This window comes from Jaculus jaculus, chromosome X (assembly GCF_020740685.1).
Source record: "Jaculus jaculus isolate mJacJac1 chromosome X, mJacJac1.mat.Y.cur, whole genome shotgun sequence".
NCBI lineage: Eukaryota > Metazoa > Chordata > Mammalia > Rodentia > Dipodidae > Jaculus > Jaculus jaculus.
Genome location: NC_059125.1, coordinates 133,581,040 through 133,725,218, shown reverse-complemented (window position 1 = coordinate 133,725,218; position 144,179 = coordinate 133,581,040). Strand labels below are relative to the sequence as shown.

At 40.1% G+C, this 144,179-nt stretch overlaps 3 protein-coding genes across 4 annotated transcripts; 2 read left to right on the top strand and 1 right to left on the bottom strand.

Moving 5' to 3' along the window:
• Window positions 1-33,518: 33,518 nt before the first annotated feature.
• Window positions 33,519-108,872, bottom strand: Slc9a6 (solute carrier family 9 member A6). 2 transcript variants are annotated; one of them, XM_045140452.1, is made up of 17 exons: window positions 108,857-108,872; window positions 108,487-108,717; window positions 93,808-94,007; window positions 89,259-89,336; window positions 88,892-88,968; window positions 87,769-87,881; window positions 79,801-79,906; window positions 71,013-71,154; window positions 68,986-69,091; window positions 68,593-68,681; window positions 65,290-65,403; window positions 62,548-62,659; window positions 60,568-60,721; window positions 52,641-52,671; window positions 49,739-49,818; window positions 39,406-39,511; window positions 33,519-36,185 (listed from the first exon to the last, which is right to left on the bottom strand). In XM_045140452.1, exons 2-17 carry the CDS (start codon window positions 108,653-108,655, stop codon window positions 35,913-35,915), a joined length of 1,950 nt encoding a protein of 649 aa, XP_044996387.1. In that variant the 5' UTR covers window positions 108,656-108,717; window positions 108,857-108,872; the 3' UTR covers window positions 33,519-35,912. The 2 variants fall into 2 exon arrangements, with proteins under 2 accessions (XP_044996387.1, XP_004654050.1); XM_004653993.2 differs by lacking the exon at window positions 108,857-108,872 and having other exon boundaries at window positions 108,487-108,823.
• LOC123456645 (ORM1-like protein 1) lies at window positions 102,304-104,202 on the top strand. Its single transcript, XM_045140453.1, has 2 exons — window positions 102,304-102,593; window positions 103,968-104,202. Exons 1-2 carry the CDS (start codon window positions 102,304-102,306, stop codon window positions 104,122-104,124), a joined length of 447 nt encoding a protein of 148 aa, XP_044996388.1. The 3' UTR covers window positions 104,125-104,202.
• An 11,173-nt stretch (window positions 108,873-120,045) lies between the features above and the next one.
• On the top strand, window positions 120,046-129,146 carry Mmgt1 (membrane magnesium transporter 1). Its single transcript, XM_004653992.3, has 4 exons — window positions 120,046-120,221; window positions 123,109-123,161; window positions 126,864-126,967; window positions 128,815-129,146. The coding sequence occupies exons 1-4, from the start codon at window positions 120,143-120,145 to the stop codon at window positions 128,972-128,974; spliced, it is 396 nt and encodes a 131-aa protein (XP_004654049.1). The 5' UTR covers window positions 120,046-120,142; the 3' UTR covers window positions 128,975-129,146.
• The last annotated feature ends 15,033 nt before the right edge of the window (window positions 129,147-144,179 follow it).

The following is a 144,179-nucleotide window of genomic DNA, read 5'->3' as shown; positions in this document are numbered from 1 at the left end:
CTTTCTCCAAGCAGTCTTTGTTAATAATCCCATTCTGTCACCTACCAGAAAAGATTAGGGGGTTCACTAGAACACTCTGTACAAACTTATTATAAACTTATTATAGTACTACCAACACTGTAACCTAAACATGCTTCTGTTCTTTATGAAGTACCCAGCCTTGGATATCTCTTTGTAACAACAGAAAACTCACCAGCACTCTTTTCCCAAATGGGAGTATACTCATGGGCTCTGCAGATTAGGAGGTAGACCTATCTTGATGGTGGGAACTATTCATCTCATTGGCCTCAACTCTTCTTCTGAAGTCAGGTCTTTCTCAAATGCCTCAGATTCTGCTAAGAAGAAATAGAAAGTCCCATCAGTATTTATAAATCTTCATCCTGAGGTATTATGAAGTATATCTGACATGTTTATATTTGGACAATTGTACACTGTCTCCTTCACACCAGTCAGTCATTGGAATAATGGGATAATACTGAAAATATTTACCAACAGATATCATGTAAGTACCAAGCCACCATATGGGCACTGCAGCCCATCAGAATGTTGCCCACCATGATCAGTGAGCTCTGCTACATTGGTGTTTACTAGCACAATTGCAGCAGCAAACAAAAATAAATTGCCAGTCATGGTGGCACACACCTTTAATCCCAGTACTTGGGAGGCAGAGGTAGGAGGATCGCCGTGAGTTCGAGGCCACCTGAGGCTAATTCCAGGTCAGCCTGGGCTAGAGTGAGACCCTACCTCAAAAAACAACAAACAAAAAAATGTAGCAGCAACTTACTACTAATCTTTCTCCTCTGGGGAGAATCTTGGTTTTCAGAACATTTTCATGTTATTTGTAGTGGTCAATTTTATGTGATTGGGGCACAAGTTACCCAGATTAGACAATGTTTCTGAATGTGTTCATGCAGGTGTGTTTACATGAGATGGGCACTGCAATCAATAGTGTAAATAAAGCAAATTTCCCTATATGTAAGGGTGAATCCCTAGGAAGGTCAGCCCAGAACTTCCAGACATGAACCAAATCCTCAGGTGGACTATCTTCTGAGAAGCCTCAGCACTTCACCCAAAGCTTTCCACTGGGTTAAACCATACCTATCTAAAATAATCTCCCTTGCTTTAAAGTCAACTTACTGTGGACTTGGAAACATAAATACATACATATATGTATATGTATATGTATATATATATATATGTATGTATATATATATATATATGTATTATATATATATATATAAAATGTTTCATAGCAATGCCAAGATTAGTGTTTGATTGGATAAAAGTGATCACCACAAAGTCTAAGTTGCCACACTAACTTGAAAATGACTAAAGGTGAACATACATACATTCTATGAGGTAAAAAATACCATTCTAAGTTTATAACTAGTATAAATCTCCAAAAGTCATATGCAAGAATGTTTATCATATCATTATCTGTATCAATCTCTAATGAGAACCAAAATTTCCATCTTCAGAATAAATTGTGTTAGGTCCATTCAAAAACTATTAATTAGCAATGAAAAAGAACAAACTTTAAAAAAAAGAACAAACAACTACTGCATGCAAGAATAAGCATCTTGCAGACAAAATGATAAGCTTTGAAAACAATTCACAAATGATTACACTGTATTATTTAATTTATATGAAGTCCAAAAACAGCAAAAACAAATCTGATGTTAGAAACCAAGAAAGCAATTATCTTGCCCTGGGAGGTATAGACTGTCAAGAGGCATTAGGGAGCCTTTTGGGGTGCTGGTGATGTGATTATTATTATTATTATTTTTTTTTTTTTTTGGTTTCTCGAGGTAGGGTTTCACTCTAGCCCAGGCTGACTTGGAACTCACTATATAGTCTCAGAGTGGCCTCGGACTCACAGTGATCCTCCTACCTCTGCCTCCCAAGTGCTGGGATTAAAGGTGTGTGCCACCACGCCAGGCAATGTGATCATTCTTTTTTTTTTTTTTTTTTTTGAGGTAGGGTCTCACTCTATCCCAGGCTGACCTGGAATTCACTATGTAGTCTCAGGGTGGCCTTGAACTCACGGCGATCCTCCTACCTCTGCCTCCCAAGTGCTGGGATTAAAGGCATGCGCCACTACGCCCGGCTCAATGTGATCATTCTTATGGGAGTTGTATATACAAATGTGTGTCTATCAAGATGTGCACTTAAGACCTATGCATTTTATATTTTATACCTTAATAAATGTTTAAAAATAATAAAAAGGTTTCAGAAAACATAAAGGGACAGTAGAAGCCAACAAGATGATTTTAATGTCTCATAACTTTAAAGTAGAGTACAAGGTCTTTCTAATCTGGAAGCTGGAGGCTGGCTTGGGAGCTTTAGTGGACCACAAATTTTGTGTGAGTCAGACATGCCATGGTGATCTTAGCAGCTCAAGTAACTTAAGCTGCTTTCTGCAGAAGTAAATTGTCTGTTATGTTTCATTTTGTTGGCTCTAACCCACCATTTTCAATCTTGAATCTGTTGTGTAGGACAAAATGGGATGTAGAAAGAACTCTTAACTAGGAAGATAAAATAAAGCCTTGGAACTATCTCTACCATGAAGACATGAGAACAATATTTTTTTAATGCTTAATAAGAGTTCAAAAGGTTCTTTGCTTTATAACTGGATTTAAAGCCTAGACACAACACTTTTCAAAAGTTGTTGACAAATTTAAGAGAATCATGGGGCCAGGAGTTAAGATGATAATGAGAAAAATTAACCCTGCCATATATGGAGAAGTCTGAGACAACAAAAGGAGGGCGGGAGAGATGGCTTAGCAGTTAAGGCATTTGCCTGCAAAGCCTAAGGACCCTGGTTCAATTTTCCAGGACCCATGTAAGCCAGATGCACAAGGTGATGCATGCATCTGGAGTTTGTTTCCAGTTGCTAGAGGCTCTGATACGCCCATTCTCTCCCTCTCTCTCTCTCTCTCTCTCTCTCTCTCTCTCTCTCTCTCTCCCTCTTTCTTTCATAAATAATTAAATAAAATATATTTAACAAAACTAGGCAGGGCTGTAGAGATGCCTTAGCAGTTAAGGTGCTTGCCTGCAAAGTCTACGGACCCAGGTTTGACTCCCCAGAACCCACATGAGCCAGATACACGTAGTAGCACATAAATCTGGAGGTCTTTTTCAGTAGCTAGAGGCCCTGGCATCCTGGCTTGCCTATTCTCTCCCCACCCCTACATATACATATACATATACATATACATATACATATACATATACATATACATATACATATGCATATGCATATGCATATGCATATGCATTTGCATTTGCATTTGCATTTGCATTTGCATTTACATTTACATTTACATTTACATTTACATACATACATACATACATATATATGTATGTATACACACATACATATGTATATGTGTGTGTGTGTGTTAGAGAAAATGTGGAATATTTGATTTGGAATATTAGAAAGGCTATCTTATGGAAAGGAGATATATTTATTTGCTCCTGAGAGTAGAGTTACATCCATAGGTAGGTATGATGGTCAAGCAAACTTGGGTTGTGTATCAAAAGTGTCAAACTAGATCTCATGATACATGCCTGTAATCCTAATACTTGGGAGGCTAAGGCAGGAAGGTCACAAGTTCAAAACCAGCATGGAATACAGAATAAGTTCAAAGCCAGTCTGAATAACTCAAAATGAAAAATAAAAATAATGGGCTGAAATATAGCTCAGTAATAAAGTGCTTGCCTAGTATGCATAAGGCCTTGGGTTCAATCCCCAGTACTATAAAGAGAATGAATGCAAAGGAAAACAGGAAATGAGGGAGGGAGGGGAAAGGAAGGAAGGAAAGAAGAAAACATGAGGGTGTGAGGGGGCCTGAAAGGGCCTGAACCTACCTGAGTTCTATTTCTCCAGTACCCAAGCAAATGGCTGGGTATAGCTCACAACTCAGTCTCAAGGTGAAACACAGGTATATGAGTGATGGAGAGGAACACACTCCGTGCCCCAATATTCTCCTCTGGCCTCAGCAGGCACCCAAACAGCCTTTTTAGGCATTCTTCCCTTGCCAGTCCAAAACTGAAGTCTAGCTATGTGGAAAATCCACCAAATTATGATGCCCACAGTAAAGTTTTTATGATGCCCACAGTAAAGTGTGTGTGGGTTTTTTTTTTTTTTGCTTTACTTGTACATAATTAACTAGAGATGGCATCAAATATCAAAGATTGTTCAAGCATGCTTTGGTCAGTCTGACCCTGTCTAGGATGAAATGCTTAGTTTGTTCTGTGGCTGCAAGCATACTATTACAACTATCTGCGACTATCAAGTAGATACGTTTATTACCATAAATTATCTTACTAAAGCATAACAGAATATTGTACAAACACATAAAACCAGAAGCAAGTATATTTCATTTATTTAAATAACACTAAAGAAGGCCATGAAGCAAAGCTTCTAATGGCTGGCAGGCAAAAAGGAGATTTCAGTGATGATGGGAAATGGTAAATCACCTCTTCTGTACACTCCAGAAACAATTCATCTCCTACTCCCATCACATTGTTCTTTTCCACTGACGTGTGCATCAGTTCCCTTATCTCTGGAGTCGGAACTGGACCAAGTTTGTTCTTTGTGTCTTGCTCCAAGTGTGCAAAACCAGTAAAGGAAAATAAGCCCACGGAACATCGCTTACGTTTGGATAACTTCAAAGTTTTGTGAAGGTCATTGTTTTGGCCCCATACTTATGCTTATGTTGAGAATCCAAAGACATCCATAAACTAATAATCTTGGGGGAAAGCCCATAGTGAGAGGAGGCACAAACATATTGTGATGCTGTGGAGGTTTGAGTTGAAGTTCTAACACTTACCAGATGTGCAAGCTTGAAAAATTTGCTTAACTCTTCAGTTTTCTCATCTGTAAACTATGGACAGTAACATGCCTTCTTGGTATCATGTCATGAAAACGAAGTAATATTATGAATGTTAAGTGCCCAGCCACTCAGTTTATGTTTGTAAATTGGTACCTGGTGTCACTTAGCTAAGCTCTATGAAGAATCTTTTTGCCAGATGCTGTGGTAGGGACTAGAAATACATAAGACAGGAAAAGTAACCAAAATCAGGTCTGGGGAGATGGATTAGCATGTATAGTAGTCAGCCTCAGGTTGCTGGGATGAACCTCCAGACCAGACATGGTTTGTGAGAGGAAGAAGTGATTTATTTGAAGCTTACATACCCAGGGCAAGTTCCATAATGGCAGAAGAAGTTGGACCTGCTTTCACAGGACCAAGCAGAGAAAGAGAGAAAATCCACCATTAAAACACACCAGCACTAGCAAGCACACTTCAGGAACTCTAGGCAAAGCTCAAGCACTTTTCATATCTGTGGTTGAAATTGAGGTCCACCTTAGGGCTGGACCCTAGAATCCACCCACAGTGAAATCTCCTTTAGCCAGATGGCTACAGATCTAAATTACAAACTTTAATAAACTCCTGAATCAATTGGAGGACATCCATTCAAACTACCACATTACTCCCCTGGCCCCCAATAGATTTATAACCATCTCATATTGTAAATTGTATTCAGTCCAAATTCAAAGGTCCCCACAGTCTTTACCAACTTAAGATCGTCCCAAAGTCCTAAGTCTCATATAAGATTTAAGATTGTCTCTTAACTGTGAGTCCTGTAATATCAAACATACACTTTAAACATATAAAGACACAGAATAAACATTTTTAACTGCTATAAGGAATAGCAAAGAGAGACTGGAACAATGCAAACTCAATAACCATCAAGCAAACATGAAACATCTACAGTTCAAGTCTGATATCATAACTAGTGACTGATGGTCTCTGGACTTTCTAATTCCACCCCTCCATCTGGGCTCAGTAGCCAGGGAGAGCTTCTATCTCTAGTCAACAGCCTCTATGGTAACACTTGCATAGTCCTTGTATATCCAAGACATCTTCATGTCTCCATGCAAACCATGGTCCATCTTCCAATGGCTTCACCAGCCATCTTGGTTATGAACCCTTCTCACACTGTCTTTCCACTCTGTCACTGGGAATCTCATTACCTTTCTGTATTGTGTTAAATGTACTTGACACTGTCTAAAAATATCATTGTAATTTAGCTATTTTTGTCCTTATTATATGTCTCTTCTACTATAGTGCAAATTCTATGAATTTATCTTTTACAATTCTTTATTCTCCATACACTTAATAGTAGACAGTGTACAATATAAAAAAATGAATTTTATCTTGACTATGCTATATCAGTAGTATACAGGTCTACTGTGCTTTGACTGTAGTTAGCCCCCCTCTGAAAGTCATGTTGAAAAGTAATCTTGATTATGACATAAAAGATGTGGGTCTAGCTAGGCCTGGTGGTGATATGGAAATATTGGGATTCTTTGAGCATGTTGAAGGCTTTCTTGGCTTCTGGATGGGCAATGACTCAGGAGCTAAGATGCCAGAAGGTCAAAGCCATACAGAGCTTCCACTAAGTCAGTGGCATCCTAGGTTCTTGTCATATGAATTTTGTTGAATTACATCCACAGACAAGAGGATAAAGGTTAGAAGGATTTTTCTGTAAATAGATGGCTTACATTGCTTAAGAAAAATCTTCAGAGAAGGAAGAAATATGCAGCCTAAGAAAATTTGGAGCTCCATTATTGCCCTGCCTCTACTCCTATGGCCTGATGAAGCACAACTCTCAGTTCTGCTGATGGACCAGTGTTTGTAGGCCATAACTCCACCCTGAGATCTTGTTATAGTTAGCTTTGTGTTTCTGTGACAAAACATCTGACCAAAAGCAGATAATTGGAGGAAAGGTTTAATTTTGGTTTACAATCTCAAGAAGAAGCTTCATGGTGGCAGGAGAAAGCATGGCATGAGTGGAATCTAGAAATCACCTCTGCCACAGAAGATGGAAAACAGCAACAAAAGAGTGAGCCAAACTGGCACAAGAGAGCAGACAATAACATTTCCAAGCCTTTCTCCAGGAAGGCTTCACCTCCCACATTGCCACTAGCTAGAACCAAGCATTCAAAGCACACTAGTCTATGGGGGACAACTGATTCAAACCATCACAGCTCTAGACTCCATATTTCTGTCTGTCTTCTGAGTTTGTCTCTAAGCTCACAATGTCCAGAACAGAGCTTTTCATCTTGCCTTTGTCCCTTACCAAACCACATACTTTTTCTCTACCATCCTTTTAAATGGTGTCAGCCTACATTTTTTGTTAAGGCCAAAATCCCAGAAGGCATCATTGATTCTCCTCTTTCATTCATTCACCTCCATGTTCAAGTCCTCCCTGAGAATTTTACCTTCCAAACATCTCATTAATTTCTCTTCTTATCTTTGTTTCCACTCACTGTCCTAGTTCAAACAAACTGCAACATATCTTCTAACTGATCTTCTTGCTTCCAGTCTCCCTAGAGTACCAAGAGAAATTGTTTCAAAACATGAAATAGATTATGTCTCTCTCACATTCAATATTATTTAATCATGTCTCTCAATAAGTTCCTCATCCTTCCTTGCACTCCACCAACATCTCTTGACCCCTCGGGTGTGCTTATGTGCTCTGAGCACTGGCCCCATGCAGTTATTGTCCTCTGTGCTTGAGGAGGAAACACTATTCTCCACATAGTGTCTCACTCTTTTGCCCCAGCTAACTTCTACTCAGCTTGAATACCACTTTCCCCAGAAAACCTTCTTTGACCCTTGCACTCAGCCTTTGAGACCTTACTCTGAGTTTTCAGAGCTCTCTGTACACTCTTCCTGTCATTGCACTGGCCAAAGTGACTCGTAACTATCTCTCTATTTGTCTATCTTCTCATATAGATTCTTGGCTTTGGAAAAAAGGGGGCTCTTTTTTTTTTCCCTTTCTGTATGTCTAGCATCTAGTTCACGGTAAGTTCTTGGTAGCAGCTCATCCTAACACCACAAATACTCTTCAACCTCACCTTCAAGAGTCTAACTACTCATCCTTCAGATCTAAGGTTTTACCAAGATTACTTCCTATCCCAAACCACTCTATGTGAGCTAACCACTCAGTCATTCAATCTCATCACCCTACTTACATTCTCTGTGTTTCATTTGCCAATCCTAATTGTGTGTTTCTTTGTTTGTACAGTATCTATTTTCCCAGTGGTGGGAATATAAACTAGATAGGAACAGGACCCTTTAAAAAAAATTTGCCCCAGCATTGTGACTCAGCACCTAAATTAAAGCTTGGCACATGAATGTTAGATGAATACACATTGGATGAGTTGGATGAGTGAACTAATGAATGATCAATTAGTCAAAAGTCACCCTCAGAGGAGAGCAACGTCCCCTTGTGGAACTGGTAAACCAAGGGAAGAGCTTATGAAGCTTAGCTGAGGCCTAAGAAGGGTCATCAGTGGTTCCCAGAGGGTTGTGGCCTGCATTCTTCCAGCATGAATCACTTCTGGCATTCATTAAAGGAGGGCACTGGGGAAGGTTCTTTTTTAAATGTTGCTAAATGGGGCAGAACCTTGATATGGGAAGAATAAATAGACTCCCTCTTCATGATGGTCTGAAGAGAGGGATTAGCAGAAGCTGGTAACATCTCATAACTTTTGGTGAGTACTAAAGACTAGTTAATCAATGAGAGGTAAGACCTGGGAAACAGATGTTGCATGAACCTGCTTAACAAATAAGCCTGCCAATGGCTAATGATGAGGCCTGGGGCAGCACTGAGCTCTGCAGATGTCTATGGCCCTTTTGAACTGTCTACCCTTTTCCAGAGGGCAGTGAAGAGAAATATTGGCTAACAGCCCTCACATTCCATTACTTCTTTGCCTCTAGCTATCTACAATCCCCACATCCCTACTCTTCATGCCTCACTCCCACACTGCCAACAATAAGAACAGAGAGTCACCATTCCACCTCCAGAAGCTGTGCACATATTAACGTGTCCAACCTATTAAGCAGCACTCTTCACTCCTATGAATACTAAAAAGTGAACCTAAATGGAGCCCTTGCCAAGACAACATTTCTCTGTCAGCATCAAAAGGAAGGCACTGAGCTGAGCTTTCCAGCAGTCATTTCTAAATCCTCCTTGCTTTTTTTTTTTAAACTGTAAACTGAAGAAAGAGCTCTCTAGCAAAGAGCCCCTTTCCATTCTTTCCTTTGGAAGTAAGCCATACCAACTTGGAAATTTTTCAATGACCAGTGATGCCAAGCTTATGAACAAAGCACAAGTTCTGTCACATGCTGCCTGATTGATGGAAGTCCTGTTGGATATGACCCTTGGAAGATTCACATCCCCAAACCCTGTGTTATTAAGTACTACCAGAATAGACACTAAATTCAAATACAAAGGCAAACATCCCACCCCTTTCATATATTGTTATAGCGTACTACACAAACAATAGAAGAAAGAATTCCTATCCTTAGAAAAGTCTGGGAAGACTGGACCACCACATGTGCAAAGGACATTTGTGTTAATGAAGACCAAGTATTGCAGACAATATAATATGAACTGAGAGCCTCAGACTATGATATGCCATGATATGACAGCAGAGTCTCTCTCTCTCCTCTCCTTCTATTGAGTGATCTGAGGCTCTCAGCTTTTCTTTGGGCACCAAGATACAATGACCTAGATCCAAAGTAGCAGGACCAAGTTCCACTCCTCACCCAGGGATAAAGATAACAGTGCAAGTTTAAGTTCTAGTACCTGGATCAATAAAATGTCAGGACAAAGTGCTCCCCAACCCCAAATACATCCTAAATGATTTGGAGCTGGGGAGTGCAGACCCAGCAACACCAAGAAGGAATGTGCACTTGTCGCACCAGCCTTGAATCACCCCTGTTTCTTAGTTATCCATTTGCTCATTACAAACCATTCAAGCAAACTTACTTTCATGGGAATTACATAAACAAAGGTGGATCTGAGCAACTTCCACTACCTGGGTTGGGTGTTTGAGGAACTGGGAGAGGAGAAATCAGTGAAGCACTGTGATCTCATAAAATTCAGACGTTTTGAGGGGGAGACGGTGATTCTTTTTTCTTTTCTTTTCTGATTGTTTTTTCTTTAGAGTCTCATTTATCCTATGCTGGATGTGAACTCATTATATAGCCAAAGATGACTTTGAACTCCTAATCCTCCTGCCTCCCAAGTGCTAAGGTACTGGTTATTATTGGAAAGAAAAGCAAAGAAGAGAGGAAAAGAAAAGAAGAGACAGAAAGGACAAAAAAGGCAACTTGCTTAACTGGCTATCTTTTTGCTTCAGGACTGGCCAAACAATATCCCTTTTGCAGAATGAGATTAAGGAAAATGAGAAAGCAGAAATGTGGAGCAATGGGTAGATATTTTGTGGTTTTTGAAAACCACTGGCCTCCAGACTCCCTCCACCACAGGAGTCCAGAGCACACAGCAGCCCATGAAATGAGAGGGACCACCAAATGCTGACATGCTCACTGCCTCTACTCTTTCCCCACAATGCCAGGCCCACCCACAGTATGCCACATTCTAGCCCCCTATGGGACTCTCCCATCCAAATCCGGATGTGAGACATGGAACGAAGCAGAGGGTTTCCTTGTCCCTTAGTCTGGGCCATTTTTAGTCAAATGGATATAGTACATCAAGCCACACCACAGTCCACTGACAGCTGCTTGAAGGAGACAGGGAAATGAAGGACAGATGGTAAAGTCTTTTAAAGTACTAAAGCAGTCCTTAAATAGAGATGCAAGAGCCACACACTGAGGATTTCGTTGTGTGAGAAATAAAATGGCCCAAATGCTGAAAACATCCACCCAACTCTCAAAGAAGGTTTCCAAAATAAATAACCTCAGTTCTCACTACCACTTAATATATCACATGTTACACACCTTTTAGGGGACTACCTCAAGAATTTGCAGCCAATTCCTTGAAAAATCCTTACTGATTGGTCTATGAGGGGTTTATTTATTTATTTATGACAGAGAAATGTAGAGAGAGAGAGAATGGGCATGGCAGGGCCTCCAGCCACTGCAAATGAACTCCAGATGCATGTGCCCCTTGTGTATCTGGCTTATGTGGGACCTGGAGACTAGCTGCTTCGTCCTTAGGCTTAGCAGGAAAGCACCTTAACCTCTAAGTCAACTCTCCAGCCCTATGAGGGCTTTATTTTTGCATGTGTATGCATGCATGTTTATATGTGTATGGGAACGTGTGTGTGTGTGTGTGTGTAACCCAGAGCTGGACACTAGGTGTCTTTCTCAGTTGTTCTCTACTTTGTTTCCTGAAGCAAGGTTTTTCACTTGAGCCCACAGCTTGCTCATTCACCTAGTCTAACTGATCTACTCTCCCTGGACCCTTGTCTTCACTTCCCAAGTGTTGGTATTGCATGCAGGTGGACTACACTCCCACACGGCAGTTCTGTGGGAGCTGAGAACGTGAACTCTGGTCCTCATGCTTAAGCAGTAAGCACTTTATATACTGAGCCATCTCCCCCAGGAATTTGTTGCTCTTCAATAGGCAAAGATTGACCCACCGCAAGTAGGAAAAATGTTTCAAGCTTGTTCTACATAGGATCCAGGAAGAAGGTTGCATGGGTTTTCTCAGGTGTCACATCATTGGCTCTGAAGAACAACAATGTCCAGTACACTGGCAACAGCATCGGAATAAGTGTGCAATCTCCCAAGGGACTTCCTTGGAGACACAACACTGATTTTACTAACTGTGCAAGTTCTGACATCATTTAATAAATATGAAAACTCTGATATGCTTGTTAAAACTCAGTCTTTACTTTCTTGGGCCATGTTTGTGGGAAGGAGAAGAAAATGAATAGTGATACCACAAGTCATGGGATGTCACTCTATTCACTAGCTTCTTTCTCGGGGTAAGCTGTATGAGGTGGTGTACTCCTGTTAATTCCAGGATGTGGGAGATAAAAGCCAGAGGATCAGGAGTTTGATTTCATCTTTCACAGACCAGCCTGAGATGCACCTCTCTCTCTCCCTCTCTCTCTCCCCCACTCCCTCCCTCCGTCCCTACCTCCCTCCCTCTCTCTCTCTCTCTCTCTCTCTCTCTCTCTCTCTCTCATACGCAAACACACACACACATACACACACTTCCCAGGGGTAGAGGAAGACTTTAGCAAACTTTTTCTGTTGGGGACAGGAAAGAAAATTTTCAGCCTTGAGGGACATATGGGTTCTGTCACATCAACTGAACTCCATGCACAGGTGGTGCAAAAGTGGCGTGGACAGTGCTCAAGCACAAGAGCATGGATGCTTGCCAAGAAAACTAACTTTGCCAAATCAGCCAGCATAAGATTGGCTCCAAAGGACAAGATGTGATCTTCAGGTCCTGGTTCTCCAATCCCTGTTTTTGTGCAAAACTGACGCTCATTTGCATACTTCTTGTTCAACATCTCCAGACAACTTGCTGGCAGGTAGAGGAGCAAGCAGAGATCCTTGGACTCCCATAATCATCTCTCTCCAACCGTTCTCAGTTGAATTCCATGATGTCATTCCAATATGCAGTAGGTCATTGACAGGGTCACATTACTCAGAGAAAAACAGGATGTTTGACACCTAAAACATTCAGAACATGCCAGAGCTCATCTCTGAAAAAAAACTAAAAGCTCTTATGTAAGAGCAAACAAACAAGGGAAAGGGGAAAGCAGGAACAGGAGGCTGAGAAAGGATAGCCATTCATGGACAAAGCACCCTGGGTTCGGCTCAGATGGCGGGTCTGCTGGCCTAGAGAGAACACCTCTGCTTGCAGCTGTCACTTCGGTGGACAAATGACTTCATTTCAGCTCCCCCCTCAAAATAAAGGGACAGTAATATCTCACTTGGGAGAAATACCATATGGTAGATGCTTTGAAATGTTGTAAGAAAAGTATAAAGTACTTAGGAGGAAAAAGCCACTTCCAAAAGCATGAAATTTGTCTAGAAAAGGATCAGGCAGTTTCTTTGAAACACCATCACTTCTTTGACAATTGAGTCGAAAGCAGAAGGATTGGGTAACAACGGGGGCATTATCAAAGCAAGTTAACAGGGAGATCTCCTTTCTAGTGTTTACACATACCGTCAGTGTAGCTCAAATCCTCAGCACTTATTCCCCAAGCTCTCCTGGGAGCTGCCCCTGTGCCTTCTCAACATCCACCACTCTCTACCTTAAAATTCAGCAGGTCTTTTCATTTCCTAGCAGGCTTATTTGTTCTGGAGGGCCCCAGTAGCCCTTCAAAATTCAGCCTGTTTCCTGGCTTCCTCAAATGTTTTGAGCACCCCTCTTTTGGAACACCTTAGGGACCTTTTGCATATTTCTTCTGCTTGCATTTGCCATTGTCGTGTGTTCAACACTATGACTTATTTCCTCTGCTACACTGAGTTCTGGCTATCAGATTCATCTCTGGCTCCCCAGGGCAGAGATAGTGCTGGGCTCATGGGAGGATTTCCACAAACACGTGTGGAATTGAATGTCCAAGCAAAGGGACCTCACTTGCCCAGTCTTTCTCCTTTAGGCCAAATCTGTGTTGGCTGTGGCTAGCCTAAGTTAGGACTGTAGTCTGAGGTCCCTTAGACCAGAGCCATCTGTAGCCTTGGCTGCCTCAGCACAGGACTCGTGAACTGAGCTCTTGGCATTTACTGTTAACTAAATTCTTATCCAGCAAGATTTCCAGTCCAGTTGCTGAGAGTCTGCCAGCCCTCTCCTTCTTAGCCTTCAGTTCCCATCTTAAATAATGTTTCCTCCTCTGAGAGACCTTTCCTCACCCCTCCATCTTAGGTAAATTTCCCCACTGTTCTATTTTGGCATGCTATTTTTATTTTTTTCCCGTTCTACCTGTTATCACAATCTCTAAAGATTCTTACAATAGATTATTGTTTGGTATTACTCTGTACCACCAGAAGTTTGGCTTCATGAGGATGGTAGATGCTTTGAAAAGGGACAGTGACTGTCTCTGTTGCATTCGCTGCAGTAGCCCTGGCATAGCACCAGACTTGACATTTAGCAGACAGTCAATAAATATCTGTTGAATGAGAGAAGGAAGGCATGCCATGAGGTATGAGTAAGCTAACACCCATGGAATGCCTCACTCAGACCCATCGCCTCCAGGCACACAGTAACTGTTCTCTTTTATCAACATCTTTTAAAACACTGTAATCTCAGGAAGCGAGTAGGCTGATGGAGCGACATGTCCCCCTACTCCAGCTCTTACAGAAATGCATTCTGCCACCTACATACAAATAGAAAAGGAGACAAATGCCAAAAAGAAAGCAGTTGTCGTCTTTGATGTACCAATACGATGTGTACAGAAGTTAACAGCATTTATGTTCCCTTCAAGTGTGGCCAAAGCTAAGTTCCTCAGAGTTTACTCAAAGAGGAAAACTAGAAAAGCTCACTCCCACCCATAAAAGTGGATCTGACCGCATTGTGTTAATTAGCCAGAGTTCACCATTCCACAGTGTACATACATTTCAAAATGTCATGCTGTACAGAATAAATGTACACAATTTGATCTTTAAACATATTTTGAAAAAGTGGATCCAATCATGCTACAGAGGAGGACAAGCCCAGCTTAGGAGACTATGCCCATATAAGGCTCCAAACACAGCTCCTAGTGGAGCCTGAGATAATTTGGCGCCTCTTACCAAACACCAAGTGGATTGCTTTCAGGGTTTTGTTCACAAATAACCCCATGACTGTTGTCTACATTTTAATCTAAACATTCGATGGAAAACCTAATCCCACCCTAAGCATTTCAGGCCTCACAGACTCTTGAAAGTAGAATTGCAAATAGATCAAAAAGAGCCATCATTTGAAGCACTAATTTGAGGCTAAGGTCTCACAAATGTGCTGGGGAATAGGTGAGGTAAGGAAATAAGTATCTAGAGACAACATGTCCTCATAGATGGGATGAGCTCTGCTTCTATTCTTTCCAATGACCTACTAGGACAAGGCTCAGCAAACCCCCCCAGTTAATTTTTTGGATCATGCAAACTCTGTCACAAAGATCGAACTCTGTTGTTATAGTAGAAAAATTTAGAAAAAAACAAATAAATGGATGTAGTTGTGTTTCAATAAAATTTTATAAAGGGCTGTAGAGATAGTTCAGTGATTAAAAGTGCTTCCTTGTAAAGCCTGATGGCCCAGGTTCCATTCCCCAGTACCCATGTAAAGCCAGATGCACAAAGTGGCACAAGCATCTGGAGTTTGTTTGCATTAGCAAGAGACCCTGGCATGCCTATACTTGTTCTCTTTCTGTCTGCTTATTTTTGTCTCTCAAATAAATGAATGAAAATATTTAAAAAAAATAAAATCCTACTTATAGACACTGAAATGTGAATTCATGTATTTCACATCTGACTAAATAGTCTTCTGATTATTTTTCAAATATTTAAAAATGTGAAAACTGGACTGGAGATATGGCTTAGTGATAAAGGCACTTGCCTGTGAAGCCTAAACATGCAGGTTCAATTCCCTTGACCTATATAAACCAGATGCACATGGTGGTACATGCATCTGGAATTTGTTTGCAGTGGCTAGAGGCCCTGGTGCCCCCACTCTCTCTCATAAAAAATAAAATATTTTAAAATATGCAAACAATTCTTATCTCCCAGTTGTGAAAACAATAACAACAGCAACAGCAACAACAAAAAAAAGCAGCAAGCCAGACTTGACCTGTAGGTTACAGCTGAAAATCTCCAGCGTAGGCAGTAATGCACAGTTGTCTACAAAGAAGACAGACCCAAGCATTGGATTCATAAGGACTTTTCAAGTTTATTTCTGTCACTTTAGGACTATGTGACTGTATTTGTCCATTGCTATAACAAAATACCTGATACTGGGTAATTTTAGTTTAAAAACATATTTATTTAGCTTCCAGTTTTAGAGAGGCTGAAAGCCCAAGGTTGCCTTATTAATTTGGTCTCTGCAAAGACCTACTGGCAGATCGCCTCAGAGCAATGGGAGTGTAAGGAAGGAGAGATCATCTAGAAAGACAGGAATCAGAGCCAGGGGAGAGGCCGTGCTTGCTGGTTTTTTATTGTATAATTTTTTTTATTGACAACTTCTATACCTATAGACAATAAACCATGATAATTCCCTTTCCCACTTTCCCCTTCACAACTCTACTCTCTATCATATCCCCTAGCAACCCTTTCAGGGCAACTGACTCAGAGACCCCAAGAACTACTTGAATTCCTTTTAAGGGTAGTGCCCTCAATGACTCGGCTCAAATTTTTAAAGGTTCTCCCCAGCACTATCACACTGACTACAAAATCTTCAACACATATACCTTTGAGGGACACATTTAAACTATGTCCAAGCTATAATAGTAACTATAAACAAGTCAGTAAAGTATATTAACCTCAGTTTCCCTATCTGTGTGGCCCTCCCTGACAGTGTTAAAAAGAAGATTCAAAGAGATATGGCTTAGAGGCTGGGGATGTGACTTATTGTTTGAGCACTTGCCTAGACTGTATAAGGCCCGGGGTTCATCTCCAGTACCACAAAAAAGAATAAAAGAAACACATGAGGTTACAAAGAAGCAAATAAAAAATATTAATCATGGTACTTGGTACATTTTGTAAGCACCCAACAATTGCTAAGTACTGTTATCTGAAATTCCCTTTCATCACAGCTGGGATTCTCCCTTTTAATAGCCCTACTGCCTAGCACACTATCTGGCACACAGTAGTTACTCATGATTTGTTGGTTGCATGAAAAGATGGAGAAATCAATGAATAAAATCCAGTTGCTATGGAGTAACTTGACACTTTTAATCACTAGCTGCACTAGCTATAGAGTTTCAGCTGCTCTCACTCCCCAACTCCCCAACTTTAAGTTTGGATCCAGTGTCCTGGTTGGGTCTTCAGTGGAGGCAAGTTGTTAAGCTGCTGAGGTAAAACAGGGGTTAGCCAGTGAGTCAGGCCTCTGTGCTCCATGGGGGAAGCCATTCATTTTTATATCAATAGCATATTGTGTGGTAAGGGCTTGATAATTCCTTAATGATTGGATGGACAGAGGAACAACTATAGTCCATGCCAAGGAATACCTGCAAGAGAAAATGCTCCCCACATCAATATGATTTGACTGCAGCTTTTCTACTCTATGATGGTACCATGGTTTACCCAGACAACCATTTTTATTTTTCATGTTCCATACCATATTTTAAAGATTACATGAGTACTCTATCGCTAAATCATATAATGGGCTTTATGTTAAATAGTTACTTTCACACTGTGACAATATACCAGACAAAAGCATCTTAAAGATGGAGAGGTTGTTTGGGGGTCACTATTTGAGGGGATATAGTCCATCATGGTAGGAAAGTCTGGTGACAGGAATATGAAGCAGCTAGTTACCTTGTGTCCACAGTCAGGAAGCACAATGAATGCACATGCAGTTTTCTTATTGCTTTTTATTCAGACTGGGACCCCAGATCTTGGAATGGTATCATTCACATTTAGGGTAGATCTTTCCAACTCAACCCAACCTAGAACTTCCTCAGAGATATGCCCAGAGTTTTGTCTCTTAGGTGACTCTAGATCTTATCAAGTTCACAGTATTAACTCTCTCAGATGATTTTGTCCATCATGATCATCATCTTCATCTTCATCATCATCATAGGCTAGTATAAATGTTCTAAGCATATTGATGGCAGGACAGACCAAGCCATTGTGTTCAGTGGGTGTATTAAGTGCATTTTATCATTTCAACATTTTCAATTTGTAATGGGTTTATCATTATGTAACTGTAAGTTAAAGAGCATGTGCATTTTTAGTCCAAGGAGAGACCGTCCCTCTGTCCTTCCAATGTTGGGGGCATCATTAGTTTGAGGGGGACCTCTCCAAAAGTCTAGGGAGGTAGAAGACAATGGTCTACACTGCCTATCTTCTCCTGCCTTCTTCAACTAATTCCACAGGAGCATGCTGGACTACCCGCCACCTCCCTTGCTAGGAGATGAAGCTCTTGCACAAACACAAGCTTGGGGATTTTTAAAGCCAAATTTCTCTCTGCACATGCATCTTCCACCCAGAGGGCCATGGCTCCAGCTGCTGAGGTAAAACAGGGGTTAGCCAGTGAGTCAGGCCTCTGTGCTCCATGGGGGAAGCCATTCATTTTTATATCAATAGCATATGGTGTTCATCTACCTCACAAAAAGGCTGAAGGGATTCCTGGCAGAAGGGTAATTCGAAGTTTGAGACTTTCTGCAGGGTCCTGAAAAAAAAAAAAGCTGCAAAAAACATGGAAAGGGAAGTCCCTGAGCTGGCAGCAGCAGTCCCTGAACCACAGCATACATCATGGGTGGGTCAGAGGCTCCAGCAAAGCTGTCCCTGGATCAGGACTTCTGCAAGCCCAAGCCAGGCCGACAGGGTGCTGCCTTTCCACCTGGAGAAATGGCATGGGAATCACTGAGCGCACTGCGCTAGATGGCCTCAACATTGGGCAACACTGAGCAGAAGACTCTGGGCTACATGCGTATGGACAAGCCCCTTGAAGGCTTCCAGCTTTCCTCATGAGGAAGGCTTGACTTGGCTTCTCCCTACAAACACTGTCAACTGCATCAGAGCTGCCTCACAAAAGCGCTCAGAGTATGGAAACTGCTCAGGACATCTGTGGAACTAAGAAAGACAAACACAAGCACAACATCATTTTTCCACCTCCCAAGGAGCCACCATGGCAAGTCTCGAAGAAGCAAGAAAGGAATTCAGGGTCCCCGTGGCCTGTTGAACTGTCCCTGGGTGCTCTGAGTGTCCCTTTGGGAATCTGCCCTTTGGAGCTTGCTGTGACCCTTGGGTCCCTGGGTCTGCTCTAAAACGACTACAGCATCATTTGTGTTTTATGAAGCATAATCAAATTACTAAGAGGTATTGAGGAAGGAGAGAGCACAGCAGAACACAAATGACATGAAATCAAGAAAGAGGGTACTGGGGGGTGGAAGGGTGCAAGGAAGGACAGCGTATGGGGAAGAAGAATACAGGAAAATCAACAAAGCCAAATCCTTGTTTCTAAGCTCCCCAATGCAACTCAATACTTTGTATGCTAATTTGCATTAAGCGGTTGGTTAATTCACAAAGAAAAACTGACTCTATCAGCTACCTCTAATCTGGTGTTCACTGCAGCAAAGCCACTGGGCCAAGTTACTACGTGACCTTAGGCATTCACTGAACCTCTCCAAGCTTCCTTTTCTTCTAGACCTGTAAAAGAGGGGATCAGAGTCGTGATTAGCTCAGAAGGTTGTTGTGAGAATTCAATGAAGTAATTTGTGTACAGGGCTTAATCTTGTGCCTGGCCTAGGTTAAGCACTTCAGCAAATGGTAACCACTATTATTATTACCTAGAGAACTAGATGATTAGAAGGAAAGGAGAAAATGAGAGCTCCTTTTACTGTTTTTCTTCTCCCTTCTCACAATAAGTTGTCACTCCTTATTCTGGCTCTCATTTTTTCTTAATTTTAATTAAGGTATACTTCCAACGACAAAAATCTATTCTTTCATTGAAGTATGCATTTCAATGATTTTTTTTTTTTCATGGTAGGGTCTCACTCTAGCTCAGGCTGACCTGGAATTCACTCTGTGGTCTCAGGGTGGCCTTGAACTCACAGTGATCCTCTACCTCTGCCTCCCGAGTGCTGGGATTAAAGGCGTGCACCATTACGCCTGACTTCAATGATATTTTTTGTTAAAAAGGATTTCATTGTGACATTTCCTATATGTGTATCATTGTACTTCTCTCCCAATCACCCTGCCACCACCCTCCCTTGCTTCCCCTCTTCCTCCTGCCTGTCCTCTTCCTTCCCCCAAATGGTCCCCTTCTGCACTCATCCTATTTCTTTTTATAGCATTTATTTATTTATTTGCGAGAGAGAGAGAGAGAGAGAGAGAATGTGCATTCCAGGACCTCCTGCTGCCACACACAAACTCCAGACACACGCAGTACGGGGGAATTGAACCCAGGCCCATGCCTGAGGTTTGCAAACAAGTGCCTGTAATCACTGCCCCATCTCTCCGGCCCCTTTTATCCTAGTTTCTAAGCATACTTTTTCATTCTTCCGCAACCCCCAGGGAGCACAGGCAGTTTCAGCACTTACCAGCCAATGCTCGGCAGTACTCACTAACCCCTCATGGGTCTGTGTGCCCAGCACAGCAGCTCTGTGAAGACTCCTTGCCCTTGCCCCTTTTCAGACCCATCTTTTGCATATTCTGTCTCTTTGACCATAGAAGTGTGGCCCAGTCTTCAAGGCGATGAATGAAGCACATCATACCAAGGTGAAAAGTAGCTGTTATGCCAGGCTGTCAAAAATACCAAGATATCTGAGGGCAAAAATTCACCTCTTGTGATGACCAACACAATAGTGCTCATTATTTTTCCTTCTTCTGAGGATAAAGCAGAAGAGAAAAAGTGAATGGTGATCACCAATTTGCTGAAGGGAATGTTTGATTTTTTTTTAAGAAAATGTATTATTTTTATTATTTGCTTGTGTGTGTGCCTTTGTGGTGACCCTTAAGTAGACCTGCAGCTAGGATCTCTTGCCTGCCTCTCTCTTCCACCTGATCTCTCTTTTATTTTATTTTATTTTTTTTGAGGCAAGGTCTCACTCTAGCCCAGGCTAACCTGGAATTCACTCTGTAGTCACAGACTGGCCTCTGACACATAGTGATCCTCCTACCTCTGCCTCCTGAGAGCTGGGATTAAAGGTGTGTGGTCTTCTTTGAAGCAGGAGTCACCATTTACTAATTCTGGAGCCAAGCTTGGGCCCCTGCTCGCCTTCAAGACTGGAGTTACAGATATGTGTGGCCATGCCCATCTGTTTTAGTGGACTTTAGAGATTTGAACTCAGGCAGTCTCAGGCTCTCTCAGGCCCTCTTGTTTGAATGGGAAGTGCACTTTATCACTGAGCAATCTCTCCAGCCCCGGTTTATTTTTATTTGGGTCACTTCACTTAATTAACTATTTCCAGAACATTCATTTTTCTGTAAATTTTGTAATTTCATTTTTCCATACAGCTGAGTAAAATTCTATTGTGTATATGTACCACATTTTCATTATCCATTTATCTGTTGAGCATCTAGGCTGGTTCCATTTCTTTTTTTAAAAAATTATTTATTTATTTATTTGAGAGTGACAGACACAGAGAGAAAGACAGATAGAGGGAGAGAAAGAGAATGGGCGCACCAGGGCTTCCAGCCTCTGCAAACGAACTCCAGACACGTGCGCCCCCTTGTGCATCTGGCTAACGTGGGACCTGGGGAACCGAGCCTCGAACCGGGGTCCTTAGGCTTCACAGGCAAGCTAGTATACTATTACAGAGATGTTTGCACATCCATGTCTATTGCTGCTCTATTTACAATAGCTAAGAAATGGGGGGCTGGAGAGATGGCTTAGTGGTCATATGCACATTCTATTTATTATTTTTTTAGATACCTCCATACTGATTTCCATAATATAGTAGTTTGCACTCACACCAGCAGTGAATGAGGTTCCTCTTTTCCCACACCCTCACCAGCATTTTTTATGATCGCCATTCTGACTGAGGTATAATGGTATCTCAAAGTGGTTTTAATTTGCACTTCTCCAATGCCTAGGGATGCTATAAATATTTATTTTTAAAACATTTTATTTTTATTTATTTTTTCCACAGGGAGATAGAGAGAGAATGGGCATGCCAGGGCCTCTAGCCACTACAAACGAACTCCAGACACATGCGCCACCTTGTGCGTCTGATTTATGTGTGTACTAGAGAATTGATCCGAGACCCTTAGGCCCTGCAGACAAGTGCTTTAACCACTAAAGCATCTCTCCAACCCTTGAAAAGATTTTAAAATAATTATTGACCATTTGTGTTTCTTCTTTTGTGAACTGTTTGTTCATTTCATTAGTCCATTAGGTGATTGGCAGAGGTTTTTTGTTTTTTGGTTTTTAATTTTTATCATAATCCAGCAATCCTGCTATTAGGTATAAACCCAAATGGAAATGTAATCACTAAGTCAAAGAGATATATGCACTCATGGTTATTGTAGGAAAGAATCTTGGAATTTTGTTGTTATTTTGTACTTCAATATTCAGAATTCCCATGATGAATATGCATTATCTTATTACCTAAAAAATAAATTTGTTAATTTTTTTTTTTAAAAAAGAAACTCTGCAAAAGGCTAAATGCTTATGATTATGTTTTTATGACATTCTGGAAAAGCCAAAACTACAGAAACAGATGAGAGATCAGTAGTTGTCAGAAGCCTGAGCTTGGGGAGAGGTTTACTTAACAAAGGAGCATGCTGAAGTGCTCTGGCGAGTTGGGTTGGTAGTCCCCCATAAACTCATGTGTTCTGACTGCTAGGTCCCTAGTTGGTGACAATTTGGGAGGTGGAGCGTTACCGAAGGAGGTGTGTTGCTGCAGGTGGCCCTGAGGTTTAGTCTCCCTAGCTTGTCAGTGTTAGTTCTATTGTCCACCTGATACTGGCCAGGAGGTGATGCCCAGCCTCTGCTCATGGCACATTTTCCCCTGCCACCATGGAGCTTCCCCTCAGGTCTCTAAGCCATAATAAAGGGTGTCCTCCCACCAGCTGCTTTTGGTCAGGTGCTTTGTGACAGCATTGAGAAGGGAAGTACAACGGTGAGAAATGGTTCAGATTTTCATTGTGGAGATAGTTCCATGCCCATGTAGTTTTCAATATTCACAGAACTGTACATTAGAAAGAATACATTTTACTGTTTGCCAATCGTACTTTGATAAAGCAGTTTTATTTTTTAAATGCTGATCTGTCTCATTTCTACTGTCTCTGAAGACTATGATAGGTCTAAGAAGATAATGAAACTTTTGAAAGGTCTGGGAAAGTCTGGAAAAGACTAAAAAAAAGAGATAAGGAAAATTTTATATTCCTGCCAGTCTCTTGAAGTAGAGTCATACGTAGCTGGGCTTCAGTTCTCTTTTATATTCTTGATTTTTTTATTATAGTCACTCGAGACCAGCATTTATGTATTAAACATAGTTTCCTTGTTATTTAATGAGGTGGCTTTCGTATGAATTCAAGAACATGATTTACAACTGAAGTGATATCTTTATGAAACATTTACATCTGGGACAACACCTCATAAAACTTTTTATTGGAAAAATGGCTTATATGGTTAGAACAGAGTATAAAAATAATCCCCCTTGGAACGGACACATCACTAAATGATTATTTTTAACCTTTTATTAGCAATTTTATACATGTATATAATGTATTTTAATCACAATCTCCTCCCATCACCTTTTCTTTTCCCCTCTCCCTATCCTCTTCCACTAAACCTGTTTTCTTCACCTAGTCCCTCTTCTACTTTGATATCTTGTTTTGTTGCTGCATCGTGAACCTGTGTGATACACAGTGAGTTTAATTAGGTTTAGCTGCACAAAAATGGGTGGGAGATTATTTACCAGAGCACATGCAACTTACCAGCAGTTACATTACTGAAGAAAATGTCACCCATTCCTCCAGAACCCATTAACTGCAGATAACTCCTCAGGGAAGGGTAGAGACCTCACATCATCCTCTGTCATCCATGGTGGAATGCTGATGGGCCCAATACTAATTAACTGTTGATCCTATTATTATTGCCAATATCTTATCTAAATTTAATTTGATGGGGCACACCAATGACATCATGTGCTTTATGAACATTTACTACAAGGAATGTAGCCTAAAGACTTACTTCTATATTTCTAGTACCTGAGGTTGGTAGGCACTCCAAGTCTATTAAGGGAAGAAAGGGAGGAAGGGAGTAAGAGAAGGAGGGAGGAATAGATGTAGTGAAGGTGTAATCAAGTCATTGGTTTCCAATGAAAGGTAGAGGTTTCAATCCCACTACTGGCATCCGTACCAATGGGTCGGGGGAGGGGCAGGTAGAAGCAGAGCTCAACTGGACAGTGTACAATGTAATGTTGGTAGGGTCTAGTAGGCTCAGGAGGAAAATTCCCGACTCCCCCTGAGAGCCATTTGCAGGTTAGGGTTGGAGCAAGTTCGAGAAAGTCATGAGCAGAGAGACAGAAAATGTTTTCCTTTTCTGGTGACTCTAGGGGCTATGCATCTAACCACACCATACTCAGAAAGACTGAGAGCCAACAAAGTTGTCTTTTTAGATAAAGGGCCTATTTTGTGAGGTCCTGGATTATATATTTGTCAGCTGATCAGTCCTCCAATTTCTAGATGGAGGAATAAAATCCTGCTAAGGATGGAATGTAGTTGGGATTTTAACATAGAAGCAACTTTAGGAATGACCTACCAGAACTAACATTAGATTATTAAAAAAAAAAAAAAACCCTCTCTGTGGATCATCTTGCCCTCAAGCTAGTTCTGATATGACTTTTCCCAACTACCCTGGAGGCAACAAAGTTTGGAAACATTGGCTGAGTGAGCTGGTGACTCACACCTCAGATGAATTAATAAAACTTGAGAAAACAAAAACCAGATGTTCCCTTCATCTTACTGTAGGCTTCTATGCTTTTTTTTTTTTTTTTGGTAAGTTATACTGTCATTTGCTGATTTCCTTCTAGTGAGGCAAAATCAGTTCTTAAAAAGTTTGTCTCCAGGCATGTTTGATGAACACTGCTGGCTGGCTGCTCTTTGGCTTAAAATTCCACTAAAATGGCATCTTGGGCACTGATGATTACAACCAGAGAAAGACACAAGGGTGTCAGAATACAACATACCCAAGGGCTTTGGTCGTTGCATGGGATGTACTAGGAACTCTTGTAATAGCCTTTGGGGTAAGGTGAAAAGTGAAGTCCCTGCTTGCATGTAAATCTTCATAGAACCATAGAACTTTGGACCTTGACCCTCCTGGGAAAATGTTAAGACTACATTTTAGCAAGCCCACCACATATATTTCATTCTTCTGGCCAGAACAGCGGGTGAATAGGCTGAAGCCTAGAGTGATACCCTTTTAAAAGATTCCTACCACCACCCACCATTCCAGAGAACTTCTGAAGCTGTTTTTATGTAAGGAGGGAAAATAATTTATTTTTCCTTCATCTATTATACTTTAGGTAAAGCAATGATTTTCCCCAGACACCGCCCAGAGGAAAAAGCTCCATATGTTCCTAGGTTATAATGGAGAATGGCTTACAAATCTTGGCGTTAGTCAAACTTGTACTCTTTCCCAACATCATTTTGGGCCCTACATCCTATTCTAATCCCTCTTCTTCAGTTTACACATTCTCTATCTTTTTTTTTTACCAAAATTAAGAAAATTTTTAGCATTTAAAAATTTTTAAATTTAATAATAATTGTATATATTTCAGGAGTACTGTGATGTTTCAATATATGCATTCAATGGGTACTGATGAAAACAAGGTAAATTGCATTTCCAGTTCTGTGTTATATCATGTATATCTTTGAAAACTACATAATACACAATAATAAACTATACTCACCATACTGTGCTGCAGAACACTAGAATTTAGTCCTCCTATTTTTTTTTATTTTGCTATCAGCTAGTCTCTGTCTCCTTTTTTTTTCTCTTTCTCCCATCCTTTTCTTGCCTCTAGAAATACTTGTTCTATTCTTTGCTACAGGAAAATCAATTTGTTTGGCTCCCACATATGATACAACATGCAATGTTTGCCATCTTTGTTTCTGTCTCAGAAGCAATTTACATTTGTGTTTTCACTACTATATCTCACAACCTCTTTATCTGAATATGCATTCTCTAAAATTATAGTTACTGCTATTTCATCCAGCCATTTACTCAATCCAGAGTGCTAGAATCATGGGAAGCTCACCTCTCACTTAATCACCCCATTTACTTTCCAAACCCTACTGCCTATGTACCAAATACCCATTGCCTCTGCTCCTCCTCTCTGTCCCCATTGACATGTGTCTAGTTTATGCCACCATACCTTCTCTCTCACTTGCTCAAACTTTCTAACATTCACCTCTATGCTCACTCTTTCCCCTATCCAAATAATCCATCATTCTCCCTTTGGCCACAGCTATAATCAGAGTAATCTTTCTAAAACCAAATATGATCTTGTCCCCTGTACACTGTCACTCCCTGGTTAGGTAGTGCGCATACAGCAATTCCTTACACCAGCTTGTGATGGAGAAATGCCAATTACCCCTAGATTAATGTCATAGAAATGGCAGGGAGTTCTGCAGCTTCCCTTCCCCCACCATTCTTCCCCAGGCTGTGAATCTGTCACCTGGACTTTGCACCCTCATGGACCCATTGTGCTGAATCTCAGTTGTCTCTGTGCCTGTTCAACTCCCTACCAGACTGAACTTTGGGAATTACTCAGTTCTGTATCCAAAGCACCATCCACAGTGCCTGGCACAGTCCAGACATTCAGAACAAAATAGTAACAGAGACAATGCTCTTTCCTTCATGGGCAGTCTGTTAGTTTGTTGTTGCTGCCATAACAAATTACCACAAACTTAGTGGTTTAAAATAACACCCACTTGTCATCTGACAGACTTCTCTGTAGGTCAGAAGTCTGACAGCCATCTCAATGAGCTAATTCCCTGTTTCAGCAGGCTGCATTCCTTCTGGAAACTCCAAGGCAGAATCTACTCCTTGCCTTTTCTGGTTTCTAGAGCCCCCTTTTCTCTATATTCAAAGTCAGCAATGTGGCATGTCTCTAAGTTTGCATTTTGCCACTGCCTCTCCTCTGATCATAGCCTGCAAAAGTTTCCCTATTTTAAGTACCTGTGTGGTTCAATTGGGATCACTTGAATTACCTAGAATAATCTCCATGCCTCAAGATCATCCAAATATTTACTTACTTCTTTTGTAATGTAACAGAACCCATTCCCAGGGTCCACGGATCATGGTGGGAAACATTTTTGGAGGGCTGACCATAGGCAACACATTGAAGGACTTGAATTCCATGTAATAGCCATATTCTAATGCTTGTCACACAGATTCCTAGCCCACTGCATTTTCTTTTAGGCTAAAACCATGGTTTAAGCAGCTTTGTCCCCCAGTTCCTAGCCCAAGGCTCAGCCCAAGTGAGGAAGTTAGTAAGGATAACATTGTTTGACTGAAATGTTTAAACATCAAACTTCTAAGGCTAAGGAGATGGTTCAGTGGGCAAACTACTTGCTGGGAAGACCTGAGGACCTGAGTTTGGCCCAGTGCTCATGTAAAACCAGGCCAGATGGAGCTTGTTTGTTATCAGAGCTCTGAGAGGGGGGGGACAGGAAAATCCCCAAAACGTTCTCACTAAGGATTTGTGGAATTGGTGTGCTCTAGGTTTAGTGAATTAAGATGGAGATCAATTGAGGAAAACATCTAATATTGACTTCTTTTCTACACACATGCGCACGCGCACGCGTGCACATGCACACACACACACACACACAGAGAGAGAGAGAGAGAGAGAGAGAGAGAGAGAGAGAGAGAGAGAGAGAACACAAATTCCTTGGTTTCCCTTGAAAAATAGAACTTTTGGTTGCTGGGGAAAGGGTTCAGTGCATAAAGTGCCTGCTGTACAACACTGAGTACCTGAGTTTGGGTCTGCAGACCCCTTGTAAAAACTGGAAGCTGTCGACAAGTTTCTGTAATTCCAGTGAGTCTTCAGCAAGAAGGGCAGAGGAAACAGGTTTTGTTTTCTTTTCTTTTGTTTTGTTTTCTAGCAGCGCATGAATGGACTGGTGACCCTGTAGGGATCCTGCCTCAAACAAGGTGGCAAACAAATTGACCTGAAAGTTTTTTCTGAATTCCAAACGTGTGCCATCACCAACACCAGATAAATACTTAAATATTTTTTAAAAGGAAAAGAAAATAGAACTGCTGAATTTTGAGAAAGGGTTTTAAAAAAAATAATTTATAGCACAACCAGGGAGTCTAATTGCCACTATCTTTCTTTCTCACACAAAACCATCTCTGAGATGGAAAAAAAAAAAAAAACAAGCAACGCCCATTATTTGACAGAAGTCATCCAGATTTTTTAGATGAAAAAACAGGTCATATGATTTTTTGCTTAGTCCACATGGGAACACAGCTGTATAGGAAATTCAAATGAAAAACAAAAAAATGTCAGGCAATAAGGCCTTGTGACTCCCAGAGCAACCAAGAATTGAATGTGTCCCAAGGAAGTTTTTGTAGGATTAGTATTTAAACACACACTGAACTACTTCAGTTCCAAAAGATCTGGGGAAATTAAACCTTCTTTCCAAGAAGTACTCATAGTGCTTCCATTTTTGGATTTTTATATTTTTAAAAAATTTATTTATTTATTCGAGAGCGACAGACACAGAGAGAAAGACAGATAGAGGGAGAGAGAGAGAATGGGCACGCCAGGGCTTCCAGCCTCTGCAAATGAACTCCAGACGCGTGCGCCCCCTTTTGCATCTGGCTAACGTGGGACCTGGGGAACCGAGCCTCAAACCGGGGTCCTTAGGCTTCACAGGCAAGCGCTTAACCACTAAGCCATCTCTCCAGCCCGGATTTTTATATTTTTTCATCACTGAGAAAGAAGTAACTTGCACATGGGCTGGGTAGGTGGCTTCATGCATAAAGCACCCATTGTTCAAGCATGAAGACCTGAGTTCAGATCCCCAGAATCCATGTAAAACTGGACACAATAGTTTGCATCTATAACCCTAGTGCTCCTACTAAAAAAAATAAGAGATGGCGACGGAAGTATCCCTGGTAGCTAGCAGGATAGATAGCCTCAGTGGATAAAATTGAGAAGGCTAGGAGAAATACCCACAGTTGATCTCCACAAGTATGCAATGGCATGTGGGTACCGACATTCATATACATGAATGAATACACATAGTTACACATAAGCACGTGCACATGCATGAGGGAAAAAAATAATAATTTGCACGACTAAGTTCCATGTCTGTGGTGGGACCTAGCCTAGCACTGGCTGGAAATTTAGCGGACTTGGCATTCAACCAGGACAGGGAGGATAGGGCTTTCTAAGCTAAATCTGACAGAATTGGCCAGAAAATGCCAGGTCTGGTGGACTTCAGGCAGCTCTTAGTTTGGTCTTCACGAGGATAGCCACTTGGGATATTTTGCAATGTGCTGAACTGGAGACTCTGAAGGGAAATAGCCTGGAGGGAAGGGAGCAAGCTACAAGGGATTCAAAACACTCATTGTATTTGTTAACTACTTCCCAACTAATATGTAAGTGCTGTCTGGATACACATATCTATTTTATTCCTCATTAGATGCATATGTATATAGTATAGCATGTGGTATTTTTCACTCAGTAGACATCTAAGGGAATGTTGGAAGGGATGTCACTTCACTCAGCCTGGACTGTTCCTTATAATTTCCCTTCTGCTAGCTGGCCTTTGACTTCCTCTTGAGGTCGAAACTTACCACTTCATCAGGACAATCATACTGTTCCTGTACCAAAGGATCACAGCGCCTTTTCATATCGTCCTGGACTTTCCCATCCTAGCTCTTATGATTGGTGTATTTGAGGTTATACCTTAAAATCAATACTTACGGGCTGGAGAGATGATTTAGCATTTGCCTGCAAAGCCTAAGAACCCAGACTCAATTCCCCAGTACCCATGCAAGCCAGATGCACAAGGTGGCACATGTGTCTGGAGTTCGTTTGCAGTGGTTAAAGGCCCTAGCATGCCCATTCTCTCGCAAATAAATAAAATATTGTTTTTTAAAGTCAACACTTATTACTTAAATTTCCCCCACTGGAAAATAATCAGTCCTTCTTGCATGAATGAGTCCAAAGAACCACCAGGTGGCCATCATTATCTCTCCACATTCCATGAGAGCTGGTACTGTTTTGCTGTCTCCATTGCATGAGCCACAAAATAAAGATCAGATCTCTTGAATGGACACGCTAGAAAAGAACAGATTCTCCAATGGAGAGTGAAGTCAGCACAGTTTATATGGGATAAGCATTATTTAGGGAGAATTTCATGTATGTAACCCGTCTTTTAATTTTTGTTTATTTTTATTTAGTTATTTGAGAGCGTCAGAGAGAGAGAAAGAGACAGATAGAGAAAGAGGGAGAGAATGGGCGCGCCAGGGCCTCCAGCCCCTGCGAACAAACTCCAGACGCGTGCGCCCCCTCGTGCATCTGGCTAACGTGGGACCTGGTGTTGCGCCCCTCCCGCCAGCAGGAAGAACGACAACAACAGGATTCTTCTCAAGCACACTATTGGGAGCTCCAAACTGAAAGAGAGAAGGACCCCGACCCTACGGAGCACCAAGCTTATATACTTATGGTCATGTGATTGTATAGCGTCGTCTGATTGGCTTAAGTCTCATCAGATGATTTTGCATCACCCAATCGGGATGGGTGAGCAACCATATTAGAATAACATCATGTGCTCATGCGCAGACAATTAGGATACAAAAGCAGTAAACAAGCTGACATGGCAAAGCCTGACGAAGCCAGCGCGGCTCCCAACATCCTGGGAAATCGAGCCTCGAACCGGGGTCCTTAGGCTTCACAGGCAAGCGCTTAACCGCTAAGCCATCTCTCCAGCTCTGTATCCCCTCTTTTAGCCAAAGACTAGTGAGAGTTTGACACTGGAGAACATAATCTTTCTCTCCATATAATTCTGATCTAGTTTCCAATTCCAGTTTGGGGTTCCTTTACAATGAGCAGATCTCTTAGCCAAGTAAAAAGTTATGTTTACCCACTGAGGCTGTGTGCCACTATTGCACTGGCATGTACATCCTGTCAAGGTGCTTACTTCTGAAAAGCTTGGACAAGCTCAGAGGCTTAGTGAAATCAAGCAGCACAGCATGGGTTTGAACTCAATTGTGTATAACCCCAAAGCCTAGGTTTTTAAAAAAAAAAAATCTGGTAAACACAAAGTCACTGTTCTTAGTTACAACCTCCAGCATGAGATGGGCCTGTGATGAAGAGGTGAGAAGGCAGGCTGGAGGCATGTTGCTAGCCAGGCTGCATTGTTCACAGGCTGGAAAAATACAGGAAGGCTCTTGGCTAAGAATGCAATGACCCTCCCAACCAGAGGAACTAGTGGCTGGCACCAACATGGCAGCAAATGCAAATGTAGGGACAGAGCTGAGACTTCATGCCCCACCCTGGCCTGAGGATAAGCAGGTGGTGGGCAGCAGGGATCAAGTCTACAACTCTTTCTTCCACATCTTTCCAATTGTAGCCTGCCCTCAAAGCCAACAGAGTGAATCTGGACTTTTGGGCTGGAGGGATGGCTTAGCCATTAAAGTACCTGCCTGCAAAGCCAAAGGACCTGGGTTCTATTTCCCAGGGCCCACGTAAGCCAGAAGCACAAGGTAGTGCAGACATCTGGAGTTCATTTGCGGCAGCTGGAGGCCCTGGCATGCCCATTTTTTCTCTCTCAAATACGTTAAACATTTTTTGTTTATTGTTTTTTTTTATTTATTTGAGAGTGACACAGAGAGAGAAAATGGGTGCGCCAGGGCCTCCAGTCACAGCAAACAAACTCCAGATGTGTGCGCCCCCTTATGCATCTGGCTTACGTGGGTCCTGGAGAATCAAGCCTTGAACCAGGGTCCTTAGGCTTCACAGGCAAGCGCTTAACCGCTAAGCCATCTCTCCAGCCCCCCCACCTTTTTTTAAGTCCATATTCTTTTCTTTAAAAATGTTTAACGGCTGGAGAGATGGCTTAGCGGTTAAGCGCTTGCCTGTGAAGCCTAAGGACCCCGGTTCGAGGCTCGGTTCCCCAGGTCCCACGTTAGCCAGATGCACAAGGGGGCGCACACGTCTGGAGTTCGTTTGCAGAGGCTGGAAGCCCTGGCGTGCCCATTCTCTCTCTCTCCCTCTATCTGTCTTTCTCTCTGTGTCTGTCGCTCTCAAATAAATAAATAAAAAATTTTTAAAAAAAGAATATGGATTTTTTATACCAAGTGTGATAGTACACACCCATGACCCTCATCTTTAGGAGGCTGAGCCAGTTTGGGGTACACACAGCAAGGCCCTCTCTCAAAAATAAAACACAAAATAATCTGAAATTTTGGAGTGGGGCTTGATTTGACTCTTAGCAGTGACTTATCAGCCATGAAAACTTTTGTGCACTTCTATCTTGTCTGAGAAGTGAGGACATCTTCATAGCACAAGACTAAAATGTATATTAAAAATACCTTGTAAACACATTGTCTTAACTAACAGGGGCTCAAAATAACAGCTATTATTTCCAATTTATTCTCAACCCCATCATCTACCATCTTGATGGTCTATTTCCTGTCAAGAATTTTCTAAGTAATTCAAAACCTCTATATTTTCACCTCCTTACATTTTTTAAAAATTATTTATTTGAGAGCGAAAGACACAGAGAGAAAGACAGATAGAGGGGGAGAGAGAGAGAGAGAATGGGCGCGCCAGGGCTTCCGGCCACTGCAAACAAACTCCAGACGCGTGCGCCCCCTTGTGCATCTGGCTAACGTGGGACCTGGGGAACCGAGCCTCGAACTGGGGTCCTTAGGCTTCACAGGCAAGCGCTTAACCGCTAAGCCATCTCTCCAGCCCTACTTACATTTTTTTAATTTTTTTATTAATTAGTTTGTATTCAGCAAATACAGTCAGTTTGGTACCATTATTAGGCTCATCCGTGACCTACCCCCTCCCCACTGGCCCCTCTTTGTTGAGGTATGTGGGTCATGCATTGTGGAATTAGCCCACAGTTATATCTTCTTACATTTTAGCACAGATCCAGATTACTAATGTACATGTTTAATTCTAATATAGGGTTTTGTGTAATTAGCTAGAACACATGAAGTGGTTCAAGGGAAGCCTGCTGTGTGACAGTCCCTGTGGTAGTTTGAATGATATGGCCTCCATAAGCTCATGTATTAAATACTTGGTCCTCAGTTGGTGGCAATTTTGGAGGTGGAGGCTTGCCCGAGAAGGTGTGTCACTGAGAGTGGGCCTTGAGGTTTATGAGTCCAGCCAACCTGGTGTGCAGATCTTGTTCACTCAGACTACTTCCTTCCCATTGATGTAGAGACATGACTAAGGCTTCCTGCTCAGGCCTGTCATGCTTTCTTCACCATGATGAAAATCCCCATCTAAATTGTACAGAGAAATAAATGCTTTCATTCCATCATCTACTTCTGGTCAGGTGTTTCGTCCCAGCAATGCGAAGAAAGTTCAATGGGCCCCTCTCCCACCTCTGACTCTTACTGGATCATGAGCAAGAACTCTGGAGCAGATAGCAATAAAGCACTAGCAATTAACCAAATCACACAAAATTGCCATCTGTATACTCTAACCTACAAAAGGTCTTGTACAAAAGAGATGTATATTTAACTTGAAGGCCTAAGTGTGTGTTCATACTTTGTAAGCAAACTTGGAACTGTCTTTGCACATAAATGAATAAAGAACTGACACTCCCCATGCACTGGAACTATTTTCATGACACTGTCTATTATTGAATACAACCTGATGGTTCTGACTGATATTTCTTAGATGATCCAATTGTGACCATAAGCAAATACAACCAACCCTTACACATATGCACCAAAACTTTGCCACCTCATATGTTCTGTGAGAAATCTGTTTTGTTTCTTTTAAAACAACAGTCTTCCACCTTTTCCAGTATGTATATATGTAGAAAAAATAAATGAAGTCAGCATTCTTTACTTCTCACTAGAATAAGCTGAGACTCAAATACAGTAAGTGGTTATTTGCAAGGCTATAATTTTTTTAATGACAGATTTTCCTAAAAGAAACCACTATAACATCTTTCCAAGTACTCCAAGGAAAATCAAAAAGTACATAAAGATTAAAAGTCTATTATTTTAACAGCACATTGCTAAAGAGACAGCTAGGATAAATGCCAAAAGACCTGAAAAAAAAACAACTTCAAAATATCCCACGTTTAAGTCAATTAAACATATAGTCTCCACATATAACAGAAAACAGGTCCAAGAGCAGTTCTAATTGTATATGATGGTAATTCACACTGTACTTCATCAAAGTGCACTCAGGTGTCTCAGTCCAATGGCTGTCTGAAAGAGATACTTTACTCTGTGTGAAGATGTATGCAAAGACTAGAGGAGAATTTTCCAGATGATGACATAAGCATAGCAGGCCTGGTTCCCCTTTGATAAAGTACGGAAGGCAGATTTAGTGGACTCAAGCTTCATCAGCTTCCCTAATGAGAAGACTTATGCATGCTGACAGAGACCAGTTATGTAATTTGTCATGCTAAGTATTTACAGCCATTTTCATAAAGTGAGCTCAGTAACCTGACAATAAAAAAGATAGTTAAATTATTGTATAACCTTTTACAACTTGAATAACTTTGTAGGTAAATGATGATGACATTCAAAGCCCCTAAAACATATATTAACAAGAAATTATTTACTGCACGAAGAGGCACACACATCATAGAAAACATACGCTTCACAGGAGGGATTGATTCCTGCATAGCAGGAACGTCACTACCACTACAAAACAAATGGCTATGCCAACAGTCACGGCTGCCACGAGGGGTACACCATTAGAATTCCCTTAAAATTTCAAGTCAAGGAGTGTTTACAATAGCACAGAACCCTTTTAAGGAATAAGTACATATTTTGTTTGGAAAGATATTTTCTGTGGAAAATTTGAACATCATGTAAGTAAATCAATTTTATAACTGGGTAAGATTTAAGGCAATGCTACTTAGACTAAGGGGGGGAGCACAAAAAATTGTGTTTTCTTCTGAATCACGAACGGCTCAGAATCAACATCAAAAAGGAATCCCCTTTCCAAGCATTCAATGTACCTTTAGGTATTTGCAGCATTACAAAACATAGTTCACTTCCATACTATGAAGAATCTGGAATGGGAGCTTGCTCTGTGCTCTTCCTTGAAAATTGTAAAACCACACGTGGCAGCATAGGCATTTAGTATGAAAAGTCACATGTCAATGAAGACAACTACACCCACTGTAGAGAAAGGAGCCACCTTAAATACACTCTCCAGAGAAGTCTGCTTCTCTCACAACTGCTTCTGGTGTAGTACAGACGATCATGTGTTCATAAATTAACTTTTAACATTGACTACAGACTAACGAGTGACAAACATTGCAAGTGTAAAACTTTTACATTTTGCTCCTGTTTGGCTGCTAAAGAGCAGCAATTTAAATTGATATAAAATCTTCTGACAACAAAGCTTCCTATACAGATAAAGTACATAATCAAAAATTAAGCAGCAATTAAATTTCCTATTTAAACTCATGTTGTATAGGATATTTACACATTTGGGAAGAGAGACCACCAACGCTACCATCCTCTTTACTCCCTTCTTGCCCTCTGCCCCTCTCCGCCTGCCTCGGCCAGCCCTTCAAATCTTTAACAAGTGCCCTGAACTATATACACCTGTACTTTTGCTAAGCCAGCTGGATGCAATGCCTGTGGTCTTGGTTTGAAGAAAAGAAACAAGGTCTTGGAGGTCATTTGCAGCTTTCTTTCAGAACAGCAATGTACTTTAGTGGAATCTGTCCTTTCACAGGGCAGAAACAGCCCCACACACTTCACTTCCCAACCTGAATTCCATCAGCTCCTTGCACCACAAAGGGCAACCAGAAAAAGAAAAAAAAAAAAAGGGAAAGAAAAAGGTCGTGACAAAGGCAGCAGCAACCAACAAAAGCTTCCCAACAAAAGAACCTCTCCTCCCTGGGTTCCCTAGGAAGTAACACTCCCCCTTCCCCCTTCCCCTGCCACACACACAAATTAATTCACAGCACAAGAACTTGGTACTCCGGTTAAGTGTCAGGTAAATCTAAGAAAGGGTAAATCTGTCACTTTTTATACTTTAACTGAGACATATAACTAACAAAACACGACATCACTGTGAAAGTAACTTTCTAAAACAGATCCAGCTGACACAGTGCAGCCAGCAAAACTTAAAAGAATAGTCTGTTCACAATCTGCCTTGTACAGGATATTTATATTCTTCCTATGCCATATAAATAGCATTTATATAGCTTACACATTCAGAGACATGCACTAGAACTTTTTAGGTAGTACACATTTCTTCACAATCACATGTGCAAATTTTACAAACCACTAAGTGAGTATTAGTAAGCTTAGGCTGGGCTGTGTCTCGTATCATCTAATGAATTTAACGCAGGTTCAGAATCATCCATTGGAAGAACCAGGCGTGTCCCACGAATGACTAGCTCGTGGTCCCCAAATGTAAGCTCCCGATCCAAGGCATCTTCGGAACTGTTGCCCATAAATCTCCTTGGGGCACTGGCAGTTGCTGAGTCGGTGTTTACAGTGGAATCCCCGTAGGTCAGACTGATATCACCATCATTGAGAATAAGATCGGAATCGTCATCTTTCAATTGCTCCTGGTTCTAAATTCAAATAAAATAAAGTTTAAGAACAGTTAGAAAAATCTAAGAATCAAAGCCAGGCAAGATGGTGCATGCCTGTAATCCCAGCTACTGAGAGAACCATTTCCAACAGGAGATATTTTAAGGATCCCCTATTTAAAACTCCTCAGTGGTAGCCACTGCCCTCAAGATAAATTCCTAACCTTCACTTAAAGCACAGTGTAACTTGGCCCTTCTAGCTTCATCTCCCACCATAAACTGCCTCTCCTACTCCAATACCCTTCCGTGTGCAAGGCAGACTGAAGCACAGACAGCTGACAAGGTCTCCAAGGCTTTCTCCTACCCCAGGCCCTACTGTCCTCTCCACCACCTTCAAGTGAGTAGAGGCTGCTTATCACAGCGCAGGCAGTCCTCTTTGATCTTTCAGTCTTGCCTAGCTGTCTTTCCTGTGTGCTTTCACAGCACCCTGTCCTTGGCCCCTTGCTGTAAGTAGCATTTCTCTTGCACATTATCACTCTCCTCTCATGGGCCTTAACAGTCTAGGAGGGCCAGGCAAGGAGAGACAGATAAGGTCAGGATACAAGACTAAGTATATCTTAGTCCAACCACCCTACTGTATGGCACATGGAGAAATACATCCAAACTCACACCACGTTTCATTTCTGGTCACATAGGCTTTGGTTCTAAGAGAAAATTTATGCCAAAACAGCATGCTGAATTAAGTTCTACAAAAGGGAAAAAGATCAAGAATATATGGTCCCGGGGGGTGGGAAGGAGGGTATTACCATGGGATATTTTTTATAATCATGGAAAATGTTAATAAAAATTAAAAAATAAAAACAAAGAATATATGGTCCCATTTTGGTAAATAAAAGAATGTATGTATGCATGCATTAAAATGTCTGGAATGGGGGCTGGAGAGATGGCATAGCGGTTAAGTGCTTGCCTGTGAAGCCTAAGGACCCCGGTTCGAGGCTCGGTTCCCCAGGTCCCACGTTAGCCAGATGCACAAGGGGGCGCACGCGTCTGGAGTTCGTTTGCAGAGGCTGGAAGCCCTGGCGCGCCCATTCTCTCTCTCTCTCCCTCTATCTGTCTTTCTCTCTGTGTCTGTCGCTCTCAAATAAATAAATAAATAAATTTTAAAAAATGTCTGGAATGGCATTCAACAATAGCTCTTCATGACAGTGGCTAGTGTGCTTGATTTTCTTCATGTTTTTCTGTGATACAAAATTTGTTACTAGAAATTTCCATAAATACTCAGATTGTTTTTAAAAAGTGAATCGACAAAACAAGTCCATAGCCACTGAGCAGCTGAAATCCTTTCCTGTCTAGTATATTGCTTACAACCAGACATCTACCTAGTGCCTGCCATTTATTTGCTTACAGCAAAGTCTTGTGTCTCCTTTGCAGGCCACTGGGGGCACTCCACACTTACTAATGTTTGCTTTAGGTTTGAGATTTAGGAAAATAATCTATCCAATTATTACAGGCACACAACTTCTTGCCCACCCCTCCTTCTAACACACAACTTTTTTTTTTTTCTTTTTGGTTTTTTGAGGTAGGGTCTCACTCTAGCCCAGGCTGACCTAGAATTCACTGTGTAATCTCATGCTGGCCTCAAATTCACAGCACCTCTGCCTCCCGAGTGCTGTGATTAAAGGCAAGCACCACCACACCCAGCAGCACACAACTTTTGATCTAGCAATTTAATCTTAAAAAATGTATTTATTCTACATACTTTATATCTTTGAGTAAATTTATATGTAAATGGATGTTGAAAACAAGAGTCACTATGATTATCATTTGTAATAGCAAAAAAGGGAAGCAAACATCTGTCTGTAGGAGATCACATAAACTACTTTTTGTATAACCACAAATGAAATACTGGGTAGGCATGAAAAAGTGAAGATAAAAGACCCTGTGGGGCTGAGCGTGGTGACACATGCCTTTAATCCAAGCATTTGGGAGGTAGAGTAAGGAGAATCACTGTGAGTTTGAGGCCACTCTGAGACTACATAGTGAATTTCAGGTCAGTCTGGGCTACAAGGAGACCCTACCTCAAGAAACCAAAAGGAAAATAAAAGACCATGTGAACTTAGAAACGTATGTATAATCCATCAGTAATTGAAAAAAAATCAGGTAATTGGACAGTACGTATATTATGACCCAATTTGAAGCTTATCTTTCATTTTTAATGTGATATAATATTTACCAAACCACTAATCATGTTAGTAGCTTCAAAATTTTGTCTAGCCGTGTCCATGCCTCCCAGCAACATGGACCACAGGTGAATACAGTTTCTCTAATATCTAAAAGTTGGGAGATATATAACAGAACATTGGGCTCAGTGGTTAAGGTGTTTGCCTGCAAAGCCAAATGACCCTGGTTCGATTCCCCAGGACCACATAAGCCACAGGGTGGTACATACGTCTGGAGTTCATTTGCAGTGGCTGGAGGTCTTGGTGCACTCATTCTCTCTGTCTCTTCTCTCTCTCTCTCTCTCTCTCTCTCTCTTTCTCTCTCTGTTTCTCTCTCAAACTCTCCCGAATAAATAAAACTTTACAAAAAAACTATTGTACTTTACAGAAATCAACAACTGTCTGGTAAAGCATACTGTGATGTGGCATATAAATTCTTATACTATTGTTGCACTGAGTAAATAGATCCCTAACAACACATTTTTTTGTTTAAATACAGGTGACTAAATCTAGAAACACTTTTTTAGAATCCTCTCAACATAACTGTGATGTTCCTAATGTATACTTGGAAACATACACAGTGCTGATCTCAGGCCACACATTGCAAATAAATAAAAGCTGCTGTGAAAATAGAATGGCTTGTTAAAATCACGTGCAGATAAAAAGCAAGGTACTAGTCTATTGTCTGTTATCAAAGGATGTTTCAAAGGGTATAGGTTCTATTTGCAGATTTCAGTGAATTTTCTGATTGAGCAAAATATGCTTAAATTCTCTCAGAGAGTTTGTACCTCAAAGGCCAAAACATGAAAACAAACTGAGAAAGATAGAAGCCTAACCCACACAACAGTCAAATCGAATGTGCAGAAGAATTCACTTTGTGGATAAAAGCCACTTACTGATGGGCATGTTGGTTCACACCTATAATTCCAGTACTCAGGGGCTGTCTGAGAGAGAAGCATCATAGATTTGTGGCCCGCCTGGGCTACGAAGCAACATTTTGTCTCAAAATAACAGCAACAACTAAATAAATAAATGCCACTTACTTCGTATGCCTGAGGGCTAGTGAGGCACCTGGCGATAGGCCCACAGCAGGCTGGGAGCGTCGTGGTGAGAGGAGGTCCACTGTGGGTCAGCAGAGGCTTCAGGTAGCTGTACACACATGGTTAAGGAGGGCTGTACTCATTTCCGCACACATTTAAAGAAGATGTACTGATGTTATGTAAATATTATTATGATCATTATTAATGTTTGTGGTTCTGGGGATTGAACCCAGGGCAAGCACTCAATCACCGAGTGACACCCCCAGGGTGAGCAATGCACTTTGTGATAATCACCGTCAGTACTAAGCCACTTTGGAAGCTAGCCAAGAACTTTGACACATTCGAGCTCACCTCATCATGACATGATGGCAACAAGACAGCAGAGGGAGACCTTATTATCTATCATCTCTATTTCACAGAGAAGGATGGTGACATTCAGAGAGGCCAATGATCCAACCTAAAGTCATGCAATTAAGGAGATTGGGATGTATCTGCTAACTCAGATTGGTTTGACTTTAAATATGTGCCTGTTCCATTACATCATACTACTTTTTATACAGTACTGACAGAAGAAATACAAGAGCACTCTAAGTTCGGCAATGAAGACTGTAAGAGAGAGCCAGGTGTGGTGGCGCACGCCTTTAATCCCAGCACTCAGGAGGCAAAGGTAGCAAGATTGCCATGAGTTCAAGGCCTTCCTGAGACTACATAGTGAGTTCCAGGTCAGCCTGGGCTAGTGTGAAACCCTACCTAAAAAAAAAAAAAAAAAGACTGTGGATTATGATGGGTCCCTGAATGCTCTAAGCTGAAACTGCTGTATCATGTTAATTCATTTCCTAAAAGGATACCACAGGGGGAAAGAAAAGTCAATTTAAGAGCCATTTTTAAAAAATTCATACCATGAACTATATCATAGAGCCTTGTGGTGGTTTGATTCAGGTGCCCCCCATAAACGTAGGCATTCTGAATGCTAGATTCCCAGCTGATAGCAATTGGAAAGTAAAGGCTCCTAGCGGTGGTATATTGTTGGGGGGGGGTATTGGTGTTATAGCCAGTTTCCCCATGCCAGTGTTTGTCACATTCTCTTGTTGCTATTGTCCACCTGATGTTGGCCAGAGAGTGATGTCCACCCTCTGCTCAAGCCATTGTTTTTCCCTGCCATTGTTGAACTTCCCCTCGAGTCTGTAAGCCAAAATAAGCCTCTTTTGCCCACAAGCTGCTCTTGATTGGGTGATTTCTACCAGCAATGTTAACCTGGCTGCAACAAGCCTCTTTTTCAATATTCACCTTCAAAAATATAAAAAAATGATTTCATAAAACATGGTAATCAGAAGAAAACAGAACATCACACGAAAAAAAGACTGTGAAAGGATGAAGACACCCATGGCACACTCCTTAAGTTATAACATGAGAACCTGGAGGATGTAGCCATGTGGTACAGCATTTGCCTTGCATCTGCAAGGTTCAGGGTTCAATCCCAAGACCTCAAAAAGAAGTTATTAGTTGGTACACAACCTGTCACCCTAACACTTGGGAAGCTAAAGTGTGAGAGGACTGTGAATTTATGGTCAGCCAGGACTATATAGCAATATCATCTCAACAAAACTTAAGGGCTAGGGAGATGGCTCATTTGTTAAAAGTACTTATTTGTAAAGCCTTTGGGCCCAGATTTGTTTCCTTAGTCACCCACAGAAAGCCAGACACAAGGACTATGTGAAGCAGAACCAGAAAGAAGATAAAACACAGATTACTACTCTGACCTCCACATGTACCCTGTGGCATGTGTGTGCCCCCATTCACATACATGCCATACATGCACCAATAATTACTTTTCAAAGAATAATTAAAGGCTGGAGAGTTGGCTTAGCAGTTAATGAGCTTGCCTGTGAAGCCTAAGGACCCGGGTTCAATTCCTCAGTACCCAAAAAAGCCAGATGCACAAGGTGGCACCTGCATCTAGAGTCTGTTTGTAGTGGCTTAAGGGCCCTGGCACACTCATTCTTTCTCTCTATCTGCCCACCTTTTTCTCAAATAAATAAATAAATAAATAAATATTTTTAAAATAATTAAGACAAAATTTCATATATTACCCTATTTATATATATATATATATATATATATATATATATATATATATATTAAAACACCCCATATAAACACTTTATAAAACTACCAAAAACAAGAAATGATGAATCCTACTAATATACTGAATATAAACATGACAATATCTGGGCTGGAAAGATTGTTCAGCAGTTAAAGCACTTGACCATAAAGCCTAATCAACCCAAGTTCAGTCCTCCAGTACCCATGTAAAGCCAGATGCACAAAGGGGCACATGGGTCTGGAATTCCTTTGCAGTGGCCAGAGGCCCTGATGCACCAATTCTCATCTTTTTCTCTCTCTGCTAGATGTGGTAGTGTACATCTTTAATCACAGCACTTGGGAGGGTGAGGTAGGAGGACTGATGTGAGTTGGAGGCCAGCCTATGACTACATACTGAATTCCAGGTCAGTATGGGCTAGAGTGAGAAGCTACTTTGATTCTCCCCCCCCCAAAAAAAATGAACATGTTTGTCTAGTATTACTGAATCAGGTAGTACTGAGGCTAACACATCTTGATGTTTGACTATACAGGAGCAAATTCCTTGATTTGTTAAATCAAATTACTAAATAATTTGGCAAAGGAAAAGCTAAAAAATACTATGCATACAAAGAAATACAAAAGTTGGACATGGTGAACACACCTGCACAGCCAGCATTCAGAAGGGGGGGGTAGGATGATCATAAATTTGAGTACAGCCTGGGCTGTATATGGAGACTGTACCAAAAACAAAACAACAGTAATGATTAAAAAAAGGACTGGGGCTACCACCTAAGATGGCAGCATAGGAACCACGCCAAAGCAGCCAAGGGCAGAGAAAAAAAAAAAGTGAGGTATATAAGAAATAATCAACTGCATTAGAGAACTAGAAGACATTCAGAGCATCTAGAGTCCACAGAAGCAGGCAGAAGTAGCTCCAACAGCAGCAGCACCAGGTCCACATGGCCACAGCCACAAAGCTTGGCCTGAGCCACAGGAAAAGCCAGGTGAGGGGATTCTCCACTCACACTGGCCTCCTGAAATGTGAAGGGAGGATGGCAAGGACCAACAGAGGAGTGGAGGAGCAGCTCCTGAGGAAGAGGATCGCAAAGACCAGCAGGAGAACTTCAGCCACCAGCCACAGCCTCCCCTCCCCCACCAGCAGTGCAAGTGCCAACAAGCACCAAAGACCTGGGGAAGGGAGCTCACCTACACAGCACCTGGCACAGGCAATCAGAGCAGCAACCCAGCCAGCTTACCTGAGCCTACCGCACAGCAAAGAAGGAGCCAAGCAGGCATGTAGCATAATTGAGACCAAAACCATCCCAAAAGGTAATTGGGATTACACCAAATCAGTACCCACCAAATAAGCCTAGTATATAGGCTTGAATCAGAAGGGCTAATTGCACCTTCCATGTCAGAGTAAATTATATGTTAAATCTGATGGATGGTTGGATTTGCCATTCTTAAATAAGTTATATTTTGGGCTTGCCATTTATTGCTTCCTAATTTATATTGCTTTTGTTTCCTCTTCTGTTGTTCATTGGGGAAGGGTCTCACTCAGTCATAAGCTCACTTAGAATCCTCTACAGACCAGAAATCTTAGCCCCCCAGTTGACAGGTTTAAGGGTGAGGGGCAATACACATCCTTAGGGACTGTGACTTTGTTAGAGGATCTGTTTATCATATTACCTAGTCTTGCATAAACACTCTGTGCTGTTTTTCAATGAATGTGTACATGGTTTAGTTAAATTTTAGAATTTGCTTGTATTTTGTTCCACTCAGTCTATTTGAATACTCTTATAGTAGGCAAACCCAACACTTAGGGTCACTTTTGTGGTTACTGTGAGAGTCTTAAGAGACACACCCAGCACCTTAAGATCCTACCCTGAAGATATATAATATTAGATTGATTGGTATAGCTAAGAATACTGCAGATAATTACAAAATCCAAGCATTAAATTAACCCAAGATGCAAAAATATCTACATTATAACAAAAGAAACACAAAAAATAAAACAATATAAATCCACCAAAAAGTATTAATGCATCAGAAATAACCTCCAGTGAGATTGATCTAGAGGAAAAGTCTGAGAAAGATTTCAAAAGAATGATTGTAAGTGTGTTCAAAGAAATCAAAAAGGAAATCAAAGGAATCAAAGAAGACACAGGAAACCAATCTAATGAAATAAGGAGGTCAATACAAGACATATATAAGGAAATAGAAATAATAAAGAAAACCAGTCAGAAATACTAGCAATGAGGAACACAGTTAGTGAAATAAAAAACTGTAGAAAATCTTGCCAATAGAATGGATGAAGGAGTGGACAGAATATTTAAACTAGAAGACCCAGGTGGCAAATCTAATACAGTCAAACAAAGAGAAAGACAAATTAATAGGAAAGTATGAATAGAAATTTCAAAATATTTGGGACATTATGAAAAGATCAAATATAATAATTCAGGGTATAGTAGAAGGAGAAGAATTTCACTGTAAGGGCATAGTAGGCATTTTCAACAAAATTATAGAAGAAAACTTTCCCCAAATAAGGAAAGAGATGACAACACAAATACAGGAAGCCTATAGAACACCAAACAGACAAAATCTGGAAAGAACCTGTCCTTGCCATATTATAATTAAACTACTAAACATACATACCAAAGAGAATATATTAAAAGCAGTCAGAGAGAAAAATCAAGTAACATACAAAGGCAAGCCCATCAGGATCACAGCAGATTACTCAACACAAACTTCAAAAGCCAGAAGGGTTTGGAATGGTATATTCCAAGTTCTGAAAGATAACAACTGTCGGCCAAAGTTACTTTATCCTGCAAAGCTATCCATTCAAATAGACAGAGAAATAAGGACACTCCACAACAAAAGCAGGCTAAAGGAATATTTGAAGACAAAACCAGCTCTACAGAAAATACTTGACAGGATCCTCCATGCTGAAGAGAAAGAAAAGCACACATATAAGGAACCTAGAAAAAAGAAACCATACTCACATACTAGTTAATACAAGAGAGCAAAGGTTAAACCAGAAGAACTACAAAACAAGAGAAATGGTAAAAATAAATATATATTTTTCAATAATAACTCAATATCAACAGACTCAATGCCCCAACCAAAAGACATAGGTTTGCAAACTGTGTTAAAATGCAGGATCCTTAGCCAGGCGTGGTAGCACACATCTTTAATCCCAGCACTTGGGAGGCAGAGGTAGGAGGATCACTGTGAGTTTGAGGCCACCCTGAGACTACATAGTGAATTCCAGGTCAGCCTGAGCTAGAGTGAGATCCTACCTTGAAAAACAAACAAACAAAAACAAAACAAAACAAAACAGGATCCTTCAATTTGTTGCCTCCAAGAAACTCACCTTTATACAAAGGATGGTCACTATCTTAAGTTGAAAGGTTGGAATATAACCCCAATTGCTCAAGAACAGATCAAATGCTGGGACCTCATGAAATTACAAAGCTTTTATACAGCAAAGGACAGTGCGAATACAGCAGAGAGGCAACCTACATAATGGGAGAAAATCTTTGCCAGCTATACATCTGATAGAGCATTAATATCTACAATATACAAAGAACTCAAAAAATTACATGATGAGAAATCAAAGAACCCAATTAAAAAATTGGAATATGGGCCAGGTGTGGTAGTGCAGGCCTTTAAGCCCAGTACTCAGGAGGCAGAAGTAGAAGGATCACGGTGAGTTTGAGGCTAACATGACACTACATAGTCAATTTCAGGTCAGCCTGAGCTACAGCAAGACCCTACCTCGACAAACCAAAAAGAAAAAAAAAAAAGTCTATGGAACTAAATATAAAGTTCTCAAAAGAAGAAATATAGATGGCACATAAACATCTAAGAAAAGTTCTACATCCCTAGTTATCAGGAAAATGCAGATTAAAACTACGCTGAGATTCCATCTCACTCCTGTCAGATTAGCTACCATCAAGAAAACAAATGACAATAAATGCTGGCGAGGATGCTGAAAAAGAGGAACCCTTCTACACTGTTGGTGGGAATGCAATCTGGTCTAGCCATTGTGGAAATCAGTGTGGAAGTTCCTGAGATAGCAAAAAATAGATCTACCATATGACCCAGCTACACCACTCCTAGGCATATATCCTAAGGACTCATCTCACTATCTTAGAAATACTTGCTCAACCATGTTTATTGCTGCTCTTTTCACAATAGCTAGGAAATGGAACCAGCCTAGATGTCCCTCAAGTAATGAGTGGACAATGAAGATGTGGCAAATTTACACAATGGAGTTCTACTCAGCAGTAAAGAAAAATGAAGTTATGAAATTTGCAGGAAAATGGATGGAACTGGAAAGGATTATACTAAGTGAGGTAACCCAGGCCCAGGAAGCCAAATATCACATGTTCTCTCTCATATAAGGATCCTAGTTATAAATGATTTGACTTCTATGTGAGTAGGAATAAAACTAAGTAGCAGAGGCTAATAAGCTAGAAAGGGGATATTAAGGGAATAGAAAGGGAGGAAGGGAGACTTAATAAGATGGTATTTTATACATGTAAGTAGAAGAACAGATTAATGGGGGTGAAAAGGCCTAAGTGAGGTCAGGGGAACAGATTGAGTAAAGGAAAGTGGAGGGAGGGCTAATCAAAATCTAAGAGGATATAAGTAAGTCATATGGAAACCTACTGTTTTGGACAATGGTACACTCAGGAGCCAGACTGTTACTAGAAAATTTTCAGTACCAGGGAGTTGTTGGTCAGGGAGGTCCCTGATACCCCCAAAACATTACAGGCCGTTGCTGAGGCCCTTGGTTTCCCACCAGGAAAAGATGGTAAGACCCTATTGCTGAAGACTCCACATACTTGGGCTGTAAGGTCACTGAGAAATCCTAGTGCTGAGCTGAAAGCCTTCTCCATATAGACCAGCTGACAGAAATCTGGGGAAAAGCCACTCTCCATGCAGTTCAAAGGGAGAGAGAGAAATCACCAATGAAGATACTCTACTCAACAGTGGACACTGCAAGCCTTATATTTGGCCAAACAGGACAAATGAGCCAATAGGTGTAATAGTGGCACATCTGTTATGGGGAAAACTAACCGCCCTGTGATTTGATTGGAGGCCCACTCCATGGGAGGGAATATATCCCTGATGCTAAAAACCTACAACAGGAGTAGTCATGAACCCTAGGGGTGTAATGTCTGTTGCTGTCTGGCTAAAGGTATATACTATGCTCACCAAACTTCCCCGTGAGCACTTTTCTTAATGTTCATACACATATATTAATGCTACTAGCACTTTTTCATCAGAGAAGCTTCTCTTTTCAGATGGCAGTGACCTTGGGATGACTCAGAAGGCACCGTGGTGCTGAGAAGTGCTCAGCATGAAATATCTCTACCATACTTTCCAAGGCTTAGGATCCATGGCAGAAGAGGTGGTGGAAAGAATGTAAGAGCCAAAGGAAGTGTAGGACTCCTTACAACATGTTGCTCTGGACACAAAATGGACTGGATATCCGTGACTTCTTAGTGCCTGACAGCACCTGCACAAAACCATCATAATAGGAGGTAAAGATCATGAAAACAAAATAAAGAGAGACTGATTGAGAGGGGGAGGGGATATAATGGAGAGGGGAATTTCAAAGGTATAAGTACAGGGAGGGAGGGAGGGAATTACCATGGGATATTGTTTACAATTATGGAAGTAAAGAAAAAGAACCGAGACAGAATACTTGCAGTATTCCTCGTCAGGAATTTGATCCCTAGAACTATAAACAATAGTGATATAACCATATGAATGAACAACATAGATGTTTGGTGAAGGAAGTGAGACACAGAAAGACTATATATGATCCATATAGAAAAATCAAAATCAGGTAAAACTAATTCATGTTGATGACACTCATAATCAGTTACCTTTTGTAGGGAGGCAAGGGTATGCATGATTGATAGGCACACTGGTTAAAAGCAGTCAAAATTCATTAAACTGAACTAGGCATGGTGTTGCATGCCTTTAATCCCAGCACTCAGGAGGCTGAGGATCTCAGTAAGTTTTTAGACCAGCCTGGGGCTAGAGTAAGTTCCAGGTCAGCCTAGGATAGAGTGAGATAATACCTAAAAAATTTAAAAATCATTAAACTAAATATTTAACATTTGTGTATATGCTCATATAAAAATTATCTTTATTATAATAATCTGACTAAACAAAAGAATTGAAATTTTGAATGATAAATAACCCTACCAGGACACTGAGTATTACAATGACTATCTCTTAGTTGAGAAGCACTTAATAAGGCAATAGTGACTCAAACAAGTTTCAGTGTTTACTTCTGTAAGATTATACAGAAAAATAAGGTATTATTCTTTCTCTACATTAGAATTATATACATACATATATGTGACAGAAAATGTACATGTTATACAAAAAACACTACACAAGTGTTAAACAGGAGGACTGAAAAAGCCCCACGATATATGGGAATGGCATAGATCCAAGATGCTGATGAAGGAGCCAAAGTAATGACATAATGTTTAAACAATTTTAAAGATCCTGGCTCTCCTTCCCTAATGGAAGCCTTAATACCACAGATATGCCTGCATTCTTTTGTCCACACAATAATTTAGTTTTGAAGTACTTGTAAAAAGTGGATGCAAAATATCTAGTAAACAGGATATAATAAGTAGTACCTTCTAACCATGTGTCAAGTGGATTTTTCATAAACATACAAAGTTTTGATCATAAAGGTAAAAGCAAGGAAAACAATTTTATACAGATCATCCAAATTTGCTTAAATGGAACCTAAACCAAGTTTTGTTCAATTTACTGGTAAATCCTAGAATGAAAACAAATTATGGAGTCCTTTTTTTTCAAATTTATTTGATAAGTGTGTGGGGGCAGGGAGAGAGCCTGACATTACACACATGTAAAAGTCAGAGAACAACTTTTATGTTGGACCTTGTCTTCTGCTTCATTTGAGACTGACTCTCTCAGGTTCATCATGGATCTATTCATGGGCTTCTTAGAAATTCTGTCTCTTCCTCCCTTTTTACCAAAGGTGTACTGGAATTATAGAAGCCCACCACAGCTTCTGTCTTTTTTGATGAGAGAGAGAGAGAATATTGATGTGCCAGGGCCTCCAGCCACTGCAATTGAACTACAGTCATGTGCGCATGTGTGACCTTACACGCTTGTATCACTTTGTGCATCTGGCTTACATGAGACCTGGAGAGTTGAACATGAGTCCTTAGGCTTTGCAGGCAAGAACCTTAACCACTAAGCCATCCTCCAGCCTGAGTTTCTGGCTTTTGAATGGAGTCTGGAGATCTGAACTCAATTACTCAAGAGTTTTGCTTCAAAGTGCTTTATCCACTGAGCCATCTCCTCAGCCCAAGAGGTCCTTTTTCTAGACTAATTCTCAACATATTCATTTTAATGGTGGTGAAGTCTTACAAAAGGTATGAGATTTAGACCAAGTATGGTGTTGCATACCTGTAATCCCAGCACTTGGGAGGTAGAGGTAAAAAGATCAGAGCTATATGACCTCGCCTATATGAAACTCTGTCTCAAAGAAACAAGCAAACAAAATGATCATCATTTATAGAGAGTAGAGAAAATCTTACAGCTATGAGACCAACAGGACAAGACAGAAATTTGGTTATTAATGAAGATATTAACTGTCTGTGGCATTGTAGAAAGGAGAGTTGCAGTCCTGGGAAGGGCTAGAGAAGAGAAGGTATACCGTTTCTCACACAAAATGACCATCCCTGAATATTGCTGTATTTAACCATACTGAAGTTTCATTTCTTTGTCATGTTTTCCCTATGGCAGCATTTGTTCTTCCACTCAGGCAAGTACATGTACAAGAAGCAACAAATACTTTTTAGAGGATCTCTAAATTAGCTCAAGGATAACAATTACTAGAGTAATGAATATATCTGTATCTCAAAACCAGCATAACATTTGGGCTCAAGATTACCTCCACCTTCTCAAGTTTTAACAATACTCAGTCCCTATGGTCTCCCTAGGTTTGCAGAGATATTCATTTGTGAGAATTGCCTCCTCTATTACACTGATGAAGAGAGGTAGGCTTTTTCTTCTTCAGCAAGGTCATCATCTAAACAGTTGTTCTGGGAAGGCTTCAGCTCAATGGTAAATAACATACTTAGCATACTATAAGGTCCTATGTCACCGCCAGCACCACACACAAACAGTTGTTCCATTAAATTGTAATTATCCATGTTCACACTATCTTTTTTACCCCTAAGGATACTTGTGATCGAAGTTGTACCATATCCGAAAGAGCCAAGCACTCTCTGCTTTGGTGGTTCTCCTCTCATTTTCTGGAACACCCTGCAGGCAGATGATATAGAAATCAATATATACCACAGGTACAAACCAACTTATTTAGAGCCATTCCTTTGTAGAAATAGGAAGAGCCTTCATAAAAGATACTCTACAACACAGATAATAGTACAAATGTAAGGGCTTGTGAACAGCAGCTGAGTTATAAATTGAAGTGTTTTGCTGAACATCTCTATTACTCAGGTAGCTTGCTAATTTATGATTCTACAGTCTCCAAAAAGTTCATGTGGGACAATTCACCTCCTAGGTCTGAAAAGACTTATACCCCTGACCTAGTAGTAACATTTGGGCTCAAGATTACCTCCACATTCTCAAGTTTTAACAATACTCAGTCCCTATGGTCTCCCTAGGTTTGCCGAGATAGTCATTTGTGAGAATTGCCTCCTCTATTACACTGATGAAGAAAACCACATCAACATCCTGTTTTTGGGAGCTGTGTCATGGGTCTCAAAATAACCCATTTTCATAGTTCCTACTATACTTGTAGGACACTAGAAAAATGAAAATCACCATGAAAATTCTACAGTTGGACTGACTGGATAAGAAGGCATCTAACATAGTAAGCCAGCATCTTCCAAAAGTATAAACTGTTCCTGCAGTGTGGTCAGTAGTCACGCATTTAGACTGCAGACCCAGCTGACTGACTGACTAGTTTGGGCAAACTTTCTTCCTTCTCTGGGCCAGAATATTTTCGTGTATAAAATGCGAGCATGGGCTGGAGATATAGCTTAGTAGTTAAGACGTTTGCCTGCAATGACAAAAGACCCAGGTTCGATTCTCCAGGACCCACAAATGCCAGATGTACATGGTGGCACATGCATCTGGAGTTCGCTTGCAGTGGCTGGAGGCCCTGGCATGCCCAATCTCTCTCTCTCTCTTTCTTTCTTTCTCTCCCTCTCTCTTTCCTTCCTTCTTTCCCTCCCTCCCTCTCCTCCCTCTTTTTGTCTCCCCCCTCAAATAAATAAAAATAAATTTATTTTTTAAAATTTGAGCATTACCAATTCCCTAAGGCCCTTTCCAAAACTAATGTTCTGTTCTGATTTTTTAAGAGCACAAAGTTTAGATTCTGGGTTTTAGATCCTTCCTCCTTCCTCTAACCCCAAAATAACTTAACTCTTTCCCTCAACATTTATCAACATATACACAAAATTACCTCAAAATGTATGAGGACATTGTGTTGGCTCATTGAATTAAAGAATACTTCTTCATTAATTGTAGGTTTGCATGCTTTCACTTCTGATTTTATTTTTTAATATCTGATAGAAATGAAACCCAGGGCCTTGTGCAAATTAATCACAGGTCCTTGTTTTGGGTTTTTTTTGTTTTTTGCCTTCACTTTTTGAAGAGCAAATTATACACAGATCTCACCATGTTCTCACCACATAACTCCTGCAACTCAACACCCCAATGCTCCATACTTCCCATCATACTCTTTGGCACTTCACAGTGGACATCAACTTTACTGTATAAAACCATATAACCAAGACATCCATAGGGTTTTGAAAGTAATGGGAATTTTTTTGTTTTTTGTTTTTTGGTCTTTTGAAGTAGGGTCTCACTCTAGTCCAGGCTGACCTGGAATTTACTATGTAGTCTCAGGGTGGCCTCAAACTCACAGCAATCCTCCTATCTCTGCTTCCCTAGTGCTGGCATTAAATGCATGTGCCACCACGCATGGCCAGTAATGGGAAATTTTTTATTTCACTGTCACAACTGATAGTCACCAAACCTGGCTCTTTCCCTATCATTTCTCCTCTAAAGGAGATAGAGCTTGGGGAGACATATTTGTTTTGTGAACCATATGACTTCAATGTTTTGTACAGAAGTAAAATCAATCCTTGGACACCCCAGGAACTTGGCATGATGGAAATTTGTGCAGCCTAGTTTGTTGAAGTATTTCAAGCCCAAAGAATTTTACTTTAAGGGTTTGACAACAAAAGAAAGGAGTTTGTCTTTTCTTGCTCTTTCATTCATACAACCATCATTAAAAATTAGCTTTTAGGAAATGAATCTGATAAATGCTTTCTTTGAAACCACACCCTGAAGAAACTTAACAGGGCTTGTGTCAGAAAGCAACAAGAATTTATTTTGAAAACTATCATCTTTCAAAACCTAATTTCTGTTATTTCTCATCTGATATCTAGGAAAGAATTATGTAAAACAGAAACCCTTTAAAAAAAGATGGAAAATACCAGAAAAGGGTGGTCATTCTCAAGAGGGCAGACAGATATGCTGTCTGTGTTCATTCCAAGAGTCTAGAGATTATAGGAATAGCTAAGAAATTGACATGCAGAAGGAAGGAAGCAAGGAAATGTGTCCAAGGCTAAGGTACAGGGTTAGAAAGTAAATTCCTCTCTATAGGCAGGGAAGACTGGTTCAAGATTCAAAAGCTTCTAGGCAGCTCTCAAGGGCAGCTGCTGGTCATCCAATCTGAAAGTTACGCAGTAAGAGCAGCTGGAGTGGGCCTGACATCAGAGACAAGCCTTCATGTGCAAACTGAAGTGGAAAAAGGCTCCCTGTGCCAACGCAGTCACTTAAAAACCCAGGAGCGCTTAAGAGGCTACTCTCCTCTGTGGCAAAATCCCAGAATGGCCACAGATAGGAAAGCTGTCACCCTTGATAACCACATACTGTCTGAAATGTGGTTCTGTTTCTATGAAGCATTGAGAAAAGCCAGGGATGATGTCAGTTAAAAGCTGAAGCAAACAAGTCAGGGTCTAAATAGTGGCATGGAGTCTATGAGAGGTGGCTTTCTTTCCAAATGAGTGCACATTGGACAAAAATGCCAGGGACAACAAACACATATTTACCAAATGTTCCTGGTCTGAATCAACACCAACCCTAAAGGAAAAAAAAAAAACAAAGAGCAAATAAGTTTTTGAAACCAAAAACAGAAAGAAAAAAAACGGTCTACCCATATGTGTACATCTTTAGGCAACTACTTTTCTCAACACAGAGGCGACCAACTGGTTAATAGGCTCTTGCCTCTCTACAGTTAATGTACATTTCTGGCTTTGATTCTAAGGCAAGTCAGTGAATGGTTTTAGTCCTATAGTCCCACTTACCAGTTTCAGCAAAGCAGCACAACTTCTCTGAAAAATAAGTTCATTCTAAGCAGTCAGGAAGAGAAACACTACCCCAATTGCTGAGTGAGAAGTACTAAAAAGTTTCAAAAAGAAAGATGCAATTCTAGGGGGGAATTGCACGTTTTGGGGCCTCACAACTCTCACTGCAACATTCTGTTAGGAAGATTCTAAGGGGCTCCGATTACAGGGTCTCTTCTTAGTGGGTTATGTATGGCCATTAGTCTTAGTTCTTCATAATTCTTTTTACCTGCATTAAATTTCTGCTTTGGGAATCCCAGGGAAAAACTTCACTAACAAGTTCTCTGTGGCTCCTCTCTAGCCCCTGAGTACATGCACTTACAAACTCTGTTCTTTCTCATTCTGCATTGGCCCTCTATGTCTCCTCTCCTTGCTATCCCTGCTGCTCCATCCCTCGCTGTGACTCATGGAGTCTGTTGAGTAAGTTTTTCCAGCCACCATGTTCTCCCCCAAGAGTTAGCTGGGAAAAGCACAGAATTTTCTGAGTTACTTCTTTTACAAAGCTTCTCTAAGAGTAGCTTACAACCCATAGGGTAAAGTCTAAAGTCTTTTGTGGAACATTTAAGAGTCTACACACACTAGCAACCACCCACATACCTCCCATATACCTTTCCTCCTTCATTCCCCATCCTACTATTCTACACATCCTACACTAGCCTTGCCATGCACACCTACTCCTCTCCCCAGCCCCTTATCCTCTCCAAGCCTCCATACCTTTGCTCACATCATTCATTCCCTCAGTTTCCTACTCAACTGTTAAGCAGAGCATTTTCCCATGTGCTTCAACAGCACTTTCTAGCATCCTTTATTATAACACATATCACAGCATAGTATAGTTATTTACCCGTCTGTCTCCCCAAAAGACTGGGAGCTCCTTGACGGTAAAAGTCATGTTTCAATTTATCTCTGTATCCCCAGAGTCCAGCAGAGTACCTGACACACAAGAGGTGCTCAAATGTGTGTCGACTCAGTGACCTGCCTATAGACAACACAGATGACACACAGTACAAGAAGCTGGAGCAGCACTACCCCCAAAGACAAGTAGCACGCAGCGAGGAAAATTATGCAGGGTTACAGCGGAATGACAAGGGAGTAATGGTCTAACATTTAAAAACAGATGGCTGTGACAGGATCCATGATTCAAACAAAAGCTCAGTTTCACTTGGATAAAAATGGCCAGACACTATTCAATAGCTTTAGTCCACCGTGTACTCTAACCACACTTAATGTATCTCAAGTGACATCTAGTGGTGTAGAAGATAATACATTAGCAACACTCAAAATGGCATATTGCTTATAGCCAAGTTAATGAACTAAATATTGATAGAGCACTTATTATTTACCAGGCACTACGCTAGGCACAGGGCATAGACATGAACTAAATAGCCTCTGCCCTCAAGGATCTCACAGAAAAGCAGTAAAACAGACAAATCTAGAGCAGAGTTCCTAAGGTTTTGCTGTCAGTGAGGGCTGGGTTCATATTTTCCCCCAGCTGCTGTGTAGCTGTCTGAACTAAATCATGTTATGTGGCCAGGACTGTAGGGCTGGTATCTACCATACACAGTTGCTGCAAGGATTAAATGAGAAAGTGGGCTGAAAACTTTTAAGAATATCTGATGCATCACTAATGCTATGTAGTAGCTCGTATAACACTGCTGCATTACAAGGATAAATGAGGTGACTACTCTGATGGAGACACAATGTGCTACACAGTGGTTCCCAGAGAAAAGAAAATAATCAGAGAGGGGCACTTAGCTGTGTAATTTCCTGGAACTGAAAGAAAATCCTAGGCCAAGGGAGCAGTATAAGCAAAGACTCAGTGATAAAGAAATGTAAAGCGTGTGTGCTAATTGATAAGGAGCCAAATGCAACACCCACAAATTACGTGAAAGGACGCAGGGGGCGTAATTCACCAGGGATCCATTGTTCCCAAGATAGCTACTGTGTTCTTTTTACACTAGAAATTAGATCATGTCATTCCCTTGTTTTAATATCCCCAAGGTTTCTACTGTATTTAAAATCCTGGGCTGGAGAAATGGCTTAGCAGTTAAGGTGACTGCCTATGAAGCCTAAGGACCCAGGTTTGATTCTCCAATACCCACATAAGCCACATGTACAAGGTGGCACATGTGTCTGGAGTTCATTTGCAGTGTCTAGAGGCCCTGGTGTGCCCATTCTCTCTATCTCATAGATAGATAGATGATAGATAGATAGATAGATAGATAGATAGATAGATAGATAGATAGATAGATGATAGACAGACAGATATCCTAACTCACCACTATATTCTACAAGACCCTATAGCAGAAGTCCACAAGCTACAGGCCTCATGCACTTCCAATAGCCCTCTTGTTTTGGTAAATAAAGTTTTACTAGAAAAAAACCAAAATAATTGATTCAATGTTGTCTGGGGCTGCTTTCACACCAGAGTTGGAAGCCTAAAATCTTTTCATAGAGCCTTTTATAAGAAAGGTTTGAGGCCAGGCGTGGTGGCACACACCTTTAATCCCAGCACTCGGGAGGCAGAGGTAGGAGGATCGCCATGAGTTCAAGGCAACCCTGAGATGACAGAGTTAATTCCAGGTCAGCCTGGACCAAAGTGAGACCCTACCTCGAAAAACCAAAAAAAAAAAAAAAAAAAATGTTTGCAGAGCCCCTGGGCCCCTGGGATCTTGCACATATCATTTGCTATCCTATCATTTATTTCCTACACTTCTTCCCTGTGTCCAACAAGGTGAGCCTGTCCCCACCTCAGCACTGCTGCACTTGCTTCTCCATCTGCCTGGGCTGCTCCTCTCCCCGTTGTTTGCCTGACAGTGTCCTGTCACTTGGGTAGGCTGAGCTCAAGTGCTATAAAGACCTTTCCTGACTTTTCTCTTTTCTTCAGGTAGGGTTTCTCTCTAGCCCTGGCTGACCTGGAATTCACTATGCAGTCTCAGAATACCCTCAAACTCACAGGGATCCTCCTACCTATGCCTCTCGAGTGCAGGGATTAAAGGTGTGCGCCATCACGCCCGGCTTTCCCTGACTTCTAAATAGAGCATATACCTATCTGCTGCTGTAGCCACAGTAATTTATTTCCACCACATGTTATATCATCTAAAATAGTCCTATTAATTTACTGGTTTGCCAGTTTTCTGTCTTTTCCCACTGAAATGTATACTTAAAAAGACCAAGGACCTTTACCATCTCTGTGTCACATTGGTTCTCTTGACTAAGGTTCCTTAATTTTAACACTGCTGACATATTTTCCTAGATAATTCTTTAATGGAAGGTCTGGACAGGAACCTGTTCAGTGTAACTACACAATACTTAACAGGATCCCTGGCTTCTGCCTATTACATGCCAGCAGAAGTCGCCTATCCCAGCTGTGACTATTAAAAATGTCTCCAATCATTGCCAAATGTCCCCTGGAGGGACAAAATGATCTACTAAGAACCACTGTGCTGGAACCTAAAACAATGCTCAGCACATGGCTGGTGCTCAGGAAGTACTTACAGAGCAACAGCTTACAAAGGACACTTGAAACACTGTGCAAAGAGCTTTGGAGGCATTAGCTCACTGAATCCTTAGAACAACCTTCGGAGGTAGGTGTCATGAGATGTGTGCTACAGATATAGATGCTTAAATCTATAAACAAAGGCTTTGTCCAAAATTTAAAAAAGGAAGGAGCAAGAATTCAAATATATGTACAGGTGTACATAAATCTTCAACATTCTCAACTCATCAGCAACCTCAAAGTTGTATCACACAAATTTGAAGGGAAGAAATTAAAATATAGCTTCTGTATTTACTTTCAGATGTAGGTGGGAAAAAAATTATACCTTAGATGTCAACATAGGGTAAATTAGTAATAACCATGCCAATACCAAATGTCATAAACAGGATGGGAGACTTCTGGCCAAGATGGTGACCGCCTAGCTGCGCTGCAAATCCCGGGGAAAGAAAGATAGATGCAGATCCTAAGGACATAGCCACCCCATCATACCTCAAAAGGGTCCCGACTGAAACTAAGGAAAATTGGCGAAACAAGCAAGGGTGCTGTTTTCCTGATTAACTGGATACCAGCACAAGGGGGAAGGAGATCAACACAGAGAAAAATCAACTCCTACCAAATCAGAGAGCCAGAACCTCAGAGGCCCCCAACACCTCAGCACTGAAGCAGACCCAAAAATGAACCCAACATGGCTCAGGGAAATTTTGCAGAAGAGGGGGTGGAAAGAATGTCAGAGCCACATGTTGGGTCATGATATGCAGAGACATTTATCGTACCAATAACTGTGGGCTAACTCCACAATGCATGACCCATATACCTCAACAAGGAGGGGCCAATGGGGAGGGGGTAGGTCATGGATGAGCCTAACAATGGTACCAAACTGCTTGTATTTGCTGAATACAAAACTAGTTTTTAAAAAAATTCTTTTTTGTTCATTTTTTATTTATTTATTTGAGAGCGACAGACAGAGAGAGAAAGACAGATAGAGGGGGAGAGAGAGAATGGGCGCGCCAGGGCTTCCAGCCACTGCAAACGAACTCCAGACACGTGCGCCCCCTTGTGCATCTGGCTAATGTGGGACCTGGGGAACCGAGCCTTGAACCGGGGTCCTTAGGCTTCATAGGCAAGCGCTTAACCGCTAAGCCATCTCTCCAGCCCCAAAACTAATTTTTAAAAAGTCTTGATGGTAAGAAACCAAAAAAAATTGTCGTAAACATTTGAAACTCTTCTGTTTATGTTAATTAAGAATGTACTAATAGCCTGGACTAGTGTCCTTACCTTGAAAAACCAAAACAAAAAAAAAAAGAATGTACTAATAGTTAAGATAGTGGAGAGAAAGGAAGAATTATAAGTAAATGTGATAGATAACATAGTAAGACAATAATTGTTAATAAAATTAAATTATCTATGTGAGTTAAAACAAAGAAATTAAACTATATTATTATTATAATTTATGTACAATTTTTTGATATGCTAGTATTCACTGAATTCAGTGAAACATACATAAGAGCTATAAAAATTATACACCTTCTATTCATAAAGGCTAAAACACTAATAATGCAAGCAAACAGGGCTGGGGAGATGGATCAACAGTTAAAGACACCGGCTTCTTTGTAAAGCATAACAACCTAGGATCAATTTCCCAGTAACCACATAAAGACAGATGCATAAAGTGGCAGATAACTTTGGGGTTTGCTTGCAGTGACAGTGTGCTCACTCATGTTCTCTCCCTCAAATACACATATATTTTTTTAAAAAATGGACTGTAGAGATGGCTTAGCGGTTAAGGTGTTTGTCTGCAAAGCCAAAGGACCTTGGTTTGATTTCCTAGGACCCAAGTAAACCAAATGCACAAGGTGGTGCATGCATCTGGAGTTCGTTTGCAGTGTCTGGAGGCCCTGGTGAGCTCATATTCATTCTCTCTCTCTCTCTTTCCCTCTTTTACTCTCTCAAATAAATAAAAATTTTAAAAAAGCAAACAGTAAGTCAGTCATTTAAGACTAAAAAAATGGATATAATTAAGTCTCCAACTGTGCTGGAGAGCAGGTAAGATGGAGCCAACCAAAGAGCTTTCAGATCTATGATGTAGATTAAGCTAAGCCTGGGTAAGTATGGCTCCGTTTCTTCTTTTCAAGGGGGATGGTAAAGCACGGGAATTTTGTTTGGTTTGGATAGAAGGCAGTGAGGGATGAGAACTGACTCTCCATTGAAAACTATTATTATTGTTAAATTAGCTTACATTTCATTTTGTTTTCCCTAGAAGAGTCTACATTTATAAGCTGTTGAGAGAGAGGGGAAAAAAGGAGCTTAATCCTTTCAAAATTTACTGCCCTTGTTTTTTGATATATCATGGTGTAGAAGAAACTAAATAAGATGAGAGGCCTACAAGCCTCTATTTCTTCTTATAAAACAGTTATTGGGGGCTGGAGAGATGGCTTAGCAGTTATGCGCTTGCCTGTGAAGTCTAAGGATCCCCGTTCAAGGCTTGATTCCCCAGAAACCACGTAAGCCACATGCACAAGGGGGTGCATGTGTTTGGAGTTTGTATGCAGTGGCTAGAAGCCCTGCTATGCCCATTCTCTCTCTCTCTCTCTCTCTCTCTCTCTCTCTCTCTCTCTCTCTCTCTCTCACTCTGCCTCTTTCTCTCTCTGCTGCTATCAAATAAATAAACAAAAATAAAACAAGAAAATTAAAAGACAGTTATTATGATTAGATATACATATTAACTGCAGTTAACCTAATGATTGGCACATAGTAAGTGATTAGTAAATGCCAGGTCCTCCTACAAGAAAATTATAAGTTATAAGGCCATTATTAGAGTTATAAGAACACACACTACACTGTATTGTTTACTATACAAAGAAATAGCAAACAAAGTATATGAAAAGAATCTGAATAGTAAAAAAGGATATTAAGACATTAACATTTAACATGTGATTCACAATATTAAAAGAAAGGCATAACCGAAAGTTACAAAGAAGATGACACATTCTCTAATATGTGAAATATTTGCACTAACAAGGCCTAGATACCCAGAAAACCTGATAACTCTAGCTATCTATGAAGCTTCAGGCAAACACAGAACTATAATCTACAAAGGTTTCAGTAACAATGGCTGCTGTATCCATGGAAACAGATGCAGCACTCAAGATACAAGGAGCTTTCAAACTGAATACATTAAGTAGTACACAGTGAAAACTATGACTGCATGATCTTGGCCTTGGTTTGTTAGGTTAGAAACACTGCTGACTATAAAGATGAGAAAGAATAATGTCTAGTACTGACTAGAGTTGGGGAGAACTGGGCTGTCTCACATTCTGCATGTGGATCCAACCTGGTGAAATGACCAAAAGCCTTAAAAACATGCAAAGCTTTTTGACTAAGCAATTCTATTCCTAGAAATATCTCCTAAGAAAATAATTAAACTAGTGCATGGTGGCACATAGATTTAAGAACATTCATGTTATTAAAGTAACAGTTACAGCAAAATCCTCAAATGAAAATGGAAACAATGTAATCCTAAAAATAAAAGTTCAATAATTGGGATTCAGTTAAATCAACCAAAATATATACAGTCATTTAAATGTAAATGTTCATGCTACAGCGCATTATTTTTCTGTATTGCATTAAAAAAATCAACCAGAGACTTCTTAATGTTGTCCCGTTGTGTATATATATATATATATATAAATAAAAAAAGGTCTGGACAGATAACCTCAAAAGTGTTAGTAATGGTTGTCATTTATTTTGCTTTCATATAACTTCATTTATTTCTGAATTACATTACATACTTTGTAAAGGAAAACTGAATAATTAGATTTGCCAAAGTTTAAAATCTCAAGAATAAAAGAAAAAAATACAACGAATTAGTTTTGAATATTAAAATGAGATCTCAGGCTGGAGATATGGCTTAGAGGTTAAGGCGCTTGCCTGTGAAGTCTAAGGACCCAGATTTGATTCCCCAGTACCCACATAAGCCAGGTACACAGGTGGCACATGTGTCTAGAGCTCATTTCCAGTGGCTAGAGGCCCTGGCACACCCATTCTCTCTATCCACCTCTTTGTCTCTCTCTCTCTCTCTCATAAATAAATAAAACATTTTTACAGAATAGAATGAGATCTCCAGATTGTACTTACCTTATATGCAAGCATGACAGCATAGCAGTAGTGCCACCACCAAATACCCACACAGTAAAAAATACAATCAGAAGTGTGGTGCTGAACATCATTTGTCGTGCATAAGTGGCAGTATCTCGAATGGCCAAGGCAAACGCCATTGCACCACGAAGGCCTACAGAGAATAGAAGAGATGCTTTTTCAACATTAAACCATCAACGTATACGTTCTGAATCCAAAGATACAATACATGTCCAAAATAATATGAACATACCTAGATATATAAGAATGGGCAAGAGAACTAGTATATGATACTGACTTACACAGATCTTTGATTGTTTCGGAGACAGGGCCTTGCTATGCAGCCCAAGATGATCTCAAGTTAGAATCTTCCTGCCTCACCTCACAAGTACTAGGATTATATAATATGTGCTACTACATCTAGCTTAACCTTTTACTGCTCACTTTATAATGTACAATTCCATGGGCATTGGTAATGCATAGAGACATGTGGTCACTGCCCCAATCAAGTAAGATCATTTTCCCAGCCAAATTACTTTGTGCCACCCTGTTAATCCAACCTCTCTACATCATGCATCATGATCTATTCTCAATCACTATAATTTTGTCTTTGGAGAATGTCATATAAATGGAATTGCACAGTATGTAACCTCTGAAGCTGTTGTTTTTCACTCATAATGCTTCTGAAATTCATCTTTGTCATTGCATGAATAAAATAATTTGTTCTTTTCAAGGCTGAAAAATCTTCCAAAGCATGGGTTTACTATAGTTTCCCACACACACATACATTTGCCCATCAAAAGACATAAAAGTGGGGTGAAGAGATTTCTTAGTGGTTAAGGCACTTACATATGAACCCTAAGGATCCAGGTACAATTCCCCAGTACCCACATTAGCCAGATGCACATGGTGGCACATGGGTCTAGAGATTGTTTGCAGTGGGTAGAGGACCTGTTGCATCCATTCTCATTTTTTTTCTCTCTCCTTGTGCCTATTTCTCACATAAAAAAATAAAATATTTAAAAAAATAAAAGACCTACAAGTGCCAGACCCAGCTATATGGGAGGCTGAAACAGGAGGATCACAAATTCAAGGTTTGCCTGGGATACAGAGCAAGTTCAAGGCAAGTATGAGTGACTTAGTGAGACCCCCCCACTTTAAAAAATAAAAGTGTTTATAAAAGGAGGCTTGAGACAGAGCTCAGTTATAGTAGAGTGCTTGCTTAGCATTCCAACAGATTAAACCTTAGTATGGTGGGGGGGGGCAAGGGTAAGACCTTGCTAGGTATGTTTTGGCGATTATGATTAGACTTACTATGAATGTACAGGTTTTTTCCTGTAAAAATGTACTCATTTTTAACTTCCTTACATTGTGTGGCATACTTTGGAACCAGGGATTTAGAAAGAAGAGTATGAAAAACTTCCCAGAAGAGGAAATTGACACTATAAGAATTTTTGGCACTGGGGAGGTGGCTCAGTCAAAAGGACTTATCAAACAAGCATTAAGACCTGAGTTGATATCCCTAGCACACATGTAAAATCTTGGTGTGGTGGTACATGCTTATAATACCAATGCTGGCGAATTTGAGATAGGAGTTGCCCTGGTGCCTGCTGGCTATCTAGTTTAGCCGAATTGACAATCTCCAGGTTCTGGGAGAGACTTTGTCTCAAAGTATAAGGTGGAGAGCAATTGAGGAAGACACCCAAAATCAACATCTCTCTTCTACATGCACATATGTGCACATGTACCTCCACACACATGCACCCCCATACACAAACATGTATAAACACCTGCATACACACTACAAACATACAAATATAACCAAATTGAAACAAATTTATCAGTTAAAAGAAGAATTTTCTATTTGAGGATGCAATTCCAATGACTCTAGCCTAACATTTCAGTTTCAAGTCATGTACACTGCCATATTTGTCAGTAGTAACTGCTTGGGGTAGACAAGAGAGGAGCATTCTAACTTACCAGCAAACATCATCATATGTTGAAAATTTGATCCAATCTTGCTTCTTCTGCCCAAATTAAGTAAGAGAGACAATGGGTAAATATTAGCAGCTCTTCCCAAGAAAATAGCAAGCTAAATTTGTAAAGAGGTTAAGGATCATTTTTCTTACTTTTAGTATCATTTGGACTACATATCCAATAAGGTAAACATGATTTTAGGGAGCTCAGGTTTTCACAGGTCTATTGATCCCACTGTCTAACACAGTGTTCACTAGAACTTTCTGCAACAATAGAAATGTCTATATCTGCACTGATCAAAACAGTGAGCACCAGAAATGTGGCTAATGTGACTGGTAAACTAAAATATTAATAGTACATCATGTAAATTCATCGAAATTTATATAATTGTACATGGCTACTTGTATCAAATTGGATAGTGTAGATCTAACATGTAAGGAATTAAATGAAAAAAGCAGTTTACAAACAAAGCTTCTTTACTACATTTTAAGATTGTTAATAGACTAGTTCATTTCCATTGCAGTGTAGATGGGAATAAGAGTAATAATGGCTAAACTTCTCCTTCCTTACTTAAACACACACACATCAGCTCAGCCAGCACATGACATCGAAACACCTATAAGCCTTGCTGTGTCCCACTGAATCTGTACTCCCTCCTAACCTGCTGTAAAAGACAGGCTTAATGTGAATTCAGATAGGTTTTAACTAGAAACCAACTTTGGTGACTTTCTTTCCATTAGCTAAGAGTAGAAACTTGTGCTTTGTAAATGAAAGCATCATTTCAAGGTTCATCATACAGTCCCTGCCACATTTCCTGAATGGAATATAAAAGGAAATGTAATTACTAAGAACAACATGGTAGAAACAGTGCTGACGTAAGTAAACTTCAAAGACAGCACAATCAGTACAAAAAGAACAGTATGTAAGAATCATATGCTAGTCAGAGAATTGTGCAGAGGAAGTAGTGGGAAGGATGTAAGTGCTCCTCTCACGGCTTGCCAGAGAAGCTTCTCTACAGAAATTGCAGTGAACACTGAGAAGACTCAAAAATCATCAAAAGCAGAAAATAAGAGGCTGTCGGGAGCTCAACACCAAATGAGACATCTCATGCACCGCCCAAGGCTCAGAAAGCATTGAGAAAGTGAGGGAGGAAAGAATGTAAGAGCCACACTGTGGAGGAGTACTTTGGGGCACTGTCCTCTAGACATGAACTGACTGCTGCATTCATGACCTCAAAGTGGTTGTCATTACTCCCAAAAGACATGCATAATTATGAGCCCATCAACATTTTGAAATGAAGGATGGAGGAGGACAAAAGGAATGAGGCATCAAAACTATAAGGACTACTTGGAAAGAAGAGGGGAGTTTGGGGGAATAACTAAGAGACATGGGACAAGAGGATTATGGGACAGAAATACAATCAAGTTACAGTATGACATGAAATACCACTACAGTTCTCATTCCGCACAACTATTAAATAAATCTTTTCTACAGGCCTGAAAACTCCTATTATCTGTGGAAGTTAGTCTCCAAGATGGTCTCCAGTGATCCCTGCCTCATAGTATTCACATTGAACTGGAGTTGCTATATGTGGTCAACAGAAGGTTGCAGAAGTAAGGATGAGATGTCACTTCCTAGACGAGGTTATAAAATATATCTGGCTTCCATCCTGGTGCTCTCAGCTCACTCACACTGAGAGAATCCATGCTGAGAGCTGCCCTATGGAGAGGTCTTACAGATAGCCATGTGAATGAGCTTGGAGCAGATCCTCCAACCTGAGCAAGGTCTTCAGCACACTACCTGCAGTGTCACTGCTACATCCCAAGACTATTCAGCTAAGCTAGTCTAGGATTCCTCACTCTCAGAAACTGTGTGAAGTAAAAAGTGGGAAGTTGATCGGGTAATATGTTACACAATAGAAACTGATAAACCTCTCTATTCTACTCCCAGCAGACAGTAACACCTCCTACTTTACAGATAAAAACAGGCCATTAACTAGGAGCTCCACTTCCTCTCTACATACAATCTCTACCAATGGAGAAGCTCTTCCTCCTCCTACCACAGGCCAATTCTTTTCCACATACTTGGGGTCCATCTCTTCCTATCTCATCATGAGGCACATCAGTGACTGCTATTGAACATTCTCAGATTCCTCCTTTCAATTGGGATGTAAAGGCTCAACGCAGTTATATGGAATTGAAATAAAAAGAAGGGAAAGAAAGTAAGTTTATTTAATTTTCCTCATCCTACCCTTGTAGCAGTGACTATTTGTATTCCTAGTCTCTTCCTCCTTTTTAGTAACAGAGGGCAGTTTCTTGTGGTTTGAAGATGGAACCCAGAGTTTTGTGCATGTTATGTAAGCACCCAACCATTTTCAGACAATCTTCCAAGGTTCGTCTTGAACTTAGCCTCCTCCTATCTCAGCCACCTGAGTAACATTGAGTACAGACACACGTGCCACCACGCCTGGCTGAGGACATTTTATCTTTATGTTGGCAGAGGGGTAAGACACATTTTTTTTTGTCATTTCAATTTGTTTACATTATTTATACAGTAAATACAAATAAAAATAGCATAGAAAAAAAATAATTAGAATTGGAATAAAAAATAGTTGAAATCCTTATTTCTTTTACTTCAAAAATTTCACATACTTACTTAAATAGTTCTTACCAACCCCAACCCCAAAACCATGAGAAAATCTCAAGTAAAAATCTCAACCAAACCATAACACCTGATAAAGGATACAAATGCTCCTACTACAAATGTGGGGTTAAAGACATGGTTCTGGAAGGTGAACAGTGTCAGCCCCATGTAGGAGAAGATGAAATTCTCTGCCAAGAAATTGAGAAGCTCAAACAACTGAAACAAAATTTTCACAGGTTAGTCCAGTAAATAAGGGTCATGATGTGAAAACATGAGTATTATTAAGACAATGAAACAGACATTTCAAATATGTAGAGTTCATACATACACCCAAAATATGTGACTCAGAGGGGAGCAAATATAGAGATGACATTTCTAGTCCCACAGAAAGAGTCAGAAATGTTAAGCCTTACTTCCCCCAGTCAGCTTCCATTTTGTAAAATCTTCGTCATCAGTCACTCTTTCTCTCCTTCAAACCCAGTCTTTTTTTTTTTTTTTCAGTGTTTCTTGTGTTCCTGCTACTACTCTCATCTAGCTTCATCACTTGCTACCCACAATGATCCCAGGCCTTGTAAACACAGCACTCCCATTTCTCATGCTTAATTAATCTCTGTAAAAATGAGTTTCAAGATCCTACTTTTCTACAAGCTACTAGATGCAGTTCAACTTCTTTTGCCCTGGCAGATTACTGCATGGCCCCTACTGATATCACTGGCTTGCTGCCAAGTGTACCTTTCCCCCTGAGATTTAGCCCACATTTAGGGAGTAAGCTTTGTAAAGACAGGGTTTCTGAATGATAATATTCACTCAGCATCCTCTTTTCCTGCTGCCTACCAAGCCTTAACCCATTCACATCACTACCCCCCACAAGTATAACACTAAAGTGAAGGCTATAAGCTGGTATCCCTCTAGCCATGGTATTAGCTACCTGTTCTTGCTCTTTCCCGTTAGTTCTCTGCTCTATAAAAGAAGGTAAAGAACCTGAGCTCGGGATTTAAAATGTGTAAGCTGAAGCCATGCCTTCCCCACTTACTAACTTTGGATAAGACAGGTCTGTCTGTGTAACTCAGGGACCATCCTAGAATTTGCTATGTAGCCAAGGCTGGCTCTCAACTGCTGATCCCCCTGTCTCTACCTCCTGAGTGTTTTGATGAATAACACATGTGGCTTAATCTTTTAAACGCAGAGTTGAAGGGGATGGGTATGCAGCTCAGTGGTAGAATATTTGTCCACCAGGCAAAAAGAAATGTCCTGGGTTCAATCCCTAAAATGGTAACAAAAAAAAAAGCAGAGTTGGCTTATTACCCAAAAAAATAAAGGCAAAAATTAAAATAAGTATATATTTTCTTTAAGTACATTAATACACTCTTGCTCCTATTTACTTGTTTAATAATAATAGTGACACTTTCCCTAGTTCTATGTGCCTACGACTGTTTCAATTTCATGATTCCAAGAGGTAATGACAAAATTGAAGCACAGAAAAATTATATATCTTGTTCCTGATCATATAGCCAGCAAATTGTGGATTTGAAGCAAGAGTGAATCCAGAGCCTCAGCTCTAATCCACAACAAGGGGTTGGCAAATTTCTGTGAAGGGCCAGAGTCAATAACTGAGGTCTCTAACACAAGTACTCAGCTCTGCAGGTATAGCATAAAACAATTGTAGGCTATGTATTAAAAGATGGTTGTGGGGCTGGAGAGATGGCTTAGCGGTTAAGCGCTTGCCTGTGAAGCCTAAGGACCCTGGTTCGAGGCTTGGTTCCCCAGGTCCCACATTAGCCAGATACACAAGGGGGCGTATGCGTCTGGAGTTCGTTTGCAGAGGCTGGAAGCCCTGGTGCGCCCATTCTCTCTCTCTCCCTCTATCTGTCTTTCTCTCTGTGTCTGTCGCTCTCAAATAAATAAATTTTTTAAAAAAAAAAAGATGGTTGTGCCTGTGTGCTGATAAAACCCCGTTAGGAGCTGGGCATTGTGATGCATGCCTTTAGTCCCAGCACTTGGGAGGCAGAGGTAGGAGGATTGCAGTGAGTTCAAGGCCATCCTGAGACTACATAGTGAATTCCAGGTCAGCCTGAACTAGAATGAGACCCTACCTCAAACAAACAAAACAAACAAACAAAAAAAAAACCACTTTGTTATCAGACACTTAAACTAAGTTCCCTGTAACTTTAATGGGTCACAAAATAATCTGAACTTTCCCAGACATTTAAACATATGAGAGCATGTTTAGCTTAACAACTGGCAAGGGCCAGATTGAATCTAAAGACTGGCTTTCTTACATGCTCCATTTTTCACTGCCTTCTCTTTACTTTTGCCTCTGTTTCTTCTAGGCCTTTCCAAATCCTTTCCACCCTTTAGGTGCACCATTTCCTCTATGATAGCATCTAGCTCCTCAAACCTCAAACCTCAAACTGTTCCCACTCTTCTCTGATGTCTTATGTAGCATAGAATCTCAAGCACACGAGCCAGAATTTCTATAGGTTTTATTTATTTTCCCTATGCAAACTTCCTATTACCAAAAAGGCAGAAAGCTTATTTTTTCATGCCCACCTTGCTACTTAGAAAAAATGATGAACTGCAGCTACTTTTTTTTCTCTATATTCAGTGTGCTGAATGAACTGGCAAAAAGGATTTGTAGTCTCAATGCAAATGCTTGGGAGTAGGGAGCCTAATTTCTTTTGAAGAACTTGGAAAAGCATGTGACGAAGACTAAACTGCAGTTCCAAAATAAAAGAGGGACCTGTTACTCTTGCTTTAGCATCAGTCATTCCTAAATTCATCTTACCACTTGAAGTTACCTAAAAACCTGAAAGCTCTTAGTTCTCACCATGATCACCATTAAGCATGCATGTACTTGTTTCAGATATTACATTTTATTTGTGAACTTGTCACATATATCTCCTAAGACTGAAAAATTCTACATGTATTTTCTTCATAATTTTGGGGTGGTAGTCTGTTCAATCATTACCTGGCCATTGAGATTCCTAGAAACAGCAGCTATTCCAAGGCTTGAGTGAAGCCTGAAGGAAGCCTTCACTGTGGGGCCCAGAAGATCTAGTTATATTACAAGTTAACTTTATTTGTATCACACAGCACTAGTTCTAGTCAAGTCAGACTATCAAATCATTCCTCTTCCAAGCCAACAGATTAGGAAGGCACCAAGAGAACAGGACGCTAACGGACCAGTTCCTGGAAGTATGGTAATAATGGCCTGGAGTTCCTATGCTAGGCTACTGCCACCCTAAAAACTGTCACTCTTCATCTTGTCAGTCTTATCTATCTCTAGAGTCAAAGGATGAGAAGATATTACCTTGAAATGGTCAAAGCTTATTTTTAAATTGAAAAAAGACATCTGTTTTGCTACAATGAGGAAAATTTGATTCATCAATGAAAAGGTTCTCTTACCTGCTTTGTTCTATGCTGAGACTCTGTAGACAAATTATTGTATGTATAATGTGCTTGTGTAATGCCACAAAACAATACTGCAACCACACCTACAAAGACAAGATTCCAAGTTCACATAAAAGGTTGGTTCCCACAGTTTGCACTGAGGTTCTTATTTATAGAAGTAGATTCTATGCTTAGGATTAACATTTTTATTTACTTTAACTTATTTTGTCAACAGCAACCAATTGCTTCCATCAAATATTTTTTTTTTTTACATTCTTGCCAAACAGTCTACATCCCAACCATAACAAGTCTGTTCAAATACTAAAGGAGTCGACCCAACTGTAGAAGAAGTGGCTCTCTAAGTCACTCCTCACAGGGGTTTACAATCCAAAGGAGAAAGTCACCCACCTGTGAAACCCCATGCTTCCGCCAAGAGGAAGGTGCTCCAGGACATCAAGAAGAACAACCCTGTCTCCAGCAACTGGAACTCCCGCAATTTGGTGAACTTTGTCACGTAGGATTGTTAAGTTTGGTAACAAGATCTCAGAATATACAAGTGTGACTTGAAATACAGTAGTCCATGCAATGCAAAGCAGCGATGGAAGTAAAAGAGGCCTTGAACCATTCCAACGCAAAAGCTCCAGTGGAGACACGAAGGTGAAGAAACGCTCCAAGTGAGGTTACTAAGGAGTCACCTGCCTCCCTGCTTTCCTGTCAGTGTGAAAGAGAGTTTTGCAGCTTAGGTACTCCTACTGCTTTATGGGTATCACATAACTTGCCAGAACACATAAAAGAAACAGAAGCTAAGCCGGGCGTGGTGGCGCACGCCTTTAATCCCAGCACTCGGGAGGCAGAGGTAGGAGGATTGCCATGAGTTCAAGGCCACCCTGAGATGACAGAGTTAATTCCAGGTCAGCCTGGACCAGAGTGAGACCCTACCTCGAAACACCAAAAAAAAAAAAAAAAAAAAAAAATCAAAAAAAAAAAGAAACAGAAGCAAGCAGACTGGCCACACAACCATGCCAACTCTATTAACTTGTGCAAGACACTTATGAAAACAAGTAACTTCCATGAGATTTCACATTTCCTTGTTCCTATAACTCATCTGTATTACAGCATTCATTCCATGATGAAGAAACTGAGAATCGGTCATGGTGGCACACGGCTTTAGTCCCAGCACATAGGAAGCAGAGGTAGGAGGATGTCTGCGAGTTCGAGGCCACTCTGAGACTACATAGTGAATTCCAGGTCAGCCTGGGCTAAAGCAACACCCTAAGTCGAAAGCCAAAAAAGAAAAAGAACAAACAAACAAACAAACAGAAACACTTCATTCCCTTATACTAATCTGCTTGGTAGACAGTGGAAGGATTTGTGCCAAATTGTGCCAAATCTCAGACTACAATCTAGAGTCACTTCACCAACTACATACTGTGACAAATGATAAACAAGATAGACTCCTAGCCTCAGGGAACTTACTTCACAGAAGAGGCACTATTTGTCTTGGCTCCCTATGAAAGCCTTTGAGTGCCCTTTATGCCTCAGTTCACTGATTAAAAACCCATAAGAGAAGTCTCTTCTGGCACAAAACTAAGGGCAGTAAGCCAAGAGACTTTTCAGAACCCCGCATTTGTCCTATTCAGTTTTCCCTATGATCTGAGGAGATGAAGTGTCAAATCTCAGCTACATTTTATCTACCACAACACTAGAAGGTCCACAGAAGCAAGAGCTGTGTTTGTCTTGTTTATCTTTGACACTCAGAGCTCAGCACCTGCCATGTAGCAAGCAAGCAGGAAGCATCTTCTGAATGAATATAAGAATAAGTTATACAGCATTTCTCCTAGCTAGCTCATGACAGTGTCAATACAATACGTCTGGGTCCTTTGGAAAACAAAGGTTGTAATCAAAACAGACTATGAACTCCTCTTATTTCCTCATCCAGGAACCGTATTTCATGTGTTGTCATGGCCATATATTTGCTGCTTGTTCTATTAAAGAAAGAGCAGAAGATGGCAGATGACTAGCAACACAACATCAGAAGACTTTCTGGAATTTATTTACTTAACAACAATTGAATCTGTATTAAACTTCACCCTCAAAGGGATATGATATCGAACCATACCTCTTACAGTATAAGTTTTAGAGCAGCCTGGTACTATAGTGCATGCCAGTAATTCTAGTACTTGGGAGGCTGAGGCACAACACTTATGAGTTCGAGGCCAGCCTGGGTACATAACCTTATCTCAAAAAAAATTAGGACACCAAGCCTATGCAAAACAATGAAATTCATTAACTGCTATAGTGGCGGAGATTGTTGTTTCATATTTTCAGATCAAGTTCTTAGTTATAAGGTTACTAGTTATAACACGATCTCAATCATGGAACCACAAGAAACCTCAGTAGGTTAACACTAAAAGATTAAGATAATAAAAGGATATTAAAGCTGTCACCACTCCTGTAGCAGCGCCCATTGCAAAGGATCCACTGAAGATCCCAAGGAAGATCCCAATAGACTTGAACATTGCTGTGACATCAAAGGTGTGACTGTTGTCTCCAGCTGGTTGGTATGCCACTATTGAGCTACAAAAAGACAGATTGCTCTCAATTCTAAAATCAACTTTTACTTTAAAAATATTAACCAGAGCTAGGTGTGGTATCGCACACCTGTAATCTCAAAATTTCAGAGGCTAAGGCAGGAGAATCACCAGTTCTAGACACACCTGGACTACATAGTAAGATATTGTATCAAATCAACAACAATGAGACAAACAAGAAAAACATATTAAAATATAAAACTTTAAAGATAAAATCAGAGGGAGAAGCCAGGCATGGTGGTATACACCTTTAATCCCAGCACTTAGGAAGCAGAGATAGGAGGATTGTCGTGAGTTCAAGGCCACCCTGAGACTACATAGTGAATTTCAGGTCAGCCTGGGCTAGAGTGAGACCCTACCTCAAGAAAACAAAACAAAACAAAACAAAAATTCAGAGGGAGAAAAATATCCCCAAACTTTTGGAGTTTAAAAGTGACAAAAATTGCCAAAAAATCCTGCAGTGTTTCCAGATGGTAAGAAAACTCAGCTTTTACTTAAATTGCAATTTTATGGGATAAAACACTGAAAAGGTCTCTATATAAAAGGTATACCAAGCCTTTTTGTTTACCCTCAATACTGTGCGGAACTCTTTGCATGTATGTGTATAATTCTGTTAAAGAATTAATTGTTCTCAGTGCCTAAAAATCCTAACACAATAATGGAAACAAACTAATGAGGAACCTACTTGTTTCCAGGATAGGCATAAGCATATAAACAATATTGTTCAATATTCAACCCAGTCACATTTTGTTTCTCTTATGGGAAAAAGAAGGTAACTGAAGGACCCTTCCAACTTTTAGAATACCAAAGTGGGCCAAATTCCTAATATCTATTCCTTCACTGAAATAGACTTCTATAGGAAAAAGGGCTCAAAAGGCCTTCCAAAGAATTAGAATCCACTAAGAAGTACTTTGAATGTACCCAGCTGGATTCTCCACTCGAAACTTCTGAAAGAAAGTCACTTTATCCCAAGCCAAGACTGGCAATTATAAGAGACAGTCTCCATCTTGAACTCACAGTCCAAACCTGGTCTGGAAAAAAAAAAAAAAACAAAAAAACAACTTCTTTTATAAGTCACTCCAGGAAACAGAAATGGCTGAGAAAATCACTCTTGCCAGCAGTCTTTGCCAACAGCACTTACCATTACTAAATCAGTTCTCCTCTCAGTTAATTGAGGTACCAGAATTAGAAAATGTTCAGGCTCAAAGACATCATACAAGTCATGTCAAAGAAAAGGAAGAAAAACGTATTCCTAAGAATATAATGAATTCTCCCGTGTGAATACTGCATTTTTTTTCTAGCTCAGGGCTTTTAAAAAGTGTTTGCTATGCCATGTATAATAAATTATTATCATACCTTCCATATTAAAATTTTAAAAATCTAAGGCTAAAATTTCTAACTTGTATTCTATTTCACTGCAGTATACCAACTTCTGATAACAGCATTTAAAGATTTCTGAGACTTAATGTGGATGGAAGAGTTTATGCATTTGTAGTTCACAAAGTCCCCAGATCACTATGGGACTAAAAGTTTTGATACTGCTTTGAAAATATAGGATGGCTTTTAATATCACGATACCTTTGCCTCTATATGAGACAAGGTTTTCAAAATATCACATGGAGCAAAATATCCATGCCATATCTCCTGAGGTTGCTCTCCCTGGATTACTTCAAGCAAATTCAAGACTCATACTAATGATTATTTTATTCTTTAATCACTAAAATGAATAAAAACACACGGAAAACATGATGGGTCTTCTCTTCTGTCTTGGAAAAATGCTGGCCTCTGGAGTGCAATCTTAACTCATTTTTTCCATATCAGGCAATATTTCATCCCAAGGAATAAACATTTTTATGAGTATATAGTTTTAAATCCTAAGAGTAATACAATATATGGTTTAAGGGAAAAATCATCCCATCATCTAATTACACTGACAGATGCATCTTATTCCCCTTCTCTATATATTCCTCTTTTTGTTATATGCACACCATCTCATATTTAGTATATTCATTATGAGTATATGGTTTTAAATTTGGCTTTTTAAACATCAATGACAAGAATTATATGACCAAGATATTCAAGAATTCAAAATAGTAGCATAATTTATTTAGCAATTTGCTCATTCTTAGGCATTTAAAAGTTGCTTCAGTGTAGAGCACTTGCCTAGCAGTATGTAAAAGGCCCTTTGTTTTGATTCCTAACATCACAAAAATAAAAACATAAATTGGATTTCAAAAGTTGCTTCTATAATAGTGTGAAAGGGGCTGGTGATATGGCTTAGTGGTTAAGGCATTTGTCTGAGAAGCCTAAGGACCCTGGTTTGATTCCCCAGAACCCACATAAGCCAGATGCACAAAGGGGCACATGCGTCTGGAGTTCATTTGTAGTGGCTAAAGGCCCTAGTATGCCCATTCTCTCTTTCTATCTGCCTCTCTCTAACACACAGAGAAATGAATGAATGAATAAATAAAATAATTTAAAAAGAAGTAATAGATACAATTGACAGATTTTAAAAAATAGTGTGAAAGCATCTTTTTGATTTTTTATATATTTTGGAATACTTCTTTAAGCTACAATACAAAAACATAGTATTACCATGTCTACAGATACTCAACTGCTTCCACACAGGTCTCCATTTGTAAAGATAAATGTGGCAATTACTTCTCCCTTTTTCAAGGTAGTGTCTTGCTCTAGCTCAGGCTGACCTGGAATTTACTATATAATCTCAGGCTGGCCTCGAACTCTCAGTGATCCTCCTACTTTGACCTCCCAAGCGCTGGGATTAGAGACATGTGCCACCATGTCCGGCTTTCTCAATTTTTTTAAAAATCATTATACCCACTGGCCTAGATGTTCTACTTTTTAAAAGTATCCTATATAACAACAAAAAGTATCCTAGAAAATTACTCCCCAGGATTCAGAGATTCAAACACAAATATGCTCACTGCAAGGTAAGTTTTAATACCTTGATATTAACAATTGCCAAATATTGGGCTGAAGGTATAGCTTAGTGGTAGAGCACTTGCCTAGGTTCCATCTCTATACATCATAAAAAGACAATCTATTAATAAATGTAAGATTGCTGAAGTAAATTTGTAGTACAACCATACAGCAGAATAAGAGACACATTATTCTAGTATGATGTCCAAGTGAAAAAAAAGTCACAGAAAAAAATGTCTCTAGTACTCTGCCTTTTGTGATTTAAAATTAATGTTTAAATGCATGTTAATGGCCTCTGGAAAAAAGTCTAGGTGAAAAACAAAACTGGTTATTTCTGAACTTTCAAGAATTTCCTATTTTAACATCGAATACTTTGAATTCTTATTGGAAATGTGCATTAACTTTATTATATTAATGATAAAAAGAAGATGATTTCAATGTTGAAAACAATATATAATATAAATGGTCCAGTTCAATTATGTCAGGGTTTTTCCAAATCTGAACCTATTACTACTTGGGGAGTGATACCTATTTGCTTGGCGCGGGGATGGGCAGAGGTGCTGTTATGTATACTGAAGGCCTCTACCCACTAAATACCAGTAGCAATCCTCTCCCATTCATGGCAACCAAGACATCTCTAGACATTGGAAATATGCCCCTCTCCCGCCCCCAGGAGCTACCCTCTGTAGCTTAGAACTACAGAATGAGATCCACATCAGCCTGTGCTAGTGAGACACTACCTCAAAAAAAAAACAAAAAATGGTCCAGGCGTGGTGGTGCACGTCTTTAATCCCAGCACTCAGGAGGCAGAGGTAGGAGGATTGCTGTGAGTTCGAGGCCACCTAGAGACTACATAGTGAATTCCAGGCGTGGTGGTGCACGTCTTTAATCCCAGCACTCAGGAGGCAGAGGTAGGAGGATTGCTGTGAGTTCGAGGCCACCTAGAGACTACATAGTGAATTCCAGGTCAGCCTGAGCCAGAATGAGACTTTACCGTAAAAACCAACAAAAGCCTATTTGTAACAATTCCATCTTATTTGCCAAACATGTAAGAATGGTCACTATTTTACCATGTATAACTCTGGCCACTAGTAAAGTTAAACAATTGGCCATGTTTATTTACTCACTATATTTACTTGTTCATAAAATATAAATGACAGCAAAAATATTTAAAAGTATTGTGAGTTTTGGTTCCCATGTTAATTATGACATAACCACTCAGCAAAATACTACACAACTTATACTTTAACTATATCAATATTTACAGACATACCTTATAAATCAATGCATGAGAAAATCAAATGGAAAGTATTGTAACTGTTTTTACAAAAGGACTACTAAAGCTGGACATGTTGGCACACTCTTGCAATCCCAGAATTTGGGAGGCTAAGGCATGAGCTTTGAGGCCACCCTGGGCTCCATAGCAAGTTCAAAGCCAGTTCTACTAGCTACAGAGTGAGACCCTGCCTCAAAAAAAATGTAAGTGGGGGGGCTGAAGGGATGGCTTAGTGATTAAGGCATTTGTCTGCAAGGCCAAAGGACCCAGGTTCGATTCCCCAGGACCCACATTAGCCACATGCACAAGGTGGTGCATGCATCTAGAGTTCGTTTGCAGTGGCTAGAGGTCCTGGCACACCCATTCTCTCCCTCTCTCTTTCCTTCTCTGTCAAATAAATAAATAAATAAATAAATAAATAAATAAAAATATTTTTAAAAGTGAGGGGGCTGGAGAGATGCCTTAGTGGTTAAGGCGCTTGCCTACAAAGCCAAAGAAAGGACCCAGGTTTGACTCCCCAGGACCCGCATAAGCCAGATGCACAAAGAGGTGCACGCATCTGGAGTTCATTTGCAGTGGTTGGAGACCCTGGCACACCCATTTTCTCTCTCTTTCCCTCTCTCTCTCCCTTCCTCCCTTCCTGCCTATTTGTGTGTCTCTCTCTCAAATAAATAAATAAATAAAATATTTTTAATGTAAGGGCTGTAGAGATTGTTCAGTGGTTAAAGGCACTTGCTTCAAAAGCCTACTGGCCTGGGTTCAAGTCCTAAATACCCACCCAACACAGAGCCAGATGCACAAAGTGGCACATGCATCTAAAGTTCATCTGCAGTGGCAAGATTTCCTGGTGTGCCCATTCTCATTCTGTCTCATTCACTCTCTTTTTATTTCTCCTTACAAAAAAAATATTTTAAAATAGTTCAAAAAAGCAATTGCAGGCTGGAGAGAAGGCTCAGCAATTAAAGGTGTTTGCGTGCAAACCCTGACAATTTGGGTTTGGTTCTCCAGTACACATGTAAAGCCAGATCCACAATGTGGCGAATGTTTCTGGAATTCGTTTGCAGTGGCAGGCAGCCCTGACATGCCCAAGCCAATTCTCATCCCCCCCCCCAACCTCTCACTCTGCAAATAAATAAATAAAAAGTTTTTTTAATAAAATAAAAAGATTTAAAAATAAATATGTAAATTTCAAGAAGAGTAACAAACACAATAATTGCCAACCTAAAGGCATGCAACAGAAGTAAAGTATAGCTAGTATACGTTAGAATGCATCAGTGGGGAATGAAAGATGATGATCAATATATCACTGAACACTCCCATGTAGTGACCTCCCATTGACAGCAGCATTAGTTATCCTCTAGCTTTTAGATGGGAACTTACACAACTCTACTAAGATACTTGCACACACATCTGACAATTCCCCTGTTACAATGACATTCTCTAGGCATAAACCTTTTCCATGAAGGTTGTACCTGAGGATGTAATAAGTTAACTTATTTCCTATTAATTCAGAAAGGTACTAGCTATGTGCCATCCCTAAGAAAATGAAGAAAGGAGTCACTGAAATCACTTTGTATAAGGCTTTACTCTCATAGAGCCCTGCTTGAGAAGGGCGGCAGTAGGAGTGTGGCTTTTTGTGAGAAACTTTATAGAAAATGCTCTGTCTCTTTAACACATTTCTACTGATGTGAATACTACACAGCTCAAACTCAATGTTTTGTTTTGTTTTTTCCTTTAACACTGGACAAATGTTAAAGTTGTAGGAAACAGGTTGTTTTATTAATGGAAAATCAAGGCACCGCATACATTAGTTTAAGATAGGAGCAGAACAGAACATGGGTTGTTTTTTGTTTGTTTGTTTACTCTTAATCCATTAGGGTACTGATAAAAGGACACTTATCAGTAAGACAATTTATAGTAAAATAATTGTCTAGGATATACAATTGACATTCAAATGAACATCTATACCTTTTTGTCTTCGCTTACTTCTAGTGATTTCATATGTACCACAAATCTCAATGAGCTTTATAGTTTCATGTTTTTAGAACACATCGATTAAAATTATACTATCCATTTCTTCCTCCCTCCATAAAGTATACAACTTTTATTTTGCACCTATCACCAATAAAGGTACTTTTATTCAGCATTGATATCAGCTGCAGCCTTTGGGTTTTACTCCCTAAATTGGGATTATATCAATATTTAAAAACTGCAAAAACTCCTGACAATGAAAACAGCATGGAGATGGTAAAATATACATATGCTGCGTTTACAAAAAAAAAATCGATTTGACATTTAGATAGTTATTGTTTTCCACATCATTTCAATGGATTGGTGTTACATCTGGAAGGGATTTCTCACATTGTAGTGAGACAACAGCTGCAGTCAGGCTTACTACTTAACTTACTACTCTTTCATAGTTAACAAGGGAGAATTTAAGGAGAGATATAAAAATAGAGAAAATGAGAAGGACTTTTACTTCTTGCCTGCAGAAACTTTCAGTAAAGGCAACTGTCCACAGGATAACATATTTCCTTATTTAATAATAAGTAGGCAGGACTGAGTTCCTCAGAGTTTCCAAACTGTTCTTCTACCTGTAGACACCTTGTAATAATACACAAGATATTTCTGAATTATCAAAATTGATAAAAAGCTGGGGCTGGGTGTAGTGGCACATGCCTTTAATCCCAGCACTCGGGAGGCAGAGGTACGAGGATTGTGGTGAATTTGTGGCCAGCCTGAAACTGCACAGTGAGTTCCAGGTCAGCCTAGGCTAGAGCGAGACTCTTCCTTGAAAAAACAAAAACCAAAATACAAACAAAAAAAGCTAGCTGTAGAGATGGCTCTGTGGTTATGGTACTTGTGTGCAAAGCCTGAAGACCTGGGTTTGATTCCCCAGTACCCACATAAACCCAGAAGTACAAAAGTTGTGCATGCATTTGGAATTAGTTTGCAGTGGCTAGTGGCCCTGTTGTGGCTGCCTATTCTTTCTCCTCTCTCTTCCCTGTCTCTATCTGCTTACCAATAAATAAATAAAAATTAAATACACACACACACACACACACACACACATCGAATATTCTATTGGTAAAGCTATAGGGAAACACTCCATAACTTGGTGGTTAAAGTATAAAGGGTTATGATCCCCTGACACACAATTTGCCAATGTTTAATACAATTATAATTGCATTTATTCTTTGAATCACTCACTAACATTACTTCTAAGAATTGATCCTTCCATATATCTATGCATGGATTACATAAAGAAAGCACAAGATTAAGCATTACAACACTGTTTGGAATAGCAATGGATTAAACATCCTTCAAGTGTCCAGCAATAAGAGACTAAGCAGAGCTAGGCATAGTGCCACATGCCTTTAATCCCAGAACTCTGGAGGCAGAGGTAAGAGGATCACCATGAGTTTGAGGCCACCCTGAGACTACAGAGTGAATTTCAGGCCAGCCTGAGCTAGAGTGAGAACTTACCTTGAAAATTTTTAAAAAAGAAGAAGAAGAAAAAGAAGAAAACTCTCCTTTTTGCTATAAAAACATACAAGATTATACCTATGTTCTCACATACACACATATAGAGGCTACTTTCAAAATAAGAAATGAGAAGCTGCGGTTGTAGCTCAGTAATAGGATGCTTGCCTAGTTTGCCAAATGTCCTGGGTTCAATCCCGCAGCATTGCAACAAATAAAAATAAAAAAGAGGCAAATAAAATACACGTTAATGGAGCTGGAGAAATGATTTAGTGGTTAGGGTGCTTGCCTGCAAAGACTAAGGGCCCAGGTTCAACTCCCCAGAACCCATGTAGGCAGATGCAAATGGTGGCATCATGCATCTGCAGTTCATTTGAAGTGGCTAAAAGGCCCTGGCATGCCCTCTCTCTCTCTGTCTCTCAAAATAAAAGATTAAAAAATACATATTCATATCTTAGTTACCTAAATAAACACTAGGATAATAAGGAACAAATAAAAATGCTTAGCATTATGGAGCTAGAAAGACAGGAAAATAAGGACTAGAGTAAGAACATGATTTTTGTATAAACCTTTTTAAGTAGTTTTTCCTTCTCATCCATGTGAATACATTATCTATTAAAATTAAACCTAAGTAAAAATACTCATGATGTTAAAACATAATACAATTGCACAGACACTAAAATCATCATTACGTTAACAATATTATACAGACAAAACTAATAGAGGAAGTGCCTAGCATGTTTACAGCAATTTCTTTTAGCTTATGGGACTACACAACTTTTCTTCCCTGCATTTTCTAAACAATTTTGTCAGAGGGCAGAAAGCCTCATTCTTGCAAATTTTTCTACTTAAAGAACATTTTATTCATAAGTGAATTTCAGCATCTAGGACCCTCAGTCACATTCAGAGTACAGTGAGAAAATAAACACTTACGAGGATAGCACTATGGCAACAGCATCATTGAGGACACTTTCACCAAAAAGAAGTGCATAGAGTTCAACATCAACTTGAAGCTCGTGGAATATGGCAAGAACAGTAACTAGCAAGGAGAAAGAGTCAGAGAAATGTTTAGACATTATGAATGTAACATATCTTACACAACAGCTGATTATAAATTATTTAAAAATTTGCCTATTCCTTTTTAATATTCTCTTACCACAATAAAAATTTAGCAATGTGATTTCAATATTTGCACACAGTTGGATATATCCAAAAACACTGGAAAAACAACCTTGGAGGCCTGAATTGGCCTTCATTTTTTTCATACAAAGGTTAATAGTCTAATTTTGTACATTTATTTTTAATGCATTATTGTTATTATCAACATATTTTGTATGGATACATCATATGTTGGTACCCTCTTTTCCTTTCCTTCGTCCCTGTCCCCATTCCACCGGGGACCATGCTCACTAGGGTTGCAGGTATTTCCTATAGGGTTGTGGATTATGCATTGTGGGAGCAGCAGTCAGTTTTTTTAAATAAAGAATATATTCATAAATTCATATAGACTGAGAAATAACTAGTCTTTAATGCAGAATTGTATGAAAAGCATGTCCTCCTGCAACCACCCCCTTTTCCTTGGAGGTTTACAACTCACTGCTATTTGACTTGCAAATTTCAAACATTCTCAGTTTAGTAAAAACAGTACAAAATGAAAACATAAGTTTAGTTTTGGGTTGGGATAAAATATATAACAAGAATAGTAGTTGCATATGTAACTGAAAGAGAAGCCAACTACAAGGATATACCAGGTTAAAAAGGAAGGAAAACACAACAAATCCTTCTTTTAGGGAAGCAAATAGATTAGAATTCTGAGAATATCAGATAAGAATGAGAAGTTGCATGATAATTTTTATTGCTGAGTCACATATTATTCACCCACTAAGTGAACCCAAGCAGGCATGAAAGATTAATATAACCAGAGATGGGACAGCATTTTCATATGCCAAACATAAAAACAGGAAACTTGCATTTTAAAAGATATAATTTCTACTGCAATGCACTGCAGCTGGAATATACTGATTCCAAAGCCTACTGAGAGAGAGAGCGAGGAGGGTGGAGAAATTCTTTAAATTTTTGAAAAGAAAAATCTATCCTTCAACCTTCTAGAAAGATAACAATTGTAAAATAATAGACTTGGAGCAAGTGCTTACATAATTGAGAAAAATACAACCATCCAACTTTATATAAGCCAAAGATTATTGCTTGAGCAGAAGACTGAAGTAATGTAGGCAGTCTAATGGCTAAAATTTCCCATGGGCTTCAGAATGTTAAGAAGCTTGCTTCTGATGAAAGACAAAGAGTCCTGAGACCACTGGCTCCGTACAAAAACCATCCTACTTTCATACTAATAATGGGGCCAGCTACAAACAGTAAGGGCTGACAGCCTTGGTGGTCTCGAAGGGAATGATATAGTTTCTAGTTTTAAAAATGTTAAACTAGGGCTTGAAATATGGTTTAGCAGTTAAGGCACTTACCTGCAAAGCCTAAGGAACTAGGTTCGATTCCCCAGGACTCATATAAACCAGATGCACAAGGTGGTTTGTTTACAGTCATTGGATGCCCTGGCATGCCTGTTCTCTCACTTTCTCTGCCTCTTTCTTTCTCTCAAATAAATACATAAAAATAAAAGATTTTTTTAAAAAAATGTTAAACTAAAGCCAGGTGTAGTGGCTCACATCTGGAATTGCAGCTCTGGGGAGGCGAAGGCAGGAGGATTGGCATGAGTTTATGGCCAGCCTCAGCTACATAGTGGGGACTACCAGGCCAGTCTGAACTACATAGCAAGACTCTGTTTTGAGAAACAAAACAAACTAATAAACTAAGCCAGACCAGGTGGCTCAGACCTGTAGACCCAGCAGTCTGACTGGTAAGAAGGATTATAAGTTCAAGGCCTGTCTGCTCCACAGAGTGAGTTGTTCAAGGCCAAACCAGGCAAAAATAAATAAATAAATAAATAAAAATTGTTTCACAAATAAAAAGTAGAAAGAGGGTTAAAGATGAAGCTCAGGCATGCATTCAATACCCAGCACTACAAAAAGTAAAAATGTTCAACATAAGCTCTCAAAAACTGACCCTCTAGGTTTTCTTTTTGTTTTGTTGGCTTTTAGTTTATTTGAGACAAGGTCTCACTTCATACCCAGGCCACAAACTCTCCAATTCTCCTTTAGCTTGCAAATATCAGAACTATGGGCATGTATGACCACACCTAGCTCTATATTTCAAAATCCTCTCTCATGGCATGCAGAACACATTTTCCTCCTTTCCTTCATGCCTTATGTTATAATACTTAACACAGGAATTCAAAGATAAACTTAGGACCCTACCTTTAACTGTGCCAGATGAAAATTAAAGAAGATGATTAACTTACAAGGTCAAAAGATGAAACAGAATGGACGGGCATGGTAGCGCATGCCTTTAATCCCAGCACTGGGGAGGCAGAGGTAGGAGGATTGCTGTGAGTTCAAGGCCACCCTATGACTACATAGTCAATTCCAGGCCAGCCTGGGCTAGAGTGAGACCCTACCTCGAAAAACCAGAAAGAAAGAAAAAAAGATGAAACAGAATAAACTTTCAAAGTCTGAACTCATAGTAAAAGAAAATCTTTTAAATTTATTTTTATTCCCTCTACAGAAAACATGGGAAATACTTCAAGCCAAAAAAAATACACACTGACTTCCTACAATCTGTGTCGAAGGTTCTTTTTATGTATAAAATTATTTAAAGTCAATGAATTTATATTTAAGGGATTTCACATGATTCCTTCACTGCCATTCGGGTCACCTTAGTTCCTCCAAAGCTAAAGTTCAAGATTTCTTCAAGATAGCCCCTCCATTTGTTTATTTTGGAGAGAGAGAAGTAGACAGAGAAAAAGGTGAATAGGGGCACACCATGGCCTCCTGGCACTGCAAATGAACTCTAGATGCATGTGCCACTTTGTGCATGCACCTTTAGGTGGGTACTCGGGATTTGAACCCAGGCCATCACGCCTTGCAAGTAAGCACCTTTAACCACCGAGTCATCTCTCCAGTTCCAAGATAGCCCCTTTGATAAAAAGAATTCATAAAAAAGAATTCATGCTTAATCCAGTTATGTAATCAGCCCACAATGCTTTCTTTAAATTTTTATTTATTTGAGAGCAACAGACAGAGAGAGAAAGAGGCAGAGAGGGAGAAAGAATGGGCATGCCAGGGCCTCTAGCTACTGCAAACAAACTCCAGACATGTGCGCCCCCTTGTGCATCTGGCTAACATGGGTCCTGGGGAATCAAGCCTCAAACTGGGGCCCTTAGGCTTCACAGGCAAGTGCTTAACCACTAAGCCATTTCTCCAGCCCCCCCAATGCTTTTGTAAAAATATTTATTTTGCCAGACGTGGTGGTGTAAACCTTTAATCCCAACACTCAGGAGGTAGAGGTAGGAGGATTACTGTGAGTTCAAGGCCATCCTGAGACTCCGTAGTGAATTCCAGGCCAGCCTGGGCTAGACTGAAACCCTACCTTGAAAAACAAAACAAAACAAAACCAAAAAATATTTATTTATTTATTTATTTGAGAAAGGTAAAAAGAGGCAGACAGAAAGAGTATGGACATGTCTGGGCTTCCTGCCACTGCAAACAAACTCCAGAGGCACACATCACTCAGTGCATCTGGTTTTACATGTGTACTGGGAAATCAAACCCAGGCTGTCAGGCTTTTAAGCAAGTGCCTTCAACCACTAAGCCATCTCTCCAGCTCCCACAATGCTTCTGTGCTATTTTTTATTTATTTATTTATTTATTTATTTATTTATTTATTTATTTATTTGAGAGAAAGAGGCAGAGAGAGAGAGTGGGAGTGTCAGGGCCTCCAGCCACTTTAAGTGATCTCCAGATGTACGCACCCCTTTGTGCATCTGGCTTATGTGGGTCCTGTAGAATCAAACCAGGATCCCTTGGTTTTGCAGGCAAACACCTTAACCACTAAGCCATCTCTCTAGCCCCCTTCTGTTCTTATTTTATGTCCATATGATTTAAGGACATACTTATGGCAACTTCAAAGTTCTCTATCTGAGCTCTTTGGCTCTAATTTCTTGAAGCAATTTACGGTCTGCTTTAGGCTGATCTGTCTGGTTCTCAATTGGTGACACACCCATTTCTTACCATTAGTTTAGATCAGGAATGCTGCAGATCCATAGGTTATGCCAATGCTATGCTGAAACAAGTATCATCCATTCACATTAAGACATGTATCTTTAACTCCACACCTCTCGTTTAATATGGAAGCCTTTAAAAAGGCAGTCTTTATGGGAGCTGGACCTGAGGAGATAAACGACCCAGTGCACTCCACCCTGGCCCCAGCTGAAACCACAAAGGAATTGGGGAAATGAGCAAGAGTGCTGCTTTCTCAGTGAATCTGATATCAGCACAAGAGTGAAGGAGACAGACACTGAGGACACTCAACACCCACCAAAGCAGAGATCCAGAGGCTTGTAAGTACCCATCACTGAAGTAGACTTAAAATGCTTCAAATGAGCATGGCTCAGGGAATTTTGCAGAAGAGGGGGTAGAAATATTGTTAGAGCCACAAGTTGGGACATTACACACAGAGATATTGCCTCCCTGACCCCATAATGCATGACCCACAATCCCCATGGGGTTGTCCTGCATCCCCAACAAAGAAGGCCTCTTCAGAAAAGGGACAGAGAGGAGGTAAAGGATGGTACCAACATGTGTTGTTTATATACTAAGTATGTCCATATCTAATGAAAAAGGTGGTCTTTATTTGTCACATAAAAATTGTAATGCTGACTCAATTCATCTTTAATTTCTCATTGTCTATGCTTTTAAGTTTTCAGCTACTTATTCTTAGAATCAACCTTCCAAATATTGCCTTGAACAATCTTGAATACAATACTCCTTATAAGTATCAAAACTCATACTGCCTGGGCTGGGCATGGTGGTACATGCCTTTAGTCTCAGCACTTGAAGGCTGAGGTAGGAGGATTTCCATGAGTTCCAGGTGACCCTGGACTAGGGTGAGAACTACCTCAGGAAAAAAAAAAAAGAAAGAAAGAAAAAAAAACTCATACTGAACAAGAAGATCTGGAGTCCTGGGCTACAAAGGAGGATTCAATTTTGCAGCTATTGTTTTTAAGTCTTTAACCACCATTTCAACAAATACATACATAAATGTTGATATAAGAAATAAGGGCCAGGCATGGTGGTGAACACCTTTAATCCCAGCAGTTGGGAGACAGAGGTGGGAGGATCGTTATTTCCAAAAGTTCAGTCTAGGGACTAAAGGCATCATTTAGTGACTAAGCACTTGCCTAGCAGGAGCAAATCCCTAAGCTCTATTCTCAGTATCAAACAAATTAAAAAATAAATAAATAAACTCATCCTGACCTATTTTCCCCCATTCGTTTTCAACTTTTTTCTTTGTTGGTATGCACATGTCTGTTGGTATGTGTGCAGAAGCTAGAAGATACTGGGTGTTCTTTGCTATTGCTCTTCTACTTTACTTCCTTGAAATGGAGTTTCTCACTGAACCTGGAGTTTGATGTTTTTTGGTAAGATTGGCTGATCAGTGAGCTCTGGCAATCCTCCTGTCTCTATTCCTCCTCAAGGCTGGCATTACAGGCATGCATGGCCATGCTTGGCTTTTTATATGTACTGGGGATCAAACTCAGGTCCTTATGCTTGTACAGCAATCACTCTTACCCACTGAGCCATCTCCCTAGTCCCTATTCTTTTTTTAAATATATTTTATTTATTTATTTGAGAGAGAAAAAGGGAGACAGAGAGAGAGAAAATGAGCATGCCAAGGCCTCCAGTCACTGAAAATGAACTCCAGATGCAAGTGCCTCCTTGTGCATCTGGCTTAAGTGGGTCCTGGAGAATCGAACCTGGGTCCTTTGGCTTTGCAGGCAAATGCCTTAACCACTAAGCCATCCCTCCAGGCCACTATCCATTTTTATTATTATTTATTAATTGTACAAAATAATGGATTTCATTATGATATTTTAATACAGGAAAATAATGTTTATTGATCATATTCAAACCCCATTACCCTCCTTTGACCCCCGTCAGTCAGGCCCCTCACTCTTCTTAAATACAGTCCCCCTTCTACCTTCATGTTTTATTTTTATTTTGGAGGGGTTCTTTTTAAATTTAGGCTCTTCATATAAGAAAAAAAAAAACCACCTGTGACATTTGTTTCCCTCAGTCTATTTTATTGTGCTTAACATGATGATTTCCAGTTCTACTCATTTTTCTGCCAATGACATAAATGCATTTTATGGCTGAATAAAATTCCATTGTGCATATATGTCACATTTCATTTATCCATTTTTCTGCAGTTGGACCCAGGGTGATCCCATAACTTGGCTACTATGAATTGTGTCACAATAAACATGGGTATACAAGTATCTTTTAGATCCCTTAAGGTAAAGACCCAGAAGTGGTAGAGCTTGGATATGGTATTTATAATTTTTGGATTTTGAGACCCTACAAAGGAGTTTTCATAGTGGCTGAACTAGTTTGTATTCCTACCAGCAGTGTATAAGAGTTCCCTTTTATTGAGACAGGGTCTTACTATATAGCCTAAGCTGGCCCAGAACTCACCAAATAGCCCACATTGGCCTCAAACTCACAGCAATCCTCCTGCCTCAACCTCCCATGTGCTAGGATAACATGAGCCATCACTTACAGAAAGGGTTCCTCTAACCCCAACCCCACATCCTCACTTGTTTTCTTGATGACACTATTTTGACTGAGATGAAATCTCAATGTAATTTTGATTTGCATTTCCTAATGACTAAAGATGTTGAGTATCAATTTAAACACTATTGTTTTTTGCTGAGCATGGTGGCCCAAACATGAAATCCTAATAGTTGGAAGTAATTTGAGGACAGCCTGGGCTACAAAATGAGTTACAGACCAGACTAGGCTAGAGTGAGACCCTGTAAAAAAAACAAACAAAAAAAAAAATCAAGGGCTGGAGGATCACTTAGTGGTTAGGCATTTGCCTGCAAAGCCAAAGGACCCAGGTTCAATTTCCCAGTACCCACAGTAGCCAGATGCACAAGGGGGTGCACGTATCTGGAGTTTGTTTGCAGTGGCTAGAAGCCCTGTTGTACCCATTCTCTTTCTCTCTCTCCCTTCCTCCCTTCTTCCCTCCCTCCCTCTTTCTCTGTCAAATAAATAAATAAATATAAAATATTTTTTAAAAACCAACTATTTTTCTTACTAATACATGCAGATAGCTGAATATAAACATATTTTCAGAGAACTTATTTTCTAGAAACTTAAAAGTATATAATCATTGCCAATTTTAACCAATCTAGTTTATCTTTGGTTACATGCAATCAGTAGAGATAAAGACCAATCTAAAATTTCTGAAGAAAATATGCTATAGCCTTCATCAAGACAGCATCAATTTATAGACTATTGAGATGCAAATATAATAAACAAATAAAAGAAAAAAATGTGTGATTAAACCAAAAGAAATAATGATTTTTTTTCATCCATGTATAGGGATAGGGATGGTTAGAAGGTTCAGTATTCAAGTAACACTTGTTTGCAAAGCCTGCCAGCCTGGGTTTAATTCCCCATTACCACATAAAGCTAGATATACAAAGAAGTACATGTGTCTACAGAGTCTGTAGCAGTGAAGCCCTGGTGTACCCTTTCCTTTTCCTTTCCTTTCCCTTCCTTTTCTCTTTCTTCCTTCCTTCCATCCTCCCTCCCTTCCTTCCTTTCTTTCTTCTCTCTAATAAATAAATAAAAATATTTTTTAAAAAGACAGTATAGTACTAGGAAATTACCTAACCATGGATTCTACACGTGAAATAAATGCTCACATGTGCACTAACTGGAAAATTCTGTACCTGAACAATTTCAGCTCCAGTCATGTAAAACATACCTGGGTCTGTTGCTGATACAATGGCACCAAACAGCAAGCAATCTGTAAAGTAAAAATCTCCCGCAAGCTGTCCAGTTACTTTCATCAGTGTTACACAGCCATACATTATGGACCTGTTCAATAAACAAAGCCCCACTTTAGAGAAAATACCAACTATTAAGAAGTTAAAATAGGGTTGGGGAAATGGCTTAGAGGTTAAGGTGTCTGCCTGAGAAGCCTAAGGACCCTTGTTTGATTTCCACGTAAGCCAGATGCCCAAGGGGGCGCATGCGTCTGGAGTTTGTTTGCAGTGGCTAGAGACCCTGGTGGGCCCATTCTCTCTTTCTCTCCATGTGCTTGTCCTCGATCTCAAACAAACAAATAAAATATATATTTTAAAAAGAAGTTAAGATACAGTAAAAAAAAAAAAAAAAAAAAAAAAAAAAAACAGCCAGGAGTGGTGGTGGTACTCCTTTAATCCCAACACTTGGGAGAGGCAGAGGCAGGGGTAACTATGAGTTTGAGGCTGGCCTGGTACTAGAGAGTGAGTACCAGGTCAGCCTTGGTTAGAGTGAGATCCACTAGAGTGAGACACTACTTCTAAATAAACAAAATACTAGAGTAAAAATAAAAAGATACACAGTATTTAAGAAATAAAAGTCAGATTTTCCTGGCCAAAAAAAAAAAAAAAGAAGAAGGATTAACTACAGCATTTGTGATTAATTACAAATTCAATTAAATGGCATTTTAAATATGGCTAATACCTGGGCCTGAAAGAAGATTCAAACTTGGGCTGGAGAGATGGCTTAGTGATTAAGGCACATGCCTACAAAGCCCACAGACTCAGATTCGATTCTCCAGGACCCATGTAAGCTAGATGCCCAAGGGGCACATGCATCTGGAGTTTGTTTGCAGTGGCTGGAGGCCCTGGCACACCCATTCTCTCTTGCTCTCTCTGCATATTTCTCTCTTTCTCTCAGATAAGTAAATAAATATTTTAAAAAAGGAGATTCAAACTTATTACTTATGTGAGCATATTATACTGCAAAAATCCTTAGATACATTCAGGAATACAATACCATATAAATCAAAATAAATTATTTAAGAGTTATAATTTAAGGGTTAAAAAGTATCAAGTACTTACCCAATAACAAAACAAGAAATTGCTGTTCCAAGAAAAGCATATGCCAAGATGGACCCAAGGTTCCGAAAGAAATGTCTCTGACAAAACACAAAAAGTTATGTTGTGCTAAAATGTGTACCAAATATTTGACAAAGAAAATATTTTCTATTATAGTCTGTTATACTAATATGAAATGCATTATTCACTAGAAGAAATCAGTAAAAGAAAGCATTCTTATACAGGCATAAATTTCAGATCTACAAAGGACAAGAAGAGGGAAAGGGAGGGGAACTTGGAACTAATGGCCTGTTTCTGGAGGATCAAATAATATAAAGCCTATAGAAAAATTTAAGGCAGTTAAAAGGATGTAAGATGCAAATATACTTACCCTTTTCAAACTATAACCTGCATAAAATATGATAGGAGGAAGTAATATGTTGAAAAATACTTCTGGATCAAAAGTAACCTGTTAAAAATAAAGTGTTCTTTTAGATGAATTGTCTTAGAATACTTCATATTACATTATCAAATCATCACAACTAAAAAAAAGATTAAAATGGTCAATAACAGTTAAATTGCATTTCTCAGATGGATAAGGATGTTTAACACGTTGTGGTGGTTTGAATAGAATAGATGCCCCCCCCAATATATTCAGTTGTTTATCTGTTTGTAGTTTGCATCTGCAGCCACCTGGCTGGAGGCAGTATCACTGGGTGGATCTTAAGGTGTGGTGGTGGGTTTCAGATTTCAATCTAAAGATATGCAAAGTGTGCCTAGCTGGAGTTCCTGAAGTGTGCTGTGCTGGGTGCCTTTTGGCTCTTGCTTCTCCCTCTCTGCTTGGGCCTGTGAAGGCAGGCCAGCTTCTTCTGTCATTATGAAACTTCCCCTGGATCTGTAAGCTTCAATAAATATCCCTTCCTCCATAACTATGCCTGGTCTGGAAGTTCATCTCAGCAAAACTGTATCTGTCTGCTACACACATTTTCCAACTTATTGCATTTGTATTTCTTCTTTTGAGAAATGTCTATTCGGTTGATTAGCCCATTTATTCAATAAATAATTTCTCTGTAGTTTTATTTTGCAGTTCTTTAAATATTCTACATAATAACCCCTGTCTGATGTACAGCTGGCAAAGAGTATTTCTCATTCTATAAGTACCCTTCACTCCACATATATGTGTATGGATACATACACAGATACACATACATATGTGTGCACACAAGGCATGATGACAGGATATAAGAGTAGAAAGGAAACCAAGAGGAGAAGAAGAAATTTTAAGAAAGGGAAGAAGGGAAGTAAAGAGAGGATAATGGAATATATGTGACAGAAGGGAGAAAATGGCAGCTGGAGAGATGGATTAGCAGTTAAGGAACTTGCCTGCAAAGCCAAAGGACCCAGGTTCAATTCCTCAGGATACAAATAAGCCAAATACACAAGGTGGTGCATGTGTCTGGAGTTCATTTGCAGTGGCTTGAGGCCCTGGCACACCTATTCTCTCTCTCCCTCACTCTGCCTCTTTCTCTCAAATAAATAAATAAAATAAACATTTTTGTTTAAAAAAGAAGGGACAAAGGTGGATGACAGTGGTAGATGAGGACAAATTGGAATAAAATATTATGTATATAAAGTATAATGGCACATATATATGAAAATGTCACAGTGTAATCCATTACTTTATATGTTAGCTTAAAATTAAAAGTGGGGGGCTGGAGGGGTGGCTTAGTGGTTAAGCGCTTGCCTGTGAAGCTTAAAGACCCTGGTTTAAGGCTCGATTCCCCAGGACCCACATTAGCCAGATGTACAAGGGGACACATGTGTCTGGAGTTCATTTGTAGTGGCTGGTAGTCCTGGAGTACCCATTCTCTCTCTCTCTCTCTCTCTCTCTCTCTCTCTCTCTCTCTCTCTCTCTCTCTGCCTCTTTCTCTCTGTCGCTCTCAAATTAATTAATTAATTAATTAAACAAAAATAAATTAAAAGTGGGCTGGAGGGATGGTTAGCAGTTAAGGTATTTGCCTGCAAGGCCATTGGACCCATGTTCGATTTCCAAGGACCCAAGATGCACAAGGTGGCACATGTGTCTGGAGTTCATTTGCAGTGGTTGGAGGCCCTGGCATACCTATTCTCTCCCTCTTTCTCTGTTAAATAAATGAAAAATATTTTTAAATTTAATAAAAGTATTTCATGTATTGAAGACTAATACTTCTATGCTTTAAGCACATAATAAGTTATTGTGTGTTATTTTTCTTTTGAAATAGTTTTTATTTTTCTTTATTTGAGAGACAGTGAGAGAAACAGGCAGATAGCGAGAGAAGAGGCATGCTAGAGCCTTCAGCCACTGCAAATGAACTCCAGACGCATGCACCACCATGTGCATATGGCTTATGTGGGTACTGGGGAATTGAACATAGGTCCTTAGGTTTTGCAGGCAAGCACTTTAACTACTAACCCAGTTTCAATTACCCAGGACCCACGTGAGCCAGATGCACAAGGAGGGTGGTGCATGCATCTGGATTTCATTTGTAGTGGCTAGATACCCTGGTACTCCCATTCTCTTTCTCTCTCTCTCTCTCTCTCTTTCTCCCTTCTTCCCTCCCTCTATCTCAAATAAATATTTTTTTTAAGTATTTGCTCCCCTAGCATTAGGCTATGAGTTCAATCCTCAGAACCCATATAAAAAAATGGGCATGGTTGTGCATGCCATTCACCCCATTGATGAGGAAAGCAAAGACAGAATTGCTGTGGCTCAATGGCAAACCAGGATGATCAGGAAGAAAAAGCCACTCCAAATTTAATGAGAGATTCCATCTCAAGGAAATGGAAGTTGAAGTGTTGCACCCAAACTTCTCTTCTGGCTTCTGTATGCATGCACAGAAAGTACACACATATGTGCATTCACATGCTTATGCATGTACACACACATATAAAACTAATACATATATTAGCCATTGTATTATTTCTCAACAACACAAGGAAACAATGGTTGATGGAAAACTCAGTTCCTGAATATCTTTGGTATATATACTAAGACTGCTAAAATATTTCATTAAAATTCTTAGGGTGCTAGGGATGGCGGTATACACCTTTAATCCCAGCACTTTGAGAGGCCAATGTAGTAGGATCACTGTGAGTTCAAGGCCAGCCTGAGATTACATAGTGAATTCCAGGTCAGATGGGGCTGTAATAAGATTCTACCTCAAAAAAAAAAAAAAAAATCTTAGGGCTAGGCAGATAGCTAAGTAGGTAAAGTGCTTCTCTAGCAATATAAGGACATGAGTTTGAGCCCCAGAATCCAAATAAAATACATAGTAGCATGTGCCTATAATCCCCACACTGGGAGCCAGAGACAGATGGAGTCACTCCAAGAATAACTGATGCTCATATGAAGGACCCAGAAATTTTGCCAGATTATGAATGAAAGAAATGCTAAATGTCACTCAGCATAGGTCACAATCCAGGCAAAAAAGTATTCAAAGAAATATTCATGAAACATTTTAGGACAAAATACATAAGCCCAATTTGTTAAAGAACTCTCTCAAATAGTTAGAACCATCTGTAAATTGAAAGAAATGCTGATAAATTTGGACGGGTAGGTTGTTTGTTTCATTTTGGTTTTTTCAAGGTAGGGTCTCAGTCAAGCCCAGGCTGGCCTGAATTCACTATGCAGTCTCAGGCTGCCTTCATGACTATCCTACTATATCTGCTTTACAAATGCTGGGATCAAAGGAATGTGCCACCATGCCCAACTTACACATTCTGATTATCTCAATCCTAATCATGATTTCTTACAAGATTGTAAACATGGAGTAAAACACAGTTACAGCACTTAGCCTTGATTAGAAAAAAGACCTAGAGACATGCCCATTTTCTTACAACATTCCATTTATGAACACATTTAATCCATTTTAAAGATGAATTTTTTAAATATTAAAAAGTGGGCTAGTCTTTCTCTCTCTCTCTCTCTCTATATATATATATATATACACACACATACGTACATATATATATATGACATATACATACATACATACATACATACATACGTTAAGGCTGCAGAGATGGCTTAGCAGTTAAGGCACTTGCCTTCAAAGCCTATGGACCCAGGTTCAACTCCCCAGAACCCACATAAGACAGATGCACAAGGTGACACATGCACACAAGGTGGCACACGCATCTGGGGTTCTATTGCAGTGGCTAGAGGCCCTAGCACACCAATTCTCTCCCTGTTTCACTCTCATAAAAAATTTAATTTTTTTTAAAAGTAGGCTAGGGTGATAGTTGAGTTGGGAAAATGCTTGTGTTACAAGCATGAAGTTCTGAGTTTGAGCCCGAGTACCCATGTGAAATGTCAGACATGGTATGAGCACCTATAATCTAAGTGCTGAGGAGGCAAAGATAGGTGGACCAGTCCAGAGACCTTGCTTCAAACAGAGGTAGCTAGATGGCTTTCCTACAGCTAGCACCGAAGATGTCCTCACATACACACATACCACACAAAGAAAAGTCCGAGCTAAGTATGGAATGGTAAGCTGTGTATGATTGTGCATGCCTGTAATACTACACAGGAAGCAGGGGCAGAGGCAGAAAATGAGCCTTAAGTTTGAGACTATCCAAGCCAGGTATGGTGGCACACACTTTTAGTCCCAGCACTCAGGAGGCAGAGGTAGGAAGATCACCATGATTTCGAGGCCACCCCAAAACTACATAGTGAATTCTAGGTCATCCTGAGCTAGAGTGAGACCTTACCTCGAAAAACCCAAAGGGAAAAAAACAAAAGATTATGACTATCCTGGTGTACATAGTGAGATCCTGTCTCAAAAACCAAAAGAAAATGAACACATAAAAATTAATTGATTTTTCTTAAGAATTAGTTTGTTGCTATTAACATATTTTTTGTAAAGAGAAAAATCCAAAGAGTCCTTCAAATAAAAACTTACCTTTCTAAGCATTTCATTGTCTTGAACGTTATTGAGTTCATGTGAGCTAATCTCTCCTTTCAGAGTATATTCATAAAATTTTCCACTAACATTCACCAACAAGGTAGTTGGACTTGACTGCACTTCACAGCTCAGGGTCACATTATTTACGTCACTTGGAACATGAATGCCATAACGAAGTACAAGGCCTACCAAAAGACCTGGAAATGAATGAACATAAGGTTTTGTTGTTGTTAACAGGGAGAAACTGATCAATTTTTACCTATGTTTGTGCTCTGTAGTTCAGAACCACTTTTTAGACCAAATGCATTTACAGTTTAAAGTATCACATGTGCAAGAGCCGAATTTTCATGTAACCCAGTAAGACTAGAGGAAAAACCATTCCCTAGGGTAAGAGCACAGGTATCTGCATTTCTAGATCAACACATATTTAGGCGATACAGAAAATATCTTCAAATCATCTGTACAAAGACTATGTTCCAAGGTATACCATATTAGGTATGTGGTTTTGAGCTTGGCATTATGTTTCACATCTGTAATCTTAGAACTCAAGAGGCTAAAGCAGAACTGTGGACTCAAAGCCAACCTGGGCTACACAGTAAGATCCTAATTCAAAAGAAAGAAAAGAAGAAAGAGAGAGAGAGAGAGGGAGGGAGAGAGGGAGAGAGAGAGAGAGAGGGAGGAAGAAAGAAAGAAAGAAAGAAAGAAAGAAAGAAAGAAAGAAAGAAAGAAAGAAAGAAAGAAAGAAAGAAAGGTAGGTTAGATTCCTTTCTTTAGAGCTGGGGATGCAGTTCCATTGTTGACTGCTTGCCTAGTATGTGCCACTCCCCATGTTCAAGGCCTGGAACACACAAAAGAATACTTTATTTCTTGTTATTGTTGTTGTTTTTTTAACCTAAACCCATCAAGTGAGAAGACTTAAACACAGACAATACCTGTGTTTATTCCCAAAGCACCTAGGTGATCAAAATACATATGTTTAACAAAGTAGAAAATAAATACACTATATTAATTGACTGAATTCTGCCACTGCTAAAGAGTCAGATTTAAATTCTGAGATACCCACTTCAAAATCAATATGTGAAACAGAAGTGCTGATTCTGATACTATGAAATCATTACCTTCCTAGGTTTAACGTGAATCATCCTACTGATAATCCAAATATGCACAATGTAGCCAGGCATGGTGGCACATGCTTTTAATCCCAGCACTGGTGATGCAGAGGTAGGAGGAGTGCTGTGAGTTCAAGGACACCCTGAGATCATATAGTGAATTTCAGGTCAACCTGGGCTACAGCAAAACCCTACCTCAAAAAAAAAGCACAATCTTTAAGGTTCTATAAAACTATATTGACCAATAGCAATGCTTAATGATGGTTTATTGAGATGAAATTCAAATGTTAGAAAGTTTATCCTTTTATTCAATTCAGTGCTCCTTAGTATATTCACAAATTATTCATTTACAACTATGTAGCAATAACTACTATCTAATTCCAGAACAATTTCATTGCACCAACATTGTTAATACTCGCTTTATTAACCCCAAACTCCATCTTTTGTCAACAACTAATCTACCTTTAAATATTTATAGATTTTCCTATTTTGAACATGTCATATAAATGCATTCTTACAATGCACATCCTTTCTGTCTTCTTTCAATTTATGTCTTAACACTTGCCTATGTTGTAGCATGTGTCTAACTTCATTTTTATGGCCAAATAATATTTGATTATATGGATATATCTCAACTACAAAATTAACTGACTTCTGGAACTTTCCTTAATGTCAAAATGTGCTGTACTAACTTCATTTTATCTTCTTATAACCTTTTATTCTGACCATCCAGGCAATTCTTTTAAGATGTAACTTGAAAACTATGTTAGGTATATTCCCTGGGTTCAGAAATGCAAACAAAGCCATACTTCAGAGAGCTTTTGGTCCAGTTAGCAAAAACAGACTGAGTGAACAACCATAACACAATACATTCGTGTATTCAAGATATTCTAAGAACAGAAAGTTAATAGTGTGACTATAAGTAAATTGCAAGGATTTCTCTTCCGCCTCTCTCTTTCCCTACCAGCTACTGCTTTTACATCCACCTATTTCTGTTTCAATCCTTCCCACTCTGATCTGGCTTCTCCCACACTACTCCTAACCAAGTCTAAGGTATGAGAACATTAGTGAGGTATTTTCAGAGATATCTCCTAAGCAGGTTACAAAATAGAAGGGTCTATTTCAGGTAGGGGAATAGTAGTGCATGTGTGTGTATACATAAACATATGTAGGGAAGACACACACACACACACACACACACACACACACACAGTGTGGGGAGGAGAGAGACAGAGAGAGAAAGAAAACATAACCAATTCAGGGAATCACAAGTAGTTGGTAGTTTGGTATGGCTGTTGTATGAAGTGACAACAGTTGAGGTCTGGAAGATTTGTAGGAATTAAATCATTAAAAAAATCTGTGTGCATTGAGAAAAAGGAATTTGAACCTTATTCCCCAAAACAAAAAGAGGTCACATAAGGGTTCTAAGCATGGGCTTGACAGTAGATTCTATTTTTAAAGACTGGTCTAGACTAGAGAGCTCTAATGGCCATCTAGGCTACGACTGCAAACATCTCAGCAGTAAGAGCTTTGTTCCTAATGTAAGAGTAATTTTGGGAAGAGAGGAGTTTTAGAAAGATTTATGACTAAGTAGACTAGGTTAAGGGAGTGAGATGAAAGACTAAGAAGACCTGTAATAGACTTGGCAACCAGGAGAATAAGCTAGCCTGAGCAACAAAGTAGACAGAAGGACCAATAAGGAGTGGGAGCACAGGGAACATGGAGCCACAAGGGAAAGGACAACTTCAGTTTTGAAACTGCTGAGTTTTGTGTAACTGTGATAATGCACAATAAAGTACGTGGTGTCTAGAGCTCAGGAAGGAAGTATCAACTCCAGATATACAATTGGTAACCATAAGTTAGGTGCACATAAATCACCTGGAGCAAAAGCAAAGATAGGATATAGACTACAGATATGGCCTTGGGTTTGATGCATTAACAGCCAACGCTGAGAGGCTGGTAGCGGACAAGGAATTGTTGAATCAATCGGAGGAAGATGTCTAAGAGGTAGGAAGAAAGGAATGAGGAATAATGGCTAAGAATTCAGGAAGAAAGGAAATGTTCATTTCTGAAGGAAAAGAAATAATGAAAAAAATGATCTAATGCTATATAGTAAAGTCAAGTAAAGCAGGCATGATAAGTATCCACTGAGCTTGGTAACAGGAGGGCATGGGTTACCTTGATAAGGGCAGTTTCAGTGGATTAGTATGCAGAAAAGCCAGACTAGAGTGGGAAGGAATGAAGCAGAAACAGATGGATGTAAAAGCAGTAGCTAGTAGGAAAAGAAAGGAGGAAGAGATGAGAGATCCTTACAGTTAACTTGCAATCACGCATGTTTTCAAAGTAAGCTGCAATGATGAACACCTTAACAATACAGTTCAGATATAAAATGAAGTTCCACTTTTTAAAAACGCTCAGTGGTAGAGCATTTGCCTACCACTGGGTAGGCTGGATGTGATGGAGCATACCTGTAATCTTGGCAGTCAGATGTGTGTGGAGGCAGGAGAATCATGAGTTCCAGGACAACCTGACCTACATAACAAGAAAGATGGATGGAAGGGAGAGAAGGAGGGATTATTTCTCTTAAAAAACATAATAAACAAGTCATGCCTGAGAATAAGTTGTGCTTGATAGATCTGGAAGAGAAAAGGCTACAAACTCATAACGTTTCTCTGTTTAAGTAACACAAAAACAGTCCTTTTAAGTATCCCACAACTTGTAAGTGTCCCACAACTTGTAAGTATCCCACAAAAATTCCTATTAAGAGGTTCAGTAAAAGTTCTTCCCTTGTACATTTCATGTTAATATCATAGATTAACTAGTACAGATGCTAATAATAGCAGCACCAAATCTTTCTACATCCCCATACCTAGATATGTAAGGAACAGTACCCACTAGCTGCCCTGCATGCTTGAACCTATAGTGAAACATCAGTCTGTGCCCTGATGAGGGTTCAGCACTTCAGCAGAATGGAAATATACATCTTGAAAAATAAAACAACATGGAGAACAATTGATGTTTGAAACAATCAAGATCCTTTCATTGTGACATCTGAAAAGTTGGGATTTCTTTGAAAACAAGCTGACAGATAAAATAAGTGTAAGTTCTGTAGGAGGTCAAAACCTAATCAAACAATACTCAGTAAAGAGAAAGGACTCAAAAGAGTACTTTGTCAGGGAATAAAACAGAAACTTCTATCCTCCCACATACACAGGTACAAAATTTATTGGTATTATGAAATTTAAAATTATTGTTAACAGGCAACAAAACACAACCACAAAGAACTTTCTTTCATGAGACAGATAAGTCTACACCTGTGACACATCATGACCCTCTTGTGCTGGAAACCCTCCCAGTGATAATGAATTCAGTATTACCCAAGGCTCCACTATTGTTGGACTCATTTAATTGATGAAATATGGTTTTCTCATGTATTTTAGCATAGTCTTTCAGTGTATTACACCTGAACTTTTGATGGAAGGAAGGGCTGAAATGATTGCTTAGTGATTAAGGTACTTGCCTAGAAAGCCTAAGGACCTAGGATTGATTCCCCAGTACTTATGTAAGCCAGATGCACCGCGTGGTACAAGCATCTGGAGTATGTTTGCAGCAGCTGGAGGCCCTGGTGTGTCCATTCTCTCTCTATGTGCCTCTTTCTCTCTCTCTCTCAAATAAATAAATAATATCATTAAAAAGAAGGCTACTATAAGCTTAGTGGTAGAGCATTTGCTGAGTATGAGTGAGGTCCTAGGTTCAAAGCCTCAGTATTTCTCCATCTCTCCCCCAAAATCAAACATATCTCTCTCTCCCTCGTGTGTGTGTGTGTGTGTGTGTGTGTGTGTGTGTGTGTGTGTACGTGTACATGCAGGCACAGGTGGACAAAATGCCATTAGGTTGTTTGAAGAACAGATTCAGTATTAAAAGTTACTTCAAGAAAATCAAGGCTTTCATTAATATTTGTTATGATTTAGAATCTAAGAAAATGGGGCTTCAGGGACTAAGGAAATGGGCCTTAAAAATGGGGCTTTTAAACCAGATAGAATGGGTTTGAGTCCTAGCTAGATACTCATATGAATTCAGTAAATCATTTAACCTCTCTGAACTCCAATTTCCTCATCAGTAAAGTGGGAAAGATAATAGTGTCTGTCTCACAGGGTTATGAGGTTTAAATGAAATGAGACTTATATAGTACCTAATGCAATGCCAATATACTGTAAAGTTGCCAATATACTGTGAAGTTCAGTGAATATTATTGTCACTAGATCATAAGTTCTTTGTGGACAGAAGCAAGGCGTATGGCTCATACTTGTATTTCCCATCATACTCCATACATCATAAGCATTTAATGAATGATTACTGGTGGATTGGAATAAACCTAGGGCTTAACTGAGCAAGATTCCCTAACCTTAAGGCAAAGAAAATATTTCTTTCCTTTACCTTTTATTTTTTATACTATTTATAAGCATATTGTAGTAAGTGATCACTTTTTATTTTTTTAAATTTATTTTATTTTATTTATTTATTTGAGAGCGACAGACACAGAAAGACAGATACAGGGGGAGAGAGAGAGAATGGGCGCGCCAGGGCTTCCAGCCTCTGGAAACGAACTCCAGACGCGTGCGCCCCCTTGTGCATCTGGCTAACGTGGGACCTGGGGAACCGAGCCTCGAACCGGGGTCCTTCGGCTTCACAGGTAAGCGCTTAACCTCTAAGCCATCTCTCCAGCCCAGTGATCACTTTTTAAACTTAACTACCTCAACAACTTTTCACCTGTGTTCAGTGACATACTTTCAAGCTTCTTGAGAAAGCTAGCCCAATGAGTGCTTTGCAATTGTTTGTAACAAGAGCAATTAGTCTACGTTGCAATCTGGAAAGTGACCACATAAACAATTTAAGTTTGTGTTTTGTTTGACTGTTTTGAGACAGGGTGCTACTATGTATCACAGAATGGCCTGGAATCACTATGTAGCCCAAACTGGCCTCCAATTTGTGATCCTCCTGCCTCAGTTTCCTAAATTTAAGTATCACAGTTGTGGACTACTACACCCAGCTGTGGTATAAGATTTTCAACCTTGCTTCTTTAAAAGATAAAGGAGCAGCTGGATGTGGTGGCATAAACATGTAAGTGTGAGTACTTGGGAGGCAGAGACCGGAAGACTGCCACAAGCTCAAGGTGAGTCTGGGCCACATAACAGTACCAGGCCAGCCAGGGATACATATAAAACTCCATCTTGACAAATAAACAATTAGCTCAAGCCGGGCGTGGTGGCGCACGCCTTTAATCCCAGCACTCGGGAGGCAGAGGTAGGAGGATCGCCATGAGTTCGAGGCCACCCTGAGACTACAGAGTTAATTCCAGGTCAGCCTGGACCAGAGTGAGACCCTACCTTGAAAAACCAAAAAAAATAAAATAAAATAAACAATTAGCTCATTTTAAACATAGTTACATAGCTAAGCCGACATCACAATTGACCACCGCATGCTCAATCTTAGATGGGTATTTTTTTTCACCTGAAAATAAGCTTTGTAAAATAACATATGAATAGCTTTGATGGCACAAGAACAATAAGAAGGATGAATGTCACAAATTAATATGAGACAATTTCAATTTTCATGATATTGAAAATACTTTCCCCTGGGCTGGAAAGATGGCTTAGTGGTTAAGGTGCTTGCCTGGAAAACCAAAGGACCTAGGTTCAATTCCCCAGGGCCCACATAAGCCAGATGCACAAGGTGGCACATGTATCTGGAGTTTGTTTGCAGCACACTAACATCCGTTCATTCTCTCTCTCTCTTTCTTTCTCTGAGTCAAATAAAAATAAAATATATTAAAAAAAAATTTAAAGCTGGGTGTGGTGGCACAGGCCTTTAATCCCAGCACTTGGGAGGCAGAGGAAGGAGGACCACTGTAAGTTCAAGGCCACCCTGAGATGACATAGTAACTTTAATTTAATTTAATTTAAAAAATTTAAAAAAAGAAAAGACTTTGACCCAATCCCATCTAATCCGGAACGGGATTTAGGAGTTAGGAGACTGTTTAGTCCATATAGTTCATTGCTCATGAGAAAATGGGACATTAAGGGCTAGAGGAATGGCTTGACAGTCAAGGCGTTTGCCTGCAAAGCCAAAGGACCCAGGTTCAATTCCCCAGGGCCCACATAAGCCAGATGCACAAGGGGCGCATGCATCTGGAATGCATTTGCAGTGGGTGGAGGCTCTGGCACACCCATTTTCTCTCTCTGTCCCCCTCCTTTTCTGTCAAATAGATAAATAAATAAAATATTTTTAAAATATAAAAAGAATGCCAAACTTATCCAGATTTGACTTCCAAATTAACACCCTTGTACTTTATATTTTGCAAGAGATGTCCTTGGTTTTCCTCACAGAATATTATCATGAAGGTACTCTTATTACATTTTATATTAGAAATTTTAGGAAACATCATCAGCAATCCAACCTTCCACATCTATCCATGAGTAAAAGAAAATTCATGATATCATCTGGGAAAGAATAAATATTTTCAAGACAATTAAAAATCCGTATTTGGGGGCTAGAGAGATGGCTCATCAGTTAAGGTGCTTTCCTAGAAAGCCTAACAACCTGGATTCAATTCCCCAGTACTCACATAAAGCCAGAAGCACCAAGTGATGCATGCATCTGGAGTTCATTTGCAGTGGCTAGAAGCTCTGGTGTGCCCATTCTCACTCTCTCTCCCCCGCCCACTTGGAAATATATATATATAATTTTAAGTCCATACTTGATTTTTTAAAAAAATACTATGCTTTTGGGGCATGGTGATACACACCTTTAATCCCAGCACTCAGGAGACAGATGTAGAAGGATTGCTGTGAGTTTGAGGCCAGCCTGAGGCTACATAGTGAATTCCAGGTCAGCCTGGGTACAGTGAGGTCCTACCTAAAAAAGAAAGAAAGAAAGAAGGAAGGGAGGGATGGAGGGAGGGAGGGAGGGAGGGAGGGAGGGAGGGAGAGAGGGAGGGAGGAAGGAAGGAAGGAAAGAAAGAAGGAAAGAAAGAAAGAAAAGCTGGGTATGGTGGCTCACACCTTTAATCCCAGCACTTGGGAGGCAGAGGTAGGAGGATCACTATGAGTTCAAGGCTACCCTGAGACTACAGAGTGAATTCCAGGTCATCCTGGGCTAGAGTGAGACCCTACCTCAAAAAAAAAAAAAAAGAAAGAAAAGAAAAGAAAAGAAAAAGAGAAAAAGGGGGGAGGACAAAAAAAAAGACTATGTTTGCCTCTTACCTTACAAGACTAAGAAATAGGGAAGCAGCACTGTGCTCCCCCTGCGAATGTTCAGGTCTTGAGGCAACAACTCTGAGGTCACCTCTAGGCTGATCCTGTGAAGTGCAGGCCATTGTGCAAACATGAATATTGGAGTTGCCCACAGTGAAGTGAATCCAAATACCCGTGTGATGAATAGCCAGGGTATGTGGCGGACATATGCATTGGGAGTTGGCTTGCTTTATATTGTCTTACTCATAATTCCCTTCTTCAGTGCTCCTGTTTGGACCTTAACAAAAATAATACATAATTTGGGCCCATATGTATTTTTGCATGCACTGAAAGGAACACCTTTTGAAGCTCCTGACCAAGGGAAAGGAAGGCTCCTAACACACTGGAAACAACTAGACTATGGAGTACAGTTTACATCATCATAATTTTTTAAATAATTTCTCCAATAATTCTAGTATAGGATAAACCTGTAATGGCAATGGCAGATCATAGGGGCTTACTAAATGCAAGTGACGATCCTGTTTTTTCAGTGGAGGAAGTATAAAAACAGCTTCGGGCTGGAGAGATGGCTTAGCAGTTAAGTGCTTGCCTGTGAAGCCTAAGGACCCCGGGTCGAGGCTCCATTCCCCAGCACCCACGTTAGCCAGATGCACAAGGGGGCGCAGGCATCTGAGTTCGTTTGCAGTGGCTAGAGGCCCTGGCATGCCATTCTCTCTCTCCCTCTCTCTCTCTCTCTCTGCCTCTTCTCTCACTGTTGCTCTCAAATAAATAAAATTTAAAAAAAAAACAGCTTCAAGTATATGAAAGTAAAAAGAAAGGATTTACAGCAAATATTAAAGAATATGGTTTTCCTCTCAAGAAAGAATTTTTGGCCATTTATAAAATAGGTGGAAGATTATAGAATTTCTCAATCCATTAGACAGTTCTGAAAATTATGTATACAGTCTTCTAGCTGATGTTTTTGTCTGTGGAGGCAGCTGTTTTTTTTTTTTTTTTTCCTAACCATGTTATGTTAAAAAAAGTCTCCCATTATGGGAAACAAATTATAGTAGTTAAAGTTAAAACCATTAGCATATGTCCCTGTGTACTATAAAGGTAACTAGACAGATATCTATATGAATTTTTTTTCATTTTATCTATGTTAAGGCAGTCCTTTAGTCATCAGGTAATCTACCTGCATTCTGATGTGTCATTGGTTAAAACTCAACATTCTAGACTTGATTTATGGTTGTAAAATAAGTTTATATTTGCTAAGATACATTCTCAGATGTTGACTGTCTAAATGGATGTCTGTTCGGTTATAGCAAAAACAGCTGGAATTTTACAACTGTGTCTCTTCAAGTTTCCAGTTTGACTAGTTATAGACCTGCTCAACTATAGTATGGAGATGATAATACCAGAAGGGCAACCAAATCTTCATTTCTTTCAAAGATACTGAATTGTACTAATGTACCCTATCTTACAAAGCCTTGATAGTTCTTAACCTTGTGGTGTGTCACAAAACCCATTGATATGAGATACACATTGATTCACATCTCTTCAGCAACACAAAATACAAAACCACCTGAAATCTCATTGAGAATTTGACACCTACTTTGAAAGTCTCCATTTTGAAGGAATAAGTAATAGCACACTCTTAATGCAGAAAGGCAAAATGTGCATCTCAGATTTTTTAAGCAAAAATCAAATGAAATATTTTATGCTAAAAACTGATTTTACTTCTGGGCAGTTACTTAGTGGCCTCTTTTCTACTTTAAAAAAGGTAAGTAATTTTATTTTATGATGCTGTATGTACTCTTAACTTTTATCTCTACAGATACTTTCTGACAAGTTTCTATACGAAGTATGATTCAACTCACTTCATCCTAAACACGGTTTCTCTCCTGAGGGTACTTATTCCAAAGATACCACACCTACATGGTATTCGGACCTTTGGAATTAATAAGTATTGAAATGTTATACAATTAAACAAAATTGTTAAAACTACTGAGTTTCTTGTAAGGAAGGAGGAGTTAGTAAATCACACTGTTGCTGTGATAGTGTGAAATGAAAGGTATGTACATTGGAGGGCCAATTGCTGCTTCCTTATATGGTGTCTTGAAATGCAGAATTCTACTAAAAGATGCCTCTGTTTAATGCATCTGGTATATTTCTGAGAAAGGTTTTTTAGGCAGGTTGGGCAGGTCCATTATAAGTTAATGACAGCACAGTGAAGGTACAGTGTATAAGTCCAAGGAAATAACATATTTATAAGAAACTAGGACCAGCTATAGTGAATGGGCATTATGTTAGGAAAAGAAAATTTCCAATCATTCACTCATAGTTTAAGCAGGCTTACATACAAACCCAAATCATGTCCACAGTTTTTATTCCCATACATATTCCTCTCAGTTTATATGAAGACATATATCCTCTGGCTTTATACAAGCTAATTTTTTCCCTTATATATGTGCTTTTTTTGGTTTTGCTGGCTTGGCATTGTATGTTAATAAATGAGGTCATTTTTGTATTAATTACATTAGAGTTCATGAAGGCCCACCTTCATGATTGACTGGGGATAGAACATAACCAGGTATCTTAGAGTCAGTCTCTGAGTCAACATTCTGATTTTGGAACAAAGTGGGTTTGACTGCTTTTCCAAAAACAAAACTGCTAAACCAATAAGATAACAATTTATTTCAGGTAGTTCAAGTATAGGCAGCAAAAAGGAATCTGTTTATTTGGTTGTGCAACTTAGTAAAGTCTATCATTCTTTAGAAAAATACACAATCAAAAACCTGTAGTTTAGCAGAAACTGCTTCTCCAGCGGTAGTAAACGGGTCCTTTTTAGCAGGTATGAAGTAAGAGATAACATTGTCTTTTTTAGTCTTCCTACTTTAAACCTCATCAGTTTGTCCATTAATGTTTCCTTTAAATATGTGGGTTTTAGTTTAGATAACCCCAAATGGTAGCTTTTACCAGGAGCAACTATACTGAATTCTTATGACTTAGGGAAGCTTGCTATGGTTGGTAACATTAATTGTAAAAAATAAGAATGCTCTATTGTGAGAAGTAAACACATCAAAAAAAAAAAAGCTATGGTATAGGATAAAACTGAAAAGCTAAGTAACAAAATTAAAGAGTTATAGACCAACTTGAAATCAATTTGTGTCAATAAACTCACTTTTATATTTTTTTGTTCTTTTTTTTTTATTTATTTGAGCGACAGACACAGAGAGAAAGACAGATAGAGGGAGAGAGAGAGAATGGGCGTGCCAGGGCTTCCAGCCACTGCAAATGAACTCCAGACGCATGTGCCCCCTTGTGCATCTGGCTAACGCGGGACCTGGGAAACTGAGCCTCGAACCAGGGTCCTTAGGCTTCACAGGCAAGCACTTAACCGCTAAGCCATCTCTCTAGCCCTAAACTCACTTTTAGTAGTAGTGATCACTGTTTCGTATTTTAGAAGTAATGAGTTTAGAAATCACTTATATGATACATACTGCCTTTGTATGTTTGTTTTGCTTGTGTATTTTTAAATAACTGGTAATCTGTACTTTAATAAAGTTTTTCCTTGATGTAAATTATTTAAAAAAGAACTTTCCAATACAGTCATTAAAACTGCATTGATATTTTTCAAGTTTGTTTTTAAACAACTGAATTAGTAAAATTAAGGTAACTAAAAAAAAATGAAATCAAAACTTTTCTGAGCCTCACTGAGTGACTGCACTGTGAAAGAAATAATAAAAGTGGGCTGGAGAGATGGCTTAGCGGTTAAGCGCTTGTCTGTGAAGCCTAAGGACCCTGGTTCGAGGCTCAACTCCCTAGGACCCACGTTTAGCCAGATGCACAAGGGGGCGAACGCACGCATGCATCTGGAGTACGTTTGCAGTGGCTGGAGGCCCTGGTGTGCCCATTCTCTCTCTCTCTCTATCTGCCTCTTCCTCTCTCTGTCACTCTCAAATAAATAAATAAAAATAACAAATTTTAAAAAAATAAGATAAAAAGAAATAAGAATGCAAATATTTTTTATTGAGCATTTACTTACGAGCCAAGTAGTAGGTTAAAAACATTTCACCCTCACAATAGGACAATAATCATCCCCAATATATAAATAAGGGTAAAAGAGAAGAGAGAATGTTTTAAGAATATACATAGGTATTGGCACAGTGGGACAGAAATCCAGGTCCAATTCCCAAGTGACTTGTGACTATAGGCTTCAGTCTGGTTTTGAATGGCTCAAGAGCTAAGAAGTTTTTTAACCTTTTTTTACAAATTTGTTGAGAAAATAGCAAAGAATAAAATTGCAGGGCTGGGAAGATGGTTCAGTGGTTAAAGGTGTTTGCTTGCAAAGTCTGCCAGCCTAGGTTAGCCCAGGTTAAATTCCCCAGTACCCACATAAAATCAGATGCACAAAGTGGCATTTGTGTCTGGAGTTCCTTTGCAAAGGCAGGAGGCCCTACTGCAATCATTCATTCACAACTTGCTCACTGCTTGCAAATAAAGTTTTTAAAAAGAATAACATGCCCAGTGTGTGGTGGTGCCCACCTTTAATCCCAGTACTTGGGAGGCAAAGATAGGATCACTGTGAGCTTGAGGCCACCCTGATACTACATAGCGAATTCCAGGCTAGCCTGGACCCTACCTTGAAAAACCAAAAACAAGAATAAAATGCAACATAGACAGGTATATCTACATAATTCATAAAGTGAACAATCTTTATAATACCTGGAATTCACTATGTAGTATCAGGCTGTCTTCAAACTCATGACGATCCTCCTACCTCTGCCTCCCAAATGCTGGGATTAAAGGTGTGCACCACCACACCCAGCTTGGTCCTCTACTTCCTAATCAGTAAATATTTGTTGAGGATAGCAAATAAATCATACAGTCATACAGAGAAATGATATTAAAATGTATTTCTTATACAAATTGAATACAAAAATGAAATTAAAACACCTAGTATGTGTAAAAAGTAGGAAAAACTGGGAATTTCATTACCTTACAAATGAAAAGTAAGCATGAGTTCATACATTATCACAAGGCATATAACTACCTTTCCTAGAGACCCTTGAGATGGAAGCACATTCTAGAAGTCTGGGTTTACTGGAAAGGAGTGGGTTGGGGGCTGCACAGAAAAACACCTTTTGTGCTGAACCTTCCTCTACCTATCTGCAGGTCTCAGAACCAAATCTCACTAAGATCAACAGTTGAGGACTATTCAAAAGGAAGATAATCTTCACCCACGCACTGCACAACCCGGATTGTTTGTCTGTCATCTATCTCTTTAGCTATACCCTCCTGAGAAGGATCAAGACAGCAGTATCTTCTTTTCCCCTTATGAAGCTGAAACGTGGCTCAAAATGCCTCTCACCCCATGCTTTATCTTTCTCATCTCATCTCCAAAAAGCAAAAATAAATAATCCTAGAAAGTACACTGAGAAACAGGTACTCAAGAAATGGTCAATAACCTCACGCCAACAGCGAGTCATCTTAACTGTATCTGTGCGAGGTTTCTTATCACTGTCTGGCTGAACTGTTCTCATAAGGTATACACCACACTGTTGAAAGAACCACAACTCTTGCTCATCCTTACTTCTTAAAGCCTCAACTGGAAGGGTCAACCGTTTGGATCCATACCAGGGCTTACAGGCATAGTATAATGAATCGGGAGGTCATTTAAAATCCCGAGCCTCTTGTAGCTTATTTCATATTCAAGTTTTTATTTTGCTTTGGTGCCACAGGGGTAAGATTACCATTTGCAGCCTCAAAAGGACCAGGCAAGAGCTGGTGTTGAGTAAAGGTCGCTTCTGGTTCTATAAAAGAATGCCAGATGGGTGGTGGTACAGCTACTCTGCAGCTTCAATGGACCTTAAAACAAACTGACACCCCAGAGAAATAGATTGCAATGATGTCTTCCCTTCCCCCAGCCCCATCCCAGCCACCGCACCCCACTCCATTTCCCATCCGCACCTCACTCCATTTCCCATCCTCAACACCCAGGTCCTGGTCCTCTGCTTGGCAGGAAGAGAAGGGGCAGCGGGGTACATAGAAAAAGGGGGTGGGGTCGGAGGCAAAAAAAAAAAAGGGTAAGGAGGCAGAGAAAATAGGGGGAGTGAGGCCGATGAGGGAAGGTGGTAGAAAATGGGGGGGCGTAGCATAAATAAAGGGGGATGAGGCAGAGAAATGAGGTGAGGGTAAGGGAAGGTGGAAACTGGTAGGAATGAGAAGGGGTGCCGAATGGAGGCCAAGCAGGACCAGGAAAAGAGGTGAAGCAGCCGGCGGGTAGGGGCAGGGGCAGTGCCAGGGGGCGGACAGGGGTCCGAGTCACTTGCCGTAAATCATCGCCAGGCCGGTTTCGTGCAGGAAGCGGGCCCGGCGGTGCTTGAAGAGCCAGATGGTAAGAATGGTGAGGGTGAGCAGCAGGATGAAGATGAGCAGGTTGGCGCTGTCCTGCCGGTGGCTTTCCTCAGCCTGCTTCTCGGACACGATCTCCTCGTCCATGGCTCTCGTTGCTCCACCGCCGCCGCCGCCGTCCGAAGCCCCGGCCCAGCCAAAGACGCCCACTGCGAGGAGCAACCAGAGCGGCCGCATAAGCGGACGAGCCTGGAGCCCGACGCCGACGCCACGAAGAAGGGGTGCCAGCCGCCAGCAGCGTCGAGCCAAAGTCATGTCTCCCCCCCCGCCCCCCGCCCCTCTTCTCACCCGCAGCTGCCCGCGGTCGGACCACTCCCCGAGGGCTCACGGGAAAGGGGCCGGGCCGGAGGAAACCGGCGGAGCGCGCGCCGCCTCGCGCTGCCGCCTCCTGGATTACCAGTCTTAAAGGGGCCGCAGCAGCTCCCGCTGGCTTTTCACTCGTTTCTCCGCCCTTCTACCCACGGACGAGACACACCCGAGCGCTGCCAGAGCGTGAAAGGTCGAATCTAGCCCACTGATTTCTGCTAAAGAGGCCTGGGCCCAGTGTATAGAGAGGCACATTGTGCTCTCTCTACTTAGCTTCTAGGCTTAGAGCTCTCAGGGGAATCGATCTTTTTCATAAACCATCTCAATATTGTCCCCCAGTGCCTCTTCAACAGGAGCAGAAGTTGCTCCCTTGGGACTGTACTCAATCTCGAATTCTGCAATTTAAATCGCGCTCCCCTTGCTCTGCCCTCATTGGAAACAAAACCAAACCCTAGTAGTTGATAAAATAATTGACTCAAAGGCGTGGATCGTGTGTGTGTGTGTGTGTGTGTGTGTGTGTGTGCATAATCGCGTTTTCTTTACGTGTCAACACTTGATATGTGTCATCTGTCGCGTTAGGAACTTGGACACAGAAGCTCATCAACCTCAAAATATTTAGCCGGTTTGTACTCAGATTTACCAACACTCAAAAACACTCCCTTCCCTTTGGGAAGAAATCTTTGGTAGTGCAGTGGGATTTTCCTCTCTCTCTCTCTGCTTATTGTTCCTTTTTATTGCTTCTTTAAAGCAAATGTCTCCAATTCCATAGTCACCATTGAACCCCTAGCTCTCATATCTCTCCCCTAAAAAGTATTTTCAGTGCATTCAGCCTCTGGACCTCACACAGTTTTCACAGCTCACACCTCATTCCATACTTGAATTTTTGAAAAATGGGTTATTATTACTTCGTATTTCTCCATATTACCTTCCATATTGCTAAGGAATAACATTGTTCCTTAGTTTGTGTGGGCTTGGTTTTCTTTAGACTTTCACTTCTAAATGAATGACCTACAAGTCACAAGCCCTGGCCTGCCACTCTTCCTTCAGGTCTCTACCTGTTGGAAACCGAGAATATCCTGTCAATGAATTCATTCTTTTCCCAATGAATGTGCATCCTTTCTCAAAGCCTTTATACCCTAATTGATACTACAATCAGTCCAATTCCTATCACTTTGTTTAGAATTCACGGATCTCAAACATTTTAATCTCAGTATAATATAACTGAATAAAACCCAAGCAGCAAGAAGGTGTGCCAGTGTGGAATCATCTCTGCTAACAAGCCCTTTAAGCTCCATAAAGATGGTGGGCTTTAAAAAAAAATCAAAACTCAACCGGGTGCCATGGCACACGCCTTTAACAGCACTTGGGAGGCAGAGGTAGGAGGATCACCATGAGTTCAAGGCCACCCTGGGACTACATAGTGAATTCCAGGTCAGCCTGCACTAGAGTAAGACCCTACCTCGAAAAAAAAAAAAATCAAAACTCCAGAATGGCTGTCCCAAAGTTCTTGAGACAAGTCAAGAAATAGCCCATAAATGACTGCCCATTCCCTCCTGTAGTAGTTGGGACTCTATGAAACCTCATGGCAACTTATTCCCTTTGACCCTGGCTCCATTCTAACTACAGGTCCCTGTTTGCACAGGCCTGAGTGTTATACAGATAAGAAACCCAAGACAGCACATTCTTATGCTTCCAAGTGTGTTCTCCAAAGACCCATCTTGATACCCAAAACACCTGGAAGAACTTACTTGATCATTTGTGTCTAGCCACTCACAAGCTGGGTTTTCTCAGCACTAAACTGCTTAAAGCTGCAGAGTGTCTTGGAACTTGAAAAAAAAAAAGTCACAGGTTTGTTTCCCTGACCACAGTTGACAAATATCTTCAAGCCCTGACCTCTACCTCTGTACATGTTGCCCCAGCACCTAAATACACTCCTTCAGCAAGCTCTTTCTATCAGAGCCTGGAGAGTGTGATATCCACCAGGCATCCAGTCCCCATGGGCCTACGCTCCTCTCAGAAGCACTTCTCATTCAAGTCAATGCTGTCTTACTCCTTACTTCCAGCTCCATGTCTCCTTGCTGCCATCCCTGCCAGTCCAGATTAGCTTGCTATCTAGAATGTAGTCCCTTGTGGATAAACAACCCCTGGGTTGCTGTATTCAAGTGCCCCCCATCCCATCCCTCTCTCTTTACCATTCAGGGCTTGTATCTTTCCCAGGATATCAAAGGCCTGTGGGCTGCTTCAAGTGGAAGCAGTTCATTTCATCACAACTCCACAATCCTGAAAACACACCCACACTGCTACTTTGCTCAGTCCTCATGGTTGCAAGCCCCATTACTCTTCCAGCCTTGCTGGGAGCTCTGGCCTGTTCTCATTTCCTTGTTTTGGACATCTAATTGCTTCGTGGTTAATTCCACACACAGAGACTACTTGAGAGTCTGGTTGACAGGCTCCTTCTCTCCCCACCCTTAGTGAGTTCCATGTTCCGGTAGACACCTTGGAATTCTAGCCTTGCTTCTGTTTTCACTAGGAAACTCAAAACATTCTGCAAAAATCCTACCCCTCAATCTATTTAAGTATACCAATAGTACCCACCCATCCCTCCTCCCCTGAGGTCTCATTGTAAAAGGTGTTTCTACTCCTTGGGAAAGGTTATTCCTCAGACTTCTGTGTCCCATCACTTCCTTTCTGCCTCTCCCAGAGGCAACACTAATAATCACCCCAACCCTGTCATCTTCAGCGGGTCCTTCCCCACTGTCCCTCGCTGCTCTCTGTAAATACTTTCAGGGATTTTCTGTCAAACAATCTTTCCTTTATATCTCCCAGTAACCACTGCACTATTTGTGCCCTACCCTTGAGAAATAAGTTTTTCAAAAGAGTTTTTATCGGCTCTAGGATTGCACCCCCTAGTGCAAGGACTTCTAAAGAGCAGAACACAGCCTGAAGGTAAGAATCGTTTTGACATTTTAAAGAATATTATGTTACTTGTGAAATCAAAATTTCACTGCTCATTTGTAATGGCTTTTTAGACACCATGGTGTCCATTTGTTTGCTTGTTATTTATGGCTTCTTTTCTGCAATAAGGGCAGAGTTAAATTGTTTTGGAAGATAACTTAGAGCCTGCAAAGCCTGGGATATTTACTACCTGTCCATTTGCTGAAAAGCTATGACCTCTGCCTTAGTATCTGTCAGTGGTTTCTTCACACTTATGAAATAGGTCTTTCTGAAGCACCAACCTGCTTTTATATTCATACCCTGTTCCATAGCCTCCAATGGCCTTGGCTGCCTTGAGCTCTGGCCCCTCAATGTAAAACAAAATGTTCCTCCACATGCCTTGCCCCACCACATGCTCAACCCCTTGTAATTTCCTCAAAGCTTTATATGGGTTCCCATCTTCTCCTTTGTAAAATTATTTATGGTCTCCTACCTTCTGTGTGTCTGTGTATTCCGTCTGCTTGGATAGACCCACAGTTTCTTTCTCCCCAAACCAATTTCTACGTGACTGATGAAACTCAAATTAAAGGTCACCCAATATTCCTGGATGCCCTAATACTAAGTGAGAGGCTCTTAATCCCAAGGGCTCTGAGTCTCCTGGGCAGACCTGCATCCTAGGCTTCCAGATGCATTTTTATGTTTGTTTCCAAAGTTATGAATACCTCCACAATCAGAATTAAGTATCTCTTTGCTCTTTACTAACAGTATACAGCACATGACTTAACCAAAATAAATTCTCAATAAAGCACATCTGTGCCGCAAAAAATGCCTCTTAAATTTCATTGAATGCAAAAGCAATCTCAATATTTACAGATGGCATTAAATTCCTCAATTCAAGGATAAACTGAAAGAGGACTTTACAGTAATAGGTTACATCATAAGCATTCAGTAAATATTTTATAACTGAAATCATAGATAAGTCTAGTCCAGTTCTTAGCACAGTAGTTCACTGGAAGTGTATGATACATATTGCATTAACTAATTCAGGTATTGGGAGAAAGGTGGAAAAGTTGAGGTCATATAATGGAAGGTCTCCAAGCAACAGAAAATTTTAACTCATTAATTCCCCTGCTCTCCAAGGTGTACACCTTTAATCCCACCCAGCACTTGGAAGGCACAGGTAGGAGGATCTCTGTAAATTCAAATCCACCCTGAGACTACATAGTGCATTCCAGGTCAGCCTGGCCTAGAGTGAGACCCCACCTCAAGAAAAAAACAACAAAAATCTCTCCAATATTAGTTTGGATGCAGAAAGAGCAATGAATAAAATAGAGAGAGATAAGCAAGGGAAAAGCCAATTAGGAGTTAGGAAAAGTAGTTTTACATGGTGACATACACCTATAATCCCAGTATGTGGAAGGCTGAGACAAGAGGATCAAGAGCGCCAGTGCAATGGGCATCAAAGAACACTTTAATCCGAGCACTTGGGAGGCAGAGGAGAAGGATTTCCATGACTTCGAGGCCCCCTGAGACTACTTAGTTAATTCCAGGTCAGCCTGGACTAGAGCAGGACCCTACCTCAAAAAAAAAAAATGAGTACCAGTGAATCCTAGGTTACACAGTAAAGCTCTGCCCTCACTTTCTCCCCTAAATAGAACAAATAAAAAGGGAAATAGTAGTATTACCAAAAGGGGGATATTAACTTAGTGAGTACCAAGATGAAAATGGCAATGCAGATGGCTGGAGATGCCCCTCAATGATAGTGTGCCTGACTAGCATGTGCAAAGCCCTGGGTTTGATCCCCCAGGTCCACAAAAAATGATGATTGAAAGCCAGGCATGGTGGCACATGCCTTTGTTCCCATCACTTGGGAGGATCTCTGTGAGTTCCAGACCAGCCTGGGGCTACAGAATGAGTTCCAGGCTAGAATGAGACCCTGCCTTGATCAATTTGGTTATGGATAAGTTGCACCTAAGAGACCGATGGGAAGCTGGGCATGGTCCTTATAATCCAAGCACTTAGAAGGCTGATGCAGGAGAATTACCACAAGTTTGAGGCCAGCCAGGTTTATATAACAAGTTCCAGGCGAGTGAAGGCTACATAGTATGAGTCTGTCTTAGACATAAAGTTGGGACATCCAAGTGCAGATACAGTAGACAGAAACATGGCTTGGCAACTAAAGAGGGAAGTCAGAACCAGCAATTTGGGAATATATACATGATATTGAAGCAATGGGAGCTCTTAAAAAACATAGGCCTGTTAGCAGCATTAACAGGAATCCAGAATGTTGACCTTGGCTATGGATAGGTTGGATTCTTTGTAGAAGAGGGTGGCAAGAGCTCAGTTCTGGGGCAGTAGTATAGGGAATGCCTATATTCAAATAGAATTCAGATAGGTCACAGGCACAAGTTAGAACCTAGCAAAAATGCAAGAGGTTTCACCATTTATTTACTGAAGTTACCATCTCAATGTATTAAGAAAAAAAGCAAAGAAGGGGCTGATGAGATGGCTCAGCAGCTTAAAGTGCTTGCTGGAAAAGCCTGCTGGCCTGGGTTCAATTCCCTAGTCACCCATGTAAAGTCAGACGGGCATTTGTTTGCAGTGGCAAGAGACCCTGGCATGCCTTCCCACCCCCATGTGCAAATAAATAAATAAGAAAGGTCACTGAGAAATCCTGCTGGAGCTGAGCTGAAATGCTCCATGTAGACCATCTGACAGAAAGCTGGAAAAAGCCACACTCCATGCAGTTCAATGGGAGAAAGAAAAATCACCAGTTAAGATACTCAACAGTGGACACTGCAGGCCAAATGAGCCAACAAGTTCAATAGTGGCATGCCTGTTATGGGGAAAACCAACTGCCCTCTAATTTCTCTGGAGGCCTGCTCCATGGAAGGGAATACATTCCTGATACTGAAAACCTACAACAGGGGTAGTCTTGAGCCCTAGGGGTGTAACGTTTGTTTGTGTCTGACTAAATGTATATACTATGCTCATCAAACTGCCCAGTAGACAGTTCCCTTAATGTTCATACCAACATATTAATGCTACTCTCACTTTTGGTTAGAGAAGCTTCTCTTTTCAGATGGCAGTGACCATGGGATGACTCAGAAGGCATCACGGTGCTGAGATGAAGTGACAGAGGAATGCTCAGCACTGCAATATCTCAATCACACTTTTCAAGGCTCAGAGTCCATTGTGGAAGAGGTGGTGGAAAGAATGTAAGCCAAAGGAAGGGTCGGACTCCTTACAACATGCTCCCCAAGACAGAAAATGGCCTGGATATCCATGACCTCACAGTGCCGGACACTACCTACACAAGACCCTCATAATAGGAGGTAAAGATTATGACATCAAAATAAAAGAGAAGCTGACTGAGAGGGGGAGGGGATATGATGGAAAGTGGAGTTTCAAAGGGAAAAGTAGGGGGAGGGAGGGAATTACCATGGGGTATTGTTTACAATCATGGAAGTTTTCAATAAAAAATGTATTAAATTTAAATAAATAAATAAATACGAAAAGATTTTTTTTTAAAAAATGCAAATAAAGTTTTCAGAATCATTAGGAAGGCTCTTAAAATGAGAGCTCAGATTAACCTCATACAAGTAACCTAGGCTGTTACTTTGTACAGATGAGGTAACGAAGCCCTAAGATCTAGAAATGGTCCTGAAAAAAGCAATTAAAATAATCAAAGGGGTGAAGTAATTGATGTTTTAGGAAACACGAGTAGTATAGAGAACCTTTTCAGTTTGGGAAAAAGAACAACTAGAAGGGTCAAGAGTAACAGCGATAGTTAACATTTACTGAGTGTTTGCTTACTATGTGTGAGACTATTTGACCTTTAATCAATCCTGACAACAACCCTACCATAAAAGCAACATTATCATCCTCATTTTACAAATAAGGAAGCTGGGGCTCAGAGAAGTTAAGTAACTTCTCCAGTATTCCAAAGGTAGAGAAGAAAAATCTTGTATTCAAACCCAATCTAATTCTAGAGCAAACGCTTTTAACTGCTGTAATATAAGTAATGGAGGCAACAAATCTCATAGATATGAATCATGTAACTATAATCTTACTGCTTTAAAACTCAAAATACCAAGGTACCACTTCAATCTTTTAAGACAGAATACATACACACACACACATATATGTATAAATGCATATATATTTGTTTTTTTCAAAGTTGGGTCTCACTCTAGCCTAGGCTGACCTGGAATTCACTACGTAATCCCTGGGTGGCCTTGAACTCATGTGGCAATTCTACCTCTGCCTCCCAAGTGCTGGGATTAAAGGCACGCACTACCACAGCTAGCAAGGGATAACATTTTTTGTTTCTTGTTTGAATTTATTTTTACAATGAGTACACATCACTTTTGTAAGAAGAAAACAAGAGGGCACAATTTCAACCTGGAAAATTCTAATTTTCTATGCAGAAGTTCAAACCAGAGACCTAAAAGCCAGTTTTGGGAACTGAGGAGGTGGTTGAGGACCCCACATTCTGCTTGTGGAGAGAGGTATGGCCTCTGATAAGTGCCACACCCCTGCCTGGTTGAGATGAAAATATGTCGAGGGTACTCTGCTCTGCCCTCTTTTTGCTGTAAAAAGTGTGTGAAATCATGCCTGCCTTATGTGTCATTTGGGAGTATGGACAAGTACATTTGGGATGACAGATGTGTCAGGCAAAACCCATATGAAAGCTGAGTGTAGCGGCACACACCTTTAATCCCAGCACTAGGAAGGCAGAGGTCGGGGAAACACTGAGAGTTCCAGGCCAACCTAGGACTACAGTGTGAGTTCCGGATCAGCCTTGGCTAGAGTGAGACCCTACCTCAACACTCTCCACCACCCCCCAAAACCCATATGAAACTAGGATAAGTTCTGTCTGTCTGAAAGATTCAGTTTCTGTTGTTTTGTTATTTTACATGAGAAAGACCTGTGATATTCCTCCTTTGCTAATAACTTCACTAAACTAAAAAGAAAAATAAAATGCTAATTTGCTCAATAGGTGGTAGATTTCTAGAATTTGTTACCCAGAGGAGTTGAAGAAAGTTTAGTAACTACATTCCATGCAACCTTCTAATGGGTAGTTGTAATAGGAACATATTCCAAGGGAAAGTAGATTTTCAAACTCGAGGGGAAAGATCAGAGTATGGACGATAGAGAGGGAATGTATGTAAGAGATGGAGCATTGCATGAGTAATGTATGGAGGCCTTCATTCATTGGCTGGCATGGAACAAAGCTAATGAATAATTAATTCTGTGATAGATATGCTTTCAGATAGGTCACATCTACCAATCTGAGAAATACAAGTCTTCACAAACAGCAATTCTATGACTTCTTTAGAGATCATTGTCCCCTCCTTGAATTAGGTCCATTATTATTTGCCCACGGCAGGTAAGGAGAGTAGTTTTTGGAGGGGAGGAAGGAATTAAGGCACATTTGTGGTCACTTAAGAACCCATGAAGTTTGACTTTTCTCATGAAAACAGTGCTTTCACTAGTTGTACCTTGTACCTCTGCAATCAATTCCAACTTGCAGAACCATGTGTGAATGGACCCTAGTTACTTATTTGAATGACCCAATCTTTGATAACTATAACTATGAATACCTTGGTTTTCCTTTGGGCTGGAATCTACAAATAATTAGAGTTCTACTACACATACATTTTTCACATCTGTAGTCCTATAGTTGCTGGAGAGGCTAAGGCAGAAGGATCACTTTAGTCTAGGAGTGAGGGGAGCAAAGGGAATACATCCAGACCCTGTTACAATACAAAAACAAAATTTCACTCTATAAGCATGATTTAATAATTTGTCACTAAGTAATGTGAAACTTTTCTCTTGTATTTAGTACTATAGCCTGGACATGAGTCACTTCCTTAAAGACTAGGATAATATAATGGTGGCTTAAAAAACAACATATTTCTTACTGAGTCTATTTCCTCATAACCTATTTTTTTTTTTTTGAGGTGAGGTCTCACTCTGGCCCAGGCTGACCTGGAATTCACTATGTAGTCTTAGGATGGCTTTGAATTCACGGCAATCCTCCTACCTCAGCCTCCCGAGTGCTGGGATTAAAGGCATGCACCACCACACCAGGCCCATAACCTCATTTTTTTTAAAAGAAGAAATGACCTTGAGTAGATCATTTTAGAAACTCTTAGGGCATGGTGACACATGCCTATAATTATAGCACTGGCAGGCTAAGAAAGCAGGAACACCTCAGTCATGAGTTCGAGGCCAGCTTGGGTTGAATGCATAGGAGTTCCAGGTCATCCCACACCACAAAGTAAGACCTAGCATGTCTCACACACACAAAAAAAGGAAAAGCAAAAACAAAATCCCCAAACAACAAAATAAACCTCTTAATCATTTTTCTGTTTGATACAGTGATGCTAGGTTTTGTAATTTCACAGAGTTGAAAAAGTAAATTTCTATTTGATCATTATCCAAGTTAAAACAAAGGTTTCTTTTCCATCTTACCACACACAGCAAACACAGAGAAGAAAGCACTGCCTGCCTGCCAAATACATAGAGATGACTTGTTAGTTCTTTCCAGTTGTGAGGCTTATAAACAGAATTTTATTTGTAAGGACTATGTTATACTGCGATTGACATTGATCAAGTACTGTGAAAGATTTGAGCTTACAGGCAAAGGTATCGGAGAGAGCCCCCAGGAAAATAATGACCATAACTAAAGGTCTGAGAAATAGGATCCAGAACAAAAATTACACAAGTAAACTAAAGGAAATATGCTGAATCTTGTGTGTCTTATTTATTTTCTACTTTCAGCTTTGGAGAAACCCAAGTATATCAAGACTAGAGAGATTTTTGAACACCATTCAAAATAATTCTGTGGAGATACGTTCAGTGATACACCTCCCTCCCCTTGCTCTTGTCCATAATCGATTTATTCTTCATTCAGTAAACATTTATTGAACGCTTACTGTGTGTCAGTCAGTGTCCTAGGAACAGAGAAATCTGTCTTGTTGGGGGGATCACATTCCCACGGGGGAAGAGAAATAGTAAACAAGGGTATCATAACAATGAAGTAAACAATGAAGTAAAAAATGAATTAAGTAGATGATATGGTGACATAAAATCAACGTAGGTCAAGGAGATCATAAACGGGAATGTTGTAAATTTCAAAACGGAGTAAGGACAAGCATATTTGAAAACGGAAGAGTGAGACAATTGATGCAGCTAACCCAATCTGATGGGGTTGAAGGGAAAGAAATGTAATACTGTAGAGCCAGAGGCAATGGAGTAACTGGTGTGGGGGTGGAGGGCATGAATTACGTTTTAGTCATATTTCACGTACCACAGGACCCACTCACTTGGAAATGAATATTCAGCACGTCGTCAGAAATGCTGATTTGGAGTTAAGGAATGATGTTTGAGACAAAGATAACGATTTGGAACCACTGTAGTATTTCCACTGGTCGGAGTAGAAATGAATTAGTGAGTTTGGCAAGTATGATCAGAGTGAAAAGAAGTCATGGGAGAACTCTTGATGTCTACATTTTAGGATATAAAGACAAGGAAAAGTGGAGAAAGTACATTTTGAATCCAGATAGACAAACCGGGTCTGCATTGTTAATCCGTCAATTTTCTCATTCGTCCTTAATGTACGCTAGTTTTACTCATGATAGCTCAATCCCGCTGCACTACAGCACTTGTGACGCCGATCTTTCTTCAAAAAGGTCAGGTAAGAGGGTAACTAACATTGTCTGAGCTTCCTCTGTGTCCCAAATGTTAAACTCCAACCTCCTGGTTTCTTTCTGCACTGCGAGTTCCCCGAGGGCAGAAGCGCACAAAAGACGTACTGAAAGCAAAGGATGCACAGCTTGAAAGGAAATCAAATTAATTACCCAAAGCACAACCCCCCAAAAATAACTATTTAGCACTTGGGTCCGTCAACGTCACCTAGAGACTTTCCTCTACGCGTGCAGCACCACTCCATCTCTACCCTGGCTTTCCATAAGCCCCAACCCTTCCGCCAGTACCACGCTTATTGGCTGGTGCCTTTCTTCAAGCTTCCCTAGTGATCCCGCCCTCCCCAGTTCGCTCTAGCCCTGCAGCTCCGCCCCTGGCAAGGAGGCCGTACTGCGCAGACTCCAAGGAGTCCCATACGGACCTTCTTCCGTGTCGCTTCACCCTACTTCCCGGCATTCCTGTTTCCGCGTTCTCACGGCTGATGCCTGCACCACCCAGACACTTCGCGCCCAGAGCCTCAATGACGTCATGTTTCTGCGCCGCGTGGACACCAGCCGGCAGAAATAGGAATAGCTCAGCCGCCCTTCGTCTCTTTTGTTGGGCTGCGGCTCCTTTAGGATCATGGCGCCGTCGTTGTGGAAGGGGCTGGTAGGCGTTGGCCTCTTTGCTCTAGCCCATGCAGCCTTTTCTGCTGCGCAGCGTAAGTACCTCGAGGACTGAGGCCGTTCGCGCGTGGGACCCCTGGGCGGTGTGTGTGGGTGCTCCCCTAATAAACTGAAGGAGCGCGCACCATGGCATGGTCACTTGAGATCTTAGAATTTGCGGTTACTAAACAAACAAACAAACAAAGAACCGTTCCAGGATCCGTAGAGTGAAAGTCTGGAGTTTAAAGGGTTATGGGGCACCTGAGACTGCAGAAAGGTTGGAGGGGTTTCCCGGTGTTTGAGAGAGGGTTCCGAACTGGAGTGTGTCCGGGAGCCCGAGACGAGGGACGTCAGGTCCAGCATAGGGCAAATCAGGCAAAGTGTGGGATTGAGAACTTTGGATGCTCATGGCCTCATGACAGATAACTAAACTGCATGCTGGGCACCCTGCTGTCCAGGCAGAGACTGAAAAGTTAAGTGACCAGTTGCCTCAGGGAGGCACTATAACACGGAGAAAGACATTGGGATTCTGAAGGGCTGGATTTAAAAATTTTGCTTAACTGCTCAATCGGTGTGACCTTGGGCAAGATATATGTGGTACGCTTTGTTGTAAAATTTAATCTCTGGTCATTGTTGGACGTTGCTGTGGTTAGATGCTAGAGGTACAACGACTGCCATAGGAGAATTTATAGGATACTGGAGAAACAAGTAAATCAAGAAATAATTACAGTAAAATAATATAGATATTGTTTTAGAGGTTCGTACGTGTATATACATAAGTACGTATGTGAGACCCTGGGAACAATAATTTAGGGAGACCCAGGGAAAGTATCAGAGAGCCTTGTGGCTTATAGTGTGGTCAACCGACTAGCATCATGGTCATCGCCTGGGAGCTTGTTAGAAGGCACCCAGGCCCCACCTCAGAGCTACTGAATCAGAATCTGCGTTTTAATAAGATCCCTAGGTGATTAGCATGCACACTAGTTTGTGAAGCACTGTCCTGGAGGAGATCAGGATACACTGGGGTACTGTGTTATTTTCTACAATAAGCTTCAGTTGTGACATTATACAATGACAGAGCAAGGAGGACCTTTGCTTGAGGTCTAAACCAATGAAGAAATGCCTACTTTAAGGTCGTGTTAAGGGTTGGGTTAGACTTTTTCCAACAAGAAAGCTAGCTGGAACTGGGACAGATGTCAGATGTCCAGGCTAAGCCAAGCCTGTTTTTTTTTTTTTTTTTTTTTTTTTTTAGGTTGTTGTGGTTTTGTTTTTATTGTTATTTTTTTTTTCAAGGTAAAGTCTCACTCTAGCCCAGGCTGACCTGGAATTCACTATGTAGTCTCAGCGTAGCCTTGAAGTCAGGGCGATCCCCCTACCTCTAACCTCCTGAGTGCTGGCATTTAAGGTATGCACCACCATGCCTGGCTCCCACGTCTTTTTTTTTTTCCAAGTCTGTTTTTGATATTGGTTTTATTTTGCTTTAACAATTATCTTTATGAACTCTAAGTTAAAACTTAATATGTTCACATTCTCTTGAAACAATCTGGATATTTTAGATCCAAAATATATTATTAAGTAGAGCTTGTCCTACTTAATGTAGAGTGAAGATTGTGTATGTTCATCTTTTAAGTGATGAGCATGCCCTGTGAATTTGTCATCTGTAATGAGGCAGAAATCTAATATTTACCTGTGATACTAATTGTGTCACATCGGATGGTGGCATCAGGTAGTGGTGTAGCATGTTCATCTTTGCTGTTAACGACCTTTGATACAGCAATGCTGTGATCATGTACTAAAACATGTTTGCTTGTCACATCCCTGTTTTACTGTTGTGGAAACTCGGGCGATGAAAATGTTCTGTATTTCTTCGGCTCTAAAAAGTATTCTTACTCTTAACATTTTAAAAAATATTTTATTTTTATTTATTTATTTGACAGAGAAAGAGGGGGAAAGAGAGAGAAATGGGCACACCAAGGCCTTCAGCCATTGAAAACGAACTCCAGATGCATGCACCCCCTTGTGCATCTGGCTAATGTGGGTCCTGGGGAATTGAACCAGGGTCCTTTGGCTTTGCAGGCAAATGCCTTAACCACTAAGCCATCTACCCAGCCCTACTCTAACATTTTTAACACTCTGAAATTGAAATACATATTAGAGTTGCTCAGGATGTCTTGGGGTAGATACAGAAAATTGAAGTACTTTTACTAAGATTCAGGTGGAAGCTTCAAAATCCTGGTCCCTTCTCATTTTCCTTGCTGCCCCTGAAGTTAAGGTATCAGCAGAATGAAATAGCAGTACGGGCAGAAATTGATGTCCTGGAATTTCATTTACACCACTGCCCTGAATAAAAACATGTCTGTACCATTTTTTACTTTGGCTTCACTTTGTGGTGACAGGATTATTTAGAATTCAAATCTTCTGTAGTATTTTGTTGTTGTTGTTGTTTTTGAAGGTAGGGTTTCACTCTAGCCCAGGCTGATCTGGAATTCACTATGTAGTCTCAAGTTGGCCTCAAACTCACAGCACTCCTCCTATGGCTGCCTCCTGAGTGCTGGGATTCAAGGCATGCACCACCACACCCTACTCTGTAGTCTTATTAACTTTTAAATAATTGTGATTTCTTTCATTGCTTAGAGAAGGAAACTTTCAGAAGTTTCTAGATTTCCTGTACTACTAAAAATACTATGCTTAGGTATTTCAGCTCTATATTTATCAATCACTCTAACCCTATTTTACAAGGTGACAAGGCAGGTCATGATGAGCATAAAGTAGTTGGTAGAGAAGGCTGACTGCATTAGAAGATTGGGGTTTTTGAGGAATCTGGGACAAGCATTACTTTACATAGCATACAATTCAGCCACTTCTTTGGTATATTGATTCACTTGCATTTTAAGAAACGAAAATGAGATTCAGTCTCCCTAATGGTATATTTCTGGTTTATAGATCGTTCTTATATGCGATTAACAGAAAAGGAAGACGAATCACTGCCAATAGATGTAAGTTGGCTGTTTATATTCTATGAAATACGTATATTTAAAATTTTCCACTTTATCATAATGTTTTTACTGTTTTTTTAAAATAGTTTTCAGGCATATAAATTTGTTCCTTACTTTTCTTCACTTTATAACATCTAAAGATTTTAAAATCCTAAAACATTTCTCTATTTGGTTTCTAGAACTACAGTTAAAATTGTCTTTCTAGCTAGACTTGGTGGCCTATGGTTTCAGCACTCAGGAAGCTCAGGCGGGAGGATTGACATAGATTTGAGGCCATGCTGGGCTATATAGGATGAGACTTTGTCTCAAAGAGAGAGGAGAAATAAAGCTTAAAGTTAAAATCAGCAAAGCTGACAATATATTCCTTATAGACATAAATAGTGGCCAAACTAAAGAAAAACTAATTTTTTTGAGGGGGTACTTTTGAGGTAGGGTCTCACTGTAGTTCAGGCTGACCTAGAATTCACTATGGAGTTTCAGGGTGGCCACAAACTCACGGTGATCCTCCTACCTCTGCCTCTTGAGTGCTGGGATGAAAGGCGTGTGTTATCACGCCTGGCTGTAAAAAATTTATAGCTGTAATAATACCTGTTCCTTATATATGTATAGCCTTATCTAATCAAAACAGCATTTTTCTTTAAAAATTACTATGCATGTATATGCATGTATAGTTGTAGAGTTAGGTTTTTGTTTGTTTTTATTAATAGTGTTTCTTGTATGTATGCCACCATACCTGGCTTATAGTTAGTTTTAAAAAACATGACATGATTTGTCCGGAATATATTTTCATGGAATCTCAGAGATTTTCCTTCCTTCCTTCTTTTCTTCTTCTTTCTTTTTTTTATTTTTTGTTTCTTTGAGGTAGGTTTTCACTCTAGCTCAGGCTGACCTGGAATTCACTATGTAGTCTCAGGTGGCCTCAAACACATGGCGATCCTCCTATCTCTACCTCCGAAATGCTGGGATTAAAGGTGTGTGCCACCATGCTGTGTGCTCTTTTTTTAAAAAAAAAAATTATTCATTCATTTGAAAGAGAGAGAGAGAAAGGGAGGCAATTAGAGAGTGGTCACACCAGGGCCTTTAGCCACTGCACACAAACTCCAGACACATGTGCCACTTTGTGCATCTGGTTTATGTGGATCCTGGGGAATTGAACCTGGGTCCTTTGGCTTGCAGGTAAGCAGCTCAACTGCTAAGCTGTCTCTCCAGCCCAGAGATTTACATTCTTGTTAACAGTGCATTAAATGAAGGGCATTCTTCTTGGGGCTGGTGTCATAACTCGATTGGTAGAGTTCTTGCCTAGCATATACAAAGCCCTTGGTTGGATCCTAGCATTGCATAAATATGGCATGGTGGTACATGCATGTAATACCAGCACTGGGGAAATGGAGGCAGGAGGATCAGACGTTTAAGGTCATCCTGAGCTGCATAGTAAATCAGGATCCTATGTTTAAAAAAATCTCTTGAGCTGGAGAGATGGCTTAGAGGTTAAGCACTTGCCTGTGAAGCCTAAGGAAACCGGTTCGAGGCTCGATTCCCCAGAACCCATGTTAGCCAAATGCACAAGGGGGTGCACGCGTCTGGAGTTCGTTTGCAGTGGCTGGAGGCCCTGGCATGCCCATTCTCCCTCCCTCCCTCCCTCCCTCCCTCCCTCCCTCCCTCCCTCCCTCCCTCCCTCCCTCCCTCCCTCCCCCACCCCTCTCTGGCTCTTTCTATCTGTCACTCTCAAATAAATAAATAAAAATAAACAAAAAAAATCTCTTTGTGGGGAAGAGGAAGCTGGAGAAATGGCTTATCAGTTAAGGCACTTGCCTGTGAAGCCTAAGGACACAGGTTCCATTCCCCAGTGCACATGTAAGCACAAAGCACTTGTCTGGAGTTTTCTTTGCAGTGGCTAGAGGCCCTTGCACACCCATATTCATTATCTCATAAATAAAATATATTTTTAAAATATCTCTTCAGTATACTGTTGATTGGAGTGTAAATTGATATTATAAATGAAGTGACATTTTGATTTTGACAATACTAGTTTGTGACTAATTTTGACTTTCTTTTTCTCCTTTTTGTTGGATTTTTTTTTTTTTTTTTTTTTTTTTTTTTTTTTTTGTTTTTCGAGGTAGGGTCCCACACTAGTCCAGGCTGACTTGGAATTCACTCTGTCGTCTCAGGGTGGCCTTGAACTCACAGTGATCCTCCTATCTCTGCCTCCCGAGTGCTGTGGATTTTTTTTTTTTGAGGTAGGGTCTTGCTGTTGCTCTTGCTCTAGCCCAGGCTGATCTGTAATTCACTCTGTAGTTTCAGGGTGGTCTTGAACTCACAGCGATCCTCCTATCTCTGCCTCCCGAGTGCTGTGGATTTTTTTTTTTTTTTGAGGTAGGGTCTTGCTGTTGCTCTTGCTCTAGCCCAGGCTGATCTGTAATGCACCCTAGTTTCAGGGTGGCCTTGAACTCACGATGATCCTACCTCTGCAGAGGTAGAAAGGAATTGGCTGTGACTACATAGCAGGGATAAAGCTCCCATACACAATGTGGTGTGGGGACAGTGAGTCACAGAAGAATACACTTGAGTACATTTAAATAAGGTTCACAGTGAGGAAAAATAAGCATATGTTCTAGAGGTTCATAAGTAGATGGGAAATTGTCACGAAAAACAAAGAACTGATTGATACACTATTGGGGACAGTATTGAACTTTATGAAGAGGGAGGATAAAGGAAATAATGGGAGCAGGATTCTTGGAACTTGAAAGATGCTGGGAAGCCAGATACAGGGGCACTTGCCTGTCTGGGAGGCTAAACTAGGTGGATCATGAGTTCAGCTCCAGCCTGGACTGAAGTGGGGAAAAAAAAAAAAACATGAATAGAAAACAAGCTGGGTGGTAAATAAGAGCTACCTTTGAATTGCTTTTCTTTGCACTGTATTCTCTGTGATATTGAACAATTAGTTATGTATAGAACATTTCTTAGTTGCTTTTGGAAGCAGGTACGATTTGATAATTGAATTCTGAGGCCTAGTACCATTCACTCATTGATTTTGCTTATTTGAACAGTCTCTTAAGTTCACTTACTGAAGCACCAGAAGTACTGTAGCCAAGAGACAGTTGTATTTATTTTTTAAAATTTATTTATTTATTTTTATTTATTTGAGAATGACAAAGTGAGAAAGAGAGGCAGAGAGAGAGAGTGGGCACGCCAGGGTCTTTAGCCCCTTGTGCAACTGGCTAACATGGGTCCTGGGGAATCGAGCCTCAAACCAGGGTCCTTAGGCTTCACAGGCAAGTGCTTAACCACTAAGCCATTTCTCCAGCCCAGTTGCAGTTTTTCTTAATTTTATTTATTTGACAGAGAGAAGCAGAGAAAGTGGGGGGGAGAGAATGGGCACACCAGGGCCTCCAGCCACTGCAAATGAACTCCAGATGCATGTGCTACCTTGTGCATCTGGCTTACGTGGGTACTAGGGAATTGAACCTGGGTCCTTAGGCTTTGCAGACAAGTGCCTTAACCACTTTGCAATCTCTCCATCCCCAAGACAATTGTATTTTGTCTGAGTGAAAGTTATTCCAGTTAGGAATTGACTCCTTGATGAGGGACACTGAAAAGACAGACTAGACTGCTTGTTAGAAGTCACACTGCATGAAAGGTGATTGTAAATTTCTCAAATAGTATTTGTGTACTATTTGGTAATCTCAATCTTTATGCTCACAGATAGTTCTTCAGACACTTCTGGCCTTTGCAGTTACCTGTTATGGGATAGTTCATATTGCAGGGGAATTTAAAGACATGGATGCCACTTCAGAACTAAAGAATAAGTAAGTCCCTTTTCAGAAGCATTTCATTTCAAAGGGATTTGTTTGATTTCTTCAACTTATAATATATGCTTTCTGATATGTAAATGTTGGTTTCATTTTTATATTTTTACTATGTGGTTTGTAGGAGTTATGGAGGCAAAAAACTTTGAGGCAGTGTTTGGTATATAGGAAAAAATAGAAATTGAAAGCCAGGCGTGGTGGTGCTTACCTATAATCCCAACTGTAGGCTAGTACAAGAAGGAGGATGGTAGGTTCAAGGATAGCCTGAGCTATACAGCAAGATACTGTTTCAAAGGGAGAGAGGGGAGAGGGGCCAGTGAGGACAGAAGAGAAATAAAAATGGAAGTTTAGTGCCTGTGTGAGTGTGTGTGTGTGTTTAGGTAGAGTCCCACTCCAGGCCAGGCTGACCTGGAATTCACTACATAGTCTCAGGGTGGCCTTGAACTCATGGTGATCCTCCCACCTCTGCCTCCTGAGTGCTGGGATTAAAGGCACCAGGCCTGGTTGTTGATATTAGAATAAAGTACTGGGTTGTGGTGCCTACTAGTGACTTAAAATAACTGGTTCACTGATTGGACAAATAAATGGAAATAAATATCTAGAAAAATAATCCCTAAGAAACTTTAACCAAGATCCCTCTCTCCCTTCCTTTCCTCCTGTATCCTCTAGTTTCTTCCTCCCTGTTTTTCCCCTTTAATTTCTTCCTTTTCATCCTCTCCCCTGCACATAGCCTTTGGAAGAATAATGTTTTTTTCTTTGTTTGTTTCCTCTGTCCCTTAAACTTGGTCTGAGATATAAATTCTGCCCTCAGGCTCTTTCTATCCTGAATTTAAAAAAATATTTGTTATTCTATTTTTTTCTCCTGTTCCACTAAGCAGTTTTTACAAGCTTTTGTTTGCTTTCCTGCCCCATACTTTTACTTTGGTTTGTTCAGTTCCATCTCTGGACTTTACCTATCTCCCTGATCCCAGAAATAATAACCTTTCACGCTATTTTCTTAGAAGGATCTACAGTAAATATTTGTGTGTTAAAGGAAACTTATTCCTCTTCCATTTACTTCATTATTTCCAGTTGAAAGAGTCACATATGGTTAGGTGAGCCGAGATTTAAGTTTTTCACAAAGGAAGAGTTCTCCTATTCTTTCCAGGAAAATCATTATTTGACAGCAAACACTGAAAGGTCATATACTGAGGTATTTTTGAACTGTTTTTAGATGATATAAATCTCTCCAGAAAGAAGAAAGGTTACTCCACTATCAGTACTGCTAATACATACTCTACCAAGCATGCCAGGCAAAGGGCCAGGGAAGAAAGAAGCCAAACAGAATGGCATCAAGTGAGGGGAAGCAAAATATATGAATTTGGCCAGTAGCACATATAGAAGGCCAAAAGTAATTTTTCATAGTACTTGAACGATTCTTGAGGAACAGATGTGTGAAATGATTTTATGGCTTGGATAATGATGGCCAAATGAGGCTAATCAAAGATCCATCTAAGTGAAGGTTTTTGCAAGACTATTTGGCATAAGGTACTATTAGACTTACAGATGTAATAGAAGGTGAGCTAAGATTTCTGTTATTATTGATAGGCATCCTGGAAGGAATGGCTGAATAAAAAGGAAATCTAAGTTTTAATTTGGTTGTCCAGGTTTCTTAACCTTTGTGTAGTTAAAAAGAAAAAAAGGAGGGGAAGAGAAAAACAATATAATTATTACAGAAATGTGATTTCATGGATTTATACTTAAAACTATAATTCACAGCAAATTCATCATTGATTAGAAGCTTGCTTATTTTCAAATAAGCTTTTATAAAGGTTTATCTGAAATTGGTACTTTTTTTTTCTTTTAAGGACATTTGATACCTTAAGGAATCACCCATCCTTTTATGTATTTAACCACCGTGGTCGAGTACTGTTCCGGCCTTCAGATGCCGCAAATTCTTCAAACCTAGATGCATTGTCCTCTAACACATCGTTGAAGTTACGAAAGCTTGATTCACTGCGCCGTTAAGTTTTTTACAAATTAAATAACAGGACAGATACAGAATTAAGTATTGGAGATTGGGGTGTCAAAACACTCCCCACCAACATCAGTATTTATATTAATCTTTCAGACCTAATTATAAAACTCTATGGCCCTTGTTTGTACATTGTTAATCCAATCATAAATGGTGATTAAGTTATATGTGAATGAGTCTTTGATCTTTCATATGGAGAATTTTTTTTCATTTGAAACTATTCAGATCTTTTGTAAAACTCACTATTTTGAACACATTTCCTTGAAAAGAAAATGTTAGTATTTTTGTGATTATTTATTTTCTTAGATTTCTTTTGCACTACAGTTTTTAGGAATCCTTTTGGAAATATTGTATGACTCTTGCATTTTGCAGCATGAGTTAGAGTAAAATGGTCTTCAGTTCTTATCAGACAAACTTGCCTAATGAGACCAAAATGGTGACTTCTTGGTTTGTCTTGGGTTCTCTAAAAAGTGGCTCTGCTTTGACAGATCCTTACCAGTTTTTAATTTCTCATGCCACCCCGCTCCCATACACCTTCTAACTAACATCAGCTGTCTTGTTTCATCACTTCTGCGATTCTGCACACAGTGAACAATTTTTGTCAAAAGTTCTGTCATGACAAATATTTAGCAAATTCAACTTGCTATAAAGCTACTTGCGTTCTCCTCCTTTTGCTGTAAAATTTTCACTGGTCATGTAACGTAAGAATAGTTGAAGATAGACCAAAATGACTATTTGTGTTCTCTTTAAAGTCTTGCCTATGTAAAAGAATAGTATTCATTTAGGAAAACTGATTGTCACTAGCAGGTTTCACTCATTCTAAATCTATGAATTTATTTCATACTAAACTAATGAATTGGTGAAATTAAAGGAAGCCCCCTTTAATATAAAGGCAGATATAGAGAAGTTGGGCCAAATATGTTCTAAATATTTGGAACTAATATACTTAAATATTCTTAGAAAATAAAGGTCATTTAAGAAACTTTTGTAGCTTCTGATTTTAGCTGGCTTAGCATTTTCCATCTTCACTGTATATGATCTGATGGTAAGGATAAGGTTACAGTTTTTTTTTTAGAAACATTTATTTGACATTTAGAAAAAAATTCGCTAGCTATTTCAGCTAGGAAATTGTATGAAAGCATTTTTAATAGAGTTTTTGTTGAATTATATAGGCCTAAAGGGAATAACTGTTCACAGGTTTCAGTAGCAAGCACTTCAGGCAAGAGTTATAAGATACCCTTATACATTTTTATTTGTTTGATAGAGACGGGTCTCACTATAATGATGCTCGATAGCATTTTCCCATTAGAAATGAACTGCTCCAATAGAATATTCTGTCTGGTAATGCTTAGCCCCAGAGAACAAGATCATTTTCTCTTTGGAGATTTTTGTTCTTTTTTTAGACAGACTGGCCTCTAACTTACTATGTAAATGAGGATGACCTTGAGTTTCTAATCCTCATGCTTCTACCTCCAGAGTGCTGGGATTACGGGCATATGCTACCACACCCAGTTTATGCAGTGCTGGGGATTGAACACAGGGCTTCATGAATTCTAGGCAAGCACTCTACCAACTGAGCTCCATCCCTAGTCTCTTGTCATTGGATTTTTATTCTTTTGTCAGCTCAGTTTGTAGAACATTGACTCTGTTCTCTAATAAAAATAAACTTACATGTCTGCTTATTACCTAAAATAATTTTTAAATATATAATATCCAAGTGTGGTGACACATGCCTATAATTTTGGCATTTAGGGGCCTGAGCCACGAGGATCATGAGGCCCTGCTTCCCCTTCCTCCCAGAGGAAAAAGTGAAGCCAAGGACTAAAGCAATGTTGACAAAGTCAGAATAGCATGAAGAGGCACGCTCCTTGCATGAGGCTTATCCACCATTGCCTCACACAGCTTGGTTTGGGAGGACTTTTGTTTTACTCTCTTTGAGGGCTATCTTCCTTTCTTAATGTTGTATAGCAATGTTACTGAGAAATAATTCACATACCTCATAATTCACTCCATTAAAGGATACATTTTCCAGGTATGGTGGTTCACACCTACAATCCCAAAACTTTGGGAGGAAGATCATTGTAAGTTTGAGGCCAGCCTGGACTACATAGTTAGATACATGCCAGAGATACACAGTAAGACCTTGTCTCAAAAAAATTAAAAAGGGGGGAGTGCTTCAGGGATTGCTTAGCAGTTAAGGCATTTGCCTGCTGCAAAGCCAAAGGACCCAGGTTTGATTCCCCAGGACCCACATTAGCCAGATGCACAAGGGGGTGCATGTGTCTGGAGTTCGTCTGCAGTGGCTAGAGGCCCTGGCATGCCCATTCTCTCTCTCCCTCTTTCTCTGTCAAATAAATAAATAAATAAAAATAAACTTAAAAGGGTACAATCAAGGGATTTTAATATATTGATAAAATTGTGGACCCACATCCCAAATTTAGGACATTTCATTACCCTCAGAGAAACCTTGTACCCTTTAGTAGTCACCCACTTTATTTCCCTCCTGTGTGTCCCCCATCTCAGTCAACCACTAACTTAATTCCTATGCACTTATTTTTATTAATATAATGGATTTGTACAGTATCTAGTCTTGTGACCAGCTTCCTAAATATGGCTTCCTATGTGGAGTGAGAAACTCATCTTGCAAAATCTGTGCAGTTAAAGGAAGTGGTTGTGGGGGTCAAGATGTAGCTCAATGGTAGAGTGCCATGTACAAGGCTCCAGGTTCATCTGCAGCACCACAGCAGAAAAAAAGGGGTGATCAATAAATTTAAGAAGTTAATCTTCCACTGAATAGTTCTTCCTCATAACTTTATAATGTACTACTAGTTACGCCATTTTGGCAGTGCTTTGAATGGGTGTTGAAATCTGTCTTTGCCTGCCCAGTCAAACTCCTGCTAACAGTGATGCTAAATAATTTGGCAAAGAGTTGGTACAGTAGTATTCAGGTGTGTCTACCTTTTCTAATAGCTTGTATATCTTCAGCAACGTGAACTCAATTTTAAAAACTCCAATAGTTTTCTGCTGTCTTTTTCATGTATGGTACTTTAAATGAGATTTGGGTGCATCATAACAATGCTAAATTAAGTATGACATTTTATTTACAATGCTGCAATAGTTTATTATGGAATAGTGTAGTTCAAAACTACAGTGATGTGAGCTAGTTAAAGGCAACAGTTGAGATGATATTAGTGACGCTCAGAAGTATGAGAAGTGTGTAACAATCAGTTTTTTAGAATACAGGAACTCTCCTTAGTAACCAGGGAAGCAGCCAAGTACTGTTGGCTCAGCTGCTGAAGATGCCAATTGGTGAACTGGAGACTAATATATGCCCTAATTCCCTAATAATTGTTTCCTAAGTGTTGTGGCTTATTTTTGAATGACATGACAGCATCTTTCTGGTTGTATGTGGCCTGTTTCCATAATGTTTTGAGTAGTGTTTGTTGTGAGCATTGATGCCTGTAACACCAAGCTAAACCCATGTTTGGATATGTTTCCTTTCCTTAAATGACCTTGCCTTGTCCAATAAATAAATGATTGTCTCACCCCGGTTTTGGCAGTGTTTTTTGTTTGTTTTTGCCTTTTAATCTTATTACTTCTGGTTCTCTGTCTCCCCAAAAATGTGAGTGAATTTTATGATTGTGATTTTTCTAGTGTGATATTATTTTTTCTAAATTAAATGGATACTTTAATTGTATACGTAAAGTCTTTTTTGTTTGTTTTGAGACTGAGTCTCATATAGCCTCTAACTTGCTACATAACCAAGGCTGATCTTGAATTGCAAATTTTCCTGTCTCCATGAGTCCTAGGATTACAGGTATATACCACCAAGCCCAGCTATGTATGTAAAATCATAATGTAACTTTATGTTTTTATACAATTACAATGTATTATTACAAAATCCAAAGCATATATAATTATAAAATATAATATGTACTATAATTTGTAAATAATCAAATAGGCTTCAGGGTATAAGAATTGGTCCTTGAGAGCAGTGTGTAATCATTCTATCACCACCAATTTATTATATAGTCAAGCTGCCACTACAAAAATGTCACTTTGTTCTTAATAGGAAATCATGATTCAATCATCAGGGGGTACATGGCAAGTTTAACCACAATTGAAGGGGAAATTTCTTTGTATAAAACTTGGCACTTGCCTATAGTACTTTGAAAACACCTCCAGATTAAACTCTACTTAGGAATATCTCAAAGTAACTTGATAATAAAGCATTTTTTTTGTTTTTTTTTTTTCAAGGTAGGGTCTCACTGTAGCCCAGGCTGACCTGAAACTCATACTGTAATCCCAGGCTGGCCTCTTAGTCATGGTGGTCCTCCTATCTCTGCCACTTGAGTGCTGGGATTCAAGGCATAAGCTACCATGCCCATCAACAGAGTATTTTTTAAGAGGCAAAGCCTTTAATCACAGCATTCAGGAGGCCAAGGTAGGAGGATCACCATGAGTTCAAGGCCATTCTGAGATGACATAGTGAATTTCAGGTCAGCCTGGGCTACAGTAAGATCCTACTTCAAAAAACTTTTAAAAAAAACAAAAGAAAAGAAAAAGAGGCAACGGGAAAGATAATAGATGTGCATGGAAAAAAAGCAGATGATACATAACATTGAAACTTTTGCTTCGACCTTGATACTTATGTCAGTGGTAACCAGCTTCCAGTGTTTTGTAAGTTTTTGCCAGAAACAAGAATTGCTTGGCAACCAATATACACTTTATTTTTTATATTGATGGAATAAGATAATATATGCTGCTGTCTGCTTTGCTCTTATGTTTTCTAAGATCTTTCTGTATCATACTGAAGTACCTCATTCTTTTTAATGACTGGTCTTCCATTTTGGTAGACATGTTCAAACACTGATGGACTCTTCATTAGTTGTTTTTTTTTTTCCCCAGTATTTTACTAAATCATGTAGTAGTGATCATACATGAACATTTGATGAGATTATGTCCATGGGGTTAATTGCTACAATCGAATTATAGGATCAAAGAGTACTTTTCATTTTCAATTCAGTAGCTACTGCCAAATTGACCTGCAGATAACTCTGTCTAGCATCCTTCCACATATAATAAGAGTGATAATTATCCAGGCCCATGCCAATATTGGACATGAGGCTTTTCAGTTTGTTTTTTTTTTTTTTATCTGAAAGCAACAAATTATATCTTGCATTTTTAAGGAAGATTTAATGCATTACAGTGGTGTAAATGGAACATGTTTCTATGTGTCTTTGGTATTTATATTTTCGGTGAATTGTGGCTAAAGCTCTACTTTTCAGTTTAACTTTTCATAAGCTAAAAGAATAGATTGTTATTATTTGATTATTGAACATTTTCCTGAGTTTCATTTATTTGTGTAGATTTATCAGTCTTTATGACTACTTGGATTTTACCTTGCTTAGATTTTACCTTTATACACTTAAGAATAAATTTGGTGCATGTGTTTTTAGTGTTTTCAAGGATTATTGTTGTTTTGTTTTGGGGGACAGAGTCTCTCTGTATAGGCCAGGCTAGCCTCAAATTGGTGACAATTCTGGATTAGCCTTCCAAATGCTGGGATTACAGGTTTTTGACACTACACCTGGATGAAGTTTTTTTTTTATTAACAATTTTCATTCATGTACATAATTTATTTTGATCATAATCCTCTCCCATTACCTTCTCTTGACCTCATTCCCTTTCTACTAAAATCCTTCTTCCCTAACTAGTCCCTGGTCTACTTTGCTTCTCTTTGTGTGTTGGGGGGGGAAGATGAGTATAATTAAGGTTGCCTGCATGGGCACCGGTGGGAGATTATTAGAGCATGTGGATCCGACCAATGACAGCATCACTACATGACTCCCGTTCCCGCCCCCATCCCACCACCATCATCTGCCTCTAACTCCTATAGAAGGATTGGGGTCCTCATGCCCTCCTCTATAATCCATGATGGGATGTTGATAGGCTCAGTATTGTGTTGGTCCTGTGCACATTACAATCACTGTGAGGTCATGCCTGGACGTCAGTGTTCCAGCCTTCCTCCCCATCCTCTGACTCTTCTTATATTCTTTTTGTAGGCTCTTTAGCACTTTTCTCTTGGAAAGGGTAATATAGATGTTTCATTTAGTGTTGAGCTCTCAACATTTTGCTCATAGCACCTTAAGTTTTATTTATTTATTTATTTATTTATTTATTTATTTATTTATTTATTTATTTATTTATTTAAGAGACAGAGTATAGGTACTCCCGGTCCTCCTGCCATTGCAAATGAGCTGCAGATGCATGCACCACTTTATGCATCTGGCTTTATGTGGGTACTGGGGAATCAAACCCTGTCTAGCTGGCTTTGCAAACCAAGTGCCTTTAACCAGTGAGCCATCTCTCCAGCACTGATGATTTTTGAGACTATTTTTTTATTCTTTAAGTCTTTGGTTAATTTGAAATTTATTTAGGTAGTAAGAATGAAATTAGGGAATAATATGTTTTTCTTATTCAATTAACTAACTGGCTATTCCACTCCTTTATAATTTCTCCACCCTGATTGGAAAAACTATTTTCACTTACACATTGGATTTTCATTGATCTTTTTCTAAGTTCTGCAATCTGCTACAAAATGTGACACTTCCAATTATCTTATTTTATCCATTTATGTATTTATTTATTAGAGACAGAGGTAGAGTGATAATTGGCACACCAGGCCCTCTAGCCACTGCAAACGAACTCCAGATGCACACACCACCATGTGCATCTGGTTTATGTGGGACCTGGAGAATCAAACCTGGGTCCTTAGGCTTTGCAAGCAAGCGTCTTACACTAATCCATCTCTCCAGCCCATGTTCTGAAGCATTTGATAGAATCAATGAACCAACATTAACACATCATTATTGACTAGAACCCATACTTTATTCAATTTTCTTGCATTTTACTTAATGCCCTTATTGTGTTTTGGGATCCCATCAATAGTACCATAACACATTCTGACATCATGTCCTGTTTTCACCTTACCAAAACAATTTCATAGACTTACTTTGTTTTAGATGAATTTGACAGTTTTTTTCTTATTTTCAAGTTAATGTTTCACTCTAGCCCAGGCTGACCTGGAATCCACTATGTAGTCTTGGGGTGTCTTTGAATTCATGGCAGTCCTCCTACTTCTGCCTTCTGAGTTCTGGGATTAAAGGTGTGTACCACCTCGCCTGACATTTTTTGTTTGTTTGTTTGTTTTAAGGTAGGGTCTTGCTCTACCCCAGGCTGACCTGGAATTCAGTACGTAGTCTCAGGGTAGCCTTGAGCTCATGGTGATCTTTCTACCTCTGCTTCCCGAGTGCTGGCTGGGATTAAAATCATGCACCACCATGGCCAGCTTGAACATGACAGTTTTGAAGAGTAATAGCCAATGTATTATAGGATACCCTGCTACTGGAATTAGTCTGATGTTATTAGAGTGTGATTGTATGTTTTGTAGGGGGAAAGACCAAAAAGGTAAACTGCCTTTCTCATCACATCATACCAAGGACTCACATTTATTAAAACTATTGATGGTAACCTTGATTGCCTGGCAGGGTAGTATTTGTCAGGTTTCTTTGTTGAACTGTTGCTCTTTGCTCCCTGCCCATAGAAGGAACTCCCTATACACAGCCCACACTTAGAGAATGAGAAATTATGCTCTCTGCCTGTCTCCTTGAGGGTAGAGTATCTACATAATTTATTTAGATTTCTTATGCATAAGTAGGCTTTGGAAATAAAATTCTTCTCTCCTAATTATTAATTCATACAACCATTTATATGAATTTGGATTCATAGATACTTGTTTGGGCTAAACATGTAATACTTCTTTGTTGCTGAAATTGTTTCTATACTAAATATTGGAGCTCTTTCAGTGGACTCCTGTGTCCCCTTGAGATATCCTCATCACTCATTACTGTGGATTTTGTTTTGTTTTGTTTTGTTTCTCTAGGTGGGGTCTCACTCTAGTCCAGGCTGACCTGGAATTCACTATGTAGTCAAATGCTGGCCTCCAACTCACGGCAGTCCTCCTATTTCTGCCTCCCGAGTGCTGGGATTAAAGGCGTGCACCACCATGCCCAGCATTCTGGATTTTATTTCAAGCGCTTTCTTACTTTATGACACCACAAGATTGTTCCTGGTTCATATTGTCTATTTCTCTTCCATCCTAGAACCAGCCAATTTTCCAAGTAGCTGGTTTCTATTAGTTAAGAATGTAATTATAAACCAGGCGTGGTGGTGCATGCCTTTAATCCCAGCACTCAGGAGGCAGAGGTAGAAGGATTGCTGTGAGTTGGAGGCCAGCCTGAGACTACATAGTGAATTCCAGGTCAGGCTGAGCTAGAGTGAGACCCTACCTCGAAAAACAAAAAAAAAAAAAAAAATGTAATTATAAACCAAAACCTGAGCTGGGTGTGATGACTCATGCATTTGATCCCAGCACTTGTGAGATTGAGGTGGGAGGATTGCTGTGAACTATGATATGAAGTCAGCCTAGGCTAGAGTGAGGAGATCTTCAAAAATAAGTGTATTTGGGCTCAAGAGATGGCTAAGAGGTTTAGGCACTTGCCTGAAAAGCCAAAGGAACCAGGTTTGATCCCCCAGGACTCACATACGCCAGATGCAAAAGGTGGCACATGCGTCTGGAGTTTGTTTGCAGCGGCTGGAGGCTGTGATGCGCCATTCTCTTTCTCTGCCTCTTTCTCCCTCTCTCAAAAATAAAAAAATTAATTAATTATTTTTAAAAATAAGTAGATTTGCTAATTGCTACTGGCATTTCAAAGCTTCTGCATCCTTTCAATAGCTGTTACAAGGAAATATATGTGTGCACTCTAACTTGTACATTTACATATAAATATTTCTACATATAACATCTTTGTTCCTGTTTGGTGAAAACAGAGGTTCATGTTGATATTTAATACATGACCTCATAAATCATTCTACAATCTTTCCCTTGCTTATCTATAAACTCCTACACCAGCTAAGAAATTTGACTCCCACCATCTGCTATCCACTTAATTGAATTGTTTGATTTCCATAATACATGTAAAGTGCTTACAAAATTGCTAACTCATACTTCAAAGGGAAATGACTTTATCAACTAGAGCAAGTGATTGTGTACGTTGGTTATTTGCTACTACTTTTAGAGAATCTGTTCATTTCCAAAGTGACTTAGGTCACTTCCCCTCTCTTTTGTACATTTATTTATTATTTACATTTTTGAAGCAAGTGTCATTCTAGCACAGGGTGGCCTATAACTCACTCTGTAGCCCAGATTGACCTCAAACTCAACAGCACCCCTCGCCACTGCATCAGTCTCTCCTGAGTACTGAAATTACAGGCAAAAGTCTGCCACACTTAGCCACTTATGTACATTTATTTCATAAATTTGTGATACAGTTAGATTGTTTCTAATCACACTCCACATTCTATTTGTGGATTGCCTGACTTCCTAAATGAACTTCTGGTTTTTTTTTTTTTTTTAAATTTGGTTTTCCAAGGTAGGGTGTCATTCTAGCCCAAGGTGACCTGGAATTCACTATATAGTCTTGGGGTGGCCTCTAAGTCACAGCAATCATACCACCGCCTCTCAAATGCTGGGATTAAAGGCATGCAGCACCACATCTGGCTCTAAATGACTTTGTATACATTAGGTTTTACTCTTTTCTCTTTTTGTGTGTTTTGTTTTGTTTCAGTCTTGGAGATTAAACCTAGGATAGGCAAGCCCTCTAACCACTAGTTATTTATTATTTATGTATTTATGAGAAAAAGAGACAGATAGAGAGAAAGAGAATGATCACATGAGGTCCTCCAGCCACTCCAAAGGAACTCCAAACATATGTGCCACCTTGAACATCTGCCTTACATGGGTTCTGAGGAATCGAACCAGGGTCCATAGGCTTTGCAGGCAAGTACCTCAACCACTAAGCCATCTCACCAGTCTTTCTTGTTTGTTTGCTTTTTGAGGTAGGGTCTCGCTGTAGCTCAGGCTGACCTGGAATTTACTCTGTAGTCGCAGGGTGTCCTCAAACTCACAGTGATCCTCCTATCTTGGCCCCCTGAATGCTGGGATTAAAGGTGTGAACAACTATACCCGGCCAAAAATTAGGTTTTTTTCTTTTTGCATTTTTAGGTAGTGTTTCACCCTAGCCCAGCTGACCTGGAACTCACTGTGTAGTCTCTCAGACTGGTCTCAAACTCACAACAATCTCTGCCTCCCTAGTGCTGAGTTTAAAGGTATGTGCCACCACATCTGACCACTTTTTTTTAGATAGTGTCTCACTAAGTTATCCAGGTGGGCCTTGAACTTGGGATTCTCCCTCAGCTTCCCAAATAAGAAGAATGGAAACTTGTGCCCTCAGGCCCAGCAGAGCTTACTGTTTGTGTTCTAAAGTTCAGTGAGTTTTGGTAGCTGCATAATGCTAGGTAACTATGGCTGCATTAGCATATTGAATAGCTGGACAGTCTTCAAAGTCCTGGTGCTTCCCCTTTTCATCCTCCCCTCCATTCCCTTAAGGCCTTTTAACTCCTAATATTTTTACTGTCATGTAGTTGCAATCATACACACAGTATGTCATCATTTTGGAAGGACTTCTTCCCCAAATATGCATTCATTCCTATGTTATGATAACTCATTTTTTCTTATCTCTAAATAGTGGACTATTCTCTGGATGTTCCTACTTGTTTATTTAGTAAAGTATTGAAAGACATCTTGGTTGCTTCCAGATTTGGCAGTTTATGAATGAAGCTACTGTAAGCATTCACATGAGGTTTTTTGTGTAGCCATAAATTTTCAAATTAGTTGGGTAAATACCAAGGAGCACAGTTGCTAGATCATATGTTAAGATTATGTTCATGTTATAAGAAATTGCCAAACTGTCTTTCAAAATGGCTGCACTATTTTGCAATTCTTGTAGAATTGCAAAATTCTTGAGAAATTCCTGTTATCCCCATCCTTGTCTGCTATTGGTATTGTTTATTGTTCACTTTTGAATTTTAGCTATATCTAATTGCTATTTTAATTTGCAGATCTCTAATGTTATGATTTGGATTAAGTATATTTTGTGTGCTTATTTACCCATCTGTGTTTTTCCCTTGTTGGTGTATGTGTTCAACTCTTTTGTCCATTTTCAAATTGTATTTTTTATGAGTGTGCAAGAAAGTATGAATGGCATCACATGTGTGTGTGTTGTGTGTTGTTTATGCAAGTGTATGTGCTCATGCAATGTTCCCAGCCCTTACCTGCAGCAGCTGGAAGACAATGTGAGGTGTCCCCCTCCATCACTCACCTACCTGCTGTTTTGTTAACCTTGCAATGGAGCCTCTTACTCGTTTCTGAACTTGTTTCTTTGTGAGCCTTTGAGATTCTTTGCTCTCTGCTCCCCACAGGACTAGGATTATAAACGTATATAGCTATGCTTAGCTGTGTTTACATTGGTTCTGGAGAATCAAACTCCAGTGGTCTCAGGCCTCCTCAGGCCCTCATGGTTGTGCAGGAAGCACATGCAACTACTGAGCCATCTCTCCAGCCTAGAAGGTTGTTTTCATATTAATCGACTAAAATTTCTTTGTGAGGTCATGAATATCAAGGGCACTTTTTGTTTGGAAGACAGTATTGCAAGTACTCCTACTCTTCCTTTGGTGCTCGCATTCATTCTGCCACTTCTTCTGGGCCTTGGAGGTTGTGATGGAGATGTCTAATTTAGTGCTGAGTACTCTATTGTCATTTCTAAGCACTTTGGTGAGTTTTGAGTCACCCCACAGGTTACCACCATTGGACAAAACACACTTCTCTAACCAAAAGTGATGCTACCTACAAAAGACCTGCATAATAAACGGGGAAACTGAGGACATCAAAAAAGGGAGAGACTAATGCTGGGTGTGGTGGCACATGCCTTTAATCCCAGCACTCTGGAGGCAGAGGTAGGAGGATCGCTGTGAGTTCAATGCTACCCTGAGACTACCAAGCAAATTCCAGGTCAGCCTCAGCTAGTGCAAGACCCTACCTCAAAAAAACAAACAAAAAAGGAGAGACTATTTGGAAAGAAGAAGGGATTCATTGGAGGGGGATTTGGAATAGGGAAAAGAAAGGGTTATGGGAAGGGATAATAATCATGTTATATTTCTTATATTTATGGAAGATGTCAATAAATGTTTTAAAAAGAAAAATAATTCTTTGTATCTTATTTTGGTTTTGTTTGTTTTTGAGGCAGGGTCTCACCCTAGCCAAGACTGATCTGGAACTCACTGTGTAGCCCAGGCTGTCCTTGAATTTGGTGATCCTCCTACCTCAGCCTCTTTGTATCTTTTGAATGCATGTTCAAGTAACTACCTTTAATTGCTGAGCCATCTTGCCAGCCCTCAGGTGTGTATCTTGAAAATATTTTCTAATGCTCACTGTCCTGTCTTCATTCTTCTTTTAGTGTTTATTATAGAGATGTATCACCATTAGCATGATGGGATTATAGAAGCCTTCTATGGTTTCCAACTTTTGACTGGAGCCTGGGGATTGAATTTGGGTGTTCCAGTTTGAACAGTGGATGTTTTATCTTCTGAGGCATCTCCCTGACCCTGATTATATCACTTTCTTCCTTTGTTGTTGGTTTTGCTACTACTGTAACTTTTACTCTTTTCCCTCCAGTCCTAATCAGTTATGAGTAACAAAAAAATTATTTTTATGATGTGTGATATGATGTTTACTATATATGCACACACTGTGAATGCGTAAATCAAGCTAACTAATATATCATAACTGCATATCTTATGATTTTTGTTATGAGTATTTAGGATCCTTATTAGCAACTTTAAAGTACATAACACATTAATGATAGTTACAATGCTGTAAGTTAGATCTCCAAAACTTACTTGCTTTCATTGCCTGTACTTTTATCACATCCAAAACAACACTACCCAGACAAATGCTCAAATTTTTCTTCACTTTGTCCTAAGAGTTTATAGTTTCACGTCTGTATTAGGGTTCTCTAGAGGAGCAGAATCAATAGGATGAATATATGTATTATAAAAGGGCTATTCAGTTAGCTTATAGCATACAGGCTGACAGTCCATTAGTGCTATCTACATGCTAGAGAGTTGAAGAAACTGACTGATGCTCAGTCCACAAGGCAGATGCCTCCGCAGTCCTAATCTGGCACTGAAAGCCTAGAAGGTTCCTAGAGAATTGCTGGTCTTCAGTACTCATTGGAAGTTGATGAAGCTGGCATCCAGTGTCCATGAATGATAGCAGCAACAGGGTACACAGATCACTCACCAGCAAGTAGCATGGCAGCCATGCAAAAGTCACTGAGTTCTTTTGGATCATGATATGTATACCACAACTGGAAGGTCCTCCCTCTCTGGGGGAAGGTCTTCCTCCCTCCATCAATCTTTCATGGAAACACCCTCACTAAGGGAAAGTTAGTCAGGTAGCTTTATTTTCAGGTATCCAGCTAGGCATGGGCCCAAAGGGAATTCAGCATCTCTCAGTTTCATTCCTCCGAGACAGCCCTTTCTACTTAGGTGTGCTGGCCTCTTTAGGCCAGTTCCCTGAGTCCAAAACAATCAGCTCTCTCTCAGAACTCACCTGAGACTGAGGTTAAGCCCACCTGAATCTATAAGGGGGACTTAACCTGGTGAGCAAGGTCTCGTCTTGGCTGTTCATCTCTCCTGACTCCTGAACTTCCAGGTCCCTGCTCTGATACACTTTCCCTGGGATAGTGGTGGGCTGGGATAGTTGCGGGGAGGAGACCCTTACTATCTTACCTCTTAGCTTTATTTCCTGCTGTGAAGGCAAAAGGCTTATGTCCCTTTGTTCCACTTCCTCTGTGTGTGTGTGTGTGTGTGTGTGTGTGTGTGTGTGTGTGTGTGTATGGGTGTGTGTGTTTCCTTAAGCTCTAGAATTTTTTTCAACTTCTCTGGAAAGTCCCCTTTATATTTTTTCTCCATTCCCAGGTTCAGCTTCCTCATGGTCTTTACCCCCTCCTGCCTTCCACATGGCAGGAGCTCTCTGCGCTTCCTTCTCTTTCCTTTTCCTTTTTGTGTTTTTTTTGAGCTAGGGTCTCACTCTAGTCCATGCTGACCTGGAATTCACTATGTAGTTTCAGGGTGGTCTAGAACTCATGGAGATCCTACTACTTCAGCCTCTAAAGGCATGCACCACCACACCTGGCCAATGAGCCACAAGGATCCTCCTGTTTTGCCTTCCCAGCGCTGCAATTATAGAATGCATGCAAAACCTATTTTTATGTGGGTAGTGGTGATTGAACTCAGGACCTCATACGTGCACAACAAGCACTTTACTGACTGAACCATCTCCCCAAACTGGTGTTTCTTATGACTATGGAATGAAAGCAAAAAGTTCATGGCTATAATCTACTGAAAATCCACTTCTGGGACCCACTACTCTGAAATCGATGGAAAGAGTTGAGCAGTGAGGAAGAAAACAGAGTTAAAACAACCAAAACCCCACTTTTATGACTAGAAACCAACCATGGCAGGGTTTTTGTCATGCTGGTGTGCCATAAGATACAATTGAAAAGAAACATAATGCTGTCTTAGTAATTTTCACCAAGGTAGGGGAAATGAGAATGTGCATATCATTATTGTGGTACCCCACATGCTAGAAGCAGAGAACCTCATGGGATGAGAACCACTGTGTACACCCAGCCACTCCTCAGAGAACAGCAAAGGTTATAGGAGATAGCTTCAGGTTCACTGAGCTGAACTTTTAAACCAGGCACAGTTATGGAAGGAAGGGATTTATTGAAGCTTACAGATACAAGGGAAGTTCTAAAATGACAGAAGTTGGCCCCCTCTTAAAGGACCAGGCAGAGAGAGAAAGAAAAGCCCCAAGCCAAAAGCCACACAGCACACTTCAGGAACTCCAGGCACTTGGCATATCTTTAGATTGGAATCTCAAACCCACCATTACTCCTTAAGATCCCACCAGTGACACTGCCTCCAGCCGGGTGACCGCAGATGCAAACTACAAACTACTGAATATACTGGGGGCCATCTATTCAAACTACCACAGTTGTCTATAAGTGAAATACAGTCAGGGAAACTGGAGGTCCCATATTGAGCTGCAAATATATTAGTCCATGTAGCAGTTTTCTTCTTGTAGCTAGGACAAAATACCTGACCCAGAAGCAGCTTATGGTAGGAAAGGGTTTATTTCAGACTTATAGTCTTAGGGGGAAAGTTTCATTA

What these genes read in the sequence shown, in the direction of transcription:
- Slc9a6 (XM_004653993.2), bottom strand. Translation starts at nt 108,823, where the DNA reads ATGACTTTGGCTCGACGCTGCTGGCGGCTGGCACCCCTTCTTCGTGGC. An exon ending in CAGGAGTGGTGACAGCTTTA is followed by an intron (nt 69,092 to 71,012) that starts ATATCCTTTTAT and finishes TAACAATCCTAC; the next exon opens with GTGACAAAGTTCACCAAATT. An exon ending in CTAGCCCTCAGGCATACGAA is followed by an intron (nt 36,186 to 39,405) that starts GTAAGTGGCATT and finishes ATTTGAATTTAG; the next exon opens with AACCAGGAGCAATTGAAAGA.
- Mmgt1 (XM_004653992.3), top strand. Translation starts at nt 120,143, where the DNA reads ATGGCGCCGTCGTTGTGGAAGGGGCTGGTAGGCGTTGGCCTCTTTGCT. An exon ending in AGCCTTTTCTGCTGCGCAGC is followed by an intron (nt 120,222 to 123,108) that starts GTAAGTACCTCG and finishes TCTGGTTTATAG; the next exon opens with ATCGTTCTTATATGCGATTA. An exon ending in ACGAATCACTGCCAATAGAT is followed by an intron (nt 123,162 to 126,863) that starts GTAAGTTGGCTG and finishes TTATGCTCACAG; the next exon opens with ATAGTTCTTCAGACACTTCT.
- LOC123456645 (XM_045140453.1), top strand. Translation starts at nt 102,304, where the DNA reads ATGAATATTGGAGTTGCCCACAGTGAAGTGAATCCAAATACCCGTGTG. An exon ending in GGAGTACAGTTTACATCATC is followed by an intron (nt 102,594 to 103,967) that starts ATAATTTTTTAA and finishes TGCTGTATGTAC; the next exon opens with TCTTAACTTTTATCTCTACA.